This window comes from Ambystoma mexicanum, chromosome 3q, assembly GCF_040938575.1.
Source record: "Ambystoma mexicanum isolate Mex_15411 chromosome 3q, UKY_AmexF1_1, whole genome shotgun sequence".
Taxonomy (NCBI): domain Eukaryota; kingdom Metazoa; phylum Chordata; class Amphibia; order Caudata; family Ambystomatidae; genus Ambystoma; species Ambystoma mexicanum.
In genome coordinates, this window is record NC_090926.1 from 1,213,192,464 (window position 1) to 1,213,336,642 (window position 144,179).

Below are 144,179 nucleotides of genomic sequence, written 5' to 3' on the forward strand. Positions count from 1 at the left end.
TATATTAAAGTTACCTTTTCCTAACCAATAGAATTGCATGTTAACTTTTGAGTGTTACACGTCAGATTATGACGCGTTTTTAGTATAAAAATTATGTTTTGTATGAAGTTTGAGGGAGTTGAAGCGAGACGGGCTATCGCATCACTGTAGATTTCCATGGTTCCCCGTTTTTTGTACTTGTCATTAAACATACTCCCCTTTGCCAAACCTTTGAATTGTCCTTATTGATTGTTGTTGGAGTAAGAAAACCTGCACCCCCTACCATCTCAAGGTACAGCTATCTCGTCTTAAAGTACTGCAGAGCAAACCCCGACTCTATGGGCCAGCCGGGGGTCTCTCCAGTACAACACCATCACCTAAGGCAGTGGGAACGCTCAACAGAAATTCCACACAAGACCCAAGTTCAACACTGACTTTAATTACCAATCTTTTAAATAATGGCCAAGACTGGTCTTGGATCCAGTCAGCGCATAAGTCATTGGTGAATATCAAACAAGGAACTTGGTGTGCATGACACCTTTGAGATCGAAGTGATCTCATGGAATGTATGTGGAGGAGCTAATATGACAAAATGTATGGATAATCCTTCTCCTGATGGTCTTCCCTGTATCTACATGTTCCAAGAAACCATGCTCTTGGTATATCCCCTTATTGAAGGATACTATACCTTCTTGTGTCCTAAAGTTAGGGGATCGAGTGGGAGACCGAATGGGGGATTGGCTGTAGTGATTGATTGTAATGTAGGATTTAAATGTGAAATTGTATGTAGCAAGCCACGGCTCTTAATGATCAAGTTGGTTATGGAGGAGTGTCCACAGTCCATTGTGTTGCTTAACCTTTACTGGAACCCTTTAAGGGATCCCATTGAAGAAATTGAAGAAGACTTGAGCAATGTCTTTTGTGGATGGTATGAGAAGGTCTTTGGGAATCGTATTGTGCTGGGAGGAGACTTTAACTCTTTTGTGCTGAGGGAGCTCTATGGAATAATACTGGGACTACTCCAGCTCTTCTCCATCCTAATGTAAAGTGTGGTATTCGATGGGATCTTTTTCTGGAGGAGTGTGATCTGGTTCTGTTGGAACACCCTCCTAACTTTTCTACCTGTAAGCATACCTGGCATAGAGGGCCCTATAGCTCTAGGATTGAATTCTTCTATATTTCTAATGGGTTTAGAACCAACTGTAGCTATTTGAGACATATCTCTACCCAATTAGGAGATCATATGACTCTTTCCTTTTCCTTGACTATCTCTTCTCCTTTTCTCCATTTTTGACCAGATCTTATGGGTCTATCTATTGCTAAACAAGGGAAACGGTCAATTGGAATAGGAAACCCATTCTTCGATTTAATCTTTTTCTTATTGAATCTCTGAGGGATATGACTTCTTCTATTTCACTGTGGACAGGGACCCGAGGCTTTGAGAATTTGTATTATAACATTATACTGGCCAGTGCTTATAAAGTCAGCAAATATGGTCCTAAGGGTAATATCAAGTCTGGTAAATATCTGGAGGATAATAGAGTATACAACTTTAAGCTTCATAAACGCAGAGAGTTGGCTGCCCTTAAAAAGCAGGTTCTGACAGTATCTTTGTTTTGGCCTCAAAAAGAAAAATCTGCCAGCAACACAAAAACTTTGTTAGAGCTTTAAGTTTTGATGAACGTCTCAGGTCTCATCAGAACATAATGGAACATCTCTGCCAGGGGATGGAGGGTCAATTCTGGTCTACTGTCAACAGGACTCTGGAAATCGAGAAGGAGGGGTTAGATTGCCCCATACAGGCTGCTGTTTGGGTCACATATTACACTAATAAATTTGTCCTTCCTATTAAATATAGTGAAACTGAAGGTTTTGACTTGGGTGGACTGGTTGTAGGTCAGTGTACTTGGAATCATGAAGACAAAATGTGGGCTATAGGCAGACTTAAGCCCTCTCGTGCACCCGGGCCAGATGGCATCCCCCTTTTTGTACTTACAGAGGCTCCCAGTTTGTGGGCAGATCTTCTGATGCCCATGTCTCATTCCATCTTTGAGACACATACTGTTCCTGCTACTTGGGTCTAGTCTATTATTGTTCCCATTCATAAGAAGGGTGATGGACTCGATCCTCACAACTATAGACCTATAGCACTTACAGATGCTACGAGTAATGTTTTTTCCATCTTGTTTCTCAGGCACCTCAATCATGTGGTCAAGGATAACTTTCTATTGAGTAAATTTCAGGTGGGTTTCAGGGCAGATATGGGTATCAACTTAAACGCGACTGTATTGGCTCACCTGAGACATTTTGTACACAAAACGCCCGTGGGGGATGTTTTTCTAGTTCCACTTGACTTGTCCAGCACTTTCGATGGTGTAATCAGGTCAAGACTATGGTCCAAAATGATCAGTATGAATATCTGCTCCTTTGCATACTAACACTACCATCCGTGTTCAACCTACAAAGGAGGGGTCACTTTCCCAGGAGATCTTCTCGTACATTGGGGTAAAACAGGGTTGGTCACTGGCTAGGATGGATGGCATTTGAGGATGACTTCATCCTGCTAGATAGAACTCCATAAGGTCTTAGGATGAAAATGCAGCTTTTTTATAACTATGCTGTGGCCAACAACCTTCTCCCTAATGCATCTAAGTCGCAGGTTCTTATATTCTCCAGGGGAAAAAGAGTGAAGACTTTTGCCTAGATGATGGGTCAGGAAAATGTGGACCGGGTCAAGGCAGTTACTTATCTTGGGTATAATTTGACTAATAGGGACAGTTCTGAATATTGGAAAAAAATAGTCTTATTGATAAGACTTACAAACTCAAAGCTCAACTGACATTTTTTAAACATAACGTTTGTAAATTCTCACTGCTCCCTGTAAGGCGGTACTACCTCTCCATTATTTTGTATGGTCTTGGCCTGTCCACCTTTGACATGGGTGATACCCTGAATAAAATAGAAGGGAAATTATGGAAGGAACTGTTGTACCTGCCTATGGCCATACAGAATGTGGTTATGAGACATGAACTTTGTCTTATATCGTTGAAAGAAAGCCAGATATGTTTGGAAGCAATTTACCACCTTTAGGAAAATAAATGATCCCCCGAAAAAATTCACTTCATGAGACTCTTGGGTTGGTAATCCAAGCACAATCTGTTCCCTCTATGCTAGAATTCTGTGCAAGGATGAAATGTGCACTGGCTTCAATTGAGTTAACAGTAGAAGATCTTGTGCAACGACCAGGGATTGTTAAGAGGAATCTTTTCAGGACTGATTGGGTGATATGATATGATATGGCATTTATAACGCGCCTATACACAAGTGGTTCAAGGCGCGACGAGGCAAGGCAGGGGGAACAGAGGGAAGACAGAAAAGTGATCCTACTAGGCCAGGTGTCATTCAGATCCAGGGTCGGATTGGGTCGTCGGCCCATCGGCCCGTGGCCGATGCAAAATCATGGCTGGAGACCTGGGGGCCGGTTCCTGAAGACCATGTGGGCCGGTTTCGGCCCAGGCATGGGCTTCATTGTGAAGCCTTCACACTTCAGGAACCAGCCCCCAGGGCCTCAGCCTCGCCGGACGGATGGATGCAAGTTGCAAAGGATCTGTAAGTAAGCAACTTACAGATCCTTTGCAATTGCAGCCCTGCGCCCGCCGCCGCCAGCCCGCCGCAGATGCAGAGAAAGGTAACACTGAAGTGTTACCTTTCTTTGATAAATGCGGCGGGCCGGCGGCCAACTGCCGCGGCCCGGCCGCGACACCCTGGCGCCAGCAGCAGTCAGTGTTACAAAACACTGGGAGGGAGCGGCAATGCTGGGCGGAGCTGCCTCAGCCCGGCCTGATCCCTCCCAGTGTTTTGTATTACACTGGAGCCTGCCGTTGCTGGAACCCAAGGACAGCCCGGCACCATTGGCGATCCTTCGACTGCAGGCAAGCAGGAGTTCCTTTCGTTAGAGGAAGGGCCCTCTTAACGCTCTTTGCGTGGCGACGCACATGGAACCTTACAGTAAAGAAGAAGTGACAGGCGTAAGAGGCGTACTCGAGAAGAGGCTTCCCTGGAGTTCGGGATACCTTTGGAGATTAAAGAAAAAGAAAATGTTTTTGCGCTGTCCTTGGAGAATTGGTTTCTACTGGCGCCAAGAGGTACTGTGATTGATGCTATGCCGCGGCAGCCCCATGTTAGTAAGGTGTGCAAGGGACCTTGCTTGTTCACAGCGTGTCGCTGGAAGTAAGGACTAAAATCTGATGTGCCATTTGAATGGATTTCTATAAATCAAACTGACAAACCTAGCGGACATGTCACGGTTAATTTAACGGAACGGAAGTTATAGATTTAACTTTTAAGTTGCTAAAGGAGAAGATGCATATATAATAGTTTTCTGTTTTACAGTCTGATACAACCGCAGCCTGTTTCAACATATTTGAAGCAACTTGGAAATGTTTGGGTTGCATAAGGTTAATAGTAATCGAACGCGTGGTTTAAAACGTCTAGTGCTGTGAGTTAGTAAGGTTTCATGTATGGTGTCCTTGATGTGCACCCCGTCAGCTGAACATGGAAAACATTTATTGGGGGAACCGACTTCTTAGGAGGGGCGGGGCTTTGGGAAGGAGGGGGCAGGTTGTGCAACACAGTATCTCTAAATAGAACCCAATCCTGACGATTTGCATAAAGGCATTGAGCATTATGTGAACAACATAATGTCCACAATTTTAAATGTTAAACATGTCTTATATTGAGTTATTAAGAAAACCTTTTAAGCGAATAATGGACTCTTCTGTTTTGATTGGTCACAATATTCACCATAATAAAGAGATAATTGTATTTGTATTTTATTTATAAAGCGCACCTGGCCTCGGGCATCTGAGCGCATCACTTAGGTTACATGGCAGATTGACATAAAATATGATATACAGGGCAATATACAGAAATGAAAACAAACAGATTACAGTCATAAGATTCTATATACTAAAAGAGTGATTAAAAAAATGGCAATGATAGGCATGTATGTACAGTTAAAGTGTAACCACAAAATTTGCAGAATATAAAAAGCATCTTTATACAAGCTAAGCAGAGAACTGTCTGTAAAATGTAAGAAATGTATACCAGTTTGAACAGCTGCAAAACTGTGTGAGGCTTTGTCAGTATCACCAAATAATAATTGCTCATTTTACTATATCCGATATGATAGCTCAGTGGGTTGAGCGCTCGCTACTGCGATGTGTGTTCGATCTGCAGGTGTGAATCCCAGCAAGTCCATCTCAGCCTTTCATCCTTCTTAGGTCGATAAATGAGTACCAACACAGGTTGGGTGATATTGTATGCAAATTTGTTCTATAAAAAAGAGCTTAAGCGTAAGTGCTATACAATAACATATTATCATTTGGCCTTGGACGATTGCTTGCATTCACAGTAATTTGACAATATGGATCTATACACACAGATATTAATGATACATATCTTGATCCATTCTTGTATGCAAAGTTACGATATTTTATGAGCTGTGATGTAATGTGGGAAACTCATGAACGCTCCATAAGTAGCATTTTCTGTAAAGTCGTGAATTGACACGATTCACAGATGATGGCTTGAGGGCCACTTTTTTTGAGGCGAGGGGTGGGCCACTTTTGTGAGGCGAGGGGTGGGCCACTTTTTTTTCAGTGTCCGGGCCTATTTCTTATCCCAGTCCGACCCTGTTCAGATCACGCCAGGGACGGGGCAGGAGGGAAGTGCAGAGGGGGTGAGAGGGGACAGTGCAGTACATGGGATAATGAGATAAATAGCAAAGTAAAAGTACAGCCAGCAGGTGGCAAGTGCAAGGGTAAGTGCAGACAACAGGTGTGAAGTGCTGGTAAGGGACTGTAGGGAACCAGAAACAGTCTTCAAGTACAGGGGATTGCGACTGGCGGGCATGGGGCCAGGGCCCGAGATCAGCAGGAGGTCTGTCATGATTCCTGCCCCTCATGTCCCCAGCCCTCCAAGATGTCAGGCTGGAGCCAGGCCACGATCACCTACATGGCCCTCAAGGGCCTCTCCATCCCTCCAAAGACCCACTTGGAGTCAGACTTGGCGCTTGTGCCACCAGACTCACTCACTCCCATAGGATAACATTGGGGATTGGACTTGTAGTGCATTGATGGGGACAAGATGGATGCCCCCACATATTTCGGTTCCCAGAACTGCATTTGCGGTCTAGTCTTTTGGGTGTGGTTCAGCCCAGAGGCACCTGGGATACCCAGAGACTATTTAAGCCACACCCAGGCTGAGAAACATGCTTTGCGTTTTCTGCACCTGCAGCGTGACACTCACCGTGTTCGGATCGGTCTCCAGTAAGCCTGCATCTTTCTTCTGCGCTCAGCTCCTGCAAGAACAAGAACACCGCTAGGAACAGCCTTACCTTGCGGCGCTTCTGCCCCTCATTCATCGCTCCTTCTGTTCTGCGGGCATCTTCGGCGGTGTCATTCCCATCCCCACACGCCGCTTCCTAAGGAAAAGGGAAAAGAACAGAAAAAAGGCATTAGTAAGCATTCTGCAAAACTTTGCTTATTTTAAAATACTTTACGAGCTTCAAACGCTTACCTGAATCCCAGCCGCTCTGGGGGAACTCTGTCTCCGGAACTTCTCATCCATCTGCAAGAGGGAAAAGACACTCCAGGTTAGCGTGGAAACATCTAGAGGCGCTGCATACCGCACTTACCCACTGCATTTGTTCTTCATAACCGGCATCCACGCTGAAAACGTCGCGGCACCTAAAAGACACAAAAAAATAACTCAGTTCAATGCAAATACGAAAGGGGTGCATCGCGCTCTCACTCACCTTCAGCGCTACTCATCTCACCAGCATGCCGCCATCCCCGGACGCCGGCCATCATCTAAGGAAGGAAAGGAACGAAGTTAGAGAACTGTTCAAAAGACTCATTATACTTACCTGTCGGACTCTTGCCAGTGAAGTAACTAGGCAGCAACAAGCCCGCATCAATCAATGCGCCCCTGTGCTGAAAGCAGGACGGAGAGCACACTATCCAAGAAAACAAGGTGAGCTGTGGATCAAAGGGAAGGGTGGGACCCCGGGGAAGAAGGGGTTCAAGCACACAGAGACAACAGGGAGTTAAACTCTACCAATCCTGTGTTTCAGGCCCAGTCTCCAGTCGAATAGCCTCCAGAGAAGGGTTTGAGGTCGTAAGAGGTCAGAACAGGCTGAGTGGCGTCCGCGTGGATACCAAGTGAGCGTTACAAGGTCAGAGGTAACCAGTGCAGTATCAGTATCAGCCAGGAAGTCAAGATGAGAGGAGGAGAAAAAGTAGAAGCAAAGAGAAAGGTTTTGAGGTGCTTCCGGAACCAGACATCATTCTCCTCAAGTTTCAGGAAGGCAGGGAGGCTGTTCCAGAGGGAGGCCCCAGCCGAAGAAAGAGATCACCACCAACTTGTTGCTTGGAGAAGCGTCTGACCCGAAGGGAGTTGGAGGTGGATGAGTGAAGAGCTCGAGAAGGAAGATATTTAGGAAGGGAGAGTTGAAGGTATTTAGGCCCCAGGCCCAAGAAGGCCTTGTGGACAAGGCAGAGGGTTTTGAACTTAATCCTCGCAGCCACTGGGAGCCAATGCAAAGATTTCAGTCCTGGAGAGATACGATCCCTGGGCTTGTGGCCAAACACAAGTCTTGCAGTCCTGTTCTGGATGAGTTGCAGAGGGCGGAGAGTAGAAGCAGGCAGATTTAGAAAGAGCCTGTTGCAATAGTCCAGCCTAGAGAGAACCAGAGCTCTGGAGACAATGAGCTTCTGGGGGAAGGAGAGGAAAGGAAAAATACCTCAGAGGAGGTGCAACTGGTAGTGAGACTTCTTAGAGACATCAGAGAAGTGAGGAGAGAAGGAGAGTGTGGAGTCGAAGATGACCCCGAGGTTTTTCGCCTCACAGGTGGGAGTAGGAAGATGGAAGACTGTATTGTCATGTATTCTACCTATAGGGAATACTCTAACTTTGTGCATGCAAGGGAATGTATACCTCTATACCTCCAAAGTTTTCCCTGTGCTAATGTACTCATGATATACATGCGCTTTAGGCTCAATCAGATTCCCACATTTCAGAGGATTAAGCACTGGAAGGTTTTTTCTAACTTGCCGGTCAGCGACTCCTCTCCTTACCATTGTAGATTCTGTGGGGATAAGGATTCTCCTGAGACCTTGAGACATTTCATCATCATTTGCCCCTACTTTGATGCTATGCGTTTGAATAGTGTCAAGGACAAATTTGATAAAACCATGGAGGTTTCTGCAAACTTATTTTGGTATAGGTGCATGTGGGGCACAAGCATTTCTTTGATTTTGGCCCTCAGTGAGTTCCTTACATTGGTTACAATGGAATTGGAAAAAAAGAATCTTGGCTCATAAAGAGACTTTAAGTTGTTGATATGTTGTGCTGTGTTAATAATGTTGATCATATTGTTGTTCCCCGTTTAAATTGCAATCTGTATGTTTGATTACTATTTTGAAGTTGTTTTATCTTATGTTTTTACATTTTGTATGAGAAGACTCTTTTTATTATTCTTCGTTTTATACTGTTTAATGTTGTGTAAGGTTTTCTGTAAACTGTGGCCACAACAATACAAATATTATTTTTAAAAGAATACCACGGTAAAGAGGAAGGAGTTAGGAGCCCAGATTAAAAGTGGCAGGGCAGACGTAATCTTATTGCAGGAAACACACATCAAAGAAGAGGATGGCCATAAGTTGCGCTTACATCAGTTTACACAGATCTATCAGGCGAATGACAAGAATAAATTGGTGGGAGAATTGGTTGGCATAAGGAATTCCCTGGGGGCAAAAGTAATCAAATCCCTTGCAGACCCAAACGAGAGATTCATCTTTTTGCAAGATCTCTTAGAGAATAGTTTGAAGACAATAGGCACTATATATGCCCCCAATACTGGATAGGATGCTTTCTTATATCAAGTTCTGGGGAAACTGGAAAGCTTTGTGGAAGGGGAGATCCTCCTGACAGGGGATTTTAACCTGGCATGGCACCCAGAGAGGGATAGGAGTGGCCAGGTTCTCAACAAGGGACAATACCCATCTAAGGCAGTATGGGACAGACTAACTGGAATGGTGTTAAAAGATTTGTGGCGTGCCAAGAAGGGGCAGGAAGTGGGATACACATGTTTTCCCATGTCCACCCAACGTTCTCTGAAATAGATTACATCTGGGGCACCCTGGGCTTATTAGGGATGCTAACAGAATTAGAAGTAGATCCGATTTTCCTGTCAGATCATGCAACGATAAGGATATATCTCTGGGGGTTGAAATCGAGTAACCTGCTGGCGTCCTGGAGGATGCCTAGAGAACTCATTCGAGATGAAGTAACTTGAGAGATAGTTAGGGACAAAATCATAGATTATTTTGTATTGAACGATACACAAGGGGTTCCCCTAGACACTGTCTGGATGCTTTTAAGGCGGTACTGAGGGGGGTGTTCGTCTACAAAACCTATTGTTTGAACTTAAACTCTTCCTTATTAAATTATATAACACCTTTCGGAATGGGGAAGGGGTGACTTGCTCGATGACAGAGGTGAAGGTGGTTCTAGTCGAAAAACCAAACAAAGACCCTACAAGCTGTGAATCGGATAGGCCCATTGCGCTATTAAATGTAGATGTCAAAAGCTATACAGGGATCCTTACGGAGAGAGTAAAGGGGGTACTGCCTGGGGTGATAGGACAAGATCAATCGGGTTTTATCTTGGGGAGGCAGACCTGGGACAACACCAGAAGGGTAACCCATCTCTTGGAAATAAAATGGATACCAGCCACTCTGATTTACCTAGATGCTGAAAAAGCTTTTGACAGGGTGGAATAGCTGTACCTATTTCAGGTGATGGAACAAATGGGGTTTGGCCGAAGTACATTCAAATGGTTGAGGCTAACTACAGAAACCCATTGATTAGGCTGGCTGTTAATGCCCATATATCAGACGCAATAGGGACTGACAGGGATGCCCTTTATCTCCCCACCTGTATGCAATATATCTGGAACCTCTGTTGGCAACAATTAGACAGGATCAAGATATAAAAGCGGTCCCATTTGGAGGGGAAATGCATAAAATTGCCGCCTATGCAGACAACATGCTGGTAACACTGGTGGAACCAGCTTCGTCCATTCCTGCCTTGGTGGGACTATTAAGGGAACAAGAAGGGCTGTCAGGGCTCAAGATAAATATGGGTAAATCGGAGATGTTGGAGGTAGGCCTAAACAGAGATATGTTTGCCGCTGTACAGAATTGCTCCCTCTTCCGATTTTGCTGGGGGTAGAATAACATATCCAGGGATACAATTGACCAATAGAATCTCCTCATTATATAAAGCCAATTCCCCAAATTTAATAAAAAATACGCAAGCAGACTTTGTCAGGTGGAGTCCACTGTTGATCTCCTGGCTGGGGCGAATAAATACGGTAAAAATTGTAACTCTCCCCAGGTTATTGTATAAGTTTCAAACCCTCTCTATAGCAGTCCCGAAGGCATTCTTCCAACTAATGAATACCTTAATCCCCAGATTCATTTGGCAAGGCAAATGCCCTATAGTTGCTTTAGATTTTCTGACGACTCAAAGACAGAGAAGCGGTATGGGGCTGCCCAATTTACATAAATATTATGAGGACGCCCAATTCAGAGTAGCGTGGGAATGGTTCTCGGATACCAAAGACAAGGTCTGGAACGGATGGATAGAGCGGTTGTGGGATGCCCATTAGCGGGGCTGTTGTGGCTTTATGGGAGAGATAGGCCCCAGAGCACAAGACGCAGTAAAGTACTCCCTACGAGGTGCGATATCTGGGACAGGTGGATCAAAAAGGGGCATCTATTGACTATTCCACCCCCGTTTACGCCTATGTTCGAAAACCCCAACTTCACCCCGAGCACGGCAAAGGGTACACTTAGTTGGTGGAGGGAACACGTGTGTCTGAAGATTAGAGACATGGTATGGGAAGGGGAAATAGTGACGTTTGAGGACAGCAAAATACACGTAGGGCTAACATAAGTAGACAGATACGAATACGTGCAGCTGAGGCACTGGTTACGACAAATGGATATCCGCCAGACAGCAACTAGGCCTCTAACAAGGTTTGAGACGTACACAACCACCCATATGGGTGATAAACATCTGGTGTCGGATATAAATACGATACTCCAGGAGTGCTCAGACCATAAGATTTGACCATATCAAATAACCTGGGAGGGTATGTTGGGGGATTGGGAGGGGCTATGGAGGAACATCCCGAAATTGACTAGGTCAATACAATTGCGAGAATCATGGAATAAAATAATGCTACAATGGCACTACACCCCCAGCAGATTACACAAAAATGTATGACTCGGCTTCTCAGGAATGCTGGAGGGGTTCTAAGGGGATCGGGGACTGGAGACATATTTGGTGGGGGCGCACCAAGATTAAGGGCTTCTGGGAGGAGGTTCAGGGTCATCTGTGGAAAATGGTACCAGAAGCACAACCTCGCACATTAGGCGAGAATTTATGTGGACTATTTGACCAAGAACAACATACAATTTCAAAGCCACAAAAAGCCATGGTGACTTTACTAATATCGGCCTGGCTCGCAAATAATTGGAAACAAAAATATCCACCCACGGTGATGTATTAGCTTCGCAAACTGTGGGATATTGTGGCAATGGAATAGATCACGTACCGGATTTATGGGGACACGGACAAATTCCTGAATGATTGGGAGAGGTTACTGATTTCTTGAAAAGCGACTTTGTGCAACAATGGTGCCCACAAAACGTCAGGGTATTGGACATACAGTGACCATCAAAGAAACATGGCAGTACCACTTCATTTTCAATGAATTGAACGCGCATTATGCATCACAGACTATTCGGAAACCAGTGGAGGTTGGGGGAGGGGGTGGAGTGGAGCGGCACTTAAGGAGGGGGAAAGGGTAGTTTGTGTGAAAAATGCCAATAAAGATATGTTTTTTAAAAAACCATAGGGGGAGGAGTGTGGCTGTGGTGTTCTCTGGCTCAGAACACTGTTTGACCATAAACCAGGAAGGCTCTAGAATGGAACCTCCTATTATTAAAAGTAACTTGGAGGAGGTTGCTCCTTGACACTGTGGTGAAAGGATGCATTTTGTATTTGCATTCCTTTATTGTAAACAAAATGTGATTTGCCAAGAAGCACTGTACAAAGGGCATAGTGAGTATGGAAACAGCACACAACACATTTGAAATACAGTGTCAGTAATTATTTCTTTATTTCTTTTTATGTATTAGATATTTATAATGCACCTATACACAATGTGTTTCAAAGCGCAACAAGACAAGGGGCAGTGGAACAGCGAAGACAATAACAAAAACGGTCCTACCAGGTCTTGAGACATTCAGATTGTGCAAGTGCAGCAACAAGATGTGTAGAGATGTGAGTGGGGAAGTGCTGGTCTGGGCGGAAGGGGCCGTGTGTTAAAGGAGTGCCAGAGGAGGCCAGGTATGCATGGGGAATGCAGAGAGTGCAGAGGAAGAAGGTCCATGTGCTAAGTGCGAGGTGCGGCACTGGAAGGGTTGCAAGGGGTGCAGGCAGGCAGGGGGAGGAAGCCTGAAAGGCAAGTCCCGTTTGAGGGGGGGGGAGGGCAGGGGAGACCAAGTGCAGGTGTAGACTGGTCTTTCACAAGGCACTATTGACCCAGGAAAAATAACACAATGCCACAATAAGTGATAATCCACAATGCTGGAGATGCAAAGATGCACAACTACTGGGCACATTGGAGCAAATGTTTTTCGCATGTCCTGAACTATCTGGATTTTGGGAGAAGATTACTAAAAATATTTTAGATATTCTTCAAATAGGCTCTATCCATTAATTGAAAGACTTTTGCACCAACTCCTTAGTTACCAATGTTAAAGTAAAATTCTTTAATGCTAGACAGATGTCTCTACTAGATACTCTTCTAGTAGCAGCCATTCAATGTATCACCACTACGTGGAAGAAAAAAGACCCGCCAACCCATCAAGCTTGGTAGAATTCCATCTGCTTATCTCACTGTCTGGAAAACGCAATATGTGTCGATATCTTTAAAACTCTGAAATTCTTAGAAATCTGGAATCCTCTGCAGAATTACTTATGCAAATCCCTGCCCAAATTTAAATCTAATAGCAGATTCCTAGAAGTCTGCAAACCCCTGTAATTGCAAACTAGTAAGTGTCCTAGCTAGAAACCCCCTGACAGATCCATCTAGGAAAACTTTCTCTAGAGCTTGGGCTTTGTCACAGCCAATCCTGGCTGGGCTCCCGTGCTCCCACCTCCCCACCACCCTCCCAATGCTGCATCCCTTGGCACATCAGCCACACAGATTTATGAGCTACTCTCATTCGGGTAAATGGAATAGAGGTAACCTATCTATATAACACACAACTTCACCACCTCAGAAGAACCGTTCAGTGTCAGTAGTGAACCGTATAGTAGTTCACTTAGGTTGGGTTCCCTTCTCCTTCCTTGCATTCCACTCTTACTTTCTTCCTTTCTTCACATCTACTTCTTTCTCCAAGCCTCTTCTCAGTAGCAACATTAGAGTTTTCAACGTACCTTCAATTTGTGGTATGCACTGTAGCGCACCCACACTGATAAACAATTTCTCAAATGCTTTTGTAATAACAATACACTTCCCTACAATAAAGAATGTATTTGGAGTGACCTTACCACACCATGTAATAGAGTCTATCATAGTTCAACTGATAAAATTCTTCTTTCAATCATTCTATGCATTTTCATAGTATGTTGTGGCTTACCCAGCGCACCTGCAGCCTTGTCCCTTACTTATGTTTTATATACTTACTTACCTTGTCATTTAATTTTGACTTTGTCTCCCTCTGGGAGGGGTCTGGCATTAGATTTGTAATGACTATTGATATCTCTTTGGAAAATACAATAACATTTTTGAACTAACAAATTGTTGGCATGTACATACATGCCAACCCTCCCGATTTGGGCGGGAGACTCACGATTTTTTAATCAAAAATGTAGCTCATTTTTACTTTCTCCCTCCTAAAATATTTGTAACCTCAATTCAATCCAATGGGAAAATTCCCTTCTCCCGATTTCTGTCACAAAATCTCCCTCCCAGCTGTGGCAAATGTTGGCGTGTATGCATGTATGGTAAAGCCACTTCATACTTGCCAACCCTACCGATGTAGGTGGTAGGATACCGCTTTTTAAGCATTCCTACCGCATACCAATTTAGTGGCAACAAATACCGATTATCTTTTTGAAAAAAATGTTTTTTTTTTGTAATTTTATTTTGGCCTGGATTTAGCAGCCTGTTCAGCCATGGTTGCAGGGTTCGCAAGTACACAGAATCCGAGGAACGTTCTTCAGTGGGGATGTGTCCAAGCTGCTGCTTTTATAATGGTGTGTTCTTATTGGCAGCAGTTGGCAGACCAGCCCGCCAGTGCAACCTCCCCAACTGTCAGAGGCGCCTGGGAGATCCGCTCCAGCACTTCTGGATATCAACAGCCACATGGTTCACTGTACCTCAGCTCCCCTGTGCTAGTCATCTACATGCTTGGGCGAGCCACTGAAGCAATGGCGAGCCACTCCTCCTAATGAGTTGTGGTAGGTGTGAGCTTGTGCCACGAGCTGGGGGAAACTGCACATTTCAGCCCCACCCATAGCTCTCAACTCACACGCTTTTGGCGGGTGTCACCCGCCTTGTAAAGGGCTGACTCACCCGCCAAGCCTCCTGCACGCATTCCAATGGGCGTCTCACCCGCCAAAAACAAAATCGATGATTTCACCCGCCTTTGCGACACAAACGGTTGAGAGCTATGGCCCCGCCCTGGGCGAGTTTTGCCACTTCCTCCCGCCTGCAAGTGCAATAAGCTATTTCTTCAGCGTAGCTGCACAATGCAGCGCCCCTCTCTCCGGCAACTGCTACATACTTGCCAACCCTACCGATTTAGGCGGTAGAATACCGCTTTTTAAGCAGTCCTACTGCCTACCAATTTAGTGGCAACAAATACCGATTTTTTTCAATATTTTTGAAACTTTAAGATTCCTACAGATTTTTGGTCACAGAATGTTGGCATGTATGCTACTTAAGTTCTTATTCAGTGGTTCTGGAAGCTTTCTCCTCCAAGATGGAAACGAGAAGAACACATCTATTTCGGTAAGAACCAGACTAGACTACGGCAGGCATTAACAAAACAGACAACGATACATTTGTTTGACGCATCACTTCTTTATAACACAGAGCCCTGTACTACAGCGTCTATGGCCACGCCCCGTTTGCTCTGCGTGTTCTGTCATCTTGCCTGACGTAAAGATGGCCGCCGCCCTGTCACCGTACTGTCTCCCTATTGGCTGTGACGCCATTTCCGTCGTACCGGAAGTGTAGGGGATGGGCATCATCCTGGGCGTTGAATGGCAAGGAGATTTCCAGAAGAGTTTCGCCGAAGGGTGGAATTGGTGTGCGTGGGGCGATAGTTAGCTGCACCGGGGAGCGGAGGAAACGTCCTTGGTTCTACGTCACAGGCAGGGCAGTGGGCGAGCTAGGGCAGGGTGAGCAGGCCGCAGCAGCATGGTGGATTACAGTGTCTGGGACAAGATCGAGGTGTCTGATGATGAGGACGAGACGCACCCCAACATCGACACGGCAAGCCTCTTCCGATGGAGGCACCAGGTATGGGCTGTGTAGGGTAGATGGAAGCCAGGCAGGGGCGCTATTTCAGGGGGGGCGGGGTCTGGAACAACCAATGGGCATGGCATTGAGCACCACCTACCAGGGAGGCAGGGATGCAGTAGAGGAGGGAGCCAGAGGATTCATGGTGCAAACCTAGCCTTGGTATGTGACTTAGTTCAAAGAGCTAATCATGACCCAAGCTGGCAAAATGCCTATGACCAATGGCCCTGCCTCACTTAAACCAAAACACAAACCCTCGACTTCTGCTGCCACATAACCATACCTAGCGTTGTGTACTCCACCAACCATAACACAAAGTCTCAACTCGTCGTGTTCGGCCCCCGAGCAACCATAACGCAAACCCCAGGCCTATCATCCTGCCTCACTAGACCCATACGTGGTATCCTCTGCCACAACACCCATATCTGGCATCCCATATCGTCACCCCATGAACTGGTCGCTGCCACTCTTAACCCTTTTTAATCTCTGTACCCCACTCGGCGAGCTCTACTATTCATCCACCACATCGCAGTCCATTCTACATACTCGCAAGCCCGTTTGATTTTCCAAATTGTTGATCACTCGGTCTAAAGACACTTAATAACACTAGATCAACTACAAGGAAACTGCGAAATTCAATTAATGAGAAAGTTCTTTATAACTCGTCTGCAGGTTAAGAACGGAACTGCGTTGAATATCTGCACATCTTCTCTCACTTCTGGCTTTAAAATGGAACGGAGGACTAAAAAGTAAACGTGGATTTGATGATGGGAGAGACCTTTGGACAGAGTAAAGATTCAAATTGGCACTCGGGTAGTGAGAAACCTGTCCGTGGAGGGCTTTAAAATGTCTTGAAGACAATGCAACTATGGACGGGGAATGCTTAAAAGGATTAACAGAATCCAGTCAATAAATAATGTCATGCCACTGCATTTTGTACAGTCCCTAGTTGGAGCAGTTGATAATCCAGGCAAAGCCACAGAGTTGTGCATCTGTGTTAGTATAAATGGAAGTGCAACATAGTTCCTTGACTTTGAAAAACAGTGTCTTCAAAAGTCCAAACTGAGATTAGTTTCCGATTGAACTCCAGGTTTTTAACTTGGAAGATAAGTCATTTATAACGCGCCTGTACACAAGAGAGGGAAGACAGGGGACAATACAAACGATCTTACTAGGGCTTGTGTCATTCAGATCATGCATGTGCAATGACGAGAAGTGCAAGGGGAAAACGGGGCAGCAATCCTCTGAGTAAGTGAAGCCAGAGCAGCACGGCTTTGGGTAATGCAAGGAGAACAAGGGACTGTAGCGTTACAGTTACAGCCCCTGAGTGCGTGGTAGGCCCGGAGGCAGTGCAAGGATGACTTATCAAGAAAGAGCCTGGTACCCAGTGAGACATTGAGGGTAGCAAAGCAACCAGTCGGTACAGCGGATAGGTAGGTCAGCAGGGGAGGGAGAGAGAGAAAGCAGAGGAGAAGAACGTTTTTTGCTGCTTCCGGAAATTCAGGTGATCAGGCTCGTTTGAGAGGAGCAGGGAGGCCATTCCAGAGGTTGGCACCTGCAGAGGAGAGATATCCACCCCCCCCCCCACTCTCTGCCTGTAGAAGCATCTAAACCTTAGAGAGTTGGAGGAAGCTGAGCGAAGGGCTTGAGAAGGAAGGTATTTTGCAAGAGACCGTTGGATGTAGTGCCGGATCCAGAAAGCCTTGTAGCCAATGCAAAGGGTCTTGAACTTGATTCTTGCAGCCACCAGGAGCCAACTGAGAGATTTCAGGGCTGGAGAGATGCGGCCTCTGGGCTGGAGGCCAAGGATACGTCTTGCAGTCCTGTTCGGGATTAGTTGCAGAGGGAGGAGTGTAGAGGAAGGCAGATTGAGAAAGAGGCTGTTGCAGTAGTCCAGCCTAGAGAGAACCAGGACTCTGGAGACAATGAGCTTCTGGGGAAAGTGAGAAAGGGAAGAGTCCCCTTGAGGAGGTGCAGCTGGTAGTGGGACTTCTTGGCGACTATATGAGGAGAGAAAGAGAGTGGAGCCGAAGATGACACCAAGGTTTTTTGCCTTGAGAAAGGGTCCAAGTTAGTCCTCGGAGGGGTGGTCCAAGAGGAAGGAGGTCAGCCACTCCAGGGCCTGATCCGTGATGCCAAGGTTCTCAGTCGATTGATCATGATGGCGTGGTTGACCGTGTCGAAAGCAGAGGCAATATCAAGGAGGATTAGGACATAAGGAATGCCTGAATCAAGGTTAGATAGCAGATCTTCACGGGTGTTCAGGAGAGAAGTTTCTGTGCCTCTGGCAACTCTGAAGCCAGATTGATGGTCATGGAGACAACCAACAGATTCAGTGTGGAGAGTAAGCTGGGAGATGGCCAGCTTTTCCAAGAGTTTGCCCAGGAAAGGGGTGATTGAGATTGGATGATAGTTTGCCGGGCAGGTAGGATCAGAAGACCGCTTCCCAAGGAGGGGGTGCACAAGGGGGTGATTAAGGGGAGAGGGGAATTTCCAGTGGCGAAAGAGTGATTACAGAAATCGGCCACAGATGGGGCGAGAGTGTCAATCTGGTCCTTGATGGTTCTAGCAAAGTAGGGTAGCACCTGTTTGGACAACACTTTTCATAGATCAGACTTGTCTACAACCCTTGTCAGGTGTTGTCAAAGAGAAGGAGGAGAGAGATGGCCAAAGGGGGGCCGAGAGAGGAAGAGGAGATAGATGACAGGATGTCCTTAGTTAAAGCGGAGAAGTGAGATGCCAGAGCCGTACAGAGGACCTGGGAGGGAACAGGAGAGGTAGAGACTGCAATAGGATTGGGCAGTTCCTTACAGAGACAAAAGAAGCATCCAACCAAGATTTTGGGAATGGCCTGGAGAGGGAAATGACCGTGGAGTAGATTGTAATGACACACGAGAAGAATCTCTGGCTTGGGTGCGTTCAATTTTAAGCTACTGTTCATGATGCAATTGCTGAGTTTAATTAATGCGATAGACCGAGAAGAACATCATCATAAGGCCTGCGGACATGCAAATATATTTGTGTGTCCTTATAGCAATATTTCAAAGTGAAATTGTCAAGCTATTGGAGTGGGCAGCGATTGGTGTTAAAACATGCGCTGTACTTCAAGAGGAAAGAAGCAGCCCATATGAACCCTCTGACTGCTGAGAAAGGAAGGCTCACTTGTGCTCGCAGGGTGGAACTCCTTTGTTAAAACACCTGGGTTCCCCTCTGGCAACGCAGATCCTTGAGCCCTAACTCTGCTCACTTAGAATCTTACTTGTCCGAGAGCATGTGTCCTTGCGATAGACACAACCACAAAATAGGCTTTGGATCTTGCCTCTGATGCTTCTTCCCACTAACCTCAGCCCATCCTTCTTTCTTATTGCACCAATAGGATGCCAGAATGTGCGATATGCAGGATCTGATTACACAGGGTTCGAAATTGAGATTCAATGAGCAGGACCTAAAACCAGCGCCGGGTGTCGGCATTACTCTGTAGGCAGGAGCTACGGCAAAGGAACCGGGAGATACCAGAAATTTTGTCCATTTTGTATGAACCAGCAGGTTTAAATGTGTGTTATGTGTTCTCCTTTTACTTTATTAGCATTCTCAAATACTCAGAAGTAAATGTCACATTTATGTTTTTGGAAGGCACCAGGAGCCAAAGGTAGCTGCTGGTAACTTCAAGTTTACCAGGCTCTACTATGCTAGAAGCAGGAGCTAAATGGCTCCCAGCTCCCCTCAATTTCGAACCCTGCTGCATTGCATGCTACAAGACAGATTTAGTGGGCCATATGGTGCAAGAGACTGTGATGGGTGAGAACATTGTGGCAAATAGTGCAAGGGGGTACTAGATAAGGGGCTAAGGGTGGCTTCAGGTGGTTAAGCATAATAAGGGCACCACTAGGACTAGCGGGAATAAAGGGGAGGATAAAATTGGAAATGAGGTACCAATGAGCTGAAAGGAAAGGGATGTTTCTGCAGTCACAATTTAAAGGATAATGTCTTTATGTGCGCATCAAACCAAGCACATAAAAAGAAATTCACCTGGTGCAACTAAACATTCAGCAAAGTGTGCATGACCTTCGTGTCCTGGACAGAGTGCAGAAGAGCTAGAAGAAATTACCCTTGAAATCAAATGCACTCAGAATGTGCACAAACTCAGTTTGTTCCAGTAGTTTTGAAATAAATTAAATCTTGGCCCTGTTATCGTTGGGTGGCAATATGTGATAGTGTTCTCTTTTGGAGTGGATTTCGCTGAGGGGTGATGAGGGCTTCATTTAAGAGAATGCAGGGTAGCCTAGCTAACATCGTTTGGGTGCTGATCTTAACTGCATCCTGTCTCCGATGGGGGTGAGAATTGTAAGGGGTGTTGTAGCCAGCAGAGCGGTTTCTTGTGTCAGTCTGCCAAATGCAAAAACCAGCATTTTCATGGATGCACCAACATATAACTTAATTGTGGACGTACACAGGTTTTGTACATGAAGAAGCAGAAAATGTCTTAACTAACCCGTGGTTATCTATACAACAATTTTTTTGTTCCTACCTGTTTTGTAAGTTATTTGAACTTGAACCCATGTTACAAAATGTGAAGCAGCACCCCAATAGCCAGGCATTAACTCTATTTTGGAATGTGTACAAAGGAGCATTAGACCACACCAGGAAGCCCTTTAAAATATAATGGGTCGTATTTAATGGGCACAATGTTAGTTTCCATCTCACATGGAAGTTAGCTTTCTGGTGTGCTATGTACAGGCTTCTTGGTCCTCTGAGATGGCACCTGATTACTCGATGATTCCTGATGGCCAGAAGCTGTTCTAGCTCTTACTCATCCATCATGCCTGATGGCATTCACTACATAACTGTGTACAGAACTGTGTACAAAATATATGTGGGGGAAAAAAAACAAATCTGAACTCCACATCTCCCTACTGCGTTCAGATGCCACATGAACATCCTTTGGTGCAAGGAGCTTATACAAGGTAGAAGCCGAAAGAGGTTCACCCATTACAAAATCCAATATAGGGGGAACACTATGTACAGAAGCGTTCAATGGCGCAAATAAGCATTCAAAAATCTCTCAAAGTACACGTTAACGGCATACTTCACAGTTGCAGCTTATATTTAAATCTCAAGAACTCGAAACTCAGCATAGAAGTTCCATCAAAAATGTGCCCAATTTTCCAGACACCAAAAGACTGCCAGGAGGGTCATGATATGAAATGATTATTAAACTGAATCGCTGAGTTCCCCCAGATTGAAGATTCCAAGCTCAGAAGGTAGTTTACCCCTGAGGTCTCGCAGCATTTCTCTATGCTAATGCAATTTGAGCTGTAGCAGCATCTTCCATCAACCAAAAGTGTAATGTGCGAAGGGTGAAGGCTATGTGGTATGAAGCAATATTCGGAAAGCCAAATCCTCCCAAGCGCACCAGTTTTATCGTTACAAACATGCCCACTGGGATACTGTCCCTTCATGCACTACAGCCATCGTCCATGAGTCAGGCAGCTTGGACACCAGTAGTCGTACCACGTATTCTTGCCATGTTGTAATGGGGAGAAGTGGAGCATTTTGCATTTAGGTGTTTGCATATATTACTGCTAACTGCATCATTGTTCGTTTGGATGCCATATTTGCATGCACAATAATTTTACCTCCTTCCAAAAAAAAGGTAATTCTTTTTTCACATCCAGATTAAAGAAAAACATGTCTCGTAATTAGTTACTAAATGTGGAACCCCTATCGCTTACAGCCCTAAAGAATGTTGCTCCCTTTGATACCTTTGTACATTGAGATACATAATGCACGGGACATGTGGTTACAGAGGAAGGAACTGAACCACATGGTGGCCTAAGTAGAGCATTCACCCACGGTCTGTAGGACTGATGGATGCCTATCATGGTCCACCTAATCGAACGCTGAGGATAATTCTAATAGCACCAAGAGACCAGATTTTCCTCTATCTACCATGTCCAGCATTTGTGACTCGGGTGTAAGATATTTAACATTTCTAGAGGTACCCAAAGTATAAACTGCATTACAAAAATCAAGGGGATTTGAAATCAATTCAGCTGACAAAATCAGAGTTTTTGAGGTCCAGGGACCTAACTAAGGTTCCACTTGTTCCTCTCTAGATCTATGCAGATGTATTACTGCTTGGATGTCGTTCTTATTGTGCATTTCTATCTCTTCCTCAGCCTTACTCCAGGGGCTTTATCGACCATATAATTCCCTGGCATTGTATGAGGATATATCAAAGTACCCACATCACTCCTTGGGAGTCTAGTTTCCTTCGGGACAGATTGTGGGCACACATCTTTCTGTTTCCTTTCTTCTTCCCTTGGTTAAGTCTCTGTACTGTTCATTTTCTATGGTGCTCCTTCTCGACACCCTGTGCTCTGCACTTGAATTCCCACCTCTTTTTGTTCTCATCCTTGCTCACTCCTCCCTATGTCCTTAGTTTTAAAAGCTCTGATTTTGTCAGCTGAATGATTTCACATCCCCTTGGTTTTTGTAATGCAGTTTATGCTTTGGGTAAATTCTTAAATAATGGCGTAGCTTACATTTTTCCGCCCTTGTTTTCTACTCCTTCATTTCAAACAGAGGGGCCTAGTCTTACAGCAAGCTGACATTTTAAGTCAGATGCACAACTTAAACTTTGCTACCTGGGCCTGAGGAGTCTGGGAGCATGTTTTTGAGTCTTCATGTCTTTAGGGAATTAAGTTTTATCTCGGCACCCACACATCCGTAGGTTGGTAGAAGACAATCCCTCCACACCTCATGGCAATAACTTTTTGGCAATACGTGCCTTTTGTTGCTGGGTTGCCCTAGGTACTTCCCTTTTAACTTTCTCTGGATAACCTTTTGAGAGCTACAGTTCCCAAGGATAGAAAGGATGTTTGGACCTCTTTTACATTTTATTAGGTGAGACCAGCACCCCTCACCTTATTTGGAGTGCTGGGGAGATAGAGTATATTTTTTCTCATTTCAGATGTAACATTTGTTACAAGGACAAATTTAACTTTAATGGCTGGTGGCAGTGAACCTTTTAATTAATTCAGTGCACCTTTACCGCAGGCCGTTTGCAAGGGTAAAGGCACCCATGCATGCTCATTTTACCAAAATGTCCTCTGTCTTGTTTTTGTCTCGCTATTTTAGTGTTCTTGTCCTTTCTTGTTCCTTCACCTGACATCCAGGACGGGAAATACCTTTGTGTGATATTTATCTTCGGCAGGAGTCCTGTGGACTCCTTATCCAGTCTCCAGATTGTCTGTGAAGGCAGGAAGGGAGGGAGAAGTCCAAAACTCTGCAGCCCTTTGTCTTCCAGCCTGAGTGTGAGATTCCAGTTCAAACTTGTTAACACCCTCCCCCCCCTTAACTACCCTAGCCCCCACCAGTTTCAATGTTGTAAGGCTGTTTGATTGGCAGGGTTCCTCCATAAAAGTCCAAACCTGGAGGCTGAAGAGGTAGTTGCACAGGAAGAAAAAAAACGAAGGTGAAGATGAATTTGCGACTGAAACGATTTCTAGCGACCGCAGAACCTGCTGTGTAACCAGAGCTTGCTGTAGCCCTTTCTTCCAATCGACCTGGGGACTCTGAAAACGACAACCCAGAGCCTGGTGATACCCACTAGAGTCAAGACCTGCCTTTTCAGCCATCCCATGCCATGCTGCAACCTTACGAGGCTGCAGTACCCTGGGACCTCTAGCCATTGTTCAGTCTTCCGAATCTCGCAGAAACCTTATGGGCATCCTGCTGAAACAGTGCCCTCACCAGAGTGCTGGACCTTGCACAAGAATCTGACTAGTCATATTCTGTCTGCTGTACTCCTGAAAAGGGTACCAAATCCACAGAGCCGCCTCAATCTGTGAGGAAAAACCTTGCCTTGAGCCTTCCCCGTAATCCTTGTTGCAAAGGTCTTTCCAGTGTCCTGTCTTGATGAAGGAATTCAAAGACCGGGGTTTTGACTGCAGAACCTGGCTGCAAAATCTTCCTCTGTGCTGAGGTACTGTGTTGGCTTGGATATTTACTTACTATAATTCCCTTGTGATTCCTATGTAGTTCTGGGGTGTTTTCTGTGTTTGGGAGTCCTCTTATTCAATGCACCCAGACCCCTGCTGGAATCCTCCAAGGGTATCTTTTCTGAAGCCCCTGGGCCCTGAATTAACTCTAAAGTAAAGTACTTAATTGTTCTAACAGTCTTCCTTAGGAACTCTGACTTTCGCTACATCTGTGCCTTCCTGAACTGTGTTGGATACTAGAGACCTAGTGACTCACCTTCTGCCACTGCGAACTGTTAGGGCGAATTCTCATTTCTGTGCCAGTTCCCTTCAACCTTGGAGACCCCCAGCTCTTTTGTTAGACTTTAGGACTTTTTAATTTTAACCCTGGAGTGAGACCTTTTTCTCATTCTCTCATGTGCTTTGACCTGATTTGGATTGTGTTTCCTCTGTTTTTTGGAGTCTGACAAACTCCATAGTCATCTACGTTTTGTATGGTGAGACACTGCACGTTCAGTGCAGTGTCAGAGAGAAATCCTAAAGATTTCTAAGGTTTAAATACCTTGTCTTGTGTGATCTACTGTTCCCAAGATTAGTAAAGTGAAATTGACTTTACTTAACTTTTCTCTTTGTAGGTCCAGCACACACCATTTTATGTGGAATGCTGGGGCGGGGGGTTACCTAGTAGCCCCATATCCTACATTGTCATGTAAAATTTTTATGTTACCCTCAATACTTTAAATGGCTGGTGGCAGTGGTTTAATTGTCCTACCATTGTGCTTTTCTACCGCAGGCTGAACCTTTAGCTGCAGTACAGCACCCATGGGTGACCCATTTCGTCAAAATGGCCCTGGTTTTCTGTCTGTGAGTTCTTTCTTGGGTTTTACTGTGTGCGTTGAGCCAGGTTTGAGTCCTTTGTTTGTTTGCCTTTGGCAGGATTCAACCTTTAAGCCTGCCTCTGGCTCCAGTGCGTCTGGAAAGACAGGATGTTAGGGAGGTTCCCGAATCTCCCCTGTCTTTTGTCTCTAGGAATGCCTGAATGCAACCAATCCTGATTGGCTGACTGTGTGATTGATGGCCTAGGCTGTGCATGAATGGGAGAAACCTGCTTAAAAGGCAAGGGTTTTGGGACTAGAGGCAGACTCGACCACTGGTAGAAACACCAGACGAAGAAAGCGTAAACGAAGCTTGCTGCATCCTCCTGGACCTTTAAATTGCATGGTGAAGCCCCGCTGCTGTGTGACGGAGAAGCTCCGGAAGGGACGACTTCTTCCCTTGGGTTAGTGGGACCAACTAACCCCGAGACAAACTCCACTGGACCACCTTCACCGACTGGCTGTACTTCTTTGCTGCTGCAAGGACAGAGTGCCAGGGGTCGAGAAATCCGTAGTCGAGTGCAACATCTGTAATCCATCTAGAAGGCGGAGATCAAATGAGCTAAAGGGGCAAGGAAGATGTTGTTGAGCCACGGCGAGAAGATGGAGCCCTGAGAGACGCTGCAGGTGGAGAGTGTGATGGAGGAGAGAAAAGGGCCCTCATGAACCTGGTATGGTCTGCCAGAGAGGAAGGACGACAACCAGTCCAGTGTCGGGTCTGTCAGGCCGGTTTATAAGGTGGCATGATTGGCCGTATCAAAGGCAGAGGAAAGGTCAAGAAGGATGAGAACGGAGGGAGAGATGGAATGGAGATTTGAGAGCAAGTCTTCACAGGTTTTCAGGAGTGCAGTTTCCGTGACTCAGGCTGCTCTGAAGCCAGGCTGGTGCTGGTCATGGAGACAACCAACAGATTCAGTGTGATGGATCAGCTGGGAGATGACTAGCTTCTCCAAGATTTTTCCCAGGAAGGGGGTAATGGAGATAGTCTGGTAGTTAGCCGGGCAGGAGGGGGTGGCAGAAGGCCTTTTGAGGTGAAGGTGCACAAGGGAGTGCTTGAGAAGTGGCGGGAAGGAGCCAGTGGCAAAGGAGTGATCACAGAAATCAGTCAAGGCTGAACAAGGGAGGCAATGTTGTCCTTGATAGTTCTGGAGGAGCAGGGGACCACCTGTTTGGAAGAGACTTTCATAGAGCAGATTTTTCATGAGACCTCATACGGTGATATGGGTGAGCAAGAGAGAGTAGGAGGGAAGTGGAGAGGGGAAGCAAAGGGGGCCTGCGAGCAGGTGAGGGAGAAGGAAGGGGACAGGGGACCCTGTGACAGTGCACCCATTCCTTTGTGCAAGACCTTTTCAGAATGCATTAGTGTACTTTGAGAAGAAATTGGCTGCCAATCCCTCTGAATTATGCTTGGTGTGCAGTGTTCACCTACTGGGACTAAAGGAGACCCCCTTGTCTACTGCTGGAACTCTAACCTTGCACTATAGAAGACCTGCTACCCAGGGAAAGACCGTAGCTCTAAACCATCATTTGATGTCTTAAAGAATCTGACATTGAAGCTCAGCTTCTCCAAGTGAGGCCAGAAGGAACCCTCAGTGGCACTCATTCCTTTCTCCTGATCCGATGGGGACAAATGGATCACACAAAGACCTAATGTTTCTGAAGCTCTGTTCCTTGCTTTCAACGCCTGACCCTGAAGTGGGTGCCCCTTTGCTGCCAGGACCCTGAGGCGTTTGAGCCGAACCAAGAATCTCCACCACAGGACACCATGCAAGTGCTCCGGTTCAACCAACCATCTCTGGGAAGCTTCATAGGCCTAAAATTCTGTGACTGCTCCACCTAACTCGCCATCTTTGTCCTTCTTCAGTGACTTGCTCCTTTACGGCGTGCTTTGTTCAACCTTCTTTCAATATCTGCCCTTTGGTGTGTTCTTGCCAAGCCTACCTACTCCTCAGAAGTCAGATGCTGTGTTGGAGTATGATGTGGGAACCCTGCATTTCCGGCAACTGCCGACTGCAGCTATTCACCTTTCTGTTCCTCTGGCTTTGGCCCCTCACCTGTGAATCTCGACGTCCAGAATCTGGGAGTACCATCTGCATCGGTTTGGTCCTGCATCAGGCCGAACTGCTTACCTGATATTGAGAATATTACACTGCTGGCAAGCATTTTCTATGTTTCATTCGCCATACCTGGGCCTCTTCTTTTTATTTTTCCATGTTCACTAACTCTTGGGGTTCTCCCTCTACAAGTACTCTAGGTACTGCTCCTTGGAGGCACTTGCACAGCGAGGTAACCCTCTTCCACTAAACACTGCCCCTATTCACAAAACTGCAGCCTCCTTTTCTGAGAAGGGCTTAGACGCTAAAAGAACTTCTATTTAGAAAGTGATACTTTCAAGTAAAGCCACCTCCAAGCATACACTAACACTACCCCAGTCTTCCTGCCTACCCTATGTCTCTCCTTAATGTATGTTCAATTGGTCTGTTTCCATATTGCCACCCCTTCACTTCCTTTCCCCACTCCTCCCTTCCTCAGACACAGTAATAATTTGCCTCAACGCTAAAAGCCCACTACAGTGGTAACCAACACAATATCAAACCCTTATTTACTCTTTTGTATAAAGCTGGGTTTGCCTTTAATGGGCAGGGTCTACGTCCTAGCTGGGTCAGAGCAAGGGATGGGCTGTGCAGCCTTGCTATTGGGGGCACTGTTCCCAGCAATGCGTTGCTGGTGGGAGATAAAGCCGGTCAAGTGGCACAGCGAGTAGAGCGCTTGCTTTGACATCCGTGCATAGCTTGCTAACGCAGGTTCGAATCCCGGCAGGGCCAAACTCAGCCTTCATCCTTCATAGGTCGATAAATGAGCACCACACACTGTGGGTAATAATAAGCAGCGCTCGGATACCTGAGGGTTCGTAGCGCTATATAAATGCGAAATTATTATTATTATAATAAAACATGGTGGTGCAGCGATAGGTGATCCATGTTGGTGTGAGCCTCAAGTATACTGAAGCATCAAAACAAGGTTCAGTTGTTTGAGACTGTTAGTTAAGATATTCATTGCGATTATTAATCTTCCTGACTTGTGTCAACTACAGACGTTTTAGCTTTAACTGGTGGATTATTTTTCCTTATACCTCAGTGAGTGGGAACCTTTTTCCACACTTGCAGAATCTTTTACTTTTTCTTCTTTTTTTTCTTTTTATGGGTGTCATTTTTAAGACTCTCTCCATAGTGTCTTTTAAAAGTTATCCTTTTTGACAATATTTTGGCAAGAAGTGCCTGTCGTTGCTGCGTTGCTCTAACAGCTCCCCTTTTAACTTTCTCTGGCTAACCTTGTGAGAACTACAGTTCCCAAGGGTAGAAAGGATTTTGGATCCCTTTTTACATTTCACCTTGTGTGCAGTGCCGGGGAGATACTGATTATCTCCTTTCTCATTTTAAATGTGACATTTATGTTACTAGGGCACACCTACCTTTAATGGCTGGTGGCAGTGAAGCTTTGTATTAATTTGGTGCACCTTTACCGGGGGCTGTTTGCACAGCACCAGTAAAGGCACCCATGGGCGCTCATTTTAACAAAATGGCCTCTCTTGTTTTTTAGCCTTACCCTGACTTCCAGGGCGGGAAATTCCTTGGTGGGATTTATTTTATTTATTTATCTTCGGAGGGTGTCCTGTGGGCTCCAGAGTGTCTGTGAAGGCAGGAAGCGAGGGAGGAGTCCAAAACTCTGCAGCCCTTTGTCTTCTAGCATGAGTGTGAGATTCCAGTTCGAACTGGGTGGCTGGCTGTCCTGAAAGGATTGCCAACTCCACAAGTTTGAATGTTGCAAGTATGTTTGATTGGTTGGGTTCTTGCCTAAAAGTCCGAACCTGGAAGCTGAAGAGGTAGTTGACCACTGGAAGCGAAGAGGAAGATATAGAAATTGCGTCTTAAAACATTTCCAGCGACCGGAGAGACTGCTCTGTAACCAGAGCCTGCTGTAGCCCTTCCTTCCATTCGACCTGGGCACTCCGAAAACGACAACCCTGACCTAGAGCCTTGTGAGACCCACTAGACTCATCTTGAGCCATCCCACGCCGCGCTGCGACCTTGCGGGGCTGCAATACCCTGGGACCTCCAGCCATTATGCGGGGCATGATCTTCCGAATCTCGTGGAAACTTCGTGGGCATCCTTCTGCATCACCAAAGGTACGATTCCAGTCCGAAAAATCCCCTCGTCAGAGTGCTGGACCTTGCAAACGACGGGAATCAGGCCAGCGATATCCTGTCTTTTTCCGTGCTCTTGAAAAAGGCGCCAAATCATAACCTTGCCTAGAGCCTTCCCCGTGATCCTTGCTGCAAAAGTCCTTAGAGTGTCCTGTCTTCTTGATGAAGGAATTCAACATCTGGGTTTTTGGCTGCAGATCCTGAAGTCGTTCTGCTGTAAAATCTTCTGTGCTGAGGTACTGTGCTGGCTTGGGTCTTTACTTACCTTAAGTCTCTTGTGATTCCTGTGTAGTTATGGGGTTTTCTGTGATAAGGAGTCCTCTCGTCCAGTGCACCCATACTGCTGCTGGAATCCTCAGTGTGTCTTCTGTGAAGCCCCAAGGACCCTCAACTAATTATAAAAAAAAAGTACTTGTCCTAACAGTCTTCCCTCGAATTTTGCTACTTAAGAACCAATCTTGACCTGCCTGTTGCACACTAGATAGACCCTAGTTACCCTCCTTCTGCCACAGAGAACACTCCTGCTCCAAGAATAAAGGAAAGAATTCATAGGATTGGGCATTTTGCCTTGAAAAGATACGTTTTTAAAAGTTACTTAATTGCAAAAGAAGTAGTTTGGTAAATGTAATTCTGTGAGTGAACAGTTACAAAAGTTATTACTTACCTTAGAAATATTCTGCCATTCTGAAAAGTATATGTAACCACCTTTCTAACTGTTTCGCCATTCTAAAAGAAAGCAGATGTACCGGTATATTACTCACCTGTGATTTGGTTGTGCCTCTTCCCAAAAATAATGCTGTTTGTTTCACTTCACAATTCCTGTTGGGGTAAATGTATGAGTGTCCCCAACTGGGTCTTAATCCCCCTGAATTGCTGTTAGCCTGTCTAGAATACGTCTGCATTAGGTTTTACCTACCTAGAATAACCTTGAGTCGTTCATGAAGAGTAACATTGGGTTTTGCTTTCCTTGGTCTGTTTTAAACAGACACAAAAAGAGTCTTAGTTTTACACCTGCCTTTTAAGTGGCTGATAGCTCCCGTAAAAAGTGTATAGGTTTTACTTACTTTGAGCATAACTGTGTTATCCTAAAATAAGTTAGTTATTGACCTGTGAACTGAAAAGCAGCTGTAATTGAATATTACACCCCAAGGTCCATCTCCCCTAGAATACCTGTATTACCCTGAATCAGAGTTATAGGTTTATACTGTTCTTAGAATGTGTGTTTCACTAGATCAGAAAAGTATATTGTCTGGTTGATCACTGGTATGTGATTTCTTGCTGAGCCTCACGGTTCAACAGATAGGGTCTAACTACCCTGGTATTACTGAAAGTAATATAAAAGTAACTATTGGTTTGGTCTTCCCTCGAACTCCTGTTAGGTGTTCCAAATAGGGTTATATTGCTTTGGTCGGTGTACCTTCAAGCATAGTGTTGTGTTTTCCATAATGTGTTTATATTCTCTGTGATGGTACTTATTTCCCTCAATATTTATCTGGGCCTACTTGTATTTAAATCATTTTTTTTAATGATTCATAGTGTTTCTTTGGACCATTGGTATTACAATTTCATTTGTACTGATTCTACAGCCCTCTCTCACTCCTAAAATAAGTCTGGTGGTACAGCCTTATACTAAGAGTGGAGTCTTGTGCTGCCTCTGTTGAATGGTTTTACTAATCCCTTAGTTGGACTTCAGAAAAACCGCCCTTACAGAGACTTGCTGAGATTGATGAGTGAGAGCTTGCCAACTCCACAAACTGCTATATAGAGGTTTCATTCAAGTCTGGAACCGTTTTCTACTGTGGCTCAGCACATGCAGGGGACTCTTGGATCATTAACAGGCGCCTAGATTGTATCCGCAAGTAGGGTGTATGGGACCAAATCTTATGAACGATAAAATAGGTAATGGATTTCCTAGGGCTTTGGTTTGTAAAAAACAAAAAAAGTCAAATTAAGATATTTTAGTAATGAACATGAGATATGTATGTTCAAATATGTTTACTTGTATTTTAGGGAAATTACTTTGAGTTGGACTTCAATTCCTGATGAGATGAATGAATCCTGTGTGCGCAAACAAATCCTAAGCGTTTGCATGTTTTACTTTTGTAGGCGCGTGTTGAGCGCATGGAACAGTTTCAGAAAGAGAAGGAGGAATACGACAAGGGCTGGGGCGAATGTAGGAAAAAGCTAGCAGATTGTCAGAAGAAGATGAAAGAGCTGGAGATGCAAGGCACTGACAACGTAAAAAGCGATCTACAGAAAATGCAGTCAGAGCTCCAACAGTTGAAGAAAGATGAGCGGAACTGGGAGAAGAAAGCAAACGAGCTGCGGAAGAAAGAGAAGACCATGCCATGGAACGTGGACACGTTGAGCAAAGATGGCTTCAGTAAGGTACGTTGGTCATTTCCACTTTGATAGCTTCTGATGGTAACCAAGAACACGTTTACAATACGTAACTGCATGTATCAGAAGAGGTGCAATAGCCGAGTCTGCTAAAGGACCATCATTTATCTTGCAGCAACAAACTGCGGTTAAAGGGTTCTGGGGGGGTTATTGCCCATTTCCTTGCTTAGCCCGAGAGACGCGCAGACACTCCACCTGGAATTGGCTGCCAAGAGCCATTATGGAAAAAGAGCCCTTAACTAGTGTCTGAACCAAACATGTCTAGAGAGTGCGGTCCAGGGGTACTTGAGGGAACAATCCCCTCCTCAATTTTGTACCTAAATGACATTCACCCCCATCCATTTGTCTGAAGTATTCTGGAGTATTGCATTTTTGCATTTTTTTTATATAAAGCTACGAATAACCATGCGATACCATTCCCTTAGCATACACTTATTACAGTAATTTGCTGGATTTAAAAATTGCATGCTCCTAAATCTGTGCCAGATGTGCATCATTTCTTTTTTGGGCTACTTTCACTCTTAAGAGAGGACGCTGTTTTCTTTCCTCCGGAGCCTCAATAACTAATTTCATCTGCATCTATAAAATGTTTGGTCCAGCATTAAACGCCTTTTATTCTCCTTTTTGTTGCTAGAGCGTAATTAATAAAAAGCCAGAGGACTATGAAGAAACCGAGGAAGAAAAGGAACAAAAACACAAAACCTTTGTGGAAAAGTATCAAAAGCAGCTAAAACATTTTGGTAAGCTGAGGTTCGCAGAGGCTTTCGGTGTCTTGGGTAAAACTGCCAGAATCCTCTTTGACCGAATATTAGACTTGTGGTGTAGCCAGTGATTCATACCTTTTAGTAACCATTTTCCTCAGACTTCGAAATGGTCATGAATTTGTTATGGGCACTTTATTTTTTTTCCCCCTCAAGGACGTTTACTATGTGAACTTGATCAAAAAGAAAGCCATGACGTTCGAGAGGACCTGTTGCCAAAATAAGATCCATGTGAATTTTAGTAGTGTTAATAACTGAAAAGGCCGACTTTGTTTTATTGGTAATGTTGTTGAATTTCCTCGACATGCCATTTGTTTTCTTTTTGCATGTAAAGGACACACTCATTCCACATGTAAATGAGCACTGGTATGCAAGCCACAAAATGCGACTTACTACAATCTGTTGTGTTACGGATTGTGGTGTGATGGTATGTAGATTCATTTTAGCGCAGCAAAAATAAAGGCTCTCATGGTGTGGCTAAATGTCCTGTTGTGGGCAGAAATGAATTCCTGTACCAAGCGTATGTTCAAGTGTACCATTCTCTTTTGTAAGCAAAAACCGTTGGGTCATTCTTGCAAACCCAGCCATAATAATTTAAAACCATGTTCTCCTCAAGGCATGCTGCGACGCTGGGAAGACAGTCAGAAATATCTCTCAGATAACCCACATCTGGTGTGTGAAGAGACGGCTAATTACCTGGTGATCTGGTGCATCGATCTGGAAGTGGAGGAGGTAAGCATGCATTGCTGAGGTATTACCCAAATTTACCTTTTACAATTGACCTTTTGCACAATTGACCTAATTATAGTCGTCCTAATTGATCTTCTGCACAAATGACCTTTATATTATTTTAAGTATTTTATGTATGTATTGGGTTGGTTTTGGATCAAAAATAATATAAGGGGATTGGGTGGGGGGTTTCCCCCCGCATATATGTCCTTATTTACCTTCTAAATTAGGTAAATTCTCCCGAGGTCAATTGTGAAAAGGTCAATTAGTATACAACCATTGCCGATCAACTCCACTGTCCAGCGCTTGTCGAATTCTTCCCATTCAGTATTTGTCCTAGTATCTGCCACACAATTTTTCTATCCTTGTGGCACAGCTCATGGGGACTAATTGGTCTTCAGACCTTTTATTTTACTCTTTAAAAATATTTACTGCATAGGTTCCCTTTGTACATTTACAGGTGTTTTACAAAATCCTTTAAACGGACTATTCATAATATAAAATAGCACTCGCATTTGTTATCTCTGAAATTATAGGTAGAACGAAAAGGCAGCTTTTCCTGCACAACAAACACTGTTGCTATCATTATCAAACAATGTTGCAATTAGTCTGTAATGCTAAATATTTTTAGCTCTGTTTCTGGATTCTGTCACAAATGTGTTGCATGGGCGAAACACATCACGTATTCTATAGCCTTCTCAATCAATCCCAGTTCCTGAATAATCTGAAAAGACAACTGGACCACGCACGTTTATCCTAAAACGTTAGGAAATTGCACATTGTATAAATTAAGTCTAGTACTTTATTAGTCCAGAGAATGTAACATTCACTGTTGTTGGATTTTATTTGTGCCATCCATCGTCTGCATTTCCACACGCTTCCGGCGTTTAGGCTCTCAGAGTTTCTAACACAAAGGTTGCTGCGTCTGCTTAAGGTTGCTTTCGTGTAAGACCTATATCCTGCCTCCTTTAGGTCTATTCGGCCCGTCTTGTCCTCATTAGTTTATGCAGGACAGCGGTTGGTCACGTTAGATTTTGCTGAACAATTCTCGCCTTTAGACCGTAGGAATTCAACTGCTGTTAGTTTTCCCTATTCTGCTCCTGGTGAACCCCATAAACATGTTTGTTGTTGTTTTCTGCTTCTAGAAACATTCACTGATGGAGCAAGTCGCCCATCAGACCATAGTTATGCAGTTTATACTGGAGCTGGCCAAGAGCCTGAAGGTGGACCCCAGAGGTTGCTTCCGGCAATTCTTCACCAAGATAAAGGTAGGCGTTGAGAGACATCCTTTTACGGCAGAGCAACAATACACATTATTACAACCAGCTACACCTTTTTGCCCTAATCCTTTGTGTATAATTTTGTTTGGTTTTGTTTCTGCTTTTCTATTTCTTGTCCCTATTTTTGGGAACATCAGTGATGTTTAATTGCCTTTGCTTGTTCAGGTCTCCTTTGTTAGCGCTATGTGCGTTGTGTATTGAGTTTTTTTTTCCATTAGAAGCTTAGCTAACAAAGGGTGATGCCCTGAAAAGTAACCCTCCATTTGTGTCTACACACAGGCTTTATGATACTTTTCAAGGGTGCTACATCTTTCCTTGCAGCCGGTCTACTCCATGAAAGCCTGCTCGTGCCAAGCTGGAATATTAACCTAAAATAGTAATGCAAAACGGAGTAAGGTTCTACATCCTTCAGGAAGGGGGGACATCCAAGGGGGAAATGTTTTCCAATAAGGACAGGTGCTCTGCCTAGTCCAGCCGATGGGGCAGAAAAACAGGAACTAAGTGGTGGTGGTGGTGGTGGTGGTGATGGTGGTGACACGTTTGGGGGGGGGTTGGGCCTAGCATGTGGAGGGATGCTTGTGTACACTGTTATGATTCTAGATTTCTTAAAGCGATGGCCTTCTTTTAGAGAAGCTTGCTTACTCAACCAGTAGGGCAAGAGGAGCAGCAGCCTGCCAGAGTGCAGTTCAAATAATTACAATTTTTCTGCCTTTTTTAAGCCGCCTCGTCCCCCATGTTGGATCGAAATATAGTGTTGCCAGTTCTGACTTGGTTTGATTTTGGCGAGGACTGGTTGTGCAGTGTCAAGACCATCAAGTGCATGGTCTTCAGGAAAAGCTGTTGCATGAAAAATCGCCAACCAGTTGGGTGGGGGGGGGGGGGAAGGGGATTGAGAGTGGGAGAACAGAAAGCCAGTGTTATGAAAAAGCACCCTGACAGTGATTGTAATACTTTTACTCCTTGCTTTACCATGGAATGAGGAAAACATGATATGTGATGGACAAGAAGTTCCCATTTGTTGGAACAATGCAATAAGCAACTAGTCTAGTCTGGAGTTTAGCTCACCTGCAAGGTTGAGTAGCCACTGGAAAGTAATGAATGGTGATGTCCCAACTACAGTCATCGGCTGAACCTTCTTTTTTTTTTTTTTTTTTTTTTTTACATTAACCGCCGCTGTGTTGTATTTTGTGAATATTTGGGCTCTGGTGCCACTGGGAGAGGATGGTAAACAAGCGTCTGGCAGCAAACATTTTCATTTTTGGACATGTTGCCTGGATCACATAGCTTGTGCACCATCAAACCCCCAGCGTCCCTCCCTAACCTACAAGGGTGCGGTCTTGTTTCGTATTGAAAGGAAGATCTGGTCTTCAAAATCTGGTGAGGCAGGAGGAGCAGATCCTGCAGGGTTCTCTCCGTGATTATGTTGCTTACCGCAATCGAAGGTGGCAGCACCCTGGAGATTCTGCTGCTTTAATGGTAGGTGGAAGAAGCTGGTTGCTGTGAAGGACTATTTGGAGACGTATGGGAATGAAAAACAACAGTGACGATATCTAGAAAATAATGCATTGTGGGTAATGTCATAAGGTGTATCTATCAGGTGATCTTTCTACGCAGGGAGTGGTTTGCCATTGAAAGGGAATGCAGGGTTCGAAATAGCTGGGAGCTATTTTGCTCTTGCTTCTAGCTGAGGAGAACCTTGTCACCATGAAATCAACAGCTACCAGGGGCTACCTTTTAACTCTCCAAGCCAACTGTTGTCATACAAACATAGCTATGTGACATTTACTTTGTGCATATGGCAATGTTTGTAAAGAAGCGTTAGGACACACCCAAAGCACAATACATCCTACATAAAGAATAAAAGGTTTACATTTGCATCTCATAGGACCCTTTTGTTTGCAGCATGTCCTGTATTCACTCCTTGTGCCCCATGAGTAGCTCCTCCCTACTGAGTGATACCAGATAACCAGGAGCTACTTTTACCATCTGTTCATCAAATCTCAACTTTGAACCCTGGAATGGGTTCTCAGAAAAGCAATTGTGTAAACAGCGGAAGGTTCCACAGGATCCGAATGGTTTTCTGGGAGGTTGTGAGTTCTGGAGGTGAAAATAGCATACATTGTGTCTATTCATGGCGTGTGGTGATGAGGGCTGCTCGTAATGTTATGTTAGGAGGCATTATTTTTTTACATTTCTTTGAGCGCTCCATATATCATTGCGCTGGTAGGATGAGCGCCCTTGGGGACAGTAGTCCTGGTTAGTTGAGAGTAGGGAGTCCAAGCGTGCTTGGGTGCACCGCTTATGGGTGCAGCTGTTGTATTTGCTTTATGGTAGCTGCATCCTAGCATTAGGTGTGGTGGTATTCATGTCGGTTGAATATGTGCAGTCTGGCGGGTGGACACCAGCACTGGGTTCTGGCTGCGTTAGGCCTGTAGGACGCTTATGTGTGCAGCTAGGCCGGTTTGTTGTGGAGTATAGCTGCGATATATTTAAAAAAATTATGAGGTGTTCATGGGGGTAATGTTTGTATGTGAACTGCTAGGCCGAATTTGATCAAGGGGTATAGCTGCATTCTAATTGTGTGATGGTGTAGAGTAGAGAGTAAGCATAATGATATGGGATGAGTGTTTGCGTGGATTTATGAACCAATGCAGCAAGAGCAATTTCTAGGTTAATGTTAATATTTGCTCTTCTGTCTTAATGTGGCACTTGCCGGGGAAGGGGGGCTCCCATTCCCTTTACTCTCAGTGGAGCAGAATGTAGTGGGCATGTGACACAGAAGGCATGATGGGCTTCCACATCACAGGTCTTGGGTGTAGATTTCCCTGTGGACTGCATTGCCTGCACCGCCTCAAGAGGTCAGCAGGAAACACTGCTAATAGGATCTAGCCAATGGGGAGGAGGCTGTGGGACAGGTGCAAAGGCAGAGAAGAAGTAAGGTAGTCTGAAGGACGGGCAGGTAAGCTTCTAGTGGGGGAGCTTGGTGGGGATCGGTGCTGTGCCAGAAAGTTTAATGGAGCACCAGAAGAGGTGTGCAAGGGGGCAGACGTTTTGTGGTGTGTGGGTGTTTTGAGGGGGGTAAAAACCCTGATTGAAAAGAAAAAGATGACTTTAGTGGCCTGTTTGGGGCGGCTCTCGCCCCTTTTTTGGAACTGGTTTCTCTTGAGTCCTCGGCACCTTAGGAACTTTTCCCAGCAATGAACTAGGCTTAGACAGTATTTAAAGTCTTCAAGAACCTTGGCCTGAGATCCAGTATTGGGCTTCTAGGACTGAACCTCCCTTTGAGGAGTCTTGTTTAGACCAGAAGAGGAGCACTTCAGATGATGCGTCGGGCCAGGTCCTGGCGGGAGGTGAGGAGAACAGCTCTGGCGCACAGGGAGGTGCCTCTGATTTGGAGTTGAGTGTAGACTTATGCTGGGTGCTTTATGGATGCCCACGGAGAGGTGTCCAATTGGCAGACCAGAGGTACCCGTGAGGCCACTCAGGGCTGGAGACTGAAAAGAAACCAATCAATGAAACTGGGTGCTTCAAAAAAAAGAAAATGAGCCTACCTACTGTTCCGTTCCATGAAGTTTCTAAGAGGGGCCGGAACGGGATGTAAAATAAGGTTGTCTTGCATGATGCACACAATTGCCAAGCGTGATCTTTGTGCAGGCACTGCCCTAAATTGTGTGGTTCTCTGTTTAGCGACAGCCCACTCAAATGGCATTTCTTAAAGTCATACATGCATGGTATGGGATGATGGATGGACGAAAAAAAAAGTGTAAATTTAAAAGCCCAGAGGTCCAAAACGATGAGCACTGGCTGAGTGCTAGTTGGGGAGCGCCAGTCTCTTCCAAGGCGGAGTGGAGGGCTAGTGGTTTGTGCCGAAGGTACATGTCAGGACGAGAGAGCTCTTTTTAAAAAAAAAAAAAACTCCTAGAGACCAGTGTGCTCACAATGCTGTGCCAAGTTGGCTACTGCAGTTTTAATAATGAAACCAATATCATGTGGCATAAATGAACAGCAGTTACTCCAGTCTCAGGTGGCTAGATTTTAATATAAGACATTCTTAAAACCAGGGGAACCAGATGCACGATGGATGCCAATGCATTTTGAGCCTAGTCCGCCTTCTGGGCAAATCTGTCTTCTGGATGGAGTCCTGTTAATTCATCAAAGAATCTGAACCACTGCAGCCAAAGGTTTGAAAGCTCTATGAAGAAAGTGGGTCCTGAAGACTACACCACAAAGAGCGTCTCCCCCTTCCTACTCTCAAGCCAACAAATTACTACTTCAGCCTCGGGATGGAACCGAACTTCTGCAAGAAAGACTTTGTCAAAGTTCGGCTGCATCTTGTTCTGGCCCATTTCATACCCTGCCTTCCATCACTTGGAAGAGAAATTCCATGAGCTTGCAACAATTGGATTGGTCGGAGAAGTACCATTTTTAGTACAGATGGTCTTTGAAAACCCGCGCTTTCAACAGTGACAAAAGTGTATTTTGTCCTTAACAATGACCCTTTCACCTTTGGGTAAAATCATGGCAATTGTTCTTTTAAAAGTTACAAATTGTTTTGGACTACGTGTTGTACTGCGCTGCAAAAATAACTAGGCACCCTGATCACACCGTAAAGGGTGTGTCTTGTCTCCAGAACACTAGGAACTGATCGAGTGCTGATATGCTCATAACGGGGGGCGAGTTTGGGGTGTGATAAGAATTCACTGTGCACTGATGCTAGAAATTAAGCAAGTGCTGTACACTTTAGATCAGTGGTCTTCAAACTGTGCTGGGGCCTGATTATGGCTATGTGTGCTCTGATGGTCTGGTGATGTCACTGACATTCTATGTGGAGTGTTGATGGATGTTTGGAGTGCAGGGTTCTACGTGTCAGTTGGACCTAATGTGCTGGGCTGGATGGATGTCCCAGTGCTTTCTCTACTTAAGAACTGGGGAATAGACCTACATGTAAACTACTTACCTTCTGTGGTTCATTGTTCTATGAAGGAGGCTTAGTTTAACCAACGGTGGGCCCCAGAGATGAGACACGGGAGGCGCGAAGTCCACATCTTGAAGCCCCATTGACCGTTGCTAAGCCTAATTTAGGCATAAGTGTCTGTGCAAATGGGGCTTCAGGCATTAGAGAGAGCAGCACTTTCGGAGAAAATAAACAATGCCGGATAGCAACTTCCCCATTTTATTTCATTCACTGGTGCAGTCAGCACACTCTGGTAGGGAGGAGACAGGCAGAGAGGCACTGTGGCCCATGCCTTCTTCCTGCAGAGAGGACATAGAAAACAGGAGAGCGCAACCAGTGGAGACAATTGAAAGAAGGGGTGCATAGGACTGAGACAAAAGAGGCTGGACAGACCGAATGGAAAGAATCAACAATGAAAATGGAAAGGGAGGAGGGTAAAGAACTGAATGGAAAGAGAAGGAGGAAATGTGGGATGATGCAGAAATAGTGGAGACAACAGGAAAGGGAGAGAGAAAACGAGCATAACAGCATGCAAGAGAAGAGAAACTGAATGGGACAGAAAGGAAATTAATAACAGGAGGGCAATAGAAAGTCCAAATTTCTCTGGAACAGAGCCAAACAGTCTCCATTAAAGGGTGAAGAGTGAGAGGACAAACAAAGAGACTGCAAAAGGAATGCTGGAGAATTGAAATTAAAGGTGATGGCAAAGATGGGGAGATAGCGAAGCAGAGTGAGAGATGAGGCAGAATGAGAAACTAGTGGCTCAGAAAAAAATGTATAGGAATGGATAGAAGAGATGGGTAAGGACAAGAGACCGAAAAATTAGTAAGTGAAGAGGCTAAAATCGCTGAACGCGGAATGAATGCAAGGATTAGAGAGGAGAGTCAAAGCAAGAGGGAGAGACCAAAGGGAAACCACTTATTGGAGGCACCGAAAGAAGAGATAGGAGAGGCAGTGCATGGGAGAAGCTAGAGAGATTGCAAATGACATGGTGAGACAGCACACAATGGAGTGGAGGTGGCAGCCAGAGGAGATTTGGAATATGCGAGGGCGAAAATAGAGACAAGAGGCAGTACAAGGATGTGAGTGTTAAGAGAAAGAGCAGGGGATGGAGGGATAGAAGAAAGGGAGAGAGGGATCAGGGGAAGGGTAGTGAAGATGGAAGGAATTGGAAAGTAAGCAGTACCCGTAATAAATCCAAAAAGCCAATATAACTTTGTATGGAAGGCTGTGGTTACGCTGCGTTATTTAAGCCCCAACCCCCTGATGAGCTGCCTCTTTATTTATTTTATTGTGTGTATTCGTTATAAAAAAAAGTTTCACACATTGAATTTAATCATACTTGTACCATTCTAAAAACATCATTTTCAAACGCATGTCATTATACAAAATGTATCAAAAGCCAATCGGCGTAATAAACGCAGTATAAAATTGTCAATTTACGAACCTAAAAGCAACCATTCCAGTCCACTACTGAAACATTCATTAAATTTACATTTTTTCAACCAAATAATTTATACCTATAATTCTTCTAACATCACAAGCATCCTTTTAAAATGGTCAGGATGGGCCAAATGCCAGCTCTGTTCCTTCCACAAATAAATGATCTGGGGCACGAGATTCCCAGAGCAGCCTGCTACTAGAAGAGCGTCAACCTTCCCTCATTGGGAGGATGTCCCACTCCCTGCGACTCAATCCATCCCTTCCAACAAAGACTATTCACTTCATTGGGATCAGTACATCTGCCTTTACTTGCCCAGGTCTGTTCACACTTCGTACCCACTAACCCAGACCCTCCAATCCCTCCGCAAGCCACTCCACTAACAGGGGCAAGTCTGGGGGGGCCCAGCTTCAAGTAATACTGGTTTAGGGGGGCACAGCATACAAAAGTTTGTAGACCACTGCTTTAAATAATCTGGGGCCACGTTCTTTTATTTTTTTTAATTCAAAGGCAGTTTTCAGTGCTGCCACATGGTGGCTGCAGTCTCCAAATTGGGAGTAGTAGCAAGAACGATATTTTCATGACTGTTTCTCATGGCTCGCATCTTAGAACATGCTTTCTATTTAGTATTAGCCACCTATTACCAGTATTATCAGGCAAACATCTGTCGAATAATGTCTGGGTGTTAGGACAGTTTTTCTGTCAAACTGAGGGCTTATTAAAAACCTTCAACTGAGACAGTACTAGACTCCAGGGTAGCATAGCCAGAGCAGCCCGGCTTATTTTAGGAGGTAGAGAAGTCTGTCGAATCATTGTAGTACGCACATGGTCCAAAGAAACACCGTCACACTATGTATTGTAAAAATAAAGGGTTTATTTAACTACAAGCAGACCAAGTTAAATCTTGGGTAAATAAGTACCATCACATTATACATAAACAAATTATCAAAACACACTATGCTTGCAGGTACACAGACCAACGCATATAAACCTAATTTGTAGTTCTAGGGAAGTCCAAACCAAAAGTTACTTTTTGATTACTTGCAGTAATAAAGGGTAGCAGACCCTAGCAGTTGTACTGTGATGCTGAGCAAGAAATCGCATAGTAATTCAACTGGACAATATACTTTACTGATCTAGTGAAACAAAGATTCTGGGAACAGTATCAACCTTTAATTAAGTTTATACTCAAGATAAGTAAACCCTTTTGATGTAATATTCAATTAGTTGCTTTTCAATTCAGACACACAGCTTATTCAAGGTAAGTAAATCCTATATATACTTTTCAGAATGACTGAACATATCGACGTTAAGTAATAATTGTCACTATTCACTCTGACAGTTCAAAGTTACCAACTAACTCTTTTACAAGTAAGTACTTGTTCTACTTTTCAAGGCAGACCTTTTAAATTATCTAGCCCTTCCTAGTTCCAGTATGCAAATTCTCTCCGAAGCAGAAGAGGGGCCCTAGTGGTCTAGGAGCCAGCGGTAGGCGGGGAGAGAGGGCTCAGTTGCAGGCAAAGTCAGAGGTCCTGAGGAAGACTGGGCAAACGACTAAGTTCATTTTGAAAGTTAGTTACGGTCCAGGGACTTTGGAGAAGACACCTTAGGAGGTTTCCAGCAGTGGGCCTGGGTGAACTGGACAAGCGACCTCCCAATGACAGCACCCCAAGGAGACACATGAATCACAAGAGACTGAAGGCAAGTAAATACCCCAGCCAACACAGTACCTCAGCACAGAATAAGTGTTTCAGCAGGAAGACTTCAGGATATGCAGCCACAAATCTGGTAGATGGATTACTTTGTCTAGAACATGGAAGACAAGACTTTGGAAAGACTTTTGCAGCAGGGATCATGGAAGAAGGCTCCAGGCAAGAGTATCCTCGCAGCTGGATGCAGCTCTGTGGGTTTGGCGTCTTTTGAGGAGCACAGAAGAAGGCATATCGCAGGTCGGAATCTCGTCGTTTGCAAAGTCCAGCACCATCGTGAGGGGACTTTTCGCACTCAAATCACGATCTCTTGTGGTCCAACAGGATGCCCCCAAAGTTTCAGCAAGTTTCGGAAGACTGTGCACCGCACAATGGTTGGAGGTCCAGGGTATTGGGGTATTGCAGCCCCGCAAGGTCGCAGCACGACATGGAATGGCTGAAAATGCTGGTCTTCTTGAATCAAGTGCTTCTCGCTAGCCTCGGGGTCGTCGTTTCCAGAGTCACCAGGTCAATTGGAAGAAAGGGTAACCGCATGCTCTGGTTCAACAGCAGGCTCTCCGGTCGCTGGAAATAGTCTTGCCGTGTTTATTTCATCATCCTCTTCGATGTTGGTTCCAGTGGTCGACTGCCTCTTCAGCTTCCAGGATCAGACTTATACAGGAACCCAGCCAATCAACCAACCATGCAACTTTCAAACTTTGGGGGGGGGGGTTGGCAGTCCTTTCAGGACAGCCGGCCTCCCAGTTTGAACTAGATTCTCGCCGTCAGGCTGGAAGACGAAGGGCTGCAGAGTTTTGGACTCCTCCCTCGCTTTCTGCCTTCACAGACACTCTGGAGCCTGGGCGGGGTATCCACAGGATTCCTGCCGAAAATAAAGTTAACACAAAGGATTTTCCCACCCTGCAGGCCAGGGGAAAGAACAAGAAAGAACAAGGAATGCTAAAATGGCAAAAAAAGAAGTAGGGCTATTTTGGGGAAAATGAGCACCCATGGGTGCCTTTACCGGGGGCTGTAGAAACGGCACTTCCTATTGGTGCACCAACTTAATAAAAGGTTTCACTGCCACAAGTCCTTGAAGGTAATTTTGTTGAGACGGGGGGGGGGGGGGGGGGATACCTAGTATCTGTTACATTTAGAATGTGAAAGGGGATACCCAGTATCTCCCCAGAACTCCGAATAAGGTTGGTGGTTGCTAGTCTCGCCTCATAAAATGTAAAAGGATCCAAGTGTCTACCTTTGGGAACTATAGTTCTCTCAAGGTTAGGCAGTATGTGCGCTGTGGATTTACCCATTCTCCCACTTCCGGCCTGGATCCCGCCTCCCTCCCCGGATTGGCTCATCTGCGAGCCGTTTGTCTTGTGAGGTTGTAGGCCCGCCCGGCAAAAACCCCAGCACTTTGCTGGTGGATTAAAGGTGAGTTTGGGGGGGAGGGGTGGCGGGCAGCTTGGTGCTCCGGTATACATTTTCAATGTTTTGGACCATATTTGGGGTTGAAATGCGCTCCGTTCGCTGTGGATTCATCGCTTTCTGCTCCGGCCTGGTGTCCATTACTCCCTCCCGCCACCACCCCTCATTGGCTCTATCGCTGCATTTAGCGCACCCTCCTAGGGCGGCCATCTGCCCGGCAGCCACATCGGCGAAGGGCCTTGAGGCAAAGGGCGGCTCCTACAGTAGTGGCTCCAGACGGTGTCTGCCGGTGTCAGCAGGGGAGGCGAGCAGCCAGCCGTCAACCAGCAGCAACCATCAAGGTAGGTGTGGCCTGGGTGGGCAGTAGCGCATTCACCCTAGTCCAGAAGCCCTGCTACTCCACCTACCCTCAGAACATAGCTTGCCAGGATGTTGATACTAACCAGCTCAACAACTAGACAGGATTGTGAATATTGGCCAGTGCCTCATTTAGTTTTGATTTGTTTATTTATGTAGCGCGCAAAACCCAAAGGTATCTAGGTGCTTGTACTTAAAAAATTAATTGCACTTCTTCGGGTTACAGAGAGGAAGCGAATGACGTGATTACAACATAGAGGAACATGCATCGGTCATACGCAAAGTGCCGAAAAGAGTTGGGGGTGAGCAAATACATTGAGCCTAACCCCATGTTGCAGGGTCGCAGCAACACACAAATACACGAGTCAAGTTAGGCAGGAAATTGCATGGAGCCTACCCCATGTTGCAGGGAACCTATTTTTTGGTTTCTTAATCGCCCCTCAAGGGCGGATTTCGTTGAGTTTCTTCGTGGAGGCTTCCAGAAGAATCTTCAGGCCGACGCCGCATTGACAATGTCGGACGGGAAGAGTGGTCCACCCTCTCTTCAGGATCTGCTCCAACTGCGGCCTACAGAATGTTTTCACGGAGGACAAGCATTCTCAGTGCCTTTACTACGCACAAGGGAGAAAATTGTGCATTCTGCCATGAATTCACACTGCCCACTTTGAAGGATCGGCATAGGCGGCTGAATGAGTGGCTGCAGACCAAGGCCTCTATGCTGGGTGAATCCCAGGAACATGCCGGGAAAGCTGAGCAGGCTTCGAGGGCGCCCATCCCTCAGGGGTATAACAAAAGGCTAAGCATTGCGAGTCTGCTTCCGCCGAGAGCACTGTTGCGGCGGGCTCCTCGGCGGACAGGGTGCATTCGGCATCTCCTGCTGCACCCATCTCCAGCCAGCACTCCGGATCGTCATCCAAGAAGAAGTTGGATGACCGGGGCAAGCTGAACTTGGCTCCGGAACAAGCCAAGGAGAGGTCCAAGCAAGGTACGGCGTCCTACCCGCGACAGAGAAGGCCCCGAAGGAAAAGGCCAAGCGGCAGAAAGGCCAAGCAGGACAAGGGTCCTGCCCATGAAGGCCCCGGAACACCACACAAAGACGGCTCCCTCAAGGTGGTGGAAGCGTCCCTCTCGAAGGCCGCGGACGGCAAGAGTTTCCCTCCGACCCAGGAGGGAAGCGGCATTCCAGCCCATTGAGAATACCCCCGGAGAAGATGCCTGTCGTCTCCCCGAAACCATCCCTTTGGACGCGAACAAAGTGGGGAGGCAGTGAAGTCCTCCAGGGCACGGATGTCTCCTCTGCGGAGGATGAGGAACTTCTCTCCCTCTCCTCTTCCCCCGCCCCCACCCCATCCAGGAGGTCGGCGACAATGAGGGAAACGACGAGGGCGCCGACAAAGGAGACTATGAGGATACCATTGAGGAAGATGGGATCCACTGGGCAAAACGCCAGATCCTGCGGCCCTGCACTGCAGCTGCCCCCAGAGATCTGTCAACAATTCTGCAAACCCTCCATACCCTTGTATCGGAGATACAGATGAGTATTCCGATGATATTGCTTCCCGTTCCCCCAGCGGCCCCAGTGTTGTCCACTCCGCTGACGGAGAGACACCCTATGCCTCTTTGCCACCGGTCGCCTCCTTCCCCTGCACCTCCTGCTGATCAGACTGGGTCGGACACAGCGATAACTGGCACGGACGATGGTGGCGGTATGAGGTCCTTTCTGTCGCCTCATCCCAGATCATCTCTGGCGGACGTGATTGGCTCGTTCCATGCAATGATTTCCAAGGCTATGGAGCTCTTCCAGCTCGCTCCTGAGGAGAAGTAGGAAGGTTTCTTATGCCAGCACCACGTGACAAAAGAGAAAGACCATCCTGTCGGTCCCACTCTTGGATGATATTTGGGACGAAGCACTTGCGCTCATGAAGAACCCGTTCACGGCACCAGCGAAGCGGGACTGCTTTGAGAAGAAATATAGGGTCCCGGACTCTGCGCCCAATTGCTTGCAGGCCGCACCGTTGCCGGATTCGGTGGTATCCGCAGCAACCAAGAAGAAGTCAGCTGGTTCTTAATCTTCGGCAACTTCCATCTGCCCCCCTGGACATCGAGGGGAAGAAGTTGGACGCAATGGTGTGACGAGTGATCTACTCTGCAGCGACGACCATGAAAGCTGCCAATGCCCACGCTATCGTATCGCGCTACTACCAGGAGCTGTGGTTCAAGCTTGCGCCTTTGCTCGACTTCTGCCCCGACGGCAAGAGGTCAGAAGTGTTGCAAGGGATCCACGTCTACCCTTACTTGGATGACTGGCTCATCCGGGCCAGCTCACGGAGCATCACCGTCGACCACGCAACAAGGACCGTCCGCCTACTGACGGATCGGAGGTTCTCAGTGAACTATGCAAAGTCCTTCTTGACTCCATCGCAGGACGCGCTATTCCTGGTATTATGCCTGGCGTCACCATCTGAGGAGAGGGTAGCGGCCATCCTGGGCAAGGTGCAATGGCTGCCCACTCTGAAGATCGCCACGGTGAGGGCCATCAAGTCGCTACTCGGCATGATGTCATGCATTTACCTCATCCGACTCTGCAGGTTACGGATGCGCCCACTGCATGAGTTTCTCGGACGCCCGTTGGAATCAAGTGTCCAGAAGCCTCCAGGACAAGATCGCTCTCGGCGAGGGATTCTGTCTGGCGATAAGGTGGTGAGGTGTGTGTTCTCATCTGTCCAAAAGGCGTGGATTTCCAGGTCCCAGAACACCAGGAGACTGTATCGACGGACGCTTCCCTGGTGGGATGGGAAGCCCACACCGGAAGTCTTCACGCCAGAGTCCTGTGGCTGCCAGAGGAGAAGACATTGCACATCATTCAACGTTCTGGAGTTACGGGCAGTGTTTTGGACCATCTAATTATTCCTGCTGTCCCTCAAATGCAAAGTGGTGCGGTTCTTCACAGGCAATACCACCACAATGTTTTACATCGGGAAACTGGGTCACAAGGTCCCCGGCGCTCTTCAAAGAGGCGCAGGACCTGTGGCATTGGGCCGTCAACGTGGGGATGTTCCTCATTTCGTTTCATCTGGCCGGAGTAAAAAAAACGCGGTCGCCGATTCTCTGAGCAGAGAAAGTGGGAGCTTCGGCAGGTCCTAGTGGAAAGTCTGTTCCTCAGATGGGGCAATCCCCAGATCGACTTGTTTGCAAAGGTGATTAACACCAAGTGCCAGAGGTTTACAAGCAGGTTTCCCCAGCGGGGGAGCATGGAGGACGCATTCTCATTCCCTTGGGAAGGCCTCTTTCTGTATGCCTTCCATCTTTTGCCGCTGTTACTTAGTCATCAGTCAACTCAAACAGTGCCAGTGCTGGATGATTCTCGTCGCTCTGGCGTGGCTGAGGCAGATCTGGTTCCCGGACCTTCTCAGCATGTCAGCGTCACCACCAGTCAAGCTGCCGGTCACGAATCTTTACGCCAAGGAAGGAGGCGCCATTCTTCACCACGATCCAGGGTCTCTGAACCTGAAGGCCTGGCTCCTGCAGCGCTAGAAAACGGTGGCTATGACCTCCCGGCAGACTGCAAGAAAGATCTCGCTAAGGCAAGATCATAGTCTACTTTGAAATGCTACGGGCTCAAGTGGAAGAGATTTGCTATTTGGTGCAGTTTCCAGAAGATCGACCCTTTGAGGATCAAGACCCCGCATGTACTTCCATATTTGCTGTCGTGGCCAAATCGGGGTTGGCCCACTCTTCCATCAAGGTTCATCTGGCGGGTATCTCCCGCTACACCAGATCCCCAGGACGACCATCCTTGTGGTTGCACCGATTGCTTAAGGAATTTGTCAAATAACTATTCCTTTGTGACCCACCAGTGAAGACTCTGGCCCCGGCGTGGGAGCTTAATGTGGGGCTTACTAGGCTCATGGGTCCACCCTTCAAGCCGCTGCATTCTGCATCACTCATGTTTTTGTCATGGAAAACAGCTTTTCTAATGGCCATTACCCGCATGATGAGTGGGGAGATCAGGCCCTCTCCTGTAAACCACCTTACTTGACCTTCACGAGACGAGGGTGGAGCTGTGGACGCACCCCTCCTTCATGCCCAAGGTGCCGTCAGACTTCCATGTAAATGAGCCCTTGGTGTTGCCTGTGTTTTTTCCGACGCCTTTGTCGCCGGCTGAAAGGACTTTGCACTCGCTGCATGTGGCTAGAGCGCTGAAGTTTTATGTGGCCTGCACAAAGAGTTTCCGGAAAACCTCTCCGCTCTTTGTGAACTTTGGTCCTGTGAACCATGGAAAGGCCCTGTCCAAGGCTTCCATTTCCAGGTGGCTCTCTGGCTGTATCACCCACTCTCACCAGTTGGCGAACCAACCGCTGCCTGGCCGTCCGAGAGCCCATTCCACCAGGGCGATCGCTGCTAGAACGGCGTTCCTGTCTGGTGTGCCCCTGCTGGACATCTGCAGGACTTCTACGTGGAGATCGAGGCATACCTTCACAAAGTTCTACTGCGTCGACGGGGATTAGTCCAGAGTCGGCCAAGCAGTGCTGCGCAACCTGTTTGCTTGAAGATGAGCCTGATGAGGAGGTAAGAGATGCTATTTTGAGCCTTGCCAACTCCCGTGGTTGTGCATGTGTGTACTGCTATGACTTCTTTATTCATGAGCCTGTGAATCCATGCCAGACCCCATGCTGGAGAAAGAACAAGTTACTTACATGTAACTGTTGTTTTCCAGCATGGGTCTGGCATGGATTCACATTCGAACCCTCCCGCCTACCCCTGTGCGGCTCTTCTCTTGGTCCTACTGCCACTTTCCATGCTACCAAATCTGAAGACGGCTGCCAGAGGAGAGGGGGCTTAGGTAGAGGGCAGTCATTGGATGGGGGCAGTATGACTGAGCTCCAGAGCTCAGTGATTGGTTGCTAGGCGAAAGACAGTTCAGAAATGAAACTGATTTGTACTTTTACTGAGGATTCCCAGCCTGACGACGGGGAATATTCATGAGCATGTGAATCCATGCCAGACCCATGCCGGAGAACAACGGTTACAGGTAAGTAACTTGTTCCTTAGTTCATGAACGTACATGATAGTTGTGCGACAACCTACCTGAGGTGTTCCTTGCTTATAATGTATGTTGGGCAAGATTGTATGTAGTAACCCTGTGGGAGACTGCACCAGCCTTGTTTTCTTGGCAATAGATGCCCAACTATTGGAATAGGTGTATACTACACAAGTTGGTGGTGTGACTGAGCAGCCAGACTTATCTTAAGAAGGGTAATTGTGAGCTGTAGAGATGCAACATAGAGATTCAGTTACAAATATCCAAATAACACTTCTACTCAAGGTTGTCTTGTAAAATAAGGATTTACTGAACAGTCCTTTTTTAAATGAGCTTTCTTTAGAAAGGGCAAGGTGCAACAATAAATATACTTCAAATACACTTCCTCAGATAAGTAGGTGGCCTTTTGGGATGACTCATGGACACTTCCTACACCCTGAGGTGACTTCAATTCCTAGGACACTGTGGACATTGATATATCACTTTTGACACTTAAATGCAATACTGAGTTTGTGGCAAAGGAAAAAGGTTGTGGTTGGAAACTAAGGTTAACAAGTTTTCTGAACTGGTAACTACTTTACAATCCCCCATTGAAGTATGGGATAACTTTTGCCCAGCAATACAAGTAACTTATGTACCACCTATGAGGGATAGTTGAACGCAAAAGTCAATGGGTCAGCAGAGGCTACAGAGAGCCAAGACAGCCAGTGTCAATCGAACAGAGTCTAGGAGAGCTGAGGCACTTTTGTGATATAAGTATTGCACAATGTTAAATAGAGTTTGTCAGACAAGATCACTGTTAGGCCACAACATGTAAGACTTGTGGAAGCAAAGCTGCAAGCAACTTTGCAGAAAAAGCAGCTACTGTAAGTCTCCAGTGAGACAGACAAGCTACAAACCAAAACATGTAAGTACCCCTTTAGTTAAGACCGTACCTTAGGTTGGAAGAAGAGGTTCCAGCTGGCTTTTGTTCCTGTTGCAGTCCTGCAGATCCTGGGTTCCTGGGCCTCAGTTGTGAGGACGAGAGGGAGGAAGTTTGGGTGCCCATTCACTGCGGTTTGAAGGTCAGCGGCAGCAATGGGTTCTTTACAATTCAGTAGCACTTCGTGGTTTCAGCTACCGGTCAATATCACCACCGCGGATCTCTGACACTTGATGGGCTTCCCTCGCTTCTGGAGTGCAGCACTCTGGTGAGGTGCCTCAGGCTTGGGTAGTCTTACTTCAGGAGGGTCCTCCGGATCATCGTGGAGTCCTGGTCCGGCTTAAAGACGATTCAATCGATTCTGGGTTTCCTGGCACTCGGTGTCAGCAGCTGCGAAGAAGTACAGCCAGCAGGGAGAGGTTTTCCAGAAAAGTTAATCTTGGCGTTGATTGGTCCCACCAGCCGAGGGGAGAAGTCTTCCGTTCTGGGCTTCTCTAGTCAATGCACAATTTGGAGCTTCAGCAGGGCTTCACCGGACAACCCAACGGACCAGGAGGGTGCAGCAAGCTTCTTTTCCAGTTTTTCTTCTGATTCTTCCTCCAGTGGTCGACTCGGCCTTCTGTCCAAAAGACCTCGCCTTTTGTGCAGGTTTCTCCCATTCATTCGCAGCCTAGCTGTCCTCACGCATCAGGGTGGCTGTCCTGCAAGGACACTCAGCCAGCCAATTACCTTTTGGGTGCATTCCTGTAACCAAGGAGACTAAGCACATGTAGTTTCTGGGATCTCCCTCGCTTCCTGCCCTTCCAGGCACGCTGGAGCCAGAGGCAGGTTTCAGCACTGAGGCCCGCCAAAGACAAAATGAACAAAGTGACCAAACCTGGTTTGGTGCGCAGAGTAAACCCCAAGAAAGACCTTGCGAGCAAGAAATGGCGAAAAAAGAAGACTAGGGCCATTTAGACAAAATGGGCACCCATGGGTGCCATACTGCAGCTGAGGAATCAGCCTGTGGGGAAAAATGCACAATGGTAGGAAAATTAAACCACTGCCACCAGCCAGTACTTGTGGTGAGGGTAACATAAAAATGTTACATAAGTAAGTAGACAGAGGGGCTACTGAGTAACTCCCCCCAGCACTCCACATAAGATGGTGTATGCTGGGTCTACAAAGAGAAAAAGGTAAGTAAAGTCTATTTCACTTTACTACTCTTGGAAATAGTAGTTAATCCAAGAGAAGGTATGTTTAACCTAATGAGAAATCCAAAGGACTTCTATGTGACACTGCACTGGGGGTACTGTGTGTCACAATGCCTATGGAGTTTGTCGGACTCCAAAAACAAAGGGAATACAGAATCCAAATCGGATAACATTTGGGTGAGTGAGAAAATGGCTCACTCGCTTCGCTGCAAGGTTACAATTAAAAAGTCCTAAAGTCCAGCAAAAGAGCTTGGGGTCTCTAAGGTGGGAGGAATTTAGCACTGTAATGAGAAGTGTGTGTCTCTGTGCGTCCGTCCGTCCAGAAAACTCCCACATGCTATCCTACCCTGATTAGTTTGGCTGGACATCAGTGTCTTCTCCTTGTTCACAATAATAGGGCGGCCTTGCAGAATTTACCCCAGGTTGGATATTGGAAATCCCTCTTAAAGGGTTCACTCAAAAAAATGGTATGTTTTAAAAAGATGGACCATAATCAAAAATATATAATATATATATATATATATATATTTTTTTTGTGAAAGTTCCTATGTAAACTTTTGGGGAAATGAGGCTCAAAGTTTTGATATGGAGCATCCATTTTGTGAAGTGAAGGAGCCTCCTCCGTTCATGTTCTACTTTTGCAGCACTAATCAAGCAAAAGGCCCCTACTGGGAGCTTTTGCTTACTGCTGCAGGACAGCAGAGCTTAACACGAAGAGAGGAGGCCGCCACAGAATTCATAATTGCCTTGACTTTGTTTTGTTTCCTGTGCTCCCAAGTCCAGGGAGCACAGAAACCGTAAAATGAAAGGCACCGCAATTATAAATCCTTCGTCGGCCGCCGGCAGAGTCTTCATAATTGCTGTGACTTTCTTTTTATGTTTCCCGAGTATGGGAAACTGAAAAAAACAAAAGTACCGGAATTTATGAATACTGTGAAGCACATCGCTGAGCAGCGTGGTACTTGGAACTGCCGTGCCTTTCGCTTTAAGTCTCCTGAGCTCCCCCGACACAGGGGGGCACGGGAGACTTAACGAAAGGCACTGCAATTATAAATAAAAACGATGCACGCTGATCACGGCGTGGTACTTATAATTGCCATGACATTTTTTGTTTTAAGACTCCCGGCCTCTGCGGGTGCCCAGGAGAAGCAGGAAAAGAAGAATAAAAAGAAAGCAAGGGGAGGTGGCGGCACTCGCCAGCAGAAGAGCCTGACGCCATGCTCTGCTCTCAGGCAGTAATGAGCAAAAGCTCCCAGTTAGGGGCTTTTTCTTGATTAGTGCCGCGAGAGCAGAGCTGAACATGAACAGAGGGGGCTGCTTCATGTCACAAAATGGCGGCCTCATAGTGTTTAGAAAAAAACACATTTCCAGCACATTTTACATAGGAACGTTTTGTAAAAATATTTTTCATTATGGCCCATCTTTTTAAACGACATTTTTGAGTGAACCACCCCTTTAACAGGTGGCCTCAGAGGGACACTGGGCTATGCATAAAGATGAGAACAAGGGGGAGGGACCATCAACATTCTACGTACCTACCAGAAGTGCTTCAGCTCATACAGACTTTTGCCCATTGACTCTGGCCTAACCTGTTGCACTGAATGACTCTGCTTAGGGGAGCCAAAAGTATTTGCCTGCTTAAGAATATTTGTGTTCTCGTTTGTTCTAATAATTTTTCCTTTCACCAATTCCTTAGAATGTTCTAAATGCAGCAGCAAGATATTAATGTCCCCAGCACCCTAGCTATTGAAGTCACCTGAGGGTGTAGGTTGTGACTGTGGGCCATCCTAAATGGGTCTTTACTGATTTAGAAACTAAGAGTGTGTAGTTTTGGAGTGTATTTGTGTGTTGCTTTTATATTGCACCCTTCTGTAGAAGGCTTATTCTAACTGACTGATAAATGCATTAATAATTGTTTATTCAAGAAACCTTGTGTGTAAGTGTTTATTTGAATACTTGTCACTGTGAATCTCTGTAATTCCCCTACAGCTCACATTGACTCCTTGAGATGAGCCTGGCTGCTCAACACGCTACCAGCCTGTGCAGTACAGACTTATACCAAAGGTTGGGTTCCTATTGCCAGGAGGTCAGGGTTGTTGTAGTGCACCCAAAGGGTACTGCATACAATCTTGCCTAACGCAAACATTTTCCTTTTTGCTGACTGCATTAACAAGGTTAGCCAATTGTGTTGATCGCTGTATTGGATACTCCACTTATTTCCCCCTTGTGGACAGCAGTGTGGCCTCTTATGCATTGAGACATTTTGGTATTGGCATGCATGGAAACTTACACTACCGGACAGTAGTTTTACATTATGGAATGTGTGCATTAGTACAGCAAATATTCATATTGCTAAGAAACGGAGAGCTAGGGCAGGCAGAGGTTCAAGCATGGCCCTGTGTTGTGTGCTAGCCCATGATTCTCACTACTGCCTATCGTGTGAGCCTAGTTTCTCATGGCGTCTACAAAGCTACTTTTTTCTTGTTTGAAAAGGCTCTACACTTTTGATTATTAAGAAGGCTCTCTGCTCTCTCTCCACTGCTAAATAGAAGTTGTGAAAATACTGAGGAAAAAATGCTAGAATATTTATTTCTCCTTACGCTCCACCCCCCCCGTCATATGTTCATGTCTGTTTTTTTTGTTCATCTTTCAGACAGCAGACCAGCAGTACATGGAAGCGTTCAATGATGAACTGGAGTCCTTCAAAGAGCGAGTGAGAGGGCGCGCCAAGGTCCGTATTGAAAAGGCACTCAAAGAGTATGAAGAAGAGGAACGGAAAAAGCGACTAGGACCTGGGGGTCTTGATCCCGTGGAAGTCTACGAGACCCTGCCTCCTGTGAGTAAATATTGCAATTGTTTCAGGCAGGGTGATCTCCTCAACCATCTGATTTAGCATTTTCCCTGCAAAAAGTCCTTTGAAACACCTCTGCCAGTCACATGAACTAATGGATGAACATGGCTTACCGGTGGGGAAGAAGGGAGGTCAAGCAGGCTTTGGAGAGTCACTAAGCTTGTATGTTTCCCTGCACCATTCTAAATATTTTGTTTGTTTAGTAATTTATGGTGCACCTAACAAAGGAATGTTACGGACAGACTCTGCTGCATCTGGGCGCTTATGAAATAAATAGGAACTTTCTGAGTTGGTGGGCTGAATTGTTGTGTTAATGAACTGCTAGTTAAGATACAAGCACTGTTTTTAAGATGTTTCCCAAAGGATGCATGATTGTTTATGGATCGTAGTGATAAAGGAAGGTGGCTCTACATTTTTGTGCAGAGCACTGAGAAACTCTGGTCACCAAGTGGAACAGTGGCTTTCCGGAGTAAGTAGAGAAGCATTCGAAGATCCAAGCAGGCGGGATGGGTTATACAAGTGAATGTATTGAGCAAGGTAGGGTGGGGCCAATCTATGCACGTATTTATTATAATAATTATCATTGTTTTTTTATAATGAGCTTAATACTGAAGAACTTTCTAATCGCGGACCCGGGATTCGAACCTGTGTTGCTCTCCATCGTCTTGCTTCCAAGACAAGCGCGTAACCACTGAGCTGTACTACCCGTTCGCAGGACCTTGAATTGGATTCGAGTTTCTTTAGGGAGCCAGTGATGGCTGCAGAGATTTGGGAATCTCTAGACCGTCTTGGAATTATTCGTACCGCTGTATTTTGGGCGATCTGTAGGTGATGAAGCATGTATTTGGGAAGGCCTGCGTAAAGTGCATTTTCATAGTCGAGCCTGAAGTCAACCAGGGCCCCAACCACACCAGCATGGTTCGACTGTGGGAGATGAGGCAGTGTGTGCCAAAGAAGACGAATGCTCAAAGCGCATCTGACGCTTTTGTTAATTTGCTTAGATAAGGACATCTTGGTCCATAAACATCTGAGTTCATAAACAGTAATCCTGATCGAGATTGTTTGAGTAGAATAGAAGATGTTTTGGGCCTGGAAGTATCAACTTTATGTTAGATGGGTTAAGTTGGAGCTGTGTTTGCAGGTTATGAAGTTGACCATAGTAGTCGGCATGCACCAAGAAAGAATGGTCTTGTTGGCTCTTTCCAGCCCCATCTAACCTATATACATACATTGTTCCTATTGGAAATATTTCTAGCAAAAATAGATCTGCCTTAAACTTTTTGAGCAAAATGTATTCATCAGTTTTTGAATATTGCACAAAAAATGAATTATTTAATGAACATAAAATAACCATGACTAAGTTATACACTAAAAATATAAACTTTAAAGCAATTATTATAAAAAATGTATTGGTGCACTTGACTAATCATAACCTTAAGCACATGTATAAAAAGGAACAGTTAACACAACATCTACATCGTTATCATTCTACAAAGTTAAAAAAAAACTATTTAAAATCTAATCACAATTAAAGACCAATTAATACTCTGTTAAAAATTCACGCCATACATAAAATGTGGCAGCAGTAGTGATAACCAATGAATTGACAGAATAAATAGAACTCCAAAATTGGTCTGGCATGACAAATGCAGTATTGTGTAACAAATCCTGATATCCTTTGGCATAGAGAGATCGTAAACGAAGAAAGAGAAGATTCAAGCTTTGAACCCTCCCGTCCCCCGCACACTGTAAATGTGTTAGATCTACCAACTGCTATAACCTAAAGGTACTGTTTACTGTAGGTAAACAAACAATATTCAAGCAAAGAAAATCAAACAAAACTAGTTTTTTGTAACACACGTAGGTGTATATATTTTGTTTTTTAAATTGCAACTTTAAGTACAAAGACAAATACAAAAACAATCTCAGTATTATTACAAAGAGCAAACGCAAAATGTGAAGTAGTGTTGCCAGTAGTCTGCTTTTGAGTGGAGACGCGTTTCGAGGATGGACACCTCTTTTTCTTAGGCCTAAACAGACTATAAACAGAATGTGTATATTAAAAACGGGGATTTGTCAACATATATTTTTACAGTAATACCTATAAATTCAAAGGAGTTCCAGAAAGAGTTACTTTTTCTAAGGTTTCAACATTAACAGTGCTACTATATTCTCATCCACATTAGTTTTTTTGTTATTTGTTACCTTAAATTAACTCACTGAAATGCCATGATCAAATGACCAAAATGTACATTATATGAACTTGTTTGAAATTCCCTAAGTGCCCACGTGGAGAAAGGAACTACATGGCATTGCCCGTAGACTCGAATAAACCTAGTTACCTGGTAGTGGAAGGTTGAGTGATATAGATTCAGTGTCTGACGTCCTTGAGACAGGGAGGGGTGGTGCATGCAATCGATGCCGGGATTGACTTCGAAAGTGAAGGTGCTGGTGATAACTCAAAATGTGCCTGGAATAGGCAAGCCTAAAGGGGCTAGTTCAATCTGAAAGATGTATGGGTAGAGAAAAGCGACTCGTGTCAAGAGGCGGTCATTCTAAGTAACGCAATAATATAGATTAATTAACGGACAGATTATGCATAATTTATACTAAATTTATGCTGGGTATAAAACCAGTTCAAGTGAACACTAGTCACTTAGCGACTGTCAGCGGTGCTCCAGATAGCACGTAGAACGTAATTTCGCCCAATTGAAAACCATTTCTAAAGAAAACAGAATAGTAGAAAAAAGTTGAAAATACATAAGAGTACAGTGTATAATCTGTCAATACGTGGCTAAAGAACGGGAATGTGCCGTAGAGGTGACAAGAAGGTAAAAGAACTAAGAGAGAGAATACTAATTTACATACCCAAATAGTGGGGAAGACTGGGTATTAGTCCGGTCGACAGACATCCTTGCATGGCGTCAGAGGTGCCATGGTTGAAAATATGCCAAATATAGGCTCGGTCCTAGATCGATAATAGGTATCCAGTTCTAAAGACAGGTAGCAAAGAATAAAGTTTAGTCACGGAGTGCTCCCAACCTATTGCTAAGTTGAGAGTTCCTAATCTAAAGGTCTTTCTGGTTCTAATGCGCTTGTACTAACCTGTTGCTGCAGGACCGGGAGTGCTGTGCAGAATGAGCGTGGAGGCATCGGCGACCGTTACCATGGTAACTAGGTCCGCCTATTTAGAAAGGGAAATACTGAACACTTGAAATGTATAATCCAATAAGGATGCTTAGGTTGCTAAAACTCAAAAAGGGACTAATTCTGTCCACAGGCGAACAGTAAAGCGGCCATATTGGAATATGGTGCGTATGTAAAAAGTCATATATATAACGTAGTGCAGTAGGAAATAGAGAAGATATGTAATCCACTACGAGGTAATAATACCGAGTAGTGCACAAAAATCGAAAGAAAGTATACAAGAATATGAAAATAAACAGTAGTAAATTAGTTGATGACAGAATGCTGATGGTAGGTACAGTGTGGAACAACTCGGTATGGGACTCCGAGTTATTAAGAGGGAAAAGGGACTATAATGGACACTTAAAATTCGAGTCTGCTGGGCAATGGCCAGACAAGTTCCAACAACACCAGGGCCTCAGAGCACATAATCTCTAAGTGAGTGAACAAGCACTCACTCATTTACATATACAGTGGAGATTTTCGAAACTCAGAAAAAACAATATTTATAATTGGAAGGTACACTGTATTTAACCATACATCATTAAAATGTTCTTCAAGTGGATTATTAAATCCTAGGTAGGTTATGAACCTTCGTGGCTTCCCATCACAAAGTTTAGTGAGTTGGTAACACAGGGTTCCAAGTTGGTGTCTCTGGAGAATAAATGCACTATAACGTTTCTTCCCCCGCACATTATTTATGGTCTCGGCGCTATCCCGGTCAGGGAGAATTCTCATTTCTGTGCTAATTCCCTTCAACTTTAGAGACCTCCAGCTCTTTTGCTGAACTTTAGGACTTTTAATTTTGATCCTGAAGTAATACGTGGGACCTTTTTCTCACTCTCATGTATTTTTACCTGAGTTGGTTTTTGTGTTTTCACAGTTTTTGGAGTCTGAAACTCCACAGGCATCTGCTTTTTGTATAGTGACACGTTTCCTTTAGATTTCTGTTAAGGTTTAAATACCTTTTCTTGTGTGAACTACAGTGCCCAAGAATAGTAAAGTGAAATTTACTTAATCTGTTTTTAGGTCCAGTACACACCATCGTATGTGAAGTGCCGGGGGGGTGGGAGGGTTGCCTAGTAGCCCCCTATTCTACTTTCTCATGTAACATTTCTGTGTTGCCCTCACTACCTTAAATGGCTGGTGGCAGTGGTTTAATTTTTCCTATCATTGTGATTTTCTACTGCAGGCTGAACCCTCAGCTGCATTACAGAACCCATGGGTGACCATTTTGTCAAAATGGCCCCTGTCTATTTTTTTCGCCATTTTCTGTTTGTGAGGTCTTTCTTGGCTTTTACTCTGTGCGTTGACAGGTTTGAGCCCTTTGTTTGTCTTGCCTACCGCGGGCTTCAGCCCTGAAGCCTGCCTCTGGCTCCAGTGTGTCTGGAAGGACGGGAAGTGAGGGAGGGTCCCAAAACTCCCCTGTCCTTTGTCTCTAAGAATGCCCGAATGCAACTAGTCCTGATTGGCGGGCTGTCCTTTCAGGACAGCCACCCTGCTGTGTGATGGACAGCCTAGGCTGTGCATGAATGGGAGAAATCTGCTGAAAAGGCAAGGGTTTTTTTTGGGCTACAGGCAGAGGCGACCACTGGGAGAAACGCCCGATGAAGAAACCGTGAACAAAGCTTTCTGCAACCTCCTGGACCTTTGAATTGCCCGGTGAAGCCCTGCTGTTGTGCTGAACTCCCTTCTCACGAGCGACTTCTCCCCTTGGGTTAGTGGGACCAAATAACCTTGAGTCGAACTCCATAGGACCACCATCCCCCAACTTGCTGTAACTCTCCGTTGCTTCAGAAGCCCAAGCTAAAGACCAAGTAAGAATACAAGGTCACACAACCGCTCTCAAAAAGTGCCCAGATCCGGGCATTCAGTCAAGACATTCAAAAATATAGTTCTTATCAAGGTATCTATCACAGGAGTACTTCAAGGTTGGTAAATAATAAAGATGAGGTTGTCAGTTGATTTTCATATAGTATTTTATCGGAAGAATAAAGCTGTCACTAATATTTCCTTAGTGAGAGAGCATTTTCCGCAACCCATATATATTTCAGACTAAAGCCAATGCATTTCGGAACATTTTTCCTTCCTCAGGGCAAGTCTATGTAATTCAACATTGAAAAAATAATATGCCGATTATAATACACACAATACAAACAGTGATATAAATAATGAAAACATACCGATCAGTAGCAAGTCCACACGTTCATAAAATAGAGAAAAACAAAAATGTAACATAGTAAGTGGATTAATGGTAACCAAATACAAAATGAGAATCAGAACAAGAACTGGTTTTACCTTGGAAGATTTGTATGGGAGCTGACAAGCGTTAAAGCTGCCCACAGTAGGGTGCAGCGGTGCGGCATGCAGCAGGCAGCCGTAATGTTAACACGTACGTGTTTCAGAGTGAAATCTGTTTGGAAACAAAGGTCGGGTTCAGAATGTCAGCGTGTCCGACAGGATCTGTGATAAAGGCAGAGTGAAATGGAAATGCTAGCGAAAATCGCGGCGAGAAAGTCGCCAGTGCCTGTCCATACACCGAAGATATCGTCGATATAACGGGTCCACATGTGGATGTCCTTCTTCCATTCTTGTTTGGTCAGTATGTGATACAGCTCATAATTAAACATGAAACAGTTGGCGTAAGTTGGTGCCATGGTGGCACCCATAGAGGTGCCTGAGGTTTGTAAATAAAACTTATTGCAGTATTGAAAATAGGAATTTTCAGAGATGAATTGCAACAAAGCTAGGATAAATTATTTTTGTGCGCGTACATCCGGTGATTGAAGTAACAGCCATTCAACGGCTTCAATGCCGAGGTCGTGTGGAATGGAGGTGTACAAACTTTTGACGTCTATGGTGAACATCAATTGGTTCTCTTGTGGGTTGATTGAATTCAGTTTTTGCAGAAAATGGGTAGTGTCTCTGGTGTAGGTCGAGGTTTTCTGTATCAGCGGTTGAGGGAAAAAATCAATGTAGATTAGGGTTGGTTGAGACTGTCCATCCCTGCGACCATGGGTCTGCCAGGGGGTTTTCTGAGATCTTTGTGGATTTTTGGAAGTGTTTAGAAGTTGGGAACTCGTGGGTGGTTGTTGAGGAGAAACTTGCGTGTATGTTCATTAATCCATTCCAGTTCCAATGCTTTATCAAGCAAGATAGCCAAGTTGTTTCTGATAGAGACAGTGGGATCATGATCTAATCTGGCGTATGTAGTATCATCCTGAAGTTGCCTATAACATTCGGCATCATAATCCACAGCATTGAGAATCACAAGGGCACCCCCCTTGTCAGCTTGTCGATTTGTGATTCGTGTATCGCTGTACAAATCTTTAATCAATCTCATTTCATGCGGTTCCGAAATGCATTGGCTTTAGTCTGAAATATATATGGGTTGCGGCAAATGCTCCCTCACTAAGGAAATATTAGTGACAGCTTTATTCTTCCGATAAAATACTATATGAAAATCAACGACAACCTCATCTTTATTATTTACCAACCTTGAAGTACTCCTGTGATACCTTGATAAGAACTATATTTTTGAATGTCTTGACTGAATGCCCGGATCTGGGCCCTTTTTGAGAGCGGTTGTGTGACCTTGTATTCTTACTTGGTCTTTAGCTGTTGGTGTATTTTGAAGTCCGGGTGTCTCCAGACTTGTCACAGCCAGCTCCATTCAAATATCTATCATTATACATTTTTTACCTCTACATCTACCCGGATATATAAACATTTCTAAACTAGTTGTGCCCACTTACTTCCCTGTTTGACTCCTAAGGACCACCCAGAAGCCAGACCCTCCAGATCCAGAGTCCCCTCATCAGAGTGCAGGACCCAGGGAGCAAAGAGTCCAACCGGTATCCAAGATCCGTATCGGTACAGTTTGCTAAGCGCTGGAACCGTGAAGTGCCGCTGAACCGAAAAGCGCCCATAGCTGTTGACAACCTACCAAATACTGCTACAGGAGTCTTCCAGTCAGCCTCCCTCTTGTCCCCACGACTGAGGCTCAGGAACAAGGGTCTGCACCGCTGTAGCAGGACAGAATCCAGCTGGACCACTCTTCTTCAAACCAGAGGTACTGCTTAGGCTTGGTGTACTTACCTTATTGCCTTTTAGCCGCGCTCTCCTCATTTTGGAATTTCCTTGGCTTACCTTTTTAGAGTTCATTTCAGCTCCCTTCTCACAGGCTTAAGCTGTGACCCTACAAGTGATTTTTCTAAAGCGACTCTAACTTTGTGCAAGACATTGATCTAAGAAGATCCATAGACTGTGTCCCAAATGGCTGTCCTGGCTTTCTGAAGACTCTTCTAGTCCATTGACTTTTATACTGTTTGTCCATCATAGGTGGTAGCTTGTTGTAGAATGTTACTGTGGGAAAGGCTTATCTAGATTCCATTGGAAGATTAAGTTGTCCTCAAATATACTGACAAACTGTCTAACCTTTTCCCTTCCCTAACCTTTCCTTTCTGCAACCTCAGAATCTGCAAAGTATACTAGTGAGATATATATGTGATTGAAGTCACCTCAGGGTGTAGGAATTGTGCAAGAAGCCTATCCAAAGATAATCCACTAAATTGTTTTGATTCTGGAAAGTCATTTTAAAGTATATTTGCATTGTTACAACGAATTGCCTTTTTAAAGAATGCTTATTTAATATTTGATTTTAAATAACTATTTATAACTGAAACCTTGAGTGTGTTATTTGGCTACTTGTATTTACGGATTTCACTTGTACAACTCTACTGCTCACATTTACCCCTCTTGAGATGGGCCTGGCTGCTGAGTCACACTACCAACTTGTGTAGTACAGACCTATACCAAAAGGTGGGTTACCCAATACCTAGCAGATGTCTTGTGTAGTCTCGCAAAGTCTGACTGCATTCGTTCTTTCCTACCGTTGGGGAGAAAGTTAATTTTAGTGCTAAATTCCTCCCATCTTGGAGACCCCCAGCTCTTTTACTGGACTTTAGGACTTCTTAATTTTAACCCTGGAGTGAGTGAGCCCTTTTTCTCATTCTCTCAGGTGTTTTTGAACTGAATTGGATTATGTGATTCTGTTGTTCTTGAAGTCTTACAAACTCCATACGCATCTACTTTTTGTATGGTGACGCACAACACCTTCAGTGCAGTGTCACAGAGAAACCCTTTGGCTTTATCATAAGGTTTATATACCTTTTCTTGTGTGAACTATTGTTCCCAAGAACAGTAAAGTGAAACTGACTTTACTTAACTTTTCACTTCTCTGAAATGTGCTAATTCCCTTCTACCTTAGAGACCCCCGGCACTTTTTGCTTGAGTTTAGGTCTTTCAATCTTGCATGTATTTTTCTGTGATTTATTCTTTGTTTTCTTTTGACTTTGGAGTCTGACAAACTCCATAGGCATCATCCTTTACATTGTGACACACAACACCTTCAGTGCAGTGGCAAGGGGAAGTCTCTAGATTTCCCAAAGGTTTAAATACCTTCTCTCGGTTTCACTACAGTTACCAAGAGCAGTGAAGTGAAATTAGGGTGTGCTGGGTCTAGAAAGTTACAAACTGGAGTTAGTTGGTATCCCCTTTGTCTAGTTTCTCGTGTAACATTTTTATGTTACCCTTTCTACAATTAATGGCTGGTGGCAGTGGTTTACTTTTTACTACTATTGTGTGTTTTTACTGTGGGTTGCAATTGCAGCTTTGGTAAAGCACCCATGAGTGCCCATTTTGTCAAAATGGCCCCAGTCTTCTTTTTTCGCCATTTCTTGTTGTAAAGGTCCTTTCTTGAGATTTACTCTGCGTGCCAAATTAGGTTTGGTGTCTCGTTTTTATCTTTGGCTGGGTTCAGCCCGCCTCTGACGCCAGTGTGTCTGGCAGGGGCAGGAAGTGCTCAAAAACTCCCTGTGCTTAATCTCATAGGAGAAAGGCATGCACTCGTAGTTGATAGTGCTTAAACTCCATTTCCGTTTTGACTAGAGGAGCCCTGCAAAGGACGACTTCCCCGCTTGGGTTGGTGGGACCATTCGACCCCAAGATGAGCTCATCTGGACATCCTGTCTGAGCTGGCTGCACTTCCATTGCTGCTGCAGGAACAGATCGCCAGGGAGAGGAACACCAGAATCGAGTGAGTGTCTTTAAGTTGACCTAGAGCTCCAGGAAGATCCTATGGGCTTTCAGGAAGCAGGATTGACCGAGCCTGATACACCTCAACAGAGTGCTGAACCCCAGAAGCAAGGAAGCGCTATGCTACGCTATACTTCGTCCTTCTCGTCTCTACGACTGAAGCCCAGGAACAAAGGATCTGCAGGCCTACACAGGAACCAAAGTGCAGCTGTATCCAGTTTTCTTCAAACCAAAGGTACTGTGATTTAAGAGGGAGCTTACCTCTTGTTGTGTAGTCTGGCTAGATCTCACTTGGCTGCTCCTGTGCAGAGTTAATTGTAACTTTGCCCCACACAAGCCTGAAGAGCTTGTGGCCCTTTGCGATTCTTTTTATACAAACATTTCTAAAACATTGTGCAAGACTTTTATTCACATACGAAGATGATCTCCAGTCCCCAAAATATTGCTCAATTAACATTGGCTGTCTTGGCACCCCTGATAGACTTCTACACCTCTGACTCTGTGTTTTAATCTGTCCCTCAATGAAGTCACTCATTCCATAACTTGTGTGGTTGGAAAAGGGTTAACTGTGCTTTGCATTGGGGGTTCAAAGGTACTTAAGTTTAAGAATATTTGTTGACCATTGTCTATTCTATAACGTCTGCCTTTTGATAAAACTCCGTTCTAAATCAATGTCCACAGTGTCCTAGGTATTTAAGTCACCTGAGGGTGTAGGAAGTGTCTGTGTGCCATCCCCAATTGGTATCCTCTGATATAGAGAATCAGAGTGTGTATTTCTGAAGTGTTATTGTGTTACAGATATATTTATCCTTTCTGAAGATGGTTTATTCAACCGACTGTTTAATAAATGTAATAATTGTTTATTCATGAAAACCTGTGTGTAAGTGTTTATTTGGATAACTGCTACTGTGAAACTGTGTTACAACATTACTGCTCACATTGACCCCTCTTGAGATAAGCCTGGCTGCTCAGTTACGCTACCAACGTGTGTATCCAAAGCTCCCCTGTCCTTTGTCTTTAGGAATACCTGAATGCACCCAGTCCTGATTGGCTAGCTAGCTGGCTGCTGTTTGAATGACAGCTAGGCTGTGCATGAATGGGAGAAACATGTTTAAAAAGCAAGGGTTTTGGGACTGAAGACAGTCGACCACTAGGAAGCACAACCCGACGAAGAAACCATGAACAAAGCTTGCTGCATCCTCCTGAACCTTTGAATTGCCTGGTGAAGCCCTGCTGCTGTTCTGAAACTCCTTTTTCTAACTAACAAGAGAAGCTCTGGATGGGACGACTTCTTCCACTAGGTTAGTGGGACCAACTAACCCCGAGACGAAGTCCACTGGACCGTCTTCCCCATCTGGCTGTACTTCTTTGCTGCTGCAGGAACCGAGTGCCGGGGGTTGAGTACAACGTCTGTGATCCGGCCCGACAATCCAGGAGTCTCCCCAGGACGCCCCCTCCCCTCCTGCCCAGCAGGACGACCAGAGCTCGAGTCCCCTCACCAGAGTGTAGGACTCGAGGAGTGAAGGAAGCCCAACCGGTATCCAAGATCTGCGGTGTTAGTTTACAGAGTACTGAAACTACAAAGTGCTGCTGACCTGAAGAACGCCCGTAGCTGCCGCCGGCCTCTGAATTGTTACTGCAGGAGTCCCCCGAAGTCCTACCTCTTTTCCCCACAACCGAGGCCCAGGAACCCAGGATCTGCATCACTGCAACCAGACAGAAGCCAGCTGGACCACTCTTCTAACCAAATGTACTGTTCTGACTTGGGGTACTTACCTCAGTGTCTGTAGCTTGCTCTTCTCACTTAAGACTTGCAGTAGCTGCTTTTCTAGAGTTGATTTCAGCTCTAACTTTCACAAGTTTAATAGCATGTGGCCCTACAGTGATTTTTCTTCAACAAACTATCTAACTTTGCAAGACTTTTAAGTACCTCAGCTCCATAGACTTCGCTCCAATTGACTTTGGCTGTCCTGGCTCCCTGCAGACTCTTCTATTCCATTTGAGTTTGATTCTTACTGTCCCTCATAGGTGATACATTGGCCTTTAACTAATATTGCTGGAAAAGGTTTTTATTCTAGATTTCTTTGGAAGATTTAAAGTGCACACATGCTCTGAGAATCTGTTTTTTATTTCCTTCCTTTAACCTTTCCTTTCTGCCAACCTCAGAATCTGCAAAGTATACTAGTGATGTATAACTGCAATTACTGTCCTAGTTAGGGAAGTCCCCTCCGGGTGTAGGAAGTGTTTAAGAAGCATCTCTGATGAGTATCTTCTAGCTTTGTGAGTATTCTGGAAAAGTATTTTAAAGTGTATTTGATTGCTACATATAATTCCCCTTTTTAAAGAATGCTTATTTAAAAACTACTGTTTAATTATTTATAACAAAAACTTGAGTGTAAGTGTTACTTGGCTACTTGTATTGCGAATTTCATTGCTTCAGCTTTACGGCTCACATTTACCCCTCTTGAGATGAGCCTGGCTGCTCATTCACACTACCAGCTTGTGTAGTACAGGCCTATACCAATAAGTGGGTTACCTAATACCAAGAGGACAAGGTTTGTGTAGTCTCGCACAGAGTTACTACATCAATTCTTGCCTAACATGCTGGACTAGGTGTGTTTTTGTTTTTGTTTTGTTTTTTTTGTAGTGAAGTGCATGCAAATTGCTGTGCAAAGATGTTTGTTTAGCGTTTTGAGAGATGTATGCAGAGAGTTGAGGTTTTAGTGGTTGGGTTAGTGCAGCTTTTTCTTACCTCGTTGCCTGGAGAAGCGCGTAACGCAACATTTTATTGGCAATGACCTGTTAACACACGTTTTGCCAGTTTTGTTTATGCATTTAGGTGACCATCATATTCTTGATTGCAATTGACAGTGATTTTGTTTGTATGAGACAGTGACTTTGTTTGGTAATTAGAGCCTGTAACTTTGAATATTAGAAATTCATGAACTAGATCAATACAAAACGTGTGGACTACAGTTGGTACTGAATGATCACTTCTTGCTAGTGTGACGCCTCTATGCCTGCCCACTGTGTCCTTGAATGTTTACACCTACTTAGGCTGACGGTCTTTAGCTATCTTGGTTCAAAAGTAATGTCCCACTGTCTTTGTCTCCTTTTATGTCATTCATTGCTTGTTGTGTTTTTTTTTTCTCCTTAAGGAGCTTCAGAAATGCTTCGACTCTAAAGACATCCAGCTGCTTCAAGATACGATCAGCAAAATGGACCCGACAGTGAGTATGGCATTGCACTTCTACTTCCTGTGTGCCATTCTTTTTTTGTCTTTCCCCCACACAGTGCTCTTGACTATCTACCACGCCCCTCATCCCCCACTTGCTCCCCACTTGCTCACTCCCTTTACTGCTTTGGGGACTGCCAGATGAATTTGGTCTTCCAATTTACACCCTATTAGGACAGTTTTTCTGAAGTACATCTTAGTAAAACCATTCAACTGAGGCAGTACAAGAGTCCACACTTAGTAGAAGCCTGTACCACCTGAGTATAGGGTAGCGTAGATAGAGCAGCCAATCTCAGGAGGGAGGGAGGGCTGTATAATTAGTACAAAGAAATTGTAATACACATATGGACCAAAGAAGCGCATGACACTATGTATTGTAAAAATAAATAGTTTATTTAAATACAAGTAAGCCCAGATAAATCTTGGGGGGAATAAGTACTATTGTATATTATGTATAATATTGCATTATATGTAGCCACATTTATAAAAACACAACACTATGCTTGAAGGTGCACATATCAAAGCATATAACCTAATTTGGAACACTTAACAGTAGTTCTAGGGAAGTCCTAACCAATAGTTACTTTGGGAATACTTACAGTAATACAGGGTAGTAGACCATGACAGTTGTACCATGATGCTCAGCAAGAAATCACATAGTAAGTCAGCTGGACAATAGACTTTTCAGAATAGTGGAACATGTATTCTAGGAACAGTAAAACACCTATAACTTTGATTCAGGATAAGTTATTCTAGGGGAGTTGGACTTTGGAGTGTAATATTCAATTACAGTTGCTTTTCAGTTCAGACATAACAGAAGCAATACCTCTAATTTATTTTAGGATAACCCAGTTATATTCAAGGTAAGTAAAACCTATGTACTTTGTAAGGAGCTACCAGCAACCTAAAAGGTAAGAATGACTTGGGCAGACTTATTCTGGACGGGCTACAGGCAAGTCAGGGGAAGCAAGACTCAATTGGGGACACTCATACAATTATCTCAACAGGAATAATGAAGTGAAACCAACAGCATTACTTTTGGGAAGATGGGAACCCAATTCAAAGGCGAGTATCTACTTTGTTAGAATGGCGAGTCAGTTTCTAAGGAAAGTAAGACATTGCGAATACTTATTTAAGAAGGCACACAGCTTATTCAATGTAAGACAGTCCTGTATATACTTTTCAGAATGGCAGAACATATCAAAGGGAAGTAGTTTTGTAACTATTCACTCAGTTTAAAATGACCAACTAACTCATTTACAAGTAAGTACACTCTTCAACACTTAATTTAAAGGGACTACCTTGAAAAGTAAAACTGTCTAACCATTCCCAATTCTAGTACAAGAGTTATCTGAGGCAGAAGAGGGATCCTAGTGGTCTAGGAGCCAGCAGTAGGCAGGGTAAGATATGGCTCAGTTGCAGGCAAAGTCAGAGTTCCTGAGGAAGACTGGGCAAACAAGTAAGTAGTTCACTTTGAAAGTTGGTTACGGTCCAGGGACTTGCAAAGAAGACGCCGTAGGAGGATTACAGCAGTGGGCCTGGGTGAACCGTACGAGAGACCTCCCAATCACTGTAGCACCACAAGAGGATACACCGGAATCACAAGAGACTAAAGGGGTAAGTAAATACCCCAGCCAACACACTACCTCAGCACAGAATAAGTGTTGCAACAGGAAGAATTCAGGATATGCAGCCAAAATCCTAGTAGATGGATTCCTTTGTCTAGAAGATAGACCAGGACTTTGAAATGACTTTTGCAGCAGGGATCACGGAAGAAGGCTCCAGGCAAGATTTTCCTCGTGACGGGATGGATTTGGCGCCTTTTTTCAGGAGCACAGAAGAAGATAGAATATCGCCGGTCTAATGTACGTCGTTTGCGACATCCAGCATTCTGATGAGGGGACATTTTGTACTCTAGTCTCTGGAGGTCCAGCAGAATGCCCACAAAGTTTCCACAAGATTCGGAATTCGGAAGACCGTATACTGCACAATGGCTCGAGGTGCCAGAAGTTGTTGCTGCCCCGCAAGGTCGCAGCACAACGTGGGATGGCTGAAAATGCAGGTCTTCTAGAGTCTAGTGGGTTTCACCCGGGTCTTGGTTGGGGTTGTTTTTGAACTCCCTAGGTCGATTGGAAGGCGCTGGTTACACAGCAGGCTCTCAGGTCACTGGAAATCGTTTCAGCCATGTTTTCTTAATCACCCTCTTCGGTTTCCAGTGGTCGACTACCAGGAACCCAGCCAATCAAACAGCCCTGCAACATTCAAACCTGTGGTTTTGGCAGTCCTTTCAAGACCCCAGCCTCCCAGTATGAACTGGATTGTCACACTCAGGCTGGAAGACAAAGGATTGCTGAGTTTTGGACTCCTCCTTCGCTTCCTGCCTTCACAGACACTCTGGACCTGGGCAGGGAATCCACAAGGTTTCCCTCGAAGATAGAAATCACACAAAGGAATTTCCCGCCCTGGGTGTCAGGAGAAGGAACAAAAAAGGACAAGGAACACTAAAGTGGCAAAAAAAAGAAAGCTGGGGCCATTTTGGTAAAAGGAGCACCCATGGGTTGCCGTTACTGGGGCTGTGGAAACAGCCAGCAGTTAAGGTGCATCAGATGAATAAAAAAGTTCACTGCCACCAGCCATTAAAGGTAAGCTTGTCCTTGTAACATAAATGTTATATTTAGATTGAGAAAGGGGGATACCTAGTACCCAGCACTCCACATACGGTGGGAGTTGGTGGTCTCAACTAATAAAATGTAAAAGGGAACCAAAGATCCTTTCTACCCTTGAACTGTAGTTCTCACAAGTTTATCCAGAGAGTTAAAAGGGGAGCCCCTATGGAAAACCAGCAACAATAGACGTATGTGCCAAATGTTGTCAGAGGATAACATTAAAAAGGCACCATGGAGAGTCACCCATAAAGAGTCAAAGATCGGGAGTGTGGAAAAAGGTTCCCACTCGGTTATAAGCAAAAAGAATCCACCAGTTGACACAGTTCGGGAAGATGTATCATTACTTTGAAAATCCTAACCAACACACCCTGCCCCCCTGAGATTCCGACGCCATTACTTGGTGGAGAAGGGAATGTGGCACAGATTTCTTCCTCCATTTGCCTTTTCCCCTCTCCCCAAACATGCCCCTAACCATTAAGGATGACCACCATAAGGCACTTCTTGCAGTTTGGAACTGCAAAAACAAGACTTCAGGCAAATAGTGGTGCTTGATAGGTCTCATTGAGTCTGGGTTTGATGGAAAGCGCAGACTTAATTGTAAACATGTGCACACCGTTACAATGAATTCACCCCCCCCCCCTCCAGCTTCACTGGCAATGTAACTGAGTGCATTTGTCCCTGGGAGTCCATAAGGCTCCCAGGTCAGGGTTCCCTGAATGTACCCCGTTGGCTTTCCCTGAGCATGTCGCCCTGCTTGTCATCTTGTGTTGCCTGGCGACCACTCCTTTTACCTATAACTGCAAGCTTTCAAGTTGGGTTTACCATTGCTTAACATAGGACTTTCATTATAAAGCATTCCAGTTCCTGCAAGTGGGTGGTACTCTGTGTTTTTGCATGTTATCCTGTACTTTTTTTAATCATCCTGCACCCATCGTGACAGTAAGTGTTAGTTAAGTAACAGTATTGTTAAGATTTTAACTTTAGTGCTAAATCTACCTCACTTATAAGAACCCCGGAACTTTTTTTGCTGGACTGGTGGATTATTTTTCCATATACCTCAGTGAGTGGGAACCGTTTTTCACACTCGCAGATCCTTTTACTCTTTTTATGGGTGTCATTTGTATGACTCTCCATAGTGTCCTTTTTTTAATTTTATCCTCTTTGACAAACATTTGGTGTATACGTTTTTATTGTTACAGGGTTGCCCTTTGGGCTCCCCTTTTACTTTCTCTGGCTAACTTTGTGAGAACTACAGTACCCACGGGTAGAAAGGATAATTTTATCCTTTCTACATTTTGTTAGGTGAAACCAGCGGTTCCAGGTCATTTCATTGCGGGATGTCTTTTCGCTGGCTTTTTACCGCGAATTTCTTATTGAAAAAAAAATCACATTTTTTTACATTTAATTCGATGGGTTTTTTCGATAAAAAATTCACAGTGAAAAAAACGTCCCGCGATGAAAGGACGTTGTACCGAAACCAGCATACCCCACCTGATGTGGAATGCTGGGGAGATGCAATCTTTCTCCAGCATGGGGTCTGGCATGGATTCACATGCTCATGAATATTCCCCGTTGTCAGGCTGGGAATCCACGGTAAAGAAAAAATAAGTTTGTTTCGTTTCTGGGTCATACAGCCCCCAGCCAATGACTGCTCTCTGCCTAAGCCCCTCCTCTGGCAGCCATCTTCAGATTTTTACTGCACGTTCAAGTGTTGGGAGTCCTCGTGCTATAGCTCTTGAGCTTTTACTGCGTTTGCGATTTTTCTAAGTTTGCTCTTCTTTTTTTGGTCAATCGAGCCTCAAGCTCCATCATCCAACTAACGGGGACCTGTTTTTTTTTACTTTCTACGCCCCTCAGGGGCAATTATAGTTATTTTTATTTTTTTCTCTCTTTCGTCAAGTTACCTTCTTGGAGGATTACATAAGATTCTTGGAGGTCTACGCCACATGGACATGGCTGAAGATAGAGGCGAATCGACGCCTCTGTTCAGGATTTGCCATGGATGTGGCCTACGGAACATTTTCCTGGACAATGGTCACTCTGTGTGCCTCTACTGCCTGCATACTGACCAGACGCAGGTGGAGAAGGCCTGCACCATGAAGGATCGTCGCGAGCGGCTTACCAAGTGGCTCCAGTCGGGTGAGTCTCGGTCACCCAGCCGCAAAACGAAATCCGAGCAGTTTTAAGACCTTTGAGTGCGCGACGGGGACCCAACAGAAGGCAAAGCACCAATGGGACGGGTTCATCGGCGGCCAGGACGAGCGCAGCACCTCCGGCACCTTCGACCACGAGCCAACGGTCTGGCTTGGCGAAGAAAGGTAAGTCTGAGCACCCGGGTAATCTTCTGGAGAAGTCGCGTTCGGCTCAGACGGAGAAGGCCAAAGGGGAGCGTGGTGCTGACCCGCCCCCCTCTGCCCCCCCCACGGTGAAGGCCCCAAGCACAACCAAGGTCGTTAAGGCCCTGGTTCACCCGCTGAAAACCTCCATTGAAGGAGTGTTGGCATCCCTGGTGAAGGCCGTTGATACAAGTTCACAGGACACTGGCCCCAAAGTGAGGGTTTCCCTGTCGGCCAGGAGGGAATCATATTTTCAGCCCATAGAGAAGACACCGGTAAAGACGATGCTGGTCATCTCCCCGGAAGAGTCTCCCCTGATTGAGAAGAAGGGGATGGGGGGGGAGGGGCACGGGTAGTCCTGCAGGGCACGGACATCTCCTCTGAGGAGCTTGCTGTTCTCAAGACTGTCTTGGACCGAAAATTCGTCGAGGTCATGTCCTAGGAGAGGACCCCGACGCGGCAGATGTGGAGAGTGAAGGACACATCGACTAAGAGGAGCAGGGCGTTCAGGAGCCGGAGGGCACAACGTTTCTGCCGCCTTCCCTTCTGCTACAGCCACCACTGCCTCCGGCGGACATCTCTGTGGACATCCTTCAGGCTTTACACATGCTGTGCTCAGAGATTGGGACAAGGAGACCCCGCGGCACCTGGATCGTCGGGAGAACCCCCGCACAAAAACATCACCACCTCCTCACCATCCATCGCCCCCCCCACAACTGCCCTCTTCCCCCCACCGAGGGACGAGACGGAACTGGATACGGCGACAACAGGTACGGATGACAACGGCAGCGTGGATCTCCCGTCCCTGCGGCCCAGAGCCTTGTCGCCCGACAAGATTGCCTCGTTTCACGCCATGATCTCGCGGGCCTCAGAGTTGTTCCAGCTGACTCCAGAGGAAAAGGAGGGTTTCCTGTACCAGCGCCGTGAGGCTAAGAGGAAAACCGCGCTGTCTATCCCGCTGTTAGACGCCATTTGGGACAAGGGACTGACTCTCATGAAGAACCAGTCCTGGGCCCCGGCGAAGAGGGACCAGTACGAGAAAAAGTACAGGCTGCCGGACTATGCACCCATGTTTTTGAGATCACAGCCTTCCCCCACATTCGATGGTCTCGCCGGCGGCTAGGAAGAAGTCTGCGGGTTCGTCTGTGTCGTCATCCTCCGCCCACCCACCCCCGGACATCGAGGGAAAGAAGCTGGACGCCATGGGACCGTGAGTCATCTCGTCGCAGCAACGACCATCAAGGTGGCCAACGCCCTCGCCATTGTGGCTCATTACAACAGGGAGCTCTGGTTCAAGATCGCTCCCATCCTGGACTTCCTGCCCGAGGACAAGAGAGCGGAAGTGCTGGAGATTCAGCAGGAAGGTCAGGTGGCATCCGACCATGCCATCATGGTAGCCACGGACATCACTGACTCGGGGTTCTGCCAGATGGGCAACAGTGTTTTCCTTCGTCGGCGGGGCTAGTTCAAGGCCACTAACTTCCGCAAGGATGTGCATTCCAAGGTGTTGGACATGCCCTTCTACAGGGATAACTTGTTTGGCAAGACTGTGGATGAGTCTCTCCAGGCCATCAAGGCAGATACTGAGACGGCACGCGCTTTGAGCACGCTTCTGCAGCGACGGCCGTCCTTTCGCACCTCCAGAGGAAAGTCCCAGGGTTCCTCCAAACGCTTTGGTGGCTTCGCGTCATCCTACCGTCCTGCTCCAAGACCCAGGAAGCCTACAGGGACCGCAGCAAACCCGGAGGAGGTTGCTGTCGTCACCATGGTTCCCAGGGCGGCTCCTCCACAGGGAAGCAGGACTGAACCGGCCAGGACGTCGGGCGCGCACCCCGGTGGAAGGCTGGCCGGCGAACTTAGTCGGCGTGTGGAAGACCATCTCCACCGACGGTTGGGTGCTGGACACGCTGGCCCACGGTCACACTCTGGAATTCCTATGGAAGTGTCCGCGTATACCACCTGTAGCCAGGCAGGAAAACCACGTCCCCCAGCTTCTGCTGGAGGTGCGGGCCATGCTACAAAAGGGCGCGTTCAAACTCATTCCAAAGAGGCTGCGGGGCTCCGGAGTGTACTCTCGGTATTTCCTCGTCAAGAAGACTGGTGGCTGGCGGCCCATCCTGGACCTATGCCGCTTGAACAAGTACATCAGATCCCAAAAGTTTCGGATGGTCACCCTTCAGCACGTGCTGGGACAGCTGGAAGAAAGGGACTTCCTGTCGACATTGGACTTGGAGGACGCTTACTTTGACACCCCATCCACAAGGGGCACCAAGTTCCTGCGCTTTGTGGTTCAAGGGCAGCACTATCAGTTCAAAGCTCTTCCCTTCGGTTTAAAGTTGACACCAAGAGTGTTCACCAAGTGCCGGGTGCCAGTGGCTGTGCAGCTGTGTCTCTGAGGGATCCAAGTTTACCCCTACCTGGACAACTGGCTCATCCGAGCGAAATCGAGGGAGATTGCCGTCGCTCACACAGCGGAAACCGTCCGGCTGTTGGCGGAACTGGGGTTCTCAGTGAACTATGCAAAGTCTTGCTTGGTGCTATCACAAGATGCGCTGTTCCTGGGGTCCCGCCTCAACACAGTGTCGTGCCTGGCGTCTCCGTCGGAGGATAGGATAGGGGCCATCCTTGGCAAAGTGCAATGGCTGTTGACCCTGAAGATAGCAAGGGTGAGGTCAACGCCTGGTGGATCCAAGTATCGGGAAGCTTCGAGGACAAGATCTCTCTCGACGAGACGTTCCGTTGAGCGAAACAGTGGTGGGGTGTCTGCATCTGGCGGCGGGCATGGATTCCAGACCCCTTGCCATCAGGAGACGGTCACGATGGACGCCTCCCTGGAAGGATGGGGCGCTCACATCGGAGATCTCCACGCAAGAGGCCTGTGGCTGCCAGAGGAGAAGTTGTTGCATATCAACATTCTGGAGCTATGGGCAGTGTTTTGGGGCCCTCAAGTCGGTCCTTCCATACCTCAAAGGCAAGGTGGTACAGGTCTTCACGGACAACACCACCACAATGTTCTACATCCGGAAGCAGGGGGGGGCACCAGATCCTCGGCACTTTCCAGAGTGGTGCAAGACCTATGGCACTGGGCTGTGGCCCAGGGGATATTCCTCATTCTGTTTCATCTGGCGGGAGTGAAGAACATCATCGCCAACGCCCTCAGCAGGGAGCTGCGCTCGTGCCGCGAGTGGGAGCTTCGGCAGGATCAAGTGGATCTTCTGTTCCGACGATGGGCTCCCCACATCGATCTGTTTGCAATGGCGACGAACACCAAGTACTGAGGGTCGCCAGCAGGTTTCCCCAGCCAGGAAGCATGGGGGATGTGTTCTCTTTCCCCTGGGACGGCCTGTTCCTATATGCGTTCCTGCCGTTGCTTCTGCGACTCATCAATCAACTCAGACGGTCCCGGTGCAGGATGATCCTGGCCGAGACGGATGTGGTACCCGGACCTTTTGGACATGTCAGCGTCCCCTCCAGTCAAGCTTCCGGCGGCCGCAGATCTTCTCGGCAGAGAAGGAGGCGTGATTCTGCATCACGACCCAGGGTCGCTGAACTTGCAGGCCTGGCTCCTGCAGCACTAGAGTTTGGAGGATATGAGATATCGGCAGACTGCAAGGAGGTACTTGCCAAGGCCAGGGCTTCGTCTACACTGAAGTGCTACGGACATAACTGGAATAGGTTCACCGTCTGGTGCCGTGCACAGAAGATAAACCCTCTGAGTCACGGCCCCTCAGGTTCTGCCGTACTTGCTGTCGCTGGCCAAAGCAGGACTAGCACACGCTTCCATCAAGATTCATCTGGCCGCTATCTTCCGCTACACCAGAACTCCGGGGCAGTGGTCGCAAGGAGTTCATAAAAGGACTTTTCTGCTTGTTCCTGCCGGTGAAGGCTCCGGCCCCAGCGTGGGAGCTCAATGTGGTGCTGACTAGGCTCATGGGTCCTCCGTTCGAGCCTATGCATTCGGCGCCACTGAAATTCTTATTGTGGAAGACAGCGTTTCTTGTGGCCATCACCTCTGCACGACGAGTGGGAGAGATCTAGGCCCTCTCCTGTACACCTCCGTGCTTGACATTTCATGAAACGAGGGTGGTGCTGCGGACGCATCCCTCCTTCATGCCCAAGGTGCTGTTGGACTTTCATCTGAGCCCGTGGTGTTACCTGTTTTCTTCCCGAATCCTTTGTCGCCGGCTGAGAGGACTCTGCACTCACTTGATGTGGCTAGAGCGCTGAAGTTCTACGTGGACCGCACAAAGAGTTTTCGGAAGACATTGCATCGGTTTGTGAACTTTGGTCCTGTGAACCAAGCAAAGGCCCTCTCCATGGCTTCCATTTCCAGGTGGCTCTCCGGCTGCATCACCCATTGTCACCGTTTGGCGAACCTACCATTGCCTGGCTCTCCGAGAGCCCACTCAACCAGAGTGATCGCTGCTACTATGGCGTTCCTTTCTGGTGTGACCCTGCTGGACATTTGCAGGGCTGCTTCGTGGAGGTCGACGCACGCCTTCATGAGATTCTACTGCGACGACCGGCATTCCAGGGAGGAGTCCAGAGTCAGCCAAGCAGTGCTGCGCAGCCTGTTCGCTTGAAGGTGAGCCTAGTGAGGAGGTAAGAGATGCTTAATGTTGAGATCCTTAATGTTGAGCCTTGCCACCTCCTGTGGTTGTGCATGTGTGTACTGCTATGTATTCTTTATTCATGAGCATATGAATCCATGCCAGAACCCATGCTGGAGAAGGAACAAGTTACTTACCTGTAACTGTTATTCACCAGCATGGGTCCGGCATGGATTCACATGCGAACCCCCCTGCCTGCCCCTCTGCGGCTCTTCTCTTGGTCCTACTGCCACTTTGTGCTACCAAATCTGAAGACGGCTGCCAGAGGAGGGGCTTAGGTAGAGGGCAGTCATTGGCTAGGGGCAGTATGACCCAGAGACCAGTGTGTGGTTGTTAGGAGAAAGACAAATCAGAAATGAAACGGATGTTTTCTTTTACCAAGGATTCCCAGCCTGACTGGGAATATTCATGAGCATGTGAATCCATGCCGGAGAAGTTACAGCTAAGTAACCTTTTCCATCCCCTTTCTCACTAGCACAGGAACAATTCTGTTACAAGGACACACTTACCTTAAATTGTTGTTGCCAGTGTAATTTAGTACAAATTTGGTGCACCTTTACCGCAGGCTGTTTTCACAGCTGCATTAAAGGCACCCATGGATGCCCATTTCACCAAAATGGCCCCTTTTGTTTTTTACCATTTTGTTGCCCTTCTTGGACTTTCCCCCGCCCTCCAGGGTGGGAAATTCCTATGTGAGATTTCTATCTTTGGTGCGACACCTGGGTCAAGCCCGCTCAGGCTCCAGAGTGTCTGTGAAGGTAGGAAGCGAGGGAAGAGTCCAGAACTCTGAAGCCCTTTGTCTTCATGCCTGTCTGCGAGAATCCAGTTCTAACTGGGAGGCTGGCTGCCCTGAAAGGACTGCCAACCGCCCCTAGGTTTGAAAGTTGCACGTCTGTTTGATTGGCTGGGTTCCTGCATAAAAGTCTGATCCTGGAAGCTGAAGAGGTAGTCGACCACTGGACCTGAATCCAAAGAGGAAGATGAAGAAAACGTGGCCGAGACCATTTCCAGCGACCGGAGAGCCTGCTATGTAACCAGAGATGGCTTTTACCCTTCCTTCCATGCGACCTGGTGTTAGGGAGAATTCTCATAAATGTGCTAATTCCCTTTAACTTAGAGACCCCCATTTTGAGGACTTGATTTTTTTTCCTGGAGAGTGAGCCTTTCCCCCCCCCCTCATGTGTTTTGATTCTCATGTATTTTGCTGTTGTGTTCTTTGATTATGGAGTTTTAGACAACTCCATAGGCATCATCTTTTCATGTGTCACACAGCACCCTCAGTGCAGTGACACTGGGAAGCCTTTTTAGGCTGTCCCACGGTTTAAAAAACGTTCTCTTGGATAAACTACCGTTTCCCAAAGAAAGTAAAGTTAAATTAAATTTACTCGTCTTTTTAAATTCCTAGACCCAGCACAGCCTATCTTACAATCAGAGTGCTGGAGGGGTTACCTAGTATCCCCTATGTCTAGAAACTCATGTAGCAGTCAAATGCTACCTTGGCTGGTGGCAATGGTTTTACAACAAACTACCATGATTTTTCCCGACCACGAACACCGGTAGCGTTAAATCGCAGGAGCAAAGTTTTTCAAAATGGCTTTGATCCTCCTTTGTTTAACGGGTCAGTCTTCTTTTTTCGGCATTACTTTTTGTAAAGGTCCTTCTAGAGTTTGTCTCTGCGCGCCAAACCAGGGTTGGTCCATTTGTTCCTATGCCTTTGGCGGGCTTAAGGACTGAAGACCGCCTCTGGCGCCTGAGTATCTCAGGTGGGCAGGAAGTGAGGGAGGTGCCTGCAACTCCATGTGCCTGGTCTCCTTTGAGACCCAAATGCACTCTGGCGTGATTGGCTGGCTGGCTGGCTGTCCGGTAAGGACAGCCACCCTGCAGGGTGAGTGGCAGCTAGGCTGGAATGAATGGGAGAAAACTGTTTAAAAGGAGAGTCTCTTGGCATGGAAGGCAGTCGACCACTGGAACGGAAGAACCGAAGACGAGCTGAAAGAGGACGGCTGCTGAACCTCCAGGACCGTTGGTTTGCCCTGCCCTTCTTCAGGTCAGAATCGCCAAGTTCAAAGCCCTTCAAGAGCGACTTCTTCCTATGAGTTGGTGGGACCAATCAAATTGTAAGCCACCTGGACACCATTCTCGGAGCTGGTTGTATTTTCCTCAGTGTTGCAGGAAACCGAATAGACAGGGAGAAGGACACCAGTTTGTGTGCTTGAAGACAGCTACCGGAATCGAAGAATTTCCAGTTTGCCAGCTTTGTGACCAGTCCCTGTGCAGTGCAGTCCCTGACGTCCTCCCTCTTGTCCCCACGACTGAGGCTCAAGAACAGCGAGATCTGCAGGAACAGAAGTCGTCAGCTGCATCTTTTTCTTCAATCTAAGGTACTGTGAAAACGCGACCAAGAGAACTTACCTCTCACTGCGAAGGTGCGTGAAACTTTGGCAACTTGCAGGCCTAGTCAGCTTGTGACCCGACATATGAATCTTTTTTCTATGAACTACTTCTGAGAACCGTGGCAAAGACTTTTCCGTTTTAAATACCAGAACCGTTTTTACTTATACAAGACTCTAGCCCGTTGACTTTGGCCTACCTATTGCATTGGAACAACTCCTCTGGTGAACTCTATTTGTTTTATTAACGTATGCCATTTTGCTCCTCCTTCAAAGTAGTTGAAATGCCTCAGAACCTGATGGTGTGAAGTACTGTAGTTTATTTTTGTGTGATATTGATTGCCTTCTTTTAGTGAATGTTTTCTAAGTGACTGTGTAATAAATTAAAGGGAGGGTCTAGTAAACATTTTTATTTAAAAAATAGATGGGCCACATAAAAAAAAAATATACTAGCATCATCCGTCTTAAAACTTCCTATGTAAAATTTTGAGCTATTCAAGCTCAAAATTCGAAAAAGCAAGCACAGGGGCGCCGCCATTTTGTGAAATGGAGGCCCTCCTGTGCTGGCTTTTGCGGCACTAATGAAGGAAAAGCCAGCCAGCTGTAGTAAACAAAGTCTACCGCTGGGTGGCTTTCCCTTCATTAGTGCCGGGACGCGGACCAGAGACCAGAGCAGGAAAGCTGCAGCTGAATCTCGGTAAGTGCTATTTATTTTTTTTACAGGAAAGCAGCAGCTGAATCTCGGTAAGTGCTATTTATTTTTTTTACAAAAAATAAGCACTAGCTGCGTTTTTTTTTCTAAGTTTTCCGGGCTGGAGGAGCCCGGAAAACTTAGAAATAAAGCCGCAGCTTTAAAAACGTTGTATATGTTTGCGGTCGCTTTTGAAGCGACCGCAAACATAAATAAAACGTTATTGTGTTGGAAAACGCTGCGGTTTTAAAACTGCAGCGTTTTCCAACACAACCGCGTGTGTTTCTGCCTGCTGTGGCTATCACTTTGGGTCTCCGGTGCTCCCAGTGGAGCACCGGAAACCCAAAGTGAAAGCCACAGCAGGCAGAAACACACGCGGTTATGTTTACATGCCGCGTAGTGTTTCTACCTGCAGCTGATTTCCCATTCCCGAGAGCCCCAAATGGAAAAGCAGATTCAGGCAGACACAACGCGGTTGGTTTCCGCAATGCCTTCCATGGGGAGCCCGAGAGCCCCAAATGGTAAAACAGATTCAGGCAGACACAACGCGGTTGTGTTGGAAAACGCTGCGGTTTTAAAACCGCAGCGTTTTCCAACACAATAACGTTTTATTTATGTTTGCGGTCGCTTCAAAAGCGACCGCAAACATAAATACAACGTTTTTAAAGCTGTGGTTTTATTTCTAAGTTTTCCGGGCTCCTCCAGCCCGGAAAACTTAGAAAAAAAACCGCAGCTAGTGCTTATTTTTTGTAAAAAATAAATAGCACTTACCGAGATTCAGCTGCAGCTTTCCTGCTCTGGTCTCCGGTCCGCGTCCTCCGAGTCCCGGCACTAATGAAGGGAAAGCCACCCAGCGGTAGACTTTGTTTACTACAGCTGGCTGGCTTTTCCTTCATTAGTGCCGCAAAAGCCAGCACAGGAGGGCCTCCATTTCACAAAATGGCGGCGCCCCTGTGCTTGCTTTTTCGAATTTTGAGCTTGAATAGCTCAAAATTTTACATAGGAAGTTTTAAAACGGAGGATGCTAGTATATATTTTTTATGTGGCCTATCTATTTTTTAAATAAAAATTTTTACTAGACCATCCCTTTAATAAGTGTTTTACCAAGAAAACCTTGTGTGTCTATTTGAATTCTTGTAACTGTAGACCTCTGTGTAACCTCATTACTAGTTCACATTCCCTCTTGAGATAATCCTGGCTGCTCAGCTCGCTACCAAAAACTCTGTGGTACAGACTTATACCAAAGGTTGGTTTTGCTTACACCTGTAGTCCTAGGTGTGTGTAGTGGTCCCAGAGGGTACTGCTTGCAAACTTTGCCTAACACCTGGGGACTCGACCAAGAGCTCAAGAAGACCTGCATTTTGAGCCATCCCATGTTGTGCTGCGACCTTGCAGGGCTGCAATACCCCAATACCGTGGGACCTTGAGCAGGTGTGCGGTGCACGGTCTACCGAATCAAGCTGCAACTTTGGTGGCATCCTGCTAGACCTCCTGAGACTTGAATCGAGCCTGAAAGGTCCCTTCACCAGTGTGCTGGCCCTTGCAAGTGACGAAAAAATGGACCAGCAATATTCTGTCTTCTTTTGGCTCCTGAAAAGGGCGCCAAAACCAGTCACATCCAGCCACAAAGAAACTCATGCATGGAGCCTTCCCCGTTAATCCTTGCTGAAAAATCCCATCCAAATTCCTGTGTCTGTCTTCATGACCAAGGAATCCCACTGCTAGAATCTTCTTACAATATCTTCTCATACGTCCCTGGACCCTTCCAACCTCTTTAAGTGTAATAGATCGGGGGCAATGCGCTCGCCTTGGAAGCAAGATTACACGGAGCACGCAGGGTCGATCCTCGCTTCGAAACCTCTGGGTAATAAGCGCGTTATAAATAACCAATTACAATACTTAACTGCTTGAACAGTCTTCCTGCTACTTCTGTGCCTTCTTGAAATGTCTGTTGGAAACTAGAGACCTAGTGACTCCCCTTCTGCCACTGAGAACACTCCAGCTCCAGGAATAAGAGAAAGATGTTGTAAGGATTGGGCCTGTTGCCTAGAAAAGAGAACAAGTGTTTAAAAGCTTACTTGTAAATTAGTTGGTTGGGGTGAGCAGTTACATACATTCTTACTTACCTTGTGTTCTGCCATTCTGAAAAGTAGTAAGTTATTTTACTTGTGCCTCTTCCTAAAAGTAATGTTGTTGGCTTCCCTTAACTGTTTCTTCCAGAATACAAGTATGTAAGTTCACCAACTGGGTCTGGTTTCCCCTGGCCTGCTGTATAGCATGTCTAAACTAAGCCTGCCTGGGCTTTTACCTACCTTGAATAACATTGGATAATTCTTAAAGTGTAAGGGTTTTGCTTTATCTCGTCTATTTCATACAGACGCTAAAACGGTCTTTGCTTTATACCTACCTTTAAGTTGCTGATAACTGGAGATTTGTCTTTGTGCTTCATCCCCTCTCCTAGTTAGACCCCAGCACTCTTGCTAGACTTCTGGAACTTTTTCAATCCTGAATGAGTGGAGCCTTTTTCCACCCATTCATTCTTGTGGGCTCTGTCTTTTGGAACTTTTCTTCGTAATGTACCTGTACTATGGAGTCTGTCTGCTCCATAGCTCTTGAAGGCATCTGTGTTTTACTACTGCAGCACACAGCTCCTTGTGGACAGTGTTGCTGGGGACCCTTGGGGTCCTCCTTAGTTACTTGAGGATATAGAAAAGGAATCTTACAGTTCTTAAGGATAGTCTCTCCCAAAACTCTATAGTCTGAGAGATTGGTGCACACCACCTTCAGTGGAGTGCTAAAGGGGTACTTAGTACCCCCTTCTCACTGCTCCTGTGACTTTTTAGTAACCTAGATAATCGCCTAGTTATGGCTGGTGTCAGTGGACATGTTCTACCAACTAGTGTGGATTTATATACCGCAGGCTATGGCCATAGCCTCGGTAGTGCACAATAGGGGCACCCAAGTACTAACTTGAAGGGCGTTCTTCTTTTCGCCATTTCTAGCATGGTTGTATTTTGTTAGCCCTTCCTACCATTCTGGGAGGGTGAGACCACTGCAAGCTGAAATAACCGAAGAAGACCACCAGAGACACCTGCATAGCCTTTGCAACACTGTGAAGTGATCACTGCTGTCCTGACTCTGTTTTCTGTGTGACAGAGGAGCTCTGAAAAGGGGGACTCCTTCGCCAATATGGGGGGCTGGCATGGATTCACATGCTCATGAATATTCTCAGTCGTCAGGCTGGGAATCCTCAGTAAAAGAAAACCGTTCACTTTCGTTTATGAACTGCCTTTCTCCTATAAACAAATCACTGAGCGCTGTGTCATACTTACCTCTAGCCAATGACTGCCCTCTCCCTGAGCCCCTCCCCTGGAAGCCATCTTCAGATTTTTACCACACGTAAAGTGTTGGGAGTCCTCGTGTTTCGCTCTTCACGCTTTCTGCGTGTTTTGCGCTTTTTTGATAGAAAATCCCTATTTTTGTTCAAATCGAGCCCGTGTACTCCATCGTCTACTCCTCCAATTAACAGGGATCCGTTTTTCATCATCTTTCATCGCCCCTCAAGGGCAACATCGTTGAGTGTTTTTTCTTCTTGGAAGTTTCCAGAAGACAAGGCCTACACCGCTTCGGACCATGTCGGAGGGTAAGGACGGCACTTCCCTCTTCAAGCTCTGCTCCAGCTGTGGTTTGAGGAATGTTTTCACGGATGAGCATTCCCATTGCCTGTATTGCCTACACACAAGGAAGAAGATTGTGAGATCTGTTGTGACTTCTCCAAGCGCACAATGAAGGATCGACCCATCCGACTGCCGATGTGGCTGAAGGCCAGGGCCTCTAGCCCGGGTGGTTCACAGGGGCATGCCTCATCTGGATCCAGCCAGTCTGAGCAGGCTTCTAAGTCCTTTGAGGGCGCTCCATCCGTGGGGGCCCAAGACCAGGCCAAGCACTGAAAGTCTGCTTCAGCCGGGGTTGCCGCGCAAGCGGGTCCAGCGACGGTCAGGGCGCGTAAATCCTAGACCCAATTCCCCCACCCTGCCCGGACACTGCGACGACTGACGCCGACGACAGCGGTATGTCCCATGCCACCAAGGGCTTCTCCTCCGAACAAAGTTGGATCCTTCAACTCCATATTCGCTCGTGCATCAGAAGTCTTGCAGCTCACTCCGGAAGAGAAGGAGGGCCTCCTGTAGCAGCGCGGGGAGACGAAAAGGAAGACAATTCTGTCGGTACCGCTTCTGGACTGGGATGAGGGGCTGGTGCTGCTGAGGAACCCCGCCTCAGCCCCAGCAAAGAGGGACCACCTTGAAAAGAAATACTGGGTGCTGGAGTCTGTGAACAAGTGTCTGCAGTCTCAACATTTGCTGAACTTGGTGGTCAAAGTGGCCAACGCCTTAGCGATCGTGGATAGATATGACCGGGATCTTTGGTACAGGATGGCTCCACTCCTGGACTTCCTCCCCGATGACAAACTGGTCAAGGCATTGGAGATCCTTCAGGAAGGTGAGGTAGCATCAGACCACTCCATCACAGTGGCCCTGGACATTGCGGACACGGGTTTAAACACAATGGGAAACCGGGTTTGCCTTAGTCGTCGTGGCTTGCTCAAGGCCACCAACTTTAGACAAGAGGTCCAGACGAAGATCCTGGACATACCGTTTGATGGAGACAAACTTTTTTCAGGAAGGCCGTCGATGAATTCCCTCCAGGCCATCAAGACCGATACAGAGAGAAGGCCTTTGTCCTGGGCTCACTACAACAGCACCGTCCGTCCTTTCGTTCCTCAGGATGGAAGTCGAGCAGGTCTTTGAGGGGTTTTGGCAGGGGCTTGTCCTCTTACTGCCAACCCTCCCGTTCCATGACCCGGGAAGCCAACAGGGGTCACTCCAAGGCCTTCGGAGGTGGCCGTCATTGGCAAGGCTCCCAGGGCGGCACGTCGGCCTCCAAGCAGGACTGAAACGGCTAAGGCGTCGGGCCCCTACCCCTGCACCCCGGTGGGCAGCCGGCTGGCGAACTTCGTCAGCGTGTGAGAGACCATCTCCACCGATCGATGGGGGCTGGACGCTCTCGCCCTCGGACACACTGAAGTGTCTGCGAATGCCACTGGTGGCACGACAGGAACAACACATCCCTCAACTGCTGCTGGAGGTTCGGACCATGTTAAAAAAAAAAAGGGGGGGGGCGCCATAGAGCTGGTGCCAAAGTGAATCCGGAGTTTACTCAAGATACTTTCTCGTAAGAAAGAAGACTGGGGGCTGGAGGCCCATTCTCGTTGTACGACGCCTCAACAAGTACATAAAGTCCCAGAAGTTCAGGATGGTCACGCTGCAGCACGTGCTCGGCCAACTGAAGGAGGGAGACTTTGTTGTCGTCGTATCTAGACGATGCATACTTCCACGTCCCCATCAACAAAAAGCATCACACGTTGCTGCGCTTCGTTGTACAAGGGACATATTACCAGTCTAAAGCTCTTCCCTTCGGACTGACATCCGCAGCCAGCGTCTTCACAAAGTGTCTGTATCCGGTGGCGGCACATTTGCGACTGCAGGGGATTCATCTGTATCCTTACTTAGACCACTGGCTCATCTGGGCCAAGTCAAGGGACGTTGCCGTCGATCAGACAGCGAGGACCGTCTGGCTGCTGACGTACCTGGGGTCCTCAGTGAATTATGCAAAGGCCTGCTTGACTCCATCGCAGGATGCACTGTTCCTGGGGTCCAGGCTCAACCCAGTGTCCTGCCTGGCGGCGCCATCGGAGGGGAGGATAGTGGTCATCTTGGGTAGGGTGCAATCACTGAAGATCGCCACAGTGAGGACCATCAAGTCGTTACTCGCCATGATGTCATGTATATAACTGATCCGGCTTTGCATATTGCGGATGTGTCCGCTCCCGGAATTCCTGGATGCCCGTTGGATCCTAGTGTCCGGAGGCTTCCAGGACAGCTCACGCTCAAGGAGTTCTGTTGAGCGATAAGGTGGTGGCACGTGCGCTCTAACCGCACCAGAGCAACAGACTTCAGAGCCTTTGTACCAGGAGACTGTTACGATGGACGCTTCCCTGGAAGGATGGGGAGCCCACACTGGGCGTCTTCACACCAGAGGCCTGTGGCTGCCGGAGGAGAAGACGCTACACATCAACGTACTGGAAGTACGGGCAGTGTTTTGTGCCCTGAAGTAGTTTCTTCTGTCCCTCAAGGGCAGAGTGGTGGGGGTCTTCACGGACAATACCACCACAATGTTTTACATCCGGAAGCAGGGCGGCACTAGAAGCCCAGCACTCTCCAGAAAGGCTCGGGACTTGTGGCACTGGGCCATCGGCCATGGGATGTTCCTCATTCTGTTTCACCTGGCAGGAGTAAGGAACACTGTTGCCTACTCTCTCAGCAAGGAGCTGCACTCTTTCTACGAGTGGAAGCTTCGGCAGGATCAAGTGGACAACCTTTTCCTCAAGTGGGGCAGTCCCCAGATCCGACGAACACCAAGTGACGGAGATTCGCCGGCAGGTTCCCCCAGCTGGGGAGCATGGGGGACACATTCTCCTTCCGTTGGGAAGGCCGGTTTCTATATGCATTGTCGTACCCTTTACCCCCTCGTTGCCACTACTACAAGTCATCAGTCAACTCAAGACGGTACCGGTGCAGGATGATCCTTGCCGCACCAGCGTGGACGAGGCAGATATGGTACCCGGACCTTCTAAGCATGTCAGCGTCCCCGTCCAGTCAAGCTATCGGTGGTCGCAGATCTTTTCGCCAACGAAGGAGGTGCAATTCTGCACCACAACCCAGGATTGCTGAACCTGAATGCCTGGCTCTTGCAGCGCTAGAGTTCGGTGGTTATGAGCTGCCGGCAGACTGCAGGGAGGTCCTCACCAGGGTCAGGGTGTCGTCAACTTTGAAGTGCTACGGACACAAATGGAAGCGTTTTGCAACTTGGTGCTGGTCGCAGAAGATTGACCCTCTGAATGTCACGCCCCCCCCCCCCCCAAGTCCTTCCGTGCTTGTTGTCATTGGCTAAATCAGGGCTGGTGCACGCCTCCATCAAGGTACATGTGGCGGCCATCTCCCGCTACACCCGCTCTCCAGGACAGTCTTACTTTGAACGCACCGTCTAGTCGGAGTTCATCAAGGGTCTGTTCCCGTTTGTTCCTGCCGGTGAAGGCCCCCAGCCCTGGCGTAGGAACTCAACGTGGTACTGACTAGTCTCTTGGGGCCCCCATTCGAGCATATGCATCACTCTACTCAAGTTTCTCTGTTGGTAGACCGCTTTCCTCGTGGCCATCACCTCTGGCAGAATAGTAGGTGAGATCCAGGCCCTGTCCTGCAAGCAACCTTATTTGACCTTCCACGAGACGGGGGTGGTGCTGCGGACGCACCCCTCTTTCATGCCCAATGTTCCGTCGGAATTTCATCTCAACAAACCCTTGGGGTTGCCTATGTTTTTTTCGATGCCTTCATCGCCAGCTGAAAGGACTTTGCACTCGATGGATGTGGCTTGCGGGCCACATAAAACGTCAGCGCTCATGAAGTGTTTCTGGAAGACTTCTCAGCTTTTTGTGAACTTTGGCTCTGTGAACCATGGGAAGGCCTTGTCCAAGGCTTCCATTTCCAGGTGGCTTTCTGGCTGCATCACTTATTGTCACCGGTTGGCAAACCGACCACTGCCTGGCTGTCCGAGAGCCTGTTCTACTGGAGCGATCGCTGCCACGACAGCGTTTATCTGGTGTGCCCTTGGACATTTGCAGGGCTGCTACGTGGAGGTTGACACACACCTTCACAAAATTGAACTGTGTAGACGGGAATTCCAGGGAGGAGTCCAGAGTCGGCCAAGCAGTACTGCGCAACCTGTTTGCTTGAAGGTAAGCCTGTTCCAGAGGTAAGAGTGATTGCTTCTGTTGAGCCTTGCCACCCTCCCGTAGGTTGTAATGGTGTACTGCTATGTATTCTTTATTCAGGAGCATGTGAATCCAGGTTGGACCCCATGCTGGAGAAGGAACAAGTTACTTACATATAACCATTCTCCATCATGGGTCTGGCATAGATTCAAATGCAAACCCTCCCACCGTCCCCTCTGCGTCTCTACTTGGTCATACTGCCACTTTGTGCTTACCATATCTGAAGATTGCTGCCAGAGGAGGGGCTTAGGGAAAGGGCAGTCATTGGTTGAGGGCAGTATGACCCAGAGCTCATTAATTGGTTCAGAGGAGAAATACAGTTTGAAAGTGACTGTTTTTTCTTTTACAGAGGCTTCCCAGCCTGACGACGAGGAATATTCATGAGCATGTGAATCCGTTCCAGACCCATGCTGTAGAACAATAGTTACAGGTAAGTAACTTGTTCCATACGATCCCTATGCTTGAGACCATTGACGAGTCTTGCAGTCCTTTTCTGGATAAGTTGTAAAGGGCGAAGAGTAGAGGCAGGAAGATTTAGAAAAGGGTTGTTGCAGTAGTCCAGATTAGAGAGGACCAGGGTTCTGGAGACAGTGAGCTTCTGGGGTAAAGTGAGAAAAGGAAGAATACCTCTTGGGTGGTGCAGCTGATAGTGACTTCTTAGACACGTCAGAGATAAGGCGAGGGTGGAATCAAAGATTACCCCAAGGTTCTTGGCCTTGCAGGAAGGATCAGATAGAGGGCCAAGTGTGGGTGGCCAGAGTGGGAGAGGGAAGGTGGAAGCGGGGGTCCCACTCGGGAGGATCTCAGTCTCACTGGCATTAAGGCAGACATAATTCGAGGCACACCATGTCTGAATTGTGGACAGTCGGGTATGAGAGAAGGAGCAGTAGAGGCTGAGGGGAGCCTAAATGAGAGCTGGGCGTCATCCACATAACACTGAAAGTTAGAGCAGAAGAATGGGGAAAAAAGCATACAAAGGATCATTCCAAAAATCCCCTACAAAAAAGCCACAAATGTAAGAAGGGTAAATATCCTCCTAAACAACCTTATAGCTCTAGTGAAGCCTCTGAGCCGAAACCAGGGTGAGGTTACCAGAAACCCCCATTCCAAAAGACATTTGGGAAATGTGTGGTTTGCGGCCATGTGAAAGGAGATCCCAGATGTAAGGGTAAACCTTCAGGGATCCCCTTGTCAGCTTGGCATTCACGCATGATGTGGATATACCAATGACTGGTGCTAGCTTTAAAACTCAAGCTGATGAACCCATTGGTGTTCAAGCTAGACTATCCTTAGTATCTCTGGGACTGTGGGAACAACACAGCAATTCCATTCTTGATAAGAGTATTATAAAGACAGTGTACGTGTAAATGTAAATGGTCAGGACACCGCTGCTATTAGAGACACTGGCCAGTATAACTGTGGTAGATGAAAGTTTCTTTCAACCTGATGAAGTTGGTTACCAAGATAGCAGGTGGTCCAGTCCAAATGTGTCCCATACTGCCAGCTATCATTAAATGTAATGACATGACTGTTAAAGTCGCTGAGTGTCCAGTCTGAACTGCCAAGTAGGGTACTCTTGGGCAATGACTTGAAGGCCCTGGGTGTAGTTTCCAGCACCGTAAAGCCCTCCTCTAAGAATAGAAAGGAGCTAAGCAGGAAAGCAAGGGAGGCAACCTTAAAAGACCTTTCCAACTGAGACCAAGGGAAAACCTGAAATCTCTAAAGGAAAGAAGGGCCCCAAGCCCAAAGCTTCCACAAGGAAAAGGGTTCCTGTAGAGCTGAGGCTGAGCTGGAACCAGAAGAATCCCCAGAAGAAGCATCTTCTAATGAGTCGGAGGTGGAGGAAGATCTGGATCCAAGAGACAGTTCTGAGTGCAAACCTTATTTGCAGAAGGTGGACCCTCAAGAACAGATTATAGTAGGGGACAGAGAGGATCCCTCTGTAGAAGGTCTATGCCAGCAGGCATCTTCCCAGAGTGAAGGGAAAGACACTGGGAGGCATAGGCTGTACTGGGAGGATGGACCCCTCTATAATGAGCATATGGAGCCAATTCCAGGGGACCTCAGGAGACTGGTGGTACTCCAAGAATTGAGATACAAAAGTCTCCCTGGTTGATCACTTAGGTTTTAAGAGGACCAAGGAGAGGATATCATTGTACTTTTACTGGCCCAAGATGGGTGCAGAAATTGAGAAACATTGTACGAGTTGCCATACTTGCCAATTATCTGGTAAGAGTGGAGCCAAGAATGTGGCACCTTTTTAGTGCCTCCCCCAGTTGGAGTTCCTTTTGAGAGGGTGGGGATTGACTACGTTGGTCCCCTAGACCCTCCAACTTCAGCCAACCGATTCATATTGGTTGTAGTGGACCATACCACTAGGTACTCTGAAGCTGTTTCAATGAGAACTGTTACTGTTCAGGCAGTGGCTAAGGCCCTGCTTGGTACTTTTACCAGAGTAGGATTTTATAAGGAAGTTTTATTACGGGGGGGTGAAATTTGATGTCCCACTACATGCAAGCCATGTGGAAAACCTGAGGGGTCACCTACAAGTTGTCAACCGCCTACCACCCTCGGACAAATGGGTTGGTCGAGCGGTTTAATAGAGCAATGAAGAGCATTATTGGAATTTTAGAAGAACCACTTAGAAGAAAGTAGGACCTTGTTATGCCATGCCTTCTCTTTGCCTAGAGAAAGGTTCCTCAAACTGGAGTGGTCTTTATTCCTTTTGAGTTAATTTATGGTCATCCTTTCAGAGGCCCTTTAGCTCTGATATAAAGAAGGGTCTGGATATTGTTCCTTCTCTCAAGCCAGTAAGGATTACTGACCATGTGTTAGGTCTCATGGGCGTCTGAGAATTTGAAAGCTGGTCAAGCTCTGGTCAAGCATTGGCATGACCAGAAGGCAATCATGGTGGAGTTTACTCCAGACCAACACGTTCTCATCATAGTCCCAGTAAGACAGAGAGGGTCTTACAGGACAAGTGGACAGGACCCTTCCAAGTTGCGTAAAAACTTGGAGAGGTCAACTATTTGACTGCAAGGGGAGGCCCTCTGGGTCTTCGTACCAATCGTCTCAAGGCTTATGTTTCCAGGCCAGATAGGCGCTTTGCTCTTACCCTCTGATCAAGAAGAAGAGGAGGAGAGTGAGCCTCTCCCAGAACCTCTAGGGGGGGCACCCTTTCAGATGGGTCAGTAGAAGGGGTAAATACAACTCTCTACTAATCTGACAATGCAGCAACAGCAGAGGTGCAAATTATTTGTTAAATCACTTTGCTCCCCTGTACTCTTATGTCCCGTCCCCTTTCCTCCATACTGTACAAGGGACAGGAGACAGAACCTTTTTCACCAGAAAAGGCCTTCTTCCCCTTTAACTTTAGAGGTGCGCGGGAGTGCGGCCCAGGGAGCATGCGCTGCCCTGACTCTGCCCTCGGGCGCCACATCTCAGTTCCCTTTTCTGCGTCGACGTGAACCGGCCGAATTCACCAGCGCTCCTGGGTTTGGCTTCGGTCATGTAAATCCACGCCCGGATACTTCTTTGTCTTTTTTTTGTCTTCTCCATCATTCAGGTACTCGGTCATCAGGCGTCACGCTCGTCCCCGGCCAATGTCGACGTCTACATGGTTTAGCAGGTGTCCATCCTGCAACGGGCTCTTCCCAACATCAGACCCCCACGCCTTCTGCCTACGTTGCCTTGGCCCAGACCACGGTTGGCAATCATGTTCGGCGTGTGGCTCGCTATCCTCGAAGGCACTGAAGAACAGACTAGCCAGGTGGAGCAAGCTCTTCCAGAGGTCGCCTCCAGAGGATCTCAGGAGTTTTGTGAAGCATCGAGCTAGGCCCAAGGTAGGGCCGATATTCTCCATCACACCCTGCAAGGGAGACTCCTTCCCAGGAACTCACCTGCGCAGGAGGGACCAGCCAGTTACTTCTACCGGCACATGCACCAAGGCTGTTTCAGCTACCGGCCTTCGGGTCGAGGGATCCTCGGATCCTCCCGGGCGCAGTGTTGAGGGACCAGAGGGTTCTTTTACCGGGTGTACACCCGAGGGGCTCCGTCCTTTTACCGGCACAATGGCTGAGGGGCTATGCTCTAATACCAGCAATACATTTGAGGGGGCTCTTAACACAGCTCTACCGACCCCCGGGTCGAGGGTGTCACACCTACTGGGCCAAGGCCCGAGGAGCAGGGCCTCAGGGTAGAGTCTTGGACGAGGCCAGGCCCACCGGGCCGAGCACCACGTTGCAGGTACGTGGCAGGCAGCTCGACAAAATAGCCTCTGTGCCAGAAAGAGGTACCTGTACGCCATTCCATGAATTTGGCGAAGAACGAGTGTCAAGGTGGGACAAGCCGCAACCAGGTACGTGGCCTACAGTCTACCCCTCATTTACGCAGGGCAGCTTTCCTTTGTCTACATATGGACAGGGTATGCAGCGGCTCCAGCAGCTCCCTGCTACCCCGTCGGCACCCTCTGCCACCTCTTTGGCCAGTGAGGAGGTGCTCTTAGAGAAGTTTCTCTGCCTCATGAATCCACCTCAGATGGGGGCTATCATCATAGACGCCATGAGGGAAGTCCTTCCTGCAATGCTAGAGGCACCACAGATGCCAACGCCCCAGGCCCCGGCACAGCCCTCTCCTCTGGCTCCCCAGCCGACTCCACAGAGAACTCCACCTCAGGCTCCGGCCGCGGGCTCTGTACCCCAGCCTCGGCGCCAACTACCACTACTCCTCCTCCCCAGGATCCTCCAGATCCACAGGATACGAATGAGGAGGATCCGGACAAGCCATCCTCAGCCAGGGCCTTCCACAAACGTCTTTCTGGTCTGACGGAGTACCTGGGCCTCCCCCAACCCGAGGTGGCGCAGCCTGCAGAGGGGGTACTGGCTGAAGTCCTCACGCAACGCCCCTCTGCCAAATCGGGGCTTCCTATGCAGACCGATGTAGACTCCCTGGACAAGAAGTGCTGGCTCAAACCCCACTTGGCCCAGCCGGTCAATCAACATCTGGAGGCCAACTACAGGCAGGTGGAGGGGGATACACTCTTGCTTTCGGCCCATCCTCAGCCACACTCTTCGGTGATTGCTGCGGCATCACTATACTCCAGCCCCAGTCGTCCTCCGCCTCTTCCTCTGCAACGCTGCCAGGCAAGGAGGAGATGATCTTGGAGGCATAGCACAAGAAGCTCTATTCTAACGCCTTTTTACATCTACGTCAAGCCAACGCTGATGCCATGCTGGCTGCCGTCAACCAGAGATTATGGCGGGAACTCCCCTCCCAGAGCCAATCACGCTTTAAGGCGGGGCTAGCGGAGGCCAAGCTGGTGGCGCATGACCTCATGGAATCCACAGTGGCTCATATCGATACCTCAGGCAGTGCTATCTGTATTGCCACAGACATGAGGACGGCCTGGCTCTGGGCAACAAAATTCAACCCGGATGTCCACGAGCGCATTCTAGATCTACCGTTCGAGTGGAGGCGGAGGGGTGGGGGGGGGGGCCTCTTCCACTCCTCTACGGATGAGGAACTGGACAAAAAGAAAAATGGTTCACAAACTGGACAAAAAGAAAAATGGTTCACAAAAGACAGTCTTTATCCATTCTTACAAAGGCCACCCCCCAATCCTACACCCAATCTCAGCAGTGCTCGGAAAGGGGTCGTACATTTGGAGGATTCCATGGCTTCCAGGAACGCAGATCCAGGCAGCCGGACCGCTCGCCGTCTCGGAGCCGGTGCAGGCAACAAGGGGGAAAGGGGGAGTAAGGGGTTTTTCCAGTCCCCCTCCGCAGCGTCAGCCTCCGAGGGAAAGAAAGCATAACACGCCCCTTCGGGTCCACGTGTCTCTGAATTTCGCGGACCCCTGGATCCTCTCTGTAGTATCCACGGGGTACCGCCTTCCTATCCAAGCCTCTCCTCCCCGCCACTCCCACAGGTTGGGACAGCAACTCTTTTGGCGGAGATCCGGTGGCTCGTAGCGAGCCAGGCAGTGGAGCAAGTTCCAGCCGCCCAGCGAGGCTTTGGCTTTTACTCCAGGATTTTCGCCATTCAGAAAAAGAACCAGGCGGGTCTGAGAGTTGTGCTGGACCTTTCCACCCTCGAACTCTCACTAACCCTGCAAAAACTCAAGATGGTTACGCCAGCTTTTATAGCGGAGACATTGGACAAAGGAGACTGGATGTGCTCCCTCGACCTGAAGGACGTGTACCTACACGTCCCGATTTGGCAGCCGCATCATTCTTTCCTACAATTCCGGATCATGTGTTTCCATTTTCAATACAAGGTCCTTCCTTTTGGCCTCAACTCGGCCCCCTGAGTCTTTATCAGACTCATGAATGCCGTGGTGGCCCTCAGAGCTCAGGGCCTCCACATCTACCCATACCTCGACGACTTGCACGTCAGGGTTACATCTCTGGAAGCGGTTCACCACTCTTCCAGTGCCCTCATGAACACTGCACGATCTGGGCTCCTCGCTCAATCTCAAGAAGTCAGAGCTGCACCCTACGCAGACGCTGACATTCCTGGGCCTCATCTGGGACACATGCTCTGAGAAGGTCTTCCCGTCGGAGGACAATCTCGACCAATAAGAGGCCCACCGCCCACTTCCTCAGCAGAGAGGTGACCTTGGCATGGTGGCACCAACATCTCCTTGGTCTACTGGCAACGGTTCTATTAGCCGTGCCGCACACAAGACTAAGGATGAGGAGGATTCAGCGACACTTTGCAGCCTCATGGAATCGGGAGCAGGGCTCATAATCCATGGTTGTTCTAGATTCCTCCATATTCTCCACCCGGACCTAACATGGTGGTCCAGGGACTGCAACCTACGGATGGGCAAGCCCTTTCGGCTGCCCTCTCCGAAGGCCACCATGACCAGACTCCTCGCTCGAGGGCTGGTCAGCCGCACTGGACAATCTCTTGGTCCATGGCACCTGGACTCAACAGGAGCATGAATACCACATCAGTTGGTTGGAGCTGAATGCCACCTGGCTAGCGCTCAGAGCATTCTGACCGCTTCTCAAGGGCAAGGTTGTCCTCATCCAGACAGACCACTCGACCAGCATGTACTATGTCTACAAAACAGGGAGGCACCAGATCCCCTTCTCTGTGCAGGCTGGCGATCAGCATGTGGGAGTGGGCCCTGGAGAACGGCATTTACCTCACGGCAGTCCACCTCCCGGGGGGAATCCAACCTGTAAGCGGACAATTACGAGTGGCAGCTAAACAACCTCATTATTGAGATCTTCAACAGGTGGGGTCACCCCCACATGGATCTCTTTGCCACCTGGTACAACAAGAAGTGTCCCCAGTTCGCATCCTGGCAAGGTCAGGGCCCCGGCTCTCTGGGTGACGCATTTCACCTTCAGTGAACCGGCATGAAAGCCTACGCCTTTCCACCCACTGCCCTGATCCACAGGGTAATTGGCAAAATCAAGGAGTCTCACCGACTCAACATGCTGATAACTCCATGGTTGCCGACCAGTCCATGGTTTTTGGAGCTACTCAACCTCTCGGAGGTGCCCCTGGTTCTCCTTCCGAGGGGCCCAGCGCATCTTCTGGCACAGTAGGAGGGCAGAGTCATCCACCCTGCGCCAGGGAAACTAGCCCTCACACAGTGGTACCTGAGCAGGTAACGCTTCAGAAACTTAGCCTCTCACAGGCCAATCTGGAGATCATACAGGGCGCCAGGAGCAAAGCCACCAGGGCCCAGTACAAAAGCAAATGGACCAGATTCTGCCACTGGACAGACTCCAAGGGTATCGACACTTTGGCGTGCACTTTGGACGACGTGCTCTCCTTTTGGCGCACCTCGCTCATTCTGGCGTGCAGGTGGACACCTGCCGCACATACCTTGCAGCCATTGGGGCTTACAGGAACTCTGAGGAGGGTGTTTTCTCCTCCAACCCTATAGTCAAGAAACATCTGCCGGGTGTGGCTAGGCTCTATCCGCCCGTCAAGAGACCGCACCCTGTGTGGAACCTTAACATAGTCTTGTGCACCCTGGCGCACAAACCATTCGAGCCAATGGCGTCCGTGGACATCCGGCTGGTCAGCATCAAGACGGCCTTACTAGTCGGTCTTGCCTTCACTCGCAGAGTCCGCGAGATCCAGGTGCTGGTCACCTCTGAACCATATACCACCTTTCACAAGGACAAGGTAGTCATACAGACCCACCTGGCATTTCTGCCCAAGGTTCCATCTGCGTTCCACTTGAACGAGGAAATAGTCCTTCCTATGTTTTTTCCCGATCCGAAGGACGAAACGGAGTGCTGCACTGCCTGGATGTCGGGCGTGCCCTAAAATTCTACTGGGACAGGACCAAAGGCTTCCGCAAGTCAGGCGCCCTGTTAGTCACTTTTTGAGGCTCAAGACCAGGCATCGGGTCTCTAAGGCTTCCATATCCCGCTGGATGGTCTCTGCCATCAAAGAAGCGTACGAGGGTCAGCACAAGCCACTTCCAGACAACATGCATGCCAACGCAGTCGGGGCCAAGGCAACGGCCATCGCATTCCAGCGCCATGTCCCTTGGCAAGTCATAAGCAGGGCAGCCACTTGGGCCTCTCCCTCGGCTTTCTCTAACCATTACTGTTTGGATGCCGGCTCTAGATCTGATGCGGCCTTCGGTCAGGCGGTTCTCAGGAACCTATTTGTTTAATGAGGGTCTCCTCTCCAACCTCGGGCTACATTCAGTTGTAATTGCCCCATGGAGGTAAGAGGACGGGACGTAAGAGTAATTATAAGTTACTCACCATAGTGACTAACATACTCTTAGTCCATCGTCCCCTTTCCTCCATACGTCCCACCAACCTCCCCCTATATAATACTGGTGTCATTAGGCAATGTTAAATCTATTGTCGATGCGTCAATGGGGACTGGGGTGTCGCCCCGGAGGGCGGAGTCATGGCAGCACAGGCTCCCTGGGCCGCACCCCCGCGCTTCTCTAAATTTAAAGAGTAAAGGTTTTTTTCTGAAGGGTTCCATTTCACGTCCCTTGGAAGGGACGCCCAGATAGTATGGCGGAAAGGGGACTATGGACTAAGAGTACGTCAGTCACTACGGTGAGTAACTTATTTTTTGGTCGAGTCTGCAGTGTGAAATTAACCTACAGTGAGTGCAGAGGTTGCACCAGCACACTTTTCTTTTTTTACTGGGCCTCGCGTGCCTTTCCCACACACTGGTGCCTTGCTGTTTGTGTGCAGAGGTGATAAGGAAGGCACAATGTATGAAATGGTGGGCATTGTCACCACTCCCGTCATCTCCTTGAGTTCTGAGAAGGTGTAGGTTGGAGGGATGGCTCTAACCTGGTAGGTGAGCATGCACTTGCTTAGGAGCTCTGCGGATTACCGCTTGGAATGGTAGCTGACGATTTGTTAGCAAATGCGTTGCAGGCAATTAATTTCTGATTTTCTCCAGTGATTTAAAATCCCTTGAGTGGTGCATGTAACATGCACAAAACGACATGCGTTTTCAGTTTGTTAAATCCTGTTTTGCCTGTTTCTCAGGCAGTCTATTTGATACTCATGTTCTGCCAGTTCATTCCAATTCTCACCTAGTAGGATTTTTTTCGGCATGCAATGTAATTAATATATGAGCATTGACATAACAGGATTTTTTTTAAATGTGTTGCATGATCCCCATCTGATGCTTAACAAGGTTATTTATTTTCTAGGAAGCAAAATACTACATGAAACAATGCATTGATTCTGGGCTCTGGGTGCCGAACTCGAAGACTTCGGAAGACATGGAGAAGGCAGAGGAGGGTGAAGAACCTATTTATGAAGAAGCAAAAAAGGAGAGTGCAGAAGAATCCGAAAAACCATAGCTGGCGAGAAACTAAACTTTGGCTCTGTTCTCTCAGCATCCCCCTTTCCTTTGACACCAGAGTGTTAAAGGCACACGTTACACAACATACATTGCCGCCCCTCCTTTGTGTATATGTATGTTTGGGGGCACCTACTGATTGGCTGACACTGCAAGCAAACTGCCTGTAATCTGTCGAGAATAGCATCTTGGGACGAAGAGCTGCAGCTTGTGTTTGGGGGAGATGTCAATCCCTGATCTCCACTGCTTCGATAGAGACGTTAAACATTGCTAGATCTTGCACATCTTAGAGCCAGACACTGGATGTGGGCAGGCGAGCATCAATTTAGAACACACCTGTATGCCTGAAAATGTGGGGCGCAGACACAATTTAAGAAGCTGTTTCTGCTTGATGAGTTCAAGGAGGCAGCTTGATACACTTGGATGCCACCTGACTTTGAGCCGGTTCATTTTCAGGCAACACAATGGATTTTTATTCTTGTTTTGGGTTAGTCCACCTTTCTTTGGATGCAATTTTTATCTGTTTTAGTCCTATGTCTGATACCTTGAGTGTTGGCTTTTCCAGGCTCCCCTTGAGCACTCTGTCTTCTGCACGCCAAATCTGTTGCTTCCCTTTTACTGTGTCTGAAGCGAAACTATTTCAGGAAGTGCTCCACCATAATAAACATGGAATTACTCGCAGTTCCTCGATGCTTATTTGTCAGGGTTTCTCGGTCGTCCACAGCGCTGTGATCACAAGTTTGGTTTCTTCAGACGGCGAGCAGAACATTATGCTCAATGCTTTCAAACCTAGTCCTGTGGGCAAGTGCAGCCCATATATGTGCATCCTTGGTCTGTTGCTAAGCTACTTTGCTGCCAAGAGTACTTGGCCATTTCTCATTGGAAGGTCATCCCTAATCAGAGTGGCCAAACAGGGTGTGCTGTTTAGCCTGCTTTTTCAAATCTCCATGCGACTCAGATTGCGCACACTCCTAGCTCAATCCTTTTGATGGCCCGACATGGGTGGAGTTCTCCTGGTAGTCTTCACTCTTAAGCATCTTGAAGGAAAGGTATGGATGGCTCATACCTGCAGGTTAGTTTACAGGTGGGAGGTGGAGGTTGCTAGATCGAAGTGGGCATTTGATGGTGCTGGACAGTATCTTTATTGCAAAGGAAGTATGCCTTCTGTAGGCTAGACTACGGGGGCTATACGAAGGAAGAGAAATAAGTGAATGCTGAGATTCTTGCAGATGTTTCGAAAGTTATCAGATGAGTGAAGAAAGATGGCGATAACGTACAAAGGGATGGATGTAATGTAGCACAGCCTGTGAGAGTTCATTATTTGCTGTTTTATTTGAATCAATTCTTCCTTTTAACTATTTGGGTAGTTTTACACATGTAGACTAGTTCCTATGGCTGTCTGTGTGTGTCCTCCAACTAAGCATAAAGCGGGACCGTGTTCTTGGAGCAGAATATATTAATGTGTGGGATTTCATTAGCTTGAAGCTACCTTGCTTCAACCGAGAGCTGTCAAAAAAGTGAGGCAGTCGGGTTGCTGAATTACAGAAATGTAGGGGAGTGTAGGAGGTATTCTGGGAAGAGGGGCAGTGTCAATAAGGTGTTCTTTGAAGACCTGTTATTTCCTGAAGTGGAACCAGCCTTGGTTTTCAGCCTGGCAGTGTTTTTAGTAATGTTTTGACCTTGTGGGATGGTGAGTATTTAGCTGGGTATTTGTTTAATTGTTTTTGGAGTCTTGGAGAAAGCAAAAAACAAAATTGCTTCGGAGTGCTATGAGGAGGAGTTTGGGGGCTGGGGCGGGGGGGTGTGGTTTGGGGTAGAAGGCAGTAAAGGAGAAGATCACATTCACAGCCGACATGCCTGATGCATTTTAGATTTCACAAATTCTCCAGCATGGGGTCTGGCATGGATTCACATGCTCATGAATATTCCCCGTCGTCAGGCCGGGAATCCTCGGTATAGAAAAAAATCAGTATCAGTTTCGTTTCTGATCTGTCTTTCTTAGTAGTAACCAATCACTGGTCTCTGGGTCATACTGCCCCCAGCCAATGACTGCCCTCTCCCTAAGCCCCGCCTTTGGCAGCCATCCTCAGATTTTTACCGCACGTTCAAGTGTTGGGAGTCCTCGAGCTTTTGCTGCGTTTTCGTGCATTTTCAGGAGATTTCTCATTTTACGATTAAATAGAGCCTCAAGCTCCACCGTTTCTACTTCCGATCAAAAGGGATCCGTTTCGGAGTTTTCTACACCCCTCAAGGGTGAAGATTATGTCGAGTTAAGCTTTTGGAGGATTCCAGAAGTTCCGAGGCCTACCCCGGACATGGCCCAGGAGAAAGGAAGCTCGACGCCCGGGAAGCTGTTCAGGACCTGCCCTGGATGCCAGCTTCAGAATGTTTTCAAGGAGGACGAGCATTCTTTATGCCTCTACTGTCTCCATGAGGACAAGACGCACACGGAGAAGGACTGTGCGTTTTGTGGGAACATGTTGGAGCGGACCATGAAGGATCGCCACCTCCGTCTCGCCAACTGGCTGGAAGGGAAGAGCCCGTCGGGCGAGAAGAAGAAAAAGAAGTCAGAGCGGTCTTCTAAGTCCTGTGAGGGTGCCCCGGCGACGGAGGCCCAACAAAAGGCCAAGCACCGCGAGTCCGCGGGCACCGGGAGCGCCGAACGGTCGGGCTCCTTGGCTGCCAGGCAGGGCGCATCCTCCCCGGCGCCATCAACCACGAGCCAACGCTCTGGCTCGGGTAAGAGGAAGTCTGAGAACCCGGTGAAGCTTCTGGAGAGGCCCCGGTCGATCTCGAAGATTCCGGCAGAGGTGGAGCGAGGCTCGGACCCTCCCCCCAAGGTGAAGGCCCCAGGCATACAGAAGGTGACAATGGCCTTAATTCACCCTGCTAAGACCTCGATTGAGGATGTCGCAGCGGCCCTGGCTCAGCCTGTAGAGGCTACGCCATTGAAGGCGACCTCAGGACCCAGAGTCTCTCTGCCACCGCGGAGGGAGTCGTCTTTCAGGCCCATTCAGAAGACCCCCATGAAGTCCTCGTTGGGAAAGGTGGGTGAGGGGCAGGTGGCCATCGTGGATACGGACACGACCTCTGAAGAAGAGCTCATCGAATTCGTGGAAGAGGCCCAGCCCATCGGGAGGGATCCCGACGAGGGCGACGACGAGAGCGACGGTGTCGCCGACGAGGTTCCTCAAGAGCCCTCGCGCCCGTCGTTTCCGGCACCGCAGGGCACTTCGGCGGCCATTTTGTCAGCGATTCAGTCCTTATGCTCGGAGATGAGGACAAGGTTGCCCCTCCCCCCGACGGAGGTACCTGAGCCAGACCCGACGGGGGAACCGACGGGACCTTCGGAAAGTCCACTGCATAAGAGGACGACGCATCCTACGCCACCTCTCCCACCTCTGCGGCCTGCTCTGCCTCCCTCGTCACCCCCCCACCCCCCCGGTCTACTACCCACGGGGATGATACAGGCACGGACACGGCTATGACAGGTACAGATGATGACGGAGGCGACGACGGGACGTGTCCCCTGTCGCCCCCTGCTCGGGCGTCCCCGCCCGACGAGATTGGATCCTTTCATGCCATGATTTCCAGGGCATCCAAGCTCTTCCAGCTCTGCCCAGAAGAGAAGGAAGGGTTCCTTTACCAATGGCGCGAGGCTAAAAGGAAGATGGTCCTCGCTGTGCCACTTCTTGATGACCTCTGGGATGAGGGGCTCGCCCTCAAGAACCCTGCCACGGCGCTGGCAAAGAGGGACCGGTACGAGAAGAAGTACCGGGTCCCCGACGCTGCCCCCGTGTGCCTTCAGGCGCAACCTACCCCGGATTCGGTCGTCTCAGCAGCGGCAAAGAAGAAAGCTGGGGGGGCATCGGCCTCGACCTCAACTTCCCCGCCGGACGGCGAGGGCAGGAAGCTGGACACGACGGGTCATCTCATCCGCAGCGACGACTATCAAGGCGGCCAACGCCCTGGCTATCGTAGCCCGCTACGACAGGGAGTTGTGGTTCAAAATCGCCCCTCTGTTGGACTTCCTTCCAGACGCCAAAAGGGCTGAGGCCCTTGAAATCCTACAGGAAGGTGAGATTGCTTGGGACCACGCCATCACGGTGGCAACGGACATTGCATACACCGGTTTCCGTCAGTTGGGTAACAGCGTTTGCCTGAGACGACGAGGATGGCTCAAGGCGACGGATTTCCGCCAGGACGTACAAACCAAGGTTTTGGACATGCCCTTCGGCGGGAACAATCTGTTTGGGAAGGCGGTTGATGAGTCCCTTCAGGCCATCAAGACAGACACTGAGACTGCCCGGGCACTGGGAGTGCTCCAACAACGACGGCCGTCCTTTCGGAGCTCCGGAGGCAGACAAGGTGCCTCCAAGGGATCCGGCAGTGGCTCCTCCACGTACCGCCAAGCGGCAAGATCTTCGTCCCAGGAAGCCTACAGGGGACGCGGCAAGTAAGGTGGTGCCCGTCGTCGACAAGGAGGCAAGGCGGCCTCCAAACAAGATTGAACCGACCGTGGGGTCGAGCCCCAGCCGAAGCACCCCGGTGGGAGGCCGGCTGCGAGGTTTGTCCGCATGTGGTAGTCCATCTCCACTGACCGTTGGGTGCTGGACGCCCTGGCCCAAGGGCACGCCCTCGAGTTTCAGGAGAAGTGCCCTCGCTTTCCACCCGTGGCCAGGAAGGAAAATCACGTCCCTCAACTACTGTTGGAAGTAAGGGCGATGCTCAAGAAGGGTGCCATCGAGCTCGTCCCAAAGAGGCTTCGGGGCTCCGGAGTTTACTCAAGGCACTTCCTCGTAAAAAAGAAGGGAGGATGGCGCCCCATCCTGGACCTGCGACGACTGAACAAGTACATCAAGCCACAGAAGTTCCGGATAGTCACCCTCCAGCACGTGCCGGGACAGCTGGAGGAGGGCGATTTCCTGTCGTCGTTGGACTTGGAGGATGCATACTTCCACATCCCCATTCTAAAAAGACAGAGTTCCTCAGGTTCGTGGTCCAAGGGCGGCACTACCAGTTCAAGGCCCTCCCGTTCGGACTGAAGACTGCACCCAGGGTGTTCACCAAGTGCCTCGCACCGGTGGCGGCGCCGCTGCGCCTACAGGGGATCCACGTCTACCCCTACCTGGACGACTGGCTCATCCGGGCAAGGACAAGGGAGCTCGCCGTGGAGCACTCTGCGAAGACCGTCCAGCTGCTCACGGACCTGGGATTCTCCAACTTTCCAAAATCCCACCTGGTTCCGTCGCAAGTAGCCCTGTTTCTGGGAGCTAAGCTCGACACAGTGGCGCAGCTGGCCTCGCCGTTGGAGGAAAGGACCAAGACCATTCTGGGCAAGGTGCAGCGTCTGCTGGCCACGGACATGGCCAGGGTAAGATCTATAAAGTCCCTCCTCGGGATGATGTCCTCCTGCATTTATCTCGTGCGCCTTTGCAGGCTTCGGATGCGCCCCTTACAAGAGTTCCTCGACGCCCGCTGGGTCCAGTCGACGGGCAGCTTCGAGGACAGGATTGCCCTCAACGAGATGTTCCGTCAGGCGATCCGGTGGTGGGGTACCGGCTCCCATCGGCGGGTGCGGACTTTCAGACCCCAGCTCACCAAGTGAGAAGGTTGGGGAGCGCACTCCGGAGATCATCACGCGAGAGGCCTTTGGCTCCCGGAGGAGAAGTCACTCCACATCAACGTCTTGGAGCTCCGCGCAGTGTTCTGGGCCCCCGGGTCTTTTCTTCCGTCCCTCAAGGGCAAAGTGGTGAGGATCTTCACCGACAACACCACCACGATGTTCTACCTCTGGAAGCAGGGCAGAACCAGATCCCCTGCCCTATCCAAGGAAGCCCAGGATCTGTGGCATTGGGCCGTCGCCAAAGGGATGTTTCTGGTGCCTCTTCATCTGGCAGGAATAAAAAACACGATCGCCGACTCACTCAGCAGAGAGCTGCGCTCGTGCCACGAATGGGAACTATGCCAGGATCAAGTGGATCGACTCTTCCGAAGATGGGGCGAACCCCAAATCGATCTCTTCGTGACAGCGACGAATTCCAAGTGCCGGAGGTTCGCCAGCAGGTTCCCCCAGCCGAGGAGCATGGGCGATGCTTTCTCATTCCCCTGGGAGGGCCTATTTCTTTATGCATTCCCTCCGCTGCCGTTGCTGCTCTGGCTCATCAACCAGCTCAAGAGGTCCCGGTGCAGGATGGTCCTCGTCGCACCGGCGTGGCCGAGACAGATCTGGTTCCCGGACCTTCTGGACTTGTCAACATCCACACCAGTCAAGCTGGCGACGGACGCAGATCTTCTCTCCAGAGAAGGAGGCGCCATTCTTCACCACAACCCGGAGTCGCTGAACTTGCAGGCCTGGCTCCTGCAGCACTAGAGTTTGGAGGGTACGACATCCCGGCCGACTGCAGAAAGGTTCTTGCAAAGGCCAGGGCGTCCTCAACTCTCAAGTGCTACGGACAGAAATGGAAGAGGTTCTCTGTCTGGTGCCGTGCACAGAAGATTAACCCTCTGCGGATTACGGCCCCTCAAGTATTGCAGTACCTACAGTCATTGGCCAAGGCTGGACTAGCTCATGCTTCCATCTAAATACATCTGGCCGCCATCTCACGATACACCAGAACGACGGGACGGGCGTCCTTGTGGTCTCATCGACTGGTGAAGGAATTTATGAAAGGATTGTTCCGATCATTCCCGCCGGTGAAGGCCCCTGCCCTGGCGTGGGAGCTCAACGTGGTGCTGACCAGGCTCATGGGGGGGGGGGGGGGCCCATTTGAGCCTATGCATTTGGCACTGTTGAAGTTTCTGTCGTGGAAGACAGCGTTTTCTCGTGGCCATCACCTCCGCACGATGAGTGGGAGAGATCCAGGCCCTATCTTGCAAGCCGCCATACTTGACGTTTCACGACACGAGGGTGGTGCTGAGTACGCACCCCTCCTTCATGTCCAAGGTGCCGTCGGACTTCCACCTCAACGAACCCTTGGAGTTGCCAGTTTTCTTCCCGTCTCCTTCGTCGCCAGCTGAAAGGACTCTGCACTCGCCAGACGTTGCTAGAGCGCTGAAGTTCTACGTGGACCGCACGAAGAGTTTTCGTAAGACATCACAACTGTTTATGAACTTTGGGACTGTGAATCAAGGGAAGGCTCTCTCGAAGACTTCCATTTCCAGATGGCTCTCCGGCTGCATCATGCACTGTCACCGGTTGGCAAACCGACCGCTGCCTGGTCGTCCGAGAGCCCATTCGACCAAAGCGATCGCTGCTACCACGGCGTTCCTGTCTGGTGTGCCCCTGCTGGACATCTGCAGGGCTGCGACGTGGAGGTCGACGCACACCTTCACAAGATTTTACTGCGTCGATCAGGACTCCAGGGAGGAGTCCAGGGTCGGCCAAGCAGTGCTGCGCAACCTGTTCGCTTAAGGTGAGCCTGGTGAGGAGGTAAGAGATGCTTAATGTTGAGTTGTTGTATTGCTTAATGTTGAGCCTGTTGCCACCTCCCGTGGTTGTGCATGTGTGTACTGCTATGTATTCTCTTATTCACGAGCATGTGAATCAATGCCAGACCCCATGCTGGAGAAGGAACAAGTTACTTACCTGTAACTGTTGTTCTCCAGCATGGGTCTGGCATGGATTCACATGCGAACCCTCCCGCCTACCCCTCTGCGGCTCTTCACTTGGTCATACTGCCACTTTATGTGCTACCAAATCTGAGGATGGCTGCCAGAGGCGGGGCTTAGGGAGAGGGCAGTCATTTGCTGGGGGCAGTATGACCCAGACACCAGTGATTAGTTACTACTAAGAAAGACAGATCTGAAACAAAACTGATACTGCTTTTTTTCTATACCGAGGATTCCCGGCCTGACGACGGGGAATATTCATGAGCATGTGAATCCATGCCAGATCCATGCTGGAGAACAACAGTTACAGGTAAGTAACGTGTTCCTTCACCACTTATGGGTAGGTATAGCCGAGCTCCATAAAGTTGGGAATGCGTTCCTGAATCGTAAGCTGTCCTTTCTCAAGGCTAGGTTGATGTGGGAGATGGTAGGGGCCACTTTATGCAATTGTTTACCCTGTGCTGCTTATTTTTCAGTAGTTGGACGTGTTCTGGAATTTAGGTGATGCTGAGCAGATCCACCTCTTTGGGATGTAGTGAGAAATTCTGTTAAAGTGGAGCTATGAGATCCAACAAGACTTTATCTACATCAGCCCCCATCTTGGGCCATTACAAGTACAGATATAGCCTCTCCTTGGTCCTCTTGAAACTCAAGTGACCAGCCAGAGGGATCTCAGAGCTTTGCCCATGGTTATGATTAATTCAAAACATTCCAGCCATCACCTTTCTGTTTTGCTAAAGTGACCCCGAGTGGGACGGGTATGCCCAGAAGACGTGGGTCCCGAGTCTGCTGGGCCTAGAGACCAAAGCTACTCCTCACTGATGACGCCCAACAAGGCTGAAACATGTCTGGGGATGCTTGTGGTCTCGTGCAGAAGGGATGTGACCTAGCAGTTTGGGCTGGACTGCCCCTTTTGGGATAGGACCAAGCCTGATTTGCATATGGTTTTTCCCCTTCTGTAATGGCTTGGCAGGCTGAAAAACGATGGTCTGGAGGGTTGCCCAGAGCTTTGCCCTTGGTTATGATTAATTCAAAACCTTCCAGCCATCACCTTTCTGTTTTGCTACAGCCAGAGGGATCTCATGAGCCAACTGTAGGAACTTCTGTCTCGCCTCCTGGGGCACTATCAGTCTCCTGTAGTCCCCTGGGGTAGACCCAGTAAGTTCACTGTAGCACTTCCAGCTGGGAAGCTGTCTGCTGGCGCAGACATTCTAGAGAGGGACACTTTGTCCTCTGCTGTAGTCTGCCCTTGAGGGTCCACATTCTGCAAGTAGTCTGCAGCTCAGGATGGTCTCTAGGATCCAGATCTCCAAATCGGGGAAGTTTTTCTTCCAGGTCTGTCACCAGTAGCTGATTCCACAGAATTTGGTTGGTCCTCCCACTCGGCATCAGCTGAGGAAGGGGTCACTGGGGTGACCTGGAACAGTCCTCGGGGGTTTCAAACCCTTCCCCCAAAGATCTTAGATTTCTCCTTTGTCCCTTTCCTTGTCTTGGAAGTAGAAGGGTGTCCTTCCTGTGGATTGAAGGCATTTGAAATCTCCTTAACCTCAAACTGAGAGAGTCTCTTAAGGTTTCCTCTCTGGCCAATCTTGTTTGCTCCTGTGTCTTTTTGCTGGGAGGCCTGGCAGTACTAGACACTACTCCAAGAGATTTCAGGTTATTTCCCAACAGGACACTCCCTGGCACTTCATTCTGTACACTATTATTGCAGTGGATGAGAGCTGGCAGAATAGGAGCCATTTGGATAGGGCCTCCTGCATGTTTAGTGGGACCTTTAGGTGCCTTAGCTACATCCTCAGGTTTGAAAAATCTTTCAACCACTGTAATGCTTGCCCCCAGTGTCTCTGATGGCAGGGGTCTCCTGACCATTTACAAGAACACTGTCATTATAATATTCTTTTTATCTGGAATGGAGTTATAAACATCCAAATTCTGTTCTGGAAAGCGAATCAAACGGTTCTAGTTGTTCAGTCCTGCGCACCTTTAAGTATATTCTTATGGCAATTGTCAAATGAAATGTTTCAACTTCAAGTACTTGTCAAACAAAAATCCTTTTATTTCCTTCTTAAAAATGGATTCAGATACCTTAGAACATTCCCTCGACACGTGTTTCCCCAAGTTCGTTGGTTCTTCAGGAGGGTGTGTTTCATTTCATAAACACAAGTTGTTTCAAATGTATTGTTTTTCATACATAGCACTAATCTCTTAAAGTAATATGATCGAACTTCTATGTTGGCAGAGTCCTTGTGAGTGGCCTTGTTGGCTACCCATAAGTCAGCAGCTTGTGCTACCTTTCCTTTGAGTCAGGAGAGCAAGCATCAAAAATAGATCCTAGCAAAAAAAGGTTTCTCATTCCTTCAAAGATGTGAACTCTCTACCCCTTAACCCAACCATGTAAGTTTTGCATTGGCCAAGCAGGGCTGGCCCAAGCCCCACTCGGTCCAGCTGGTCAATAAATGCCTGGATGCCAAGTACAGGCAGATGGAGGAGGATACAATCTTGCTATCGGCCCATGCTCAGCCACACTCCTCGCTGATCGCTGCGGCATCACTATAGTCCAAACCTCAGTCGTCCCCGGCCTCTTCTTCTGCAGCGCAAGGAGGAGAAGATCTTGGAGGTGTACGGGAAGAAACTGTATTCCGACACGTCCTTCCACCTTCGTCAAGCCAACACTGATGCCATGCTGGCAGCCGTTAACCAGAGGCTCTGGTGGGAAATTGTGGATTTCCTCCCAGAGCTTCCGGCACAGAGCCAATCACGTTTCAAGGCGGGATTGGCAGAGGCCAAGATGGAGGCACAAGACATCATGGAGTCCACCGTGGCCCACATTGACACCTCTGGCCGGGCCATCTGTATTGCCACGGACATGAGAAGAATGGCCTGGCTCCGTACTACGAAATTCAACCCGTATGTCCAGTAGCGCATCTTAGACCTGCTGTACGAGGGGGTTGACCTCTTCCACTCCACCATGGACGAGGAGCTGGATAAAAAGAAAAACAGCTCACAAATGGCCAAGTCCTTATCCATCCTGAGAAAGACAAGGCCCAAAAAGTACACCCAGTCACAGCAGCGCTTGGACAAGGGGCGTACATACTGAAGGTTCCGTGACTTCCAAGAGCGGAGGTCCAGGGAGACGGACCGTTTGCCAACCCAGCATCGGGGCAAGCAACAAAAAGGGTGGGGAGGGGGGTATATGAGAGAGGGCTTTTTCCAGTCCTCCTCCGCGACAGCCTCAGAGGGAAAGCAGGCTTGCTCTCCATGCCGACTTCTGGCACCAGAATTTCACCGACCCCTGGATCCTCCCTGTAGTATCCACAGGATAACGCCTATCCATCCCAGCCTCTCTTCCCCTCCACTCCCACAGATTGGGACAGCAACTCTTTTGGCAGAGATCCAGTCGCTCATCGAGAGCCAGGCAGTGGAGGACGTCCCAGCGATGCTTGGGCTTCTACTCCAGTATTTTTGCCTTCTACTCCATGATTTTCGCCACTCAAAGAACCATGCAGGCCTGAGAGTTGTGCTGGCCTTTTCCAGCCTCAACCTCTCCCTACCTCCACAAAAATTCAAGATGGTTACGCCAGCTTTAATTGCGGAGACATTGTGCAAGGAAGACTGGATGTGCTCCTTGGATCTGAAGGCCACTTACTTGCACGTCCCGATTTGGCAGCCCCATCGTTCTTTTCTACGATTCAGGATCATGGGCTACCATTTCCAATACAAAGTGTTTCCTTTCAGCCTCAATTTGGCCCCAGGGTCTTTACCAGGCTGATCAATACAGTGGCAGCCCTCCTCGGAACCACCACATCTACCTGTACCTAGACGACTGGCTCGTCAGGGCGATATCTCCGGAAGCCGTGCACCACACTTGCCATGCTCTTATGAGCACACTGCACGATCTGGGATTTTCGCTCAACCTCAAGAAGTCGCAGTTGCAGCCTACGCAGAGACTGACCTTCTTGGGCCTCATTTGGGACACAGGCTCTGAGAGAGTTTTTCCCTCGGAAGGCAAGATCACGACGATCGAGCAGGCTGCAGCACACTTCCTCAGCCGAGAAGTGACATCGGTCTGGTGGTACCAACACCTACTGGGTCTCATGGCAGCGGTCCTATTGGCCGTCCCCCGCACAAGATTCCGGATGAGGATACCGCCGCACTTCGCAGCGTCATGGAACCAGGAGCAAGGCTCTCAGGCGGGGATGATCAACGTTCCTCCTTCACTTCACCTGGACCTCACTTGGTGGTCCAGGGACTGCAACCTGTGGATGGGCAAGCCTTTCAAGCCTCCGACCCCACAGATCACCATCACTAAAGACTCCTCTCGAGGGCTAGGGGACCACCCTGGACAACTGTCCATGGCACTGGGACCCGGCAGGAACAGATGTTTCACATCATTTGGCTGGAACTAAAGGCCATCTGGCCAGCGCTCGGGCCTTCCTTCCGGTTATCGAGGGCAAGGTAGTCCTCGTTCAGACAACACGACCAGCATGTTCTATGTCAACAAGCAGGTAGGCACCAGATCCCCTCAGCTGTGCAGACTGGCAGTCAGCATGTGGGAATGGGCCCTGGAGAACAATATCTACCTCATGGCCTTCTACCTTCCAGGGGAAGCCAACCTGGAGGCAGACGGGCTCAGCAGCCTGGGAGCAGACAATTATGAGTGGCACTTCAACGACCTCGTACTGCAGGAGATCTTCAGCAGATGGGGTCACTCCCAGTGGATCTCTTTGCCTCCTGGGACAACAGGAAGTGCCAACTGTTCGCCTCCTGGAAGGGACAGGCCCCCGGCTCCCTGGGCGATGCATTCCAGAACCAGTGGGACAGAATGACTGCATATGCCTTCCCGCCCACACCACTGATACAGTGATATGCAAGATCAAGGAGGCTCGCTGCCTCAGCATCATTCTAATAGCCCTGTGGTGGCCAGCCAGGCCATGGTTCTCGGAGCTGCTCAGCCTCTTGAAGAGGCTGCCCATTTGCTTTCTGACAGGCCCAGCACATCCTCTGGTGCAGCAGGGAGGGCAGGGTCATCCACCCTGCGCCACAGAAACTAGCCCTCAAAGGCACCTCGGCCTTTCCCAGGCTAATGTAGAGATCATACAGGGTACTTTGATCAAATCTACCAGGGCCCAGTATAAGAGCAAGTGTACCAGGTTTTGCCACTGGGCAAACTTGAAGAATATTTTCCCCCTGGCATTTACTTGGCAGCCATTGGGGCCTACAGAAACCCGGAGGAGGAAGTCTTCTCTTCCAATCCTATTGTCAAGAAACATTTGACGGGACTTGCCAGACTCTACCCGCCAATAAAAATGCCACACCCTGTGTGTGTTTTTGGGGACCTGGCGCACAAACCATTTGTACTGAGGTGTCCCGACATCAGGGTGGTTACCATCTAGACGGCCTTGTTAGTAGGACTCGCCTCGGCTCGCAGAGTCGTCAAAATACAGGCGCTGGTTGCCTCAGAGCTGTATACTATGTTTCACAAGCATAAGGTAGTCCTGCGGACACACCCAGTTTCCTACCTAAGGTTCCTTCCGCATTCCACCTGAACGTGGAAATAATACTGCCTACGTTTTTTGCGGAGCCTAAAGACGAGGCACAGAGTTCTGCACTGCCTCAATGTCGGGCGGGCATTCAAATTCTGCCTGGATAGAAACAAGGACTTCTGCAGGTCAGACGCATTGTCACTTTCGGTGGTTCAAGACCGGAGGACCAGGCCTCCATAGCCCGAAGGATGGTCTTGGCCATCAAAGAAGCTTACGAGGGTCAGCATAAGCCACTTCCGGCCAACATGCACGCCCACACGATCAGAGCCAAGGCAACGGCCATCGCATTCTAGCGGCATGTCCCCTGGCAAATCATAAGCAGGGCGGCCACCTGAGCCACCCCTTCGGGTTTCTGCAAGTACTACTGGTTGGATGCCAACTCTAGATCAGACGCGGCTTTCAAACAGTCAGTTCTTAGAAACCTGTTTGCTTAAGGAGGATCTCCTCTCCACCCTGGGGCTACACTAAGTTGTAATCGGCCATGCAATATGGAGGAAAGGGAACGGGACGTAAGAGTAATTAAAAGTTACTCACTGTAGTGACTAACATACTTGGTCCTTAGTCCCCTTTCCTCCATAAGTCCCACCACCCCCTTGCCCCCCAAACCCTCACCCAATAAAACTGGTATCATTAGGCAATATTACATCTATTGTCGATGCGTCTATGGGGACTGTGGTGTGGCGCCGGAGGGCGGGGTCAGGGAAGTGCATGCTCCCAGGGCCGCACCCCTGCGCGCCTCTACAAAGGGGAAGATTTTTTTCTGGTGAAAAAGTTTCCGTCTCCCGTGCAGTATGGAGGAAAGGGGACTAAGGACTAAGAGTACATTAGTGACTACGGTGAGTAACTTATAATTAATCTTCCACATTATTTAGGTGAGTAGGTGTTAAAGGCTTACTACCCAAGCTTTGGTGATTTAACAACCTCACAATCCATTCAAATGTTTTTCCTTTCAGAGTCAGACCCCTGGTTTTACACATCTTTCAGTTGTTCTACTATCACGCAAGTCAGGGCTGGCTCATTTAAGTTATCCATAAATCTTCCAATGAAATCTAGACAAGCCTTTCCCAGCAGTAACAGTCTAAAACAAGTTACCACCTATGAGGGACAAACAATATCAAAGTGGATGGGCTAGAAGAGTCTGCAGGGAGCTAGGACCGCCATAGCCAATTTAAAATAATCTATGGAGCTGAGGCACTTCTTAGAAAAGTCTTGCACAAAGTTAGAGTTTGTAGAAAATCACTTGTAGGGTCACAAAGCCTGTGAGAAACAGAGTTTGAATCAACTCTAAAGGTAAGCCGCTGCAATGCCCAACTGAGAAGAGCACCGCTAAAAGACAATGAGGTAAGTACCCCAAGTCTAAACACTACATCTGGTTTTAAGAAGAGTGCTCCAGCTGGATTCTGTCATGTTACAGTGGTATAGACCCAGTGTTCCTGAGCCTCCGTCGTGGGAACGAGGGAGGATGCCTGATGGGCTCCTGCATCGGTAGTTGGGAGGTTGTCGGCAGCTACTGGCTCTTTTCAGTTCAACGGTACTTCGGGGTTTCAGCGCTTGGTAAACAGCATTGTTGCAGATCTTGGATACCGGTTTGGCTTCTTTCGCTCCTTGGGTTCTGCACTCTGGTGAGTGGACTTGAGCTCTGGTCGTCCTGCTTCCGGTGGAAGGGGGTGGGGGGGTCCTTGGGAGACTCCTGGAGCTTCTGGCCAGATTTCAGACGTTGCACTCAACTAAGGAATACTCAACCCCTGGCATTCAGTTCTTGCAGCAGCAAAGAAGTACAGCCAGTCAGGTAAGATGGTCCAGTGGAGTTTGTCTCAGGGTTAGTTGTTCCCACTAACCAAAGGGAAGAAGTCGTCCCTTCCAGAGCTTCTGTCGAATTGAAAAAGGAGTTTCAGCACAGCAGCAGGGCTTCACTGGGCAATTCAAAGGTCCAGGACGATGCAGCAAGCTTAGTTCACGGTTTCTTTGTTTGGTATTTCTCCCAGTGTTTGACTCTGTTCTAGTGCTAAAACCCTGGCCTTTTAAGCAGGTTTCTTCCATTCATGCACTGCCTAGCCTGTCAATCACACAGCAGGGTGGCTGTCTTGAAAGGACAACCAGCCAGCCAACCAATCAGGACTGTTTGCATTCAGGCACTCCTAGAGACAAAGGACAGGGGAGTTTCGGAAACCTCACTCACATCCTGCCTTTCCAGACACACTGGAGCCAGAGGCGGGCTTCAGGGCTGAAGCGCGCCAAAGGCAAAACTAACAAAGGGCTCAAACCTGGCTCAACGCCAAGAAAGATGTAACAAATGGAAAATGGCGATAAAAGAAGACTGGGACCATTTTGATGAAATGGCCACCCATGGATGCTGTTCAGCAGCTGAGGGTTCAGCCTGTGGTAGAAAAGCACAATGGTAGGAAAAATAAACCACTGCCACCAGCCATTTAAAAGCAGTGAGGGTAACATAAAAATGTTACATGAGAATGTAGAATAAGGGGCTACTAGGTAACCACCCAACATTCCACATAAGATGGTGTGTGCTGGACCTACAAAGAGAAAAGATAAGTAAAGCCAATTTCACTTTACTATTCTTGGGAGCAGTAGTTCACACAAGAAAAGGTAGTTAAACCTTATGAGAAATCTAAAAGGATTTATCTGTGACACTCCGCTGAAGGTGCTGTGTTACCATACAAAATGTAGATGCCTATGGTGTTTTTCAGACTTCAAAAACAGTGGAAACACATAACCAAATCGGGTCAAAACACATGAGGGAGTGAGGAAAAAAGTCTCTTACTCCAGGGTTAAAATTGAAAAAGTCCTGAAACATTGCTGGGGGTCTCTAAGGTTGAAGGGAATAAGCACAGAAATGAGAATTCTCCCTAACTCAATTGTGCGTGTGCCATTTTTATTTTATTAAGTTTCATATAGCTAGTGTATGGTATAAAACGGGCAACTGCTTGGTTTAAAATTGGGAACAACATTTATAAAGGGATGTAGGGAGCCACCAGGGGGTGCTGAGATGAGCTGAAGTCTCTCAGCCGATCTCCTCACCTGGGCAGGTAATTTTTCGAATTTGAGCCCCCCAGCCTGGTGTCTGCGGAACCTTGTCCCCCCAGGTGCTGTCCAATGTTACAGGGAGTCTGGTGAGCGCAATCCCGGTCCTCGGGACTGCCGGGAAGCTGCCGCTTGCAGCCCATTTCGTTGGCAGCGATCTGAGTCTGGTTGGCAGCCCTGCTGAGAGAACCGTTCGCCACTGTCCCTGCGGGCGGTGGGGGGGGTGGAAGCCAGTGGAGTGCCCATGCTTCTGATGCAACGCCGATAGCCCTGTGGGTCCCCCGCACTGGCGACTTCCCAGCTCCGGAGGTGCGCGGTTGGATCGTTGGGCCAGAGCGAGCCAAAGGTACCCAGAAGCGGGAGTTATTGTGTGCCCCCCCCCCCAACTCCAAGGCCGTGCAGCCTGACGGACACTGAGGAGCGGCCGCCCGTTGGAGTAGGTGTGGGGCCGGAGTGTCCCGACCCGCGGCTGGCCATCCGCTGTGGGAGACGGAGGAGCCTGGAGGTGTTCTCTGTCCCCCTGACTACCCGAGAAACTGGCACTTGGCCGGGACGGCGTCGTGGGCCCTGGAGGCAAAGTGAAATCTCTGCTTTCTGACGTATGCGGCGGGGAGCACATTCAGCCTCTCCTCCACTGCTGGCTTGGACCTATGTCCTGGAGGCCTCCCACCGCGCCCCGCCGTCCTGCAATGGGATCCGGAATCCTGCGACCTCTCTCCTCTTCTATTAGCTGGCTTTAGTCGCTTCCGTTTTTTTTTTCTTGAATCCCTGGCTTCCTGGTGAGGGTCTGGGGTCTCCATCACCTGTGACTCAGTTCCCAAGGGCGGGGCTTTTTTCCTGTACTTACCTGCCTCCCCCCACAGTTAACTCGCCTCTGCCTTGGGGGTCCCTGCAGAGTCTTTGTTGGTTTGTCCCCCTGCATGCCATGTGTCCTGAAAACAGCACGAGGGGTCATTGTAACTTCCACGCTCCTCCGGAACAGTCCCCAGCTTGGTACCAAGGGGAGGAGGGAATTGAGCTGCTCCGCAACTGCCCCCACCTAAGTGTCGTTTCTACATAGGAGTGCCTTCGGAGACTGGGGGCAAACGACAGCTCCTTAACTTGGGATCCACGGCGGGAGTGCAGGGCTCTCAGGGAGCTGGAGGGGAGAGAGGGGCTGAGCACTACTCCCACCCCAGAGGTCACGCAATTTGGGTGGCCGCTGAGTGCGGTTGTTGATGCTTCTGCAACGGTTTAGAAGATCGCCCGAGTGGCTAGAGGGAGATTTCGCCACGCATGAAGCCAGTCAGCACGAGACAGCGGACAATTTGTCAATGAGTCGCAACATGGCGGCACTTCTTGAGGAGATTCGAGGATTTAGAGCGGATATAGGGAGGAGGCTTGACTCCCTTGATAAAAAGGTGGTTGATGTGGAGGACCATGTTCAGGCCCTGGAAGCAAACCAGTCTTCAACTGATCTTTTTGAGACCCAGTTTGATATGCGAATAGTGGATTTAGAGAGGAGGGAGGAGAGGATCATGCTCAAGCTGGACAATTTGGAGCATCGCTTCAACTAGAGATTTTTTGGTATCCCGGAGCAGGAGGGGGAGACGTAGGTGGATATAATAAGAAAGGTCAGGAAATAGTCAACGCCTTGTTTGGTGGGGATAATGCCAACGTCCCCACCATTGACAGGGCTCACAGAGCGGGGGGGGGTGGGAGCTGGAGGCCCCCGCTCAGTCTTGGTTAAGTTTCACTACTTTGGAGAGAAGGCCAAGATCTTGGAGTTGGCTCGTCGGAGTGGTCCCATTGAGTGGAACGGAGTTAAGACTTTTATATATCAAGCCCTTTCCGCCCTTATGCTTGCCCGCCAGAGACTTTGCAGGCCGTTGACGACATGGTTGCGAGCTAAGGGGGTGCGCTATAGGTGGGGCCATCCGTTTTCGCTCTTTTGAGTTCAATGGTGACAGATACTCCCTTTCCTCTGAAGCAGACATACAGAGAGTGATGGGGGAGCTACTTGGTGATCCACCTGTGGCGCACGATCTGTCTAGGAAGGGCTTGGAGAGTAGCCATCAGAATGGTCCTTCGAAGATCTCGGGGCGGCGGCGAGTCCGAGGGCATAGGAAGTATAGGATGAATCTGCCCTCCCCGGGACAGTCAACTTGTTGAGGCAGGAGTTATCTGAGAGAAGCGATAGCAAGTCTTTGGAACTTGGCTGAGGAGGGGGGGGTTATTTTGGAATTAATGATTGCATATCCATAAAAAAATGTGTTTATCTTCTTATCTGTGGGTATCTTGTTACAGGGGGGGCTCAGAACACTGTTTTGTTATGAGGTTTCTGCCCAGGTGGGGGCGATCCAGGGTGGTCTGGGACTCGGCGGTTGAATGTTGAAGTCCTTTCAGGCGCTCACTAGTTGGAGGGTGTGGGGGGGGGTTTGATTTGTTGGGGGGGGTAGAGCTACTAGTTTCACAGGGTTCAATGGCTTTATCTCTGGTTGTCTTATGCGCACAGTGGGTATGGAGCTGGGAATGTGGGAAGGTCCCCCTTGGGGGGGTGATTGAGCTAATAATTTTTTCTAATGGGTGATCCATTTCATTGCCTGTCGGTGGGATCCCTGAACGTACGGGGCTTAAATTCTCCGACCAAGAGGTCTTTGGTGTTGAGGGAATTTGCAAGACTTAAACTCCACTTTCTATTTGTGCAGGAAACTCATTGGGTAAGAGGGAAAGAGCCTACCCTAAAGTCCAAAGCTGTCCAACGGGTGTTCCAATCCTCATACGGGACGAAAAAGAGAGGGGTTGTCCTTTTGGTGTCTCCTAAAGCGCATTTTTCCCCTAGGGCCCACAGAGTTGACCCAGAAGGGTGCTACCTCATGGTTAAGGGAGATGTGAAGCAGTTCACCCGAATGAACCTGCTCTTCATTCGGGTGTACGCCCCGAATGAAGAGCAGGATACTTTTTGGCAGGTGGTGGGGGGGGGGGGGGAAATTAGAGAATTTGCAGAGGGTGCTTTGGTGGTCGGGGAAGACTTTAATATGGTCCTGGATCCTAACAAAGACAGAAAGCCCTCCTGTTCCTGTCCAGACCTTAGGTCCCAGTCAAAATGTGCAGAGGTATTTCGCCGGGTCAATGAGGAGCTGGGTTTGGTTGATGCACAGCCCGCTGGGTGTAATCATGAGTCCCTTTACACTTATTATTCTGCAGTGCACCAATCCTACTCCAGGATTGACTATGTGCTTGTAGACTCATCCATCCACAACTACATCTCTGAATTTAAAGTGGAGTTTGTCCCCTGGTCCGACCACGATCTTGTCAGAGTGACATTGGGTGTTCCAGTATTGGCCCGAGGTAAATCAAGATGGGTGTGTAACGATTCCCTGCTAGTGGATGGGGAGATGAGGAATTCCCTATTGGCCTCTATCACTGAATTTTTTTCATTGAACGACAATGGGGAAGTGGAACTTAATTCTGTGTGGGATGCATACAAGGCCACGATGAGAGGTATCCTGATGGAGATGGGAGCTAGGAGGAAGAAAGAAAGGACTAGGGAAGAGCTTAAGTTGAGGGAGCAAATAAATGCTATTCAACCGGGGGTAAATTGAAGTCACAGATGGGTCCAGGCAAGCATGAGAAACTCCAAAATCTTAGGGCGAGGCTGTCCGCCCTTCTTGTAGGCCAGACTGAGAGAGAACTTGCGTTCCTAAAACAGCGCTATATGGAGAAGGGTGAGAAAGCGGACAAGCTCTTGGCCTGGAGGCTGAGGGAGCTATGTAAAAGTAGGCGGGTCAGCTATCTTTTTAGTCAGGAGGGTGGGAGGCTTCTGGGAGACGAGCAAATAGCGGAACAGTTTAGACATTACTATGGAAATCTTTATACCTCCGAATACACCGGGGATGGGGCCTTGGTGGACCGATTCTTTGATACTCTCCCAATACTCTCTTACTCAAGAGAGTTCGGTCTCCCTGGAGCTTCCCCTCTCCTCTCAGGAGGTGATTGATGCAATCTCGTCTGAGTGGCACAGCTCCGGGAGATGACTGGTTCACTGTCGGTTTCTTTAAGGTATTTCGATCTGCGCTGGCTCCTTTTTTAGCTAAGGTATTTAATGCCGCCCCTGACTCTGGTTGCCTCCCCCTTCCATAATGTCGGCACTAATTGTGGTCATTCCGAAAGAGGGGAAAGACCCCTCCATATGTCAGTCATACAGACCCATATCCCTCCTTAACATCGATGTTAAGATGTTAGCTAAGCTATTGGCGACTAGGCTCTCCAGATTCCTCCCCTCGTTGGTCCATGGGGACCAGGTCGGCTTCATCCCAGGGCGTCAGGGCTCTGATAACATCCGGAAAACGTTAGGCCTTATGCATGAGGTGTCCTTGCGAGAGTCTGAGGCTTACCTCCTCTCGCTTGGCTGGCCTTTGATCGGGTGGAGTGGCCATATATCGGAAAAGTGCTCCGTAAAATGGGGTTCGGTGACTCTTTTTCTGGGTGGGTCTCAGCCCTGTACAATAGTCCCTAGGCACGGGTGTTAGTTAATGGTAATACATCGCAGAGCTTTACACTTTCCAGAGGAACTCGCCAGGGGTGTCCTCTTCCCCCCCCCCCCTTTTGTATGCCCTGGCAATGGAGCCATTTGCCATTGCGATTAGAGATGACGTGGGGATCACAGGGGTACGGTGTGGGGATTGTGAATTCAAGCTATCTCTTTTCGCAGATGATATGTTGGTGTACCTGACTGGGCTTTGCGATTCCCTCCCACGGTTGCTAGACTTGACTCGTTGTTTTGGGATGTTCTCGTGAACATAGATTAATGTGTCCAAATCCTGCATTATGCTGGTGGGTAGGGGGGACGGGGAGATTGGCGGAATGACAGAGGTTCTGGGAATGAGGGTTGAGAGCGTTAGTACCAAATACCTGGGAACCATCATCCCTAGGGTTATGGGGAAGATATATGAACTGAACTATCTCCCCCTGCAGGCCCAGATCTTCAGGGATTTGGATAGATGGTCCCCCTCTGACCCTTTCTTGGTTTGGACGTATGACCTCCGTGAAAATGAACGTCCTCCCTCGGCTTCTCTATCTTTTTTTTCTTCTCTCCCTTGCACTGTACCAAACTCTTTCTTTGACTCTCTCCGTCCGCGTTTCGTTTGGGGAGGCAAGAGGGCCAGAGTGAGGTATGATACATTGACTCTTCCGAAAGCATATGGAGGCTTTGGCTTTCCCGACTGTAAACAGTACTACAAGGCAGCTCAGCTACGGGTCATGTTGGAACATCTCAGAGATCACCTTGGAACGTATTGGACATATGTAGAGGATGTGCAGGTTCATCCTTATAAGGTTAGGGACTTGCTCTGGACCCCATCAAGCGTTTTACCGACGAGGGCCAAGTAACATCCAATCCTTTCTGCTCTCTGGGCACTGTGTAAGCCCAATAGAGATAACAGGTTCTTCTCTTTGTGGCCCTCCCCATTGTCGTCTTTGTGGGGCCCCCCGATAAACCTGGGGACTAAAGGATTTCGAGGACTCCGGGGTGGTCGGACCAAGGGCTGTAAAGGGCTGCACAATTGTTTAATCAGGGCCGCTTTATTGACTATGCCCAGGTTTTGGAGGTTATCCCGGAGGAAGCACTCTCAATTTTTGATTACCTACGGGTCAAGGGCATTTTAACTCAAAAGGATTGGGTGGTCCCCCTTTCCCGTCCTCTAACATCCTTTGAGGGAATCTTTGTAGATCCCAGATCCAGGAAGGGATCTCTTTCTAAAATGTATAATGTTCTCATTACTGCGGACGTAGAGGGCAGACAAGCCTTTAAACAGTTGTGGGAGAAGAGGTTGGGGGAGCCCTCGACGAGCAGGCTTGGGAGCGTGTTTTTCGGGCTATCCACAAGGAGCGGCTATATACTGCAGCCATGGAGCATAACTTTAAGATTCTCCATTCCTGGCACCGGCCCCCCGCCGCGCTGTCCAAGATGTTTCCCAGTGTCTCTCCCATGTGTCCCAGGGCTTGCTCTGGCCGGGGAACATGGTTCCACATGTGGTGGGAGTGTCCAATTATTCAGACATTTTGGGCAGAGCTGCTCAGATGGATTAGGGATATTCTGGGAACGAGTCCCTCCCTACATCCCATGGAGATTCTCCTAGGTGTCCCCAAGCCTGATAGTGAGGTGTTGCCATTCTCTACAGTGACATGTGCTATGTTGAGGGCGGGTAGAATGGCCCTTGCACAGAAATGGAAAAGTTCTTATGCTCCAATGAAAACGGAGTGGCTAAATAAACTTTTGACAATCTTCACGTGTGAGAAACTTGCGGCAATGGCCAGCGACAATCTGTCCTCTTTTCTACAGGAATCGATTGCTGTGCTGTTAAGTGAGAAATGTGAAGCCCTACGGCTCTAATTTAATCGAACCATGCTTTGGGCACAAGGACATGAGGGGTCCCTACCGAGAGATATGAATTGTGGAAAAGTCTTCATAGTGCAATTCCTTTGCTCTACCCTTTTTGCAAATTTTGCGTGTTGCCCATTGAACCTTATGTAGCTCTTGGTTTGGGGGGGATAGGTGGTAGGGGGGCAGGGAGTTGGGAGTACATTGCATTATTTGTTTGTACCGTTGGTGAGTGTTGGACTTTGAAACGCTTAATAAACAAAGTGGAAAAAAAAAGGGATGTAGAACTAAGATGTGTCTTGAGAAGTGCTTGGTGCGCATCTGTTCTTTTTTGGGAGAGCTAGGCCTCAAGTCATCTGCACCACCAGGACGTCTAGGTTTCATGCTAAAAAATAGACAGCCTTTTCGGATTTGAACTCTGCAGAAGGGCCCTGTTTCTTGAAACGAATGAGTGTTTCAACAGTCTCTTCTGACTGGTATGCCCTCTAGTTAGTTTTTACTTTGTTCATGCAGGAAAAGCAGCATTCTACAACTGCATTGGACACAGGGAAAACACTCAAGGTATTGTTGATCTTCACAAGCTGGGGATATGAGGTGCTAGAGAGGCTTGCCGGTTTTACCCAGTCCTCTTTTGAAGGCTGTTATGAGCAAATACTTCGAACTCTTGCCACTGAGACAGAATTGTTCTAGGACCACGAGAATAGGTGGTAGAGGTGCAAAGACCCAAAGTTGAGGTGGTAACGTGGTCAGACTATGAGGTATCGGCAAAGTGGAAGGTGGCAAGGCTGCTGCAGTGCTGATCTAGCAGGTGAGAGATCGGCTATTTCGAGACTTCTTGGACAGATGATAGGAGCGTATTTCAAAGCCAACGACAATGGGGTGGTCTGTATTGGAGGCAGCTAAAGCCACGTTCAGGGGACTCCTCATTGCGGAAGGGTCCCGGAGGAAAAGGGAGAGGGGATTGGAGGAGGCTAGACTGTGTGCGGAAATGAAGGCCTTATGACGCCAACTGGGACGTAAGGGTGCCGACAGAGGGCTTCTTAGCAGAGATGAGGGATAAGAGACAGGAGCTTCACTCGATATCATTTGGTGAGGTGGTGAAAAGAATGAGTTTCACGCAGCAAAAGTACTATGAACAGGGTTACGCAGTAGGTGCATTCCTGGCAAATGGGGTGAAAGGATGCAGGGGGGCAAGGAGGGTGGATAAAATATGCAGGGTACACGGGAATGGTGGATAGGGGGGAGGAAATCCCACTTTGCAGCTTACCATCAGCAGCTCTATGCTAGACTGGAGCCAATGAGTGAGGATGTGGACATAACTCAACAGTCTACCACTCACCAAGCTCTCAATGGTGGAAAGGGACGCACTAGAGGCGGAGGTAGCGTGAGAGGAGGTGATGAGTGATCCAAAAGCTGCAGGCAGGCAAGGCCCTTGAGGAAGATGGGTTTACCACATTTTTTATAAGTAGTATCAGTTGTTGGCGGGACCACTGGCCAAGCTGTACAATTCCATTGTTGGGGAGGGCTCCATACCACCGACCTTCCTCCGGACCTTGATAGCATTGATATCAAAACCAGGCAAGGATCGCACCAACTGTGCCTCATATAGGCCCATCTCTCTATTAAATGTGGACATGAAAATATTTGCTAGGGTTTGGCATCCTGCCTGGAGCTCTATATCCCCTGACTGGTAGACGTGAATGAGATGGGCTTTGTTATTCACAGACAGGGGGATAATATGCGTAAGATGCTACACGTCGTAAATACACCGGTAGTGTGAAGAGAGGGGGCCATCTTGTTGGCCCTAGACCCTGAGAAGGCCTTCAACAGGGTGAGCTGGGCCTTCTTGGAGAAGGTCCTCTCGACCAAAGGTGGGGGTCGGGAATGGAAGGGGTAAGTCGCAGCTTTGTGCTCCAAGTCGACCGCCAGGGTGCAATGAATGGGAACATGTTGCAGGCATTCTCGCTGCAGGGGAGCCTGCTCTCCCTGTTGCTCCTGCGTTAGTCGTGGAACCGTGGGCTGTGGGGTTTGGAGGGGGGGGACGAAGGAATCGGCAGGGTCTCCATAGGGGGGTTAATGTATAAAGTCTGTTTTATTTGTGGGTGATGCCCTGCTGTATATCAGCAAGCTGACACATTTGGTGGCTCACCTGCTGCAAAGTTTGGGGTGATAATGGGGTGCTATCTGGCTTCAACGTCAACCTGGCGAAATCGTTGGCCTACGTGGTGGGGGGCTGCCAGTGGCAGAAAAGGAGTACATCAAGGGGATACTATTTCAAGAGCCAGGAGTCTCCTTTCGATACCCGGGGATACAGGTGTCATGCAATTATGGGGATCTTTTTGTGAAGAACTAATTTCCATTGTGGTCAGAGGTGTGGAAGTAAATGGAGAGTGGGGGCAAGGCTGCGACTTTGGTTGTTGGCCCGCAGTGCTGCCTAAATTCCTATGCACGTTCCAGATGCTCCCGGTGGTGGTCCCATGACTGTTCTTTGAGGAAGTTAGGGTGGCACTGTTGAGGGTTTTGTGGGCTGCAGCCAAACATCAGATTGCTTGCGGGACATTGATTTTACCGAAGGAGGAGGGGGTGGGGGGGCGTTGGGCTTCCTGGATCTTGCAACATATTATAGGGTGGCCCAGCTTCGTGTTATGGTGGATCATCTCGACCCACACTCTGTTAAGCAGTGGGAGGCGTTGGATAACGAGATCTTGGCCCCGGTCTCCCTGGCAGAGTGGCTGTAGGTACAGAGGGCGCATAGCCCGAGGAGGGTCGTGTCTCACCCAGTTCTGGAAGTCCTGTGGTCCCTATAGTAGCAGGGGGGCGGAGAGAGTAGATGGCTATCCACATGGCCGTCGCCCTTGAGTTTTATTTGGGCCCCAACCTTGCGAGACGCAGTTGGGAAGCTGCTGGAGTTCCAGCTGTGGTACGAGATGTGGCTAAGAGGGCTGGACAGATGCGGGAGGAGGTGTCTTCATTTCACTTGATAGGCTAGAGTAGTGCCTGCAAGTGGGGAAGCTATCAGTGTTCCGTTATCTACAGTTAAAGGGTGTCCTACTGGGGAGCCAGTGGGGCAGAAACGTACAAAGGGGGTTGACGGACTTTGAGTGCATCCTCACCACAAAGGCAGGCTCTCGGGGGCTTATAGCTCGGTTGTACAAGGCAATACTGCTGACGGTGCCGATGGACCCACTCCAGTCAGGGCCAGGTGGGGGCAGGATCTGGAGAAGGGACATTGACGATGCCTTGTGGGCGCGAATGTGCATGAGAGCCTCATACTCCACGTCTTTACAGTATAGACACCAGGTCATGAAATTGCTACATAGGTGGCATTTCCTGTCTGCAGTGTTCACCAAGATGTGCAATGGGTACGACCCACACTGCTGAAAGTGCAATCGGGTGAAGGGTGACTATATTCGCATGTGGTGTGGATGCCCCAGTGTTTAAGCTTACTGCAGGGAGTTTTTCTATTGTGGATTAAGGGGGTGGACGGGATCAGCAGGTAGCTTTGGCCATGGTATCTCCTTTTTGAGGGTGTGGCTGGAGGAGAAAGTGGGGGATGGGCATATGGTGCAGATTATGCTAGTGGCCGCCAGCTACTGTCTAGCCCAGAGGTGGAAGAGTGCACGCCTCCCAACAGATGAGTGTGTGACGATTGTTAAGGCCATCTACGATATGGAACTCCTAACATAAAATGGACGAGTCCCGGTCCAATTTTGAAAGTGTTTGGGTGCCCTTTTTTTTAAATTTTTTTTTTTTTTAAATAGAAATATGGTTGATGAGCAATGCTAGGGAGCGGGGCTTAGGGCGCAGCGGAGTTGGCAGAGAGGGAAAATATGGGGCTGTGGCCATGGGCTCTGCAGAGAGGTGTTGTGAATTGGAGAACAGCTAGCCAAGTAGCTTGTAGACTTTGAAACTCCACCACTTGGAGGGGGCAAACACATCTGGCAAGAAACTGTTGGTGACTATTAAATACTGCTACATGGTGGGGGGGAGTCATGCTAGAGTGGGATGTTCTGAGGGGCTTGTTTATGGGGGGTGGGGATTTAAGTGTTGGTGTTCTATTGGTTGAAAGACTAATAGGGTTCAACTTGGAAACTGTTCTTTGCTATGACAAACATGGAACTCTGAACAGCAAGGAGTGTGGGGAAACTTCAACGGCCTAACAAATAGGCTTGCAAGAAGATTGTGAACAGGTTTTAGTCCTTACGATTACACTTTTCCTTCTCTGTAAACAATCTGTGCGTAATCGTTTGGTAGAGCAACCCATTATGGTGATGTCCTTTTGTGATGTATTGAAAAGTTAATAAAAGAAATTGACTAAAAAAAAGATCTCTAAGAGGTCGGAAATTTCCTCTCTAAACCTATGGCACACAGTCACCGCATTTTGTGACTCCACAGCATTGTGGAAAGTACTGAGTGGCAAGTTGGCAGCAAATTGTGCAATGTCATGCCCATCAGGCCATTATTGCCAGGCACCTGCTAACAAAGCTCCACAATCATGGACGGCGTCAGGGCCTTTCAACCCTTACAAATGAGAGGCCTTGGAGAAGGGAGCATGCGGGGGTAGCAGGCGCAGCAACACTGTCATGATCTCTGCTTCCAAAAGGTCAGGGTTTTCCCAACTCCCTTGGAAGCAGATCCATAACCCAGTTTCCGAGTGCCAACCAGTCCCAATTGGGACCTTTTGGACCCAGTCCTGGCGCCAGTGGCACCAGGCTCATAAATATGCCCAGTCCCAGCGCTGGAAGCGCCGGGCTCATAATGCTTGGGTGGACTTACCTTCAGCAGACCATGCTGCTTACTTGCCTGCCAGTTGAGCCTCTGATCCTCTTCTGTTTGGAACTAATTTTCCTGTTGGGTGGGGCTGGAGCCACTCCCTAGATTCAGAACACTGGAACTCTTCTGGAAGGCAGGAACTCTTTTCTTACCAGGAACTCTTTTCTTACTTAGGCGTGGCTGTGGAAGGAGACACCTAAGCACTACAGGAGGCTATTTAAACCACACCCGGTGGATGAATCTTGCTTTGCGTTATTCTGCAACCTCTGCAGCAGAACGCTCATCGTGTCTTCTGCATCCGGTCCTGGGCCTAAGGAAAAAGGCTTACCATCCTGAATCCAGTCTTCAGCAACACCTATAAAGACAAGAAAGAACAGGTTAGCATTCCGGCATCTGAAAGGCAAAGGCTTACCATCCTGAATCCAGTCTTCAGCAACACCTATAAAGACAAGAAAGAACAGGTTAGCATTCCGGTATCTGAAAGGCAAAGGCTTACCTACTCTTCGTGCGCTCCGGAGGTCTTCACACTGCATTCCGGCATCTGAAAGACAAAAGTTTACCAACTCTTCGCACGCTCCGGAGGCCTTCGGCGCTGCATCCCGCATCTGAAAGACAAAACAAGGTGCGTTTAAAGACATTGGGGAACTTTAATACTCACGTGCCATTACTCCTTTCCACATCTAATCCAGTGGGTATTCCGGCACCCTGCAGCCGCTCCGAACTCGTACCTGCAAAATAAAAAGACAGTTAGAGCGCATAGTGAAGCAGGCAACAAGCGCTTACTTACGTGCTTCCAGGCGCTTCTATTCATCACACGGGCTCCATCTTCAACTCACTTCAGCCCGTCATCCGCCTTCGCCGGAACCCTGCAAAACAAGAGACATCATTACTAAAGACTTTAAAGACATTTGAATGACTCGAAACTTACCGTTCGTGCAGTAAACGACGGACAGCAGTCCCCTGAAGTCAAGAGGCCTGCGCTACCTATCCAGTGAAGAAACTGGTTACAGCACCCTGCCCCGAGGCAGATGGAGAGCTCGGCATTCACTTACCTAAGGTGAGAGCGTTAACCTTTGGGGGTCTACAGGAGAGGAGAAGAGGAAAGAGATAGGGACACCCCAATAACCCCAGTTCATTAACCCCATATTTTCTATCTGCAGACATCTTACTCTACACGTCAGGCATACAGTGCACAGAGGTCCAGCCCAAAGAGCCAACCGGGTGCTACACATCACCTTTGAAGATACGGTAGTCGCCCAGTCAAGACCGGCGCCTCTGCGAGAATCAGGTGAGCGTTACAAACGCCCCCATGTTGCCAGTCAGCAGTCAGCAGTTTTTTATCTGTGCAGAGCAACAAAAAAAAAATCATCATTTTCGTTCAGGGGCTTAAAATATGTGCTTTAGAGTGCTCGTATTAAAGCTGTGTTTTCGCTTTCCACGGGATATACAGGGCATAACGCTGGTTCCTTCATATCTGCCACTTTGTTAAACGTATCGTGCCTCCTTCTGTGTATATATGTTGGCCTAAGCCCAGTTGCTCTGCGAAGAAAACTGCGTTTCAAATGTGCTGATTTTGGATCGACTTCGCCACCATTTTGGGATCATCCGCCATTTTGATTTCTGTTCAAATGTAACTCTGTGTTCTAAAATGGTGGACTGTGTTTCCAACTAGTAATCAAGCCTTCCCGAACTTTGCACTATAGTTAATGTTTAGACTGTCGGTTGGCCGAATGTTTAGGCTGAGTAAAGAGACCTTGTCCCATGTCTGACTTGTGGTCTAAGGATTGTCTGCGTCAATGAGCCTGATCCGCGGACATACATCGACACAATGTAATGCAAATATCGAACGTGGACACCGGCTGAACTGCATTGTGAAGGGACATGTGCTAAGGCTTACTGCTAAACCTGGAATACACTGTTGCCATTGTAACTTGTTTGTATGTAAACTGAAGATAATCCGTGTGCATATTGTCGTACAAGCCATAAGTAAACTCGGCACAACCTCTAGACCATGGATTATTAACTTGCAGAAGGGCTGGACATTATTACTGAAAATGTATAAATGTACGAATGTCTAGATGTCCAGTACCTCTCACTTCTCACACTGAATGGCTGGTATTCGCTGTGATGTACTGAGGGCCAGATAGCTATCTGATTTTGTTTCTTTGAAAACTGCGCAGTTGTAATAAAGTCTGTGAATCTTTATAAGCCCGTGTTTGGTGTAGTTCCTTTTGATGGTACTCAACCTCGATATTTCCTCTTGCTTTTACAGATGGCGCCCAAATAGGGACCCTCAAGATTGATGCCATCTCGTTGAAGGTTGACGCGGCTATCGGACCGGGATCGGACGGTGAAAAAGGGGGCCCCTTTCTTGGATGAGAAGCGATACCTCAACAGTACTGCACGACCCGATCCCTAGACGATGAGCCCGCGGTCCGAGACGGCATCTTGACGAGGGTCCATATACCGAGGCGGGCAGTTTTGCCGAAATCACCAACCACGTGGGTCCTTTGAGTCCTTAGAAATCCTATCGGACCTCCTTAGTCCTTTGATCAGGTGAGTCGTGACCCGATTCTTAAGTATCCTGATCATTTGTTTTGGGGCATTGCACTCGCAAGTACAATTGTTGACCAGATAACACCAGTAATCTGATATGCCTGAGAAATTGTCTGCCTGTTTCAGGGCTCTGTTCCGCAAGGACAGACAATCTTTGGAATTTGGCCGACCGGCGCCAATGGAGGGGTTGCCGGCATGTACTATGTACTGTAAGCACGGCATTGGTATTATAGTGTTCAATGATATTTGGCACAGACAAACTATTCATGCGTCCGAACTTCAGTGGCCAACCAATGGTAGTTTTGAAATCCCTCGTATAGAATATTTAGAGTCTATATTAGTAAAGAAAAAGGCTAGACCTGCAGCATTTGATGTATTACAGAATTGGAAAGGAGAAGTTATGCAGCAACTTAAAAGTAGAGAAAAACATGCGCACCGTCATATGTCCAACGCCGAAAAAGCATTGTTGTACGATCAAAATAAACAGTCTGAGTCAGTTAGGAATATGGATAGGGCTTTTTCACTTGGTATTCAGAAATGTATCCGTCTAAAGACTTTCATGTGTCTGATGAATTAATTGATAAACTTCTAAATGAACGAAGGCCTGGTGCCACTGCGCCACCTCCGTATGTACCTATTCCTGCTATTTTTCCTCTTCCTGCTGTCGTTACTCCTCCTGTAGTTGTCCTGCTCCTCCTATCGTTCCTCCTATTGTTGCTCCTCCACTTGCTCCTCCACCTTTGCCTACTGTTACGGGTTTGGTAGATTTGGCTTCTGCACCAGTATTAGCACCTTTGTTACCGAATGTACAAGATGTGTCTACTCTTTGTCTTCCAAGTGGTTCTGTCCCACTTGTAGTCAATAAGGGAGCAGAATCAAAGATTGTAACTCGTAATACTGTACCTAAAGAGAGAAAACGCGATTTGACTGCATGGGCTAGACAGTGCATGGCGAAGGGTGAAAAAGCTGATGTTTTTGCCACACTCTCTAATCTAGCAAGTTTTCCTGAGAAAAAACTTTTTTATTGAAGGGTTGGGAATTCATTTGTGTAATGTGGAACAGAATAGATGATATAGATCTCCCACAAGGGTTGAGGGATCTGAATGTTTTAGCATACTGCGGAGAAAGTACATAAGCACGTCGAGCGGGTTTTTGAGTATAGAAGGGAGTTGGAAAGGTTACGGAATGAAGAAATTGATGGTGATAGTTTGGATGCTATGTTTGTACAGAAACGGTTTCTTCCTTGTTATAAGTCGATAAATGAGGAAACACGAATTTGCACAAGGATGCGATTAGATGGATTTCAGACATGTCGATATCTCCCGTAGAAGTATATGACACGTATAGTCAGTATACACCAGAGATGCAGAGGAAAGTGATACAGGTAATGGTAGAATACCTGCAGGATGAATGTATAAAAAGAAAGATTTGTTGTCCGGCAGAATTATTGAATATCTACAAGAGAGCTTTTTCGTCTAACACTCCTTCAGCTGCGTTAGCGCTCGATCTAGCTCTGCTGCTCAGTAAGCATTTGGAGTTTCCTATCTCTCAGTTGCCTATGAGAGAGGTTCCGTCGACATTTGTCCCAAAAGTCGACATTCCAGCAAATCCTGCAACAGGTACTGCTGCTCAGGATATTCCTGCACATTATGTGTCGCAGTTTGTTCACGTCCCGTTCTCGAGACAGGAAGTGAACACCATTAAACAATCCATTCCCCATATTCGAAAGAATCCGACGGGTTCTATAAAGAGAATCTGTCTTGCAGTCATCAGTATTTACTCTGAGCAATATTGATTTATTTCCCTGCACTTACCTGTTGATTTGTGGAAACAGATTAGGACTGTAGACTATGTACCAGGGTTATGAGACCCATGGGTTAATATAGTTCGATTAGATGGAGAAAGGCCAGCTGGCGAGAGACCAGGTAATACTGACTTTGCCTGATAGAATAGTCACAAAATTAAATGCTATAATTCCTGAAAGAAGGTGTCATGATGCCTACCCCCGGGGACCCAGACCAAGTCCAGCAACCCCGGAAGCAGGCATCAAGTTATTCCAAGCAAGCCCAGCAACCCCTGCTAGGTGCTATTTGGGTGCAGTCCTGGCGTCTATGGCGCCAGGCTCATATGGAGAGTCAGTCCTGGTGCCATAGGCGCCAGGCTCATAGATTAACTTACCTGATGCAGACCATGCTGCAAGAGCTCCAAGCCAAAAGAGGCTTGGAAGGGACTACTTTACCTAGGGACTATTTTTTACTCGGGTGGGGCTGGGGAGGAATACTTACCTGGGACTACTTTGGAGGATATTTAAACCACACCCAAAGAGCAGCACACGCTTCGCGTTATTCTGCATCCAGCAGCGTAACGCTCACCGTGCCTGCAAGTCGGCATCCAGTCTTCTGTCACGCCCGCCTCGAATCTGGAGCTCCTAGAAAAAGGGAGAAAGAAGGAGAAAAGGTTAGAACAAGAGCAATACCTTTTGATCCTTACCTGAATTCCCGATCCACCGCGCCTTCGAGCTGGAAGAAAGAAGTTATTTTATGCGCGTCGCCTCGCTTGCTGCAGTGCCGCGCTGAACTTACCGGCCTTCGCAGCATCTTCACATTCCACCGCATCCTTCTGCATGTTCCCGCCGCACTCCGGCACTTAAGGGGAACACATGAACAGGAAGGTGAGCCAAGGGAATAAACATAGGCAATATTAGTTACCCTCCATAGACTTACCTGATTTTACCACTGGGGGTACTATTCCTCTTCACGGGTCGGCGCAGCTTCCACAGCATCCTCGCCGAACCCCGGCCCCTAAGGGGAAACAAAAGGACAGCAAGGTGAAACAAAGGGACAAACGAGGGGAAACCTCCTCACCACAATAGACTTACCTGATTTTACTGCCGGAGGCATTATTCCCCAAGACTTCATACTTTCTCTCAGCGCCTGAATAAGGGAGAAAGCAACAGGTTACATACTGACATTATTTTATCTAACTGTGTTGGATAATACAAATCCTTACCTGAATACTACCGGTTGCCACGAGGAACTCTTCGCTAGGGTCAAGCTGCAACCTGCAAGGAATCGGATAAGAGTGAAAGTCAGACATTTGAACTCTTACGAACTACATACTTACGGCGTATTGCCGGAAATCTCAGAGTTAATATTGTTCTGGAACTCACCGATTCCTTTGAGCCAGTGAAGCAACTGGTTATCTACGCGCCCCTGCACTCAATGCAGGATGGAGAGCTCATCTTTCCAAACCATCAGGTGAGACTATAAGAGGGGACATCAAAGGTGATCAGTGGGAGAACAGCGGAAGTGGGGGGGGGGGGTTAACGCTCAACTCCACGGGTGGTTAATTACCTTTCTCCATTTGCAGAAGAATATTCCTACGGGACAAGCAAACGAAGCTAGGTGGGCCAGTCCAGTCCGTCATCTCGGCACTACGCATCACACTGGTGGAGACCGCAGCTGTCCATTTCAGATCGACGCCCCTGTGGGAGCCAGGTGAGCGTAACAGAAGGATTATTTGGGACAAGCTTACTGCCTGTGTCCAGGGGAAGTCTGAGGGTGCGACCGAATTCTTTAATCGGTTCGAACAAGTGTTTTCAGATTTCAGTGGACAAGATTTGAGCACAGAGTCTGGGAAACAACTTTTTGTAGACCTATTTGTTCATGGATTGTTGCCTGACATCCAGTCGCAAATTATGTCTTCGGAGAGCGCTTGGCAAGCTAAGTCTCAGTCGAAAGTATTGCATATGGCTCAGTACTATGAGAACAGAGTTAATAACGATAAAGAAAGAATCGAAAAGAGAAGGGGAGACCTGAAAACTAAAGTTCTATTGCTACAAATTGTTAGAGGCCCTAGAGGGGTACCTCACAATTTAGAGGACAGTATGCTCCACAGGGAAATGCGCCATTGGGTCCTGTAAACGTGAACCAGTGTGCTTATTGCAGAAAAGAGGGTCATTGGAGTGCACAATGCCCGATTCTCCAGCAGAGGTCGAATAACGCATTTGGTAACATGGGTAGACGATCCAGAGGCCGCCCAGGGGCAGGGGGCCCTGGTAGAAGTCAGTTTTATCAAGATTCACAACCTTTTTCACAGGATAATCAGGTATCAAGTGTGGATAACAGGAACATTTTAGATCATCCTTCTGCTGCATATCTCTCTGAAGAACTTCCTTTTGATTATATTCTGTTTTGCTAGGATTGCCCGAAGCACGGTTTGGAACCGATGCCTATTCCCATTAATCAGAAAGGTCCCTTCTGAAATGATAGTGGGAAATAAGAAACATCTATTCTTGATAGATACAGGAGCACGAAAGTGTTCCATTGACCATTCACGGATTCGAAACATTCCACTGTCAGGGCAAACCAATGTTTCTGTAGGGTTTTCTGGTACGCCAGTAGTCTGTCCGGTTTCTTCGCCGGTACCGATTACATTCGGTCCATTCACGGGCCACTGCCCATTTCTTTGGACTACGAACTGTGGAGAGAATTTGTTGGGGTTGAATCTGTTGATGGAATTAAATGCGGGAATTCATTGTTCTTCGGATGGAGTGCGTTTGACGTTTTCACCACAGCAACTTCCTGTCTCTCAGTTCTTGACTAGACCTCTGCCTCTGGAATTTAGTGAGGTTCCTGAGTGTTTGTGGGCAATTGATGATAATGATGTCGGTGCTCTACAAATTGAGCCTGTTAAGATTATTTTGAAACATGGAGTAAAGTTGCCACGTATTCCTCAGTATAAGATTTCGGTTGATGGTGAGCAAGCTTTGAAATGCATAGTCTCTGATTTTGTACATCAAGGGGTAATTGAGGAAATTGCAGGTAGTTTGTGCAATAGTCTGATTTTGCCTGTGTACAAGAAAGGCGATAATGCAATTCCTTTTTGTTTCATCATTGATTTATGTGCCATCAATAAGATTGTTGCTCCACAATTTCCTATTGTGCCTGATGTGACGACAATACTAACCATGATTCCGGCTTCTGCTACTCACTTTAGTGTCGTAGACCTTAAGAATGCTTTCTTCAGCATTCCCATACACAACAATAGCAGATATCTGTTTGCATTCACCTTAGGGGGATGCTAGTTTACATTCACCCGTGCGCCGCAAGGTTACACAGAAAGTCAGAGTATCTATAGTAGGGCTTTAAAAGAGCAGCCCGACACACTCGAGTTGCCTACCACTTGTACACTGCTTCAATATGTGGACGATCTACTTTTAGCTGCTGACTCAGAGAGTGCCTGTAAGGAGGGCACCCTGTTGCTTATTCATCTAGCAAAACATGGACACAAAGCTTCACTCAAAAACTTTCAGTATTGTCGACAGGAGGTCGCCTATTTAGGCTATCTCCTGTCAAAGGAGGGAAGAAGGTTGACGCCTGAGCGGATAAAAATCATTTCTGGCATGTCTGTCCCAAATACACAGAAGGAAGTCAGAGCCTTGATAGGAATGGCTTCTTACTGTAGGCAGTGGATCCCGAACTTCTCGTTAACGATTAAACCAATGTTGGCTTTGACAAAGAAAGGCATTTCTTCGCCATTGCCGTGGAACTTGTGACACCAGCAAGCGTTTGATCTGCTCAAGACTGCACTGTGTTCAGCACCAGTTTTGGGAACACCAAATTATGAAAAGGCCTTTGTGTTGTATGTGCATGAACGTGTTGGATGTGCTTTAGCTGTATTAACGCAGGAACATGGAGGGAATAATAGGCTGTGCTGCTACTTTTCTTCCGACCTTGATCCTGTTGCATGCGCTTTGCCAAGATGTTTGAGAGCTGTCGCTGCTGCTGCGTCTGTAAAACAGAGCGAGGAAATGGTTTTAGGCCATGCTTTAACCCTGATGGTACCTCACTCTGTAGATGTCTATTAAACAGAACACCAACACAACACCTCACCTCCGCACAATTAACGAGATACAAATAGATCTTGTTTGCTCCGCACATTAAAATTCAGAGGTGTTGCGTTCTGAATCCAGCTGAACTTTTACCTTTCCCGCAAGGTACTGCTTGCAGTGACAAAGCGTCGCATGACTGCCTTTACACCACAGAGCAAGAGACTAAAGGCAGGATCGATCTGAAAGATACTCCTTTGAACAAACCACAAGGGGAGCTGTTTTGTGATGGCTTCAAACTTTCGGATGGTACATCCATGGCTGCTTATGCAATCGCAAACAAATGAAAACAAGGCAACTTTGCCTTATTAAAACTGGCGCTTCTCAGTTGGCACCTAGAGAGGGCTGCAAGTTCCCAGAGTATTTATGTCCAATGTTATAATAAAATCAAAGCATCAGTTAAATCCGTGCAGTTTTGGCCAGGAATGTTTTATTCACATTCCTGTTTTTGTAATGAGATTTATTCTAAATGTGATCTGTTGGGAGATCATATTTTGCCATCAATATACATTTAGCCAATGCATTTCGGTGAGAACCTTCATCAGGGCTGTATGTAGGCTCTTGATTACATCATCAAGCTAAGCATAGTAATACATTTGTCAATACAAGTACGTTAAATGGTTTATATACAATACATAAACAAATTCACACATACAATTTTTTTTGTCTTTTTGTCCCACGAGTATTCAATTGGTATCCCAGAAAAAATGAATGAAAAACAAAGCCTTTGGGGCTTATGATATTTGACAGAGATAGCGCATTGAAAGCGATCAGGTAGGACCTGTTTCTGTCCTTAAACTGTGTACATAGATTTTTGTAACACTGATACTAAATGACAATTTCTGTTTTTCATTCATTTTTTCTGGCGTACCAATTGAATACTCGTGGGACAAACAAAATGGTATGTGTGAATTTGTTTATGTATTGTATATAAACCATTTAACGTACTTGTATTGACAAATGTATTACTATGCACATCGACTCCAAGGGGAAGTTTTGCTCCACCTTCTGTCCCCTTTGAAGTTATACACTTTGATTTTATTGAAATGGAGCATTGTAAGAACTATAAGTATGTACTAGTTGTTATCTGCACCTTTAGTAAATGGGTTGAAGCCTTTCCTATTAAAGATGCCACAGCAATGACAACGGTGAAGATCATGCTTAAGGAATATTTTCCTAGGTTTAGTTTGCCAAGGGTCATCTGGTCGGACAATGGTCCACATTTTATCGCTGCTGTAATTCTGCAGATATGCACGGGATTACAGATCGATAAATGGTTCCATTCGGCTAGACATGCTCAAAGTGATGGTTTGGTAGAGAGACATAACTGCATCATAAAGAACAAGCTCACTAAGACGTGTGCCGGCACCAAACTGAAATGGCCGGACGCCTTACTGATCGTGTTGTTGTCAATGAGAATGACACCACAGACTAAGACTGGGCTCTCCCCATTTGAGGTGGTTATGGGTAGGCCAGCTAACATTTGGAACTTAGCTTAGCCAAGATCTTTTCGTGACATTGAACATTTACTACTTTCTGACTACTGTGGCCAGTTAACAAAAAACCTGTATTTGATTTATCAACAGGTGCGAGAAGCCCTCCCTGTAAAGTACGAGGGCCCTGGTCTGCCTCGCACCTCGTTGGAGGGGCCCGCACCAACTCCTATTGGCCACACAGACCGCGGTATGAGTGTCGACGCGAAAGCATTGGATTCATGCGTCGCACATCAAGAGGATTCCCTTCCCTTTGCCACATGATGCAGAAGACACAGTAATCCCTACCTGCGCTGCACCCAACGATCACGTAGCATCGAGCAGCAACGAGAGTGCTTCGGAGACTCTCCCTGATCCCGTGGGGCCTGGGGAAACAGCCGCTTTATCTCCACACTCTCCTACAGATCCTTTTTCGTCATTGTTAGGATCTGTCACGGATCCTCCACTTCCATCATGAAGCAACGACACATTGTTTTCAGATCAGACAATACCAGGAGTCACAAGGTACGATCTGCTTCCAAGGATCAGTAGATCGCCAGCAAATAACCTTTGGAGTATTCGTTTGAAGAAACAATGCCTGCAACCGCTCCCACTTGTTCGGAACTAATAAAAGACTGTGTGCCTGATAGTAGTAATGAACAATCAAATGCCTGGGCCCTCAAAAGTATTGTTGTCTTGTGATTATGTTAATCGGCTTCACAATAGTATTTGTCTTAGGTTTTTGGTATTTGGAGGAAGTACATCCGCTTGAAATTTTGTTACCCACTGAAAATGTACCTACTGTTTCTACACCTTTCATGCATCTGCACACACTATCTCCTAGAGACTCTCAGCACAGACAAAGTTACCACAACAACACTTTATTACTCATAATGAATGCCACACATGCCATTTTTAATAGATCTAATTGTTGGGTCTGCTCGCATTTACCGCAACACGAAGACAAGGGGCTGGGCTGGTATATTCATCCTTTACCTTTGACTACTGCATGCTATGCATCTTTAAGGGCACTATTCTTTGGTCGATGGAACAATAGCATCTCGAGGAACCTTGATGGAACGAATCTGAATGATTTTTAGAGACGAGTTCTAACGCCCCTGGGATGCTCGCTTTTTGTGAATAGGAGCAAGCTTAATGTTGCTGCTATTAGGCCTTCTGATAGATTGTCTCGTCCTTTTCAATCTCTGATCTCTTTCAAGATGGCTACTATAGGCAATAGGGATGCCACGCCACCTTCCTACACTGTTAACCACAGCCCCGATTCAGTTTCTTTCTGCATACACAGGAATGGTACTCAGTTAATGTGTGATTTCAAGGGTTGCGCCAACGTTGCGAATTTGACCAGTGAGGACAGACCTTTGTATGTAGGCGAACCGGTCTACTTTGTTTGCGGTAATGACGCTTTCCCATGGCTACCTACGGATTGGCAGAGAACCTGTTATTTAGGGGTTCTGTTACCCAGAGTATTCATAGCAAGCACCATAGAAATCTCTAATGCTCTTCCAAGGCGGGACGAGAATGGCAATACTTCAGCATAAGTTCTGGGTGACGTAGCTAAATCCTTTGTACCATTTTGGGGGCAAATATTAAATTCTGAAGATATCAGATGACTAACAAGAGTACTGGAGAGGACCATCAACCGGACCACTGACATACTCTATAATATGACTTTAGAACAGAAAGCGATAAGGTTAGTGGCAGAACCGGATGGCATTAGACGTCATCCTGGCTGAGCGTGGTGGAGTATGTAAATTAGTGGGGTCTGCTTGCTGCGTTTTTGAGCCAGATCTTAGCGCTTGGTTCTGGGACTTCTTACGATCTTGGGGATGGAAGCTACTTTCAGTCTTGCTGATTATTTTGGGTATACTGTTGTTTTTCTGTTGCTGTATAGTGTGTCTTCCTGGCATATGTTTGATGTTAGGATGATGTTGTGCACAGGCGATGGGAACGTACGCGCCCCAGAGAAAACAAGAAATATTTGTGTTGAAAGAAATATCTGTTTCTGACCTCATGCCGATCGATATATCTAATAGTTATTCAGGATGTATGGCCATTGAGACGTGGAGTTACTCGTAAAGTGACTAGAAGTAGTTCAGCGTTTGACTTAAGCCAAAAGGAGGGTTTGTTAAATGGGAAAACAATATCGTGCCTCCGTCTCTGTATATATTTTGGCCTAAGCCCAGTCGCTCTGCAAAGAAAACTGTGTTTCAAATATGCCAGTTTTGGACCGACTTTGCCGCCATTTTGGGATCATCTGCCAATTTGATTTCTGTTCAAATGTAACTCTGTGTTCTAAAAAGGTGGACTGTGTTTCCAACTAGTAATCAAGCCTCCCGAACTTTGCACTATAGTTAATGTTTAGACTGTCCGTTTGCCAAATGTTTAGGCTGAGTAAAGAGACCTTGTCCCATGTCTAAGAATTGTCTGCGTCAATGAGCCTGATCCACGGACATACATCGACACAATGTAATGCAAATATCGAACGAGGACACCGGTTGAACTGCATTGTGAAGGGACATGTGCTAAGGCTTACTGCTAAACCTGGAATACACTGTTGCCATTGTAACTTGTTTGCATGTAAACTGAAGATAATCTGTGCGCATGTTGTAATACAAGCCATAAATGAACTCGGCACAAACTCTAGACCATGGATTATTAACTTGCACAGGGGCTGGACATTATTACTGTAAATGTACGAATGTCTAGATGCCCAGTACCTCTCACTTCTCACACTGAATGGCTGGTATTCGCTGTAATGTACTGAGGGCCAGATAGCTATCTGATTTGTTTCTTTGAAAACTGCGCAGTTGTAATAAAGATCTGTGAATCTTTATAAGCCCGTGTTTGGTGTATTTCCTGTTGATTGTACTCAGCCTCGATATTTCCTCTTGCTTTTTCAACTTGCTGACAAAGAATAGTTTATAGCACTTGAGTGGCTAGTTAGTGTTAAAGCTTACTTTTGCTAGCTGTCTTGTGATAATTGGCAGCTATTACCCTTTCTCGCCATTTGTATGCACCCCACGGGTGCCTCTCTCAACAGGTGATGGGGCACACATCTTCAGCCTGGCATGCCTGCACTAATACTGCCAGGCTTGTAGAAGACCTTTTTTAAATATTCTTTCAGTCTCATAATTAAAGCACTCGTAGCACCTTTAATCACAAGACTGAAAGAATGTTCAGAAGGCCTTCTGCAGGGGCAGTGTTATTAGTGCAGGCCTGGATGCTTAGAAAGTGGCTGGAAATAATATTTCTCCTGCCCGATTTCCATCCACTTTCTAAGCACCCATCCCTGCAGTAATATAACACGCACTTGCTAACCCTACCGATTTGGGTGGTAGGCTACTGCTTTTTACGCTCTCCTACCGCCTAGAGATTTCAGTGTCCAATCCTACTGATTTCCAGGCCTGCCTGCCTAAGGCCCATCCAGCCCAGCGTGAGCAGAGCACCATTCCCGGCATTCAGAAGGTGGGCTTGTTAAAAGGTCCAATCATTTGATGGATGTGTGCCTGGCCACAGATGACGTGACTTGGGTGCACAAAAACAAATCCAGCATGGGAGGAACAAGAAGCCCATGTGTCAAGAGCAGTGACAGCATCCGGGCCTTTCAACCTTTCAGTTGAAAGGGGCCATGAGCCTTGGGGATACCCCAGAAACTGTCCCATGTTGCTAGTTCCCAGTGCTCTAACACAACAATATATTGCTCTTTATATTGCTTTTGTTCAGAGCCTTGCTTTACAAGCTCCATTTGCAGGAGCCCTTGCGGCCGTCACTTCCCTGGGGTGTACAGAAGAGTTATCACCTTGTTGTCTTTTCACACCGATCCCTCCACAGCAGGCACTTGCTGACATAGAAGATGTATAGCTTTCCAGTGAGTATTTCCTGTTTCAGCTCCCTGCTGCCTGGCTATCTAGTGATCATTGGCGGCTGTTCACCTCCAGATCTATTTCTTTGTCGTTTCATTGGGTAAAATTGATGTGACATCATTTCCTGTGATGGCATCATTGTGGTTCTTTTTATTTTGGAAACTTTAAGCTTCCTACAGATGTTTTGCCACAGACTGTTGCCATGTATGATATAGTCTGCTTGCAGAAGACCTTTTAACTATTCTTTCAGTCTCAAGATTAAAGCTTCATGGCACCTTTAATCACAAGACTGAGGGAATATTTAAAAGGCCTTCTGCAGCATGCTGTTATTTGTGCGGGACTTTGTCCTATTAGTAATGCTTTATGGAAAGCCATTAAACAAAAATGGCATATTTTGTCTACCGATGACTTCAGTCTGGTTCAACCTAGGTTTGCGTTTAAACGCCAGAAAAACTTTAGGGACATTTTGGTGCATACATATCCAACAACACCTAGCCCTACGCTACAAACCACTCTTTGGAACCTGCCTCCGGTTGTTGGCCATTATAAATATGGCCAATGCTCGGTGTGTCCTTTAACCACCAACTGTAAATCAGTAGAACTGAATGGAAAAACATGGAATCTCCGTGTCTTTTCTAAATGTGCCTCGGACTGGCTCATCTACGGGATTAAAGGCCCCTGTAACCTATTATACGTAGGCAAAACTAGCAGAGCGATATACAAGAATATGTGAGCATAGGTCGGCTTTGAAAAATAGAACTGATAATAACTCTCTAGTGGCCCACTTTGTAGCTGCCAATCATAAATATGCTGACCTCAACTGGTTTGTTATTCAGAAAGTCCCATCTCCTCCTAGAGGAGGTAACGGAGAACTAGCTCTCAGCTTAGCCGAACAAAGGTGGATTTATAATCTGAGCACAGTAAGCAGGGGGTTGAACTCTTCGGTTGAGTGGAATAGCCTGATTGCCTAATGCAGCAACACCAGCCTTCCCCTGTGTCTCCACCAGCCACCCACAGTTTTTTGTATATGCACAGACATATTTGTCTGCTACTATGTGACTTGTATAAATGTATGGCGACATCATAGACAAACACCAGGTAGTAACCTTGACTTTGACCCCCCTGTTGTTTCTTTATCCACTTCAGGTGGTCTGTCCCAGATATGAATTTTGTCATAAAAATATCTTAATAATCTCTTGTATCCTTCTCTTCTTTTGTATATCCAGGGCCCAGTTAAACATTCTGTAACATTTTATTGTACACCCCCCAACCCTGTATGTTGAGCCTTGCATCCGTCTGCGGTCTTTACATCATCCGTTTAGGTGCGGTTTTAAAATCGTGCACTATTCCTTTAAGAATAGGCAGGTCTGCTGCCACAGGTGTTTCTCATTTATGCCTGAGGTGGTTGTGTATTTAAACCCAAACCCCGGATATGCTCTCCTCCTTTAAGAGCGGGACCGGGTATGCGAGCATACGTTTTTGCTGATCACAACTACAGCAGAGGTAAGCCCTCCCTTAACCCGTACATTACTCTTCATCCAGCACGTGTCCATGTGCAGCTTTTCTCTAATAGCCCATCTCACACGGCCATAAGGCACGCTGTCTTTCGAGACGTATTTTGCGTTTGTCTAGACGCGGTGTTGATTGATTCTTTCTTTGCTTTAGAACAGTGTGATCCTCACGTTTGTAGCAGACAGCACTAGCCGCTGCACTGCATTCATCAGCGTGTTCAACACGCGGTTCATACCGAACGTCGGAATCCTCTTAACAACTGATCACTCAGCGTCTTTATTTTCATCAGTGATTCAAGGTATTATATATTGTATATACAATTTTTAAATGACCTCATGAATAATGCATATCCGGATCGAGCAGTCTCTTGTCTCTCCCTTGATAAACTATATGCATCAGCCACCTTACATAAGTTATACCATGATGTTTTTTCTAATTTAGGAGGCGGGTTAAGCATTGCAGTAGCACGCTGCCGCTGGGCAGTTAAGTCCCACAACCCATACCCAACATTGTAGCCCGTGCAGCTACGCAGCACGGTTCTCTATTCAATAAGGAAATTGATAATTACGTAAGTAATTGATATGGAAGTACTAAATTTCTCCGCTTTCGACACACTGTTAACTAACTGTTCTATTACCTTTCATTAAAGCATTTTTTGCCTATAGTGTGACATTGGCCATCAAGTCGCACTTTTTAATTATGTAACACATTTAGTCATTAACAAGCCTAACCAACATTATGCTTAGCATTAATGCTATGGTCACTTTACATTCATTTCCATAGTGACTGCTCGGTTGACCTGAATGAACACCTTGTCATAAACCCGGCAACAGTACCATTGGCAAGCAACCTTCCTTTACAATTGCCACAAGTCATTCTTTGACTTGTTCGTCTCTTTCACACTCAATCCTGTGAAAATAAGTAAGATTTTGAACCTCTCTGTGTCACACCGTTATGTCAGCTGTATATGTTTTTTTTATATTACTGTTTTTTTATAATTATGAATAGCTGTTAGCATTAGAAATGTGTAGAGCTGTCAATCAGAAGAATATTTTGCCAACACAAGAACATGTATACGTTTAGGTCTCTATAGAAATCACAGAGTTATCAGATTTGGCAGTTCTGTATGTTTTTGACTGCTAGTGGTAATTATATGTATATACATCTTTTTAGATCCGTGATGTCAGTAGTACATCATCCATAAGGCCTACTTGAAGAAATGTCCTGTCCTGAAGATGGCCACAACACTCACCTTTGCATGTACACATGAAAAAATGCCCAATCCAACCAATGGCCGAAACATGTCGACATCCCATATCTCAATAAATGTCTAAATCTAGGCATTTCCAAAATCAGTGTTCAGTAGTATAGGGTGTATTTACTTACCCATCTCATTTCTTGTTCCTTTATTGCCTTGAGTGTTTATATATGTATATAAGGAACAGGCATGTTTTTGTCTGTCCTTTTATTGTATAGATGTATAATGCTGTTGCTTTTTTAACTCTTTTTTTATATATCATTAAAATTTGGCTTCATGTATGTCAGCGTGTCTGGCTATTTGTACCTGCTGATGTTTTGTATTAATGGTGTTATGTAAATAGCTGTGTGTGACCATAGGCGGTTCATTCTCTTTCTAGCATCGCAGTAGTCAGGGGTAATTAATTCTCAGTGCCGGATCTTCCGACACCCTTTTGTCTTACACTATTATCTGTCCCTCTTCGAGAATTTTCTCCCCCGTAAACAAAAAATAGTTGGGGCTTTGGCCTTTTCTTTCAAATACATTTTAAGCTCTGTGCCATAAATCTTATCACAGTTGGTGTGACAGGAATCAATTAAAGAGCAAACGGTTACATGTCTTTATAACTAAGACTTTTATAATGAATGCACATATAATGACGAAACATAACACATTTATTTCCTTTTTTGGGGGGTCTGTGGAGGCCTAAACCCTCATTTCTCACCCCTAAAAATCCACCGCAACCATTTCCTCCCACAATTTAACCCTTCATGCCACCCCACATAAGTTTTTGTTATGTTTTATGTTATATATTCATTTGATATAACATTTTCATTCCAAACACACTGTACCGAGCAAACCAGCGGTGTATATTGCCATGCAATATTTGTTTTATGCCTTGTATGGTGCTATAGCTCCTGTTACAGAGTATCAGCCACTTAGAGGCAATGGCTGTGTTCGGACGTTTTTCTTTTTAAAGTCCTACCAAGACTTTATGATTCCATACAAGTAGGAATACAGAATCGTCAGCTCTTAGTATAAGTCTGTACCACCTGAGATGGGGGTAGCATGGACAGAGCAGCCAGGCTTATTTTAGGAGGGATAGAGGCTGTAGTTGGGTACAAAGAAATGGTGGCATACATCTGGTCCAAAGAAACACTGATACACTTGTGTATTGTAAAAATAATGGTCTATATTATATACATGTAGGCAAAGAAAAATCTTTGGAAGGGTAAGTCCTATATCAAAACTCATAAAAACCAACGCAATGCTTAAGGTATGCAACCCAAAGTTTAACCTCACTCGGAATAGCAATATGCTGTTCAAGGTGAGTCAAACCAAAGGTAACACGTTTAGAATGGCATCAAGCTATTCTTTAGGAGTAAAACCAAATTAGTTATTAGAATACAGTAAGTCATTCAAGGGAGGCAAGACCTAATGGTAATAACCCACAGTGTTATTCAGTACATGAATCACTTAGTTAAACCAACACTGTAACAATTATACACCTTGCAACATATGTTCAAGGTAAGCACAATCCAATGTTACACTTTTAGGAATGGCAGCAGCTATTCAAGGTAAATAAAATCCTACTGGTATATAAACTATAACACTTTAATACAGGAATAGGCAGTTATACCAATGATACTTATCAGAAGTGTGGAATACAATTCTTAGTTAAGAACTCTAGCAGACTTTTCAGAGGGGCAGTATGCAACTGTAGGATAAGTAAGAACTCTTAAGACTATTTTAGAATGGCACTAGCAGTTCAGGTTAAGTAACATCCAATGGTACACTTTTAGAATGGCAACAGCTATTCAAGGTGAATAAACCCTATTGGTAAGCGTTTAAAGTCATTCAGTTTCCGAACAATAAAACAATACCAACTCAATTACTTTCTAGAAGGGGGAAACACAATTCAGAGGTAAGTAGATAAGGTATCAGCCGAAATGAACGTCAATAAAATTTTGAATGTAGAAATTACTGCATCTAGTTACATTTTGGGGTATTGTTTAAAAATATAGGTGTGGAGTGGGGCAAGGGTAACAGTTAAGGCAGGGGGGCGAGGAGTCCGCCCAAAACCCACTGCCCCCCGCTTTATTAAAAACTAAATATGCAGTCATTTCCCGATTTGAAATTTTTCATGGGAATCCATTAAGTAACTCCTTATGCTTTTCAGAGGGGGCAGCAAGCAACTGAAAGTAAGAAGTTCAGGACACTTTTTCACTTATTCTGTTTGTCACTTATTCTATTTCACAGATACAGTTATAACACTAACACATTTTAGTTACACTTGTGATCTGTTCAAGACCGAAGCTTATACTTTTGTTTGTAATGTTAATGGTTCTTGTACCGCGCACTGTCACCACCTGCGTTGTCCCTTGGGGCTCTGGTGGATCTGTGAATCAAGAGGGGTGTAAATTAGTAGGACTGAGCGGGAGAAAAGAGCAAGAGAGCTGTGATGTGCAGTTTGTAGGTGTATTTTTCTGGTTGGTAGCCATAATGCTGTTGTGCAAGGCAATGTGTGGTTTGTTGTGTTGTTGCAGTGTACTGAAGTGTGTGCGGTTTGTTGTGCTGTAGAGGTATGGTTGTGTTTAGTGCAGAGTTTGAGAGGTGTATGTGGAAGGGTGAGTTTTATTAGTAGGTCTGGGTAGTGGCGGTACTATATCCCATTCAGCCCTCCCTCATTCCCCCATGTTTAACTGACTGTTGCTTGTGTCTCTTCCCCTGTTGTAAATTCTGGTGTGCTACATTAAACCACCCCTATGTTGTGGGTAGAAGAGTGGGTCCTCAATGGGCTATCCATTGACCATACCTTTCCAACCCCACCCCACCTGTTCAGTCAAAGTGTTTCCCCTATCCCTTCCCTCACCCTGGTGTTCGGCAACCACCACCCCAACAAGCTCCTCCAGGGGTGGATGTACTCCGTATGCTGTGCAGTCCATCAGTTCTGAGATTGGGATGCCTCCCCCCATTTATTCTCTATGGCTCTGGCTGTGGTGCAATTTAGTCAGCCCCATCTCGCTCACCTGTTTTCCGTTTCACCCTCTATAGGGAAGGGTATACCCAAGTCTCCCTCCCATTCACATGGCTCTCTTCTTTTGTGTACTCCAATCCAGTCTGGCTTACTCGCCAGTCCTTATCATGGGGGAAATGCCAACATTTGGGGTCAACAGTAAATGCTGTGATCCCTAGATTAGAGAGACAGCAGCAAATGACAAAATGCCCAAACTCCCAAATGTAAAAGAAAACCACACATGGTGGAACAACTAGCATTGAGATACCTGAACAGTGGGAGAAAATACCTACATTTTAGAGTCAACAGTACATGGTGGAACACATAAATTGAGTATCAGCAGTATATGCATAAACGCCGAACTTTGGCCACTACATTCCATGGCTGACAGAACTTGGAACAGCACTGACTCCATCAACGATAGTAAAAAAAATACCTGGGTGTCTTGATGGACAACGAACTAACACTTGAGCCACAAGTATATGCCATAATCAAATGTTTCTTCCTCCTACATGCAGTAAAAAGGATACTACCGTTCCTTTCTTTCACCCTCAAAACACTCACCATCATCACACTCCTAACCAGAGGACTATGCCAACAAACTTTACCTAGGAATGC

At 47.4% G+C, this 144,179-nt stretch overlaps 1 protein-coding gene and 1 non-coding gene across 2 annotated transcripts; both read left to right on the top strand.

Annotated features, from left to right (window-relative positions):
- Positions 1-15,218: 15,218 nt before the first annotated feature.
- Positions 15,219-97,348, top strand: CDC37 (cell division cycle 37, HSP90 cochaperone). Its single transcript, XM_069604088.1, has 8 exons — positions 15,219-15,649; positions 30,818-31,099; positions 31,746-31,851; positions 32,489-32,604; positions 33,747-33,869; positions 53,559-53,741; positions 66,197-66,268; positions 96,516-97,348. Exons 1-8 carry the CDS (start codon positions 15,548-15,550, stop codon positions 96,666-96,668), a joined length of 1,137 nt encoding a protein of 378 aa, XP_069460189.1. The 5' UTR covers positions 15,219-15,547; the 3' UTR covers positions 96,669-97,348.
- On the top strand, positions 21,820-21,948 carry LOC138448251 (small nucleolar RNA SNORA49). Its single transcript, XR_011260093.1, has one exon. It is a non-coding gene; the product is annotated as a small nucleolar RNA SNORA49 (small nucleolar RNA).
- Positions 97,349-144,179: the final 46,831 nt, after the last annotated feature.

Coding starts and splice junctions, on each gene's coding strand:
- CDC37 (XM_069604088.1), top strand. CDS start 15,548: ATGGTGGATTACAGTGTCTGGGACAAGATCGAGGTGTCTGATGATGAG. Junction 15,650..30,817: donor TCTTCCGATGGAGGCACCAG/GTATGGGCTGTG, acceptor TTACTTTTGTAG/GCGCGTGTTGAGCGCATGGA. Junction 31,852..32,488: donor AAAGCAGCTAAAACATTTTG/GTAAGCTGAGGT, acceptor GTTCTCCTCAAG/GCATGCTGCGACGCTGGGAA.